This window comes from Vanessa cardui, chromosome 6 (genome assembly GCF_905220365.1).
Source record: "Vanessa cardui chromosome 6, ilVanCard2.1, whole genome shotgun sequence".
NCBI lineage: Eukaryota > Metazoa > Arthropoda > Insecta > Lepidoptera > Nymphalidae > Vanessa > Vanessa cardui.
In genome coordinates, this window is record NC_061128.1 from 5,222,938 (window position 1) to 5,367,116 (window position 144,179).

General features: G+C 32.2%; 20 protein-coding genes and 1 pseudogene across 20 annotated transcripts; 19 read left to right on the forward strand and 2 right to left on the reverse strand.

Moving 5' to 3' along the window:
* The first annotated feature begins 1,714 nt into the window (after nt 1-1,714).
* LOC124530445 (histidine-rich protein PFHRP-II-like) lies at nt 1,715-4,414 on the forward strand. Its single transcript, XM_047104617.1, has 5 exons — nt 1,715-1,741; nt 1,820-2,215; nt 2,319-2,600; nt 3,533-3,568; nt 3,693-4,414. The coding sequence occupies exons 1-5, from the start codon at nt 1,730-1,732 to the stop codon at nt 4,371-4,373; spliced, it is 1,407 nt and encodes a 468-aa protein (XP_046960573.1). The 5' UTR covers nt 1,715-1,729; the 3' UTR covers nt 4,374-4,414.
* A 3,091-nt stretch (nt 4,415-7,505) lies between these two features.
* On the forward strand, nt 7,506-13,090 carry LOC124530639 (cuticle protein-like). The gene is made up of 2 exons (XM_047104874.1): nt 7,506-8,199; nt 12,374-13,090. The coding sequence occupies exons 1-2, from the start codon at nt 7,506-7,508 to the stop codon at nt 12,985-12,987; spliced, it is 1,308 nt and encodes a 435-aa protein (XP_046960830.1). The 3' UTR covers nt 12,988-13,090.
* A 2,285-nt stretch (nt 13,091-15,375) lies between these two features.
* On the forward strand, nt 15,376-16,237 carry LOC124530617 (annotated as a pseudogene).
* Nucleotides 16,238-23,225: 6,988 nt separating this feature from the next.
* On the forward strand, nt 23,226-23,975 carry LOC124530446 (cuticle protein 8-like). The gene is made up of 2 exons (XM_047104618.1): nt 23,226-23,633; nt 23,706-23,975. The coding sequence occupies exons 1-2, from the start codon at nt 23,226-23,228 to the stop codon at nt 23,973-23,975; spliced, it is 678 nt and encodes a 225-aa protein (XP_046960574.1).
* Nucleotides 23,976-26,168: 2,193 nt separating this feature from the next.
* On the forward strand, nt 26,169-35,153 carry LOC124530448. The gene is made up of 8 exons (XM_047104620.1): nt 26,169-26,195; nt 26,334-26,642; nt 26,827-27,111; nt 31,536-31,820; nt 31,912-32,183; nt 34,045-34,096; nt 34,176-34,619; nt 34,806-35,153. Exons 1-8 carry the CDS (start codon nt 26,184-26,186, stop codon nt 35,091-35,093), a joined length of 1,947 nt encoding a protein of 648 aa, XP_046960576.1. The 5' UTR covers nt 26,169-26,183; the 3' UTR covers nt 35,094-35,153.
* Nucleotides 31,423-32,199, forward strand: LOC124530619 (cuticle protein 8-like). The gene is made up of 3 exons (XM_047104855.1): nt 31,423-31,450; nt 31,536-31,820; nt 31,912-32,199. The coding sequence occupies exons 1-3, from the start codon at nt 31,439-31,441 to the stop codon at nt 32,197-32,199; spliced, it is 585 nt and encodes a 194-aa protein (XP_046960811.1). The 5' UTR covers nt 31,423-31,438.
* Nucleotides 35,154-37,078: 1,925 nt separating the features above from the next.
* On the reverse strand, nt 37,079-37,885 carry LOC124530618 (cuticle protein 8-like). The gene is made up of 3 exons (XM_047104853.1): nt 37,874-37,885; nt 37,466-37,780; nt 37,079-37,366 (listed from the first exon to the last, which is right to left on the reverse strand). Exons 1-3 carry the CDS (start codon nt 37,883-37,885, stop codon nt 37,079-37,081), a joined length of 615 nt encoding a protein of 204 aa, XP_046960809.1.
* A 1,098-nt stretch (nt 37,886-38,983) lies between these two features.
* Nucleotides 38,984-49,920, forward strand: LOC124530449. Its single transcript, XM_047104621.1, has 11 exons — nt 38,984-39,055; nt 39,136-39,450; nt 39,540-39,821; nt 42,998-43,159; nt 43,383-43,549; nt 43,872-44,427; nt 44,643-44,653; nt 47,776-47,824; nt 48,020-48,301; nt 48,704-48,870; nt 49,529-49,920. The coding sequence occupies exons 1-11, from the start codon at nt 39,044-39,046 to the stop codon at nt 49,575-49,577; spliced, it is 2,052 nt and encodes a 683-aa protein (XP_046960577.1). The 5' UTR covers nt 38,984-39,043; the 3' UTR covers nt 49,578-49,920.
* A 10,473-nt stretch (nt 49,921-60,393) lies between these two features.
* LOC124530613 (cuticle protein 19-like) lies at nt 60,394-62,684 on the forward strand. The gene is made up of 4 exons (XM_047104850.1): nt 60,394-60,505; nt 60,792-61,079; nt 61,760-61,926; nt 62,430-62,684. Exons 1-4 carry the CDS (start codon nt 60,494-60,496, stop codon nt 62,641-62,643), a joined length of 681 nt encoding a protein of 226 aa, XP_046960806.1. The 5' UTR covers nt 60,394-60,493; the 3' UTR covers nt 62,644-62,684.
* A 6,946-nt stretch (nt 62,685-69,630) lies between these two features.
* On the forward strand, nt 69,631-72,829 carry LOC124530635 (cuticle protein 19-like). The gene is made up of 4 exons (XM_047104871.1): nt 69,631-69,748; nt 70,151-70,300; nt 71,974-72,140; nt 72,652-72,829. Exons 1-4 carry the CDS (start codon nt 69,737-69,739, stop codon nt 72,701-72,703), a joined length of 381 nt encoding a protein of 126 aa, XP_046960827.1. The 5' UTR covers nt 69,631-69,736; the 3' UTR covers nt 72,704-72,829.
* A 4,148-nt stretch (nt 72,830-76,977) lies between these two features.
* Nucleotides 76,978-87,940, forward strand: LOC124530450. Its single transcript, XM_047104622.1, has 10 exons — nt 76,978-77,089; nt 77,159-77,491; nt 77,581-77,747; nt 78,179-78,596; nt 83,220-83,462; nt 83,541-83,707; nt 86,941-87,007; nt 87,120-87,362; nt 87,441-87,607; nt 87,853-87,940. Exons 1-10 carry the CDS (start codon nt 77,078-77,080, stop codon nt 87,923-87,925), a joined length of 1,890 nt encoding a protein of 629 aa, XP_046960578.1. The 5' UTR covers nt 76,978-77,077; the 3' UTR covers nt 87,926-87,940.
* On the forward strand, nt 83,058-84,060 carry LOC124530625 (cuticle protein 7-like). Its single transcript, XM_047104861.1, has 4 exons — nt 83,058-83,106; nt 83,220-83,462; nt 83,541-83,707; nt 83,879-84,060. The coding sequence occupies exons 1-4, from the start codon at nt 83,062-83,064 to the stop codon at nt 83,949-83,951; spliced, it is 528 nt and encodes a 175-aa protein (XP_046960817.1). The 5' UTR covers nt 83,058-83,061; the 3' UTR covers nt 83,952-84,060.
* Nucleotides 87,941-91,020: 3,080 nt separating the features above from the next.
* Nucleotides 91,021-98,114, forward strand: LOC124530451 (cuticle protein-like). Its single transcript, XM_047104623.1, has 8 exons — nt 91,021-91,053; nt 91,167-91,409; nt 91,488-91,654; nt 91,842-91,907; nt 97,102-97,135; nt 97,361-97,585; nt 97,692-97,858; nt 97,966-98,114. The coding sequence occupies exons 1-8, from the start codon at nt 91,042-91,044 to the stop codon at nt 98,030-98,032; spliced, it is 981 nt and encodes a 326-aa protein (XP_046960579.1). The 5' UTR covers nt 91,021-91,041; the 3' UTR covers nt 98,033-98,114.
* A 3,241-nt stretch (nt 98,115-101,355) lies between these two features.
* On the reverse strand, nt 101,356-102,348 carry LOC124530629 (cuticle protein 8-like). The gene is made up of 4 exons (XM_047104864.1): nt 102,268-102,348; nt 101,980-102,183; nt 101,596-101,762; nt 101,356-101,486 (listed from the first exon to the last, which is right to left on the reverse strand). The coding sequence occupies exons 1-4, from the start codon at nt 102,328-102,330 to the stop codon at nt 101,420-101,422; spliced, it is 501 nt and encodes a 166-aa protein (XP_046960820.1). The 5' UTR covers nt 102,331-102,348; the 3' UTR covers nt 101,356-101,419.
* A 2,796-nt stretch (nt 102,349-105,144) lies between these two features.
* LOC124530632 (cuticle protein 7-like) lies at nt 105,145-106,367 on the forward strand. The gene is made up of 4 exons (XM_047104869.1): nt 105,145-105,170; nt 105,390-105,581; nt 105,868-106,034; nt 106,246-106,367. The coding sequence occupies exons 1-4, from the start codon at nt 105,159-105,161 to the stop codon at nt 106,313-106,315; spliced, it is 441 nt and encodes a 146-aa protein (XP_046960825.1). The 5' UTR covers nt 105,145-105,158; the 3' UTR covers nt 106,316-106,367.
* Nucleotides 106,368-109,665: 3,298 nt separating this feature from the next.
* Nucleotides 109,666-111,346, forward strand: LOC124530452. The gene is made up of 4 exons (XM_047104625.1): nt 109,666-110,025; nt 110,111-110,656; nt 110,723-110,898; nt 111,277-111,346. Exons 1-4 carry the CDS (start codon nt 109,906-109,908, stop codon nt 111,344-111,346), a joined length of 912 nt encoding a protein of 303 aa, XP_046960581.1. The 5' UTR covers nt 109,666-109,905.
* Nucleotides 111,347-118,839: 7,493 nt separating this feature from the next.
* On the forward strand, nt 118,840-119,986 carry LOC124530620 (cuticle protein 7-like). Its single transcript, XM_047104856.1, has 4 exons — nt 118,840-118,987; nt 119,109-119,348; nt 119,456-119,622; nt 119,705-119,986. The coding sequence occupies exons 1-4, from the start codon at nt 118,976-118,978 to the stop codon at nt 119,856-119,858; spliced, it is 573 nt and encodes a 190-aa protein (XP_046960812.1). The 5' UTR covers nt 118,840-118,975; the 3' UTR covers nt 119,859-119,986.
* A 6,337-nt stretch (nt 119,987-126,323) lies between these two features.
* Nucleotides 126,324-129,807, forward strand: LOC124530631 (larval cuticle protein A2B-like). Its single transcript, XM_047104868.1, has 4 exons — nt 126,324-126,414; nt 126,581-126,796; nt 128,965-129,131; nt 129,645-129,807. The coding sequence occupies exons 1-4, from the start codon at nt 126,406-126,408 to the stop codon at nt 129,706-129,708; spliced, it is 456 nt and encodes a 151-aa protein (XP_046960824.1). The 5' UTR covers nt 126,324-126,405; the 3' UTR covers nt 129,709-129,807.
* A 2,916-nt stretch (nt 129,808-132,723) lies between these two features.
* Nucleotides 132,724-134,617, forward strand: LOC124530693 (uncharacterized protein DDB_G0290685-like). Its single transcript, XM_047104946.1, has 4 exons — nt 132,724-132,857; nt 132,980-133,096; nt 133,279-133,451; nt 133,563-134,617. Exons 1-4 carry the CDS (start codon nt 132,846-132,848, stop codon nt 134,503-134,505), a joined length of 1,245 nt encoding a protein of 414 aa, XP_046960902.1. The 5' UTR covers nt 132,724-132,845; the 3' UTR covers nt 134,506-134,617.
* Nucleotides 134,618-135,880: 1,263 nt separating this feature from the next.
* Nucleotides 135,881-138,539, forward strand: LOC124530694 (GATA zinc finger domain-containing protein 14-like). Its single transcript, XM_047104948.1, has 4 exons — nt 135,881-136,042; nt 136,192-136,341; nt 137,319-137,491; nt 137,606-138,539. Exons 1-4 carry the CDS (start codon nt 136,031-136,033, stop codon nt 138,441-138,443), a joined length of 1,173 nt encoding a protein of 390 aa, XP_046960904.1. The 5' UTR covers nt 135,881-136,030; the 3' UTR covers nt 138,444-138,539.
* A 2,558-nt stretch (nt 138,540-141,097) lies between these two features.
* LOC124530471 lies at nt 141,098-142,273 on the forward strand. The gene is made up of 4 exons (XM_047104651.1): nt 141,098-141,241; nt 141,427-141,567; nt 141,652-141,686; nt 141,969-142,273. The coding sequence occupies exons 1-4, from the start codon at nt 141,233-141,235 to the stop codon at nt 142,270-142,272; spliced, it is 489 nt and encodes a 162-aa protein (XP_046960607.1). The 5' UTR covers nt 141,098-141,232; the 3' UTR covers nt 142,273.
* Nucleotides 142,274-144,179: the final 1,906 nt, after the last annotated feature.

The following is a 144,179-nucleotide window of genomic DNA, read 5'->3' on the forward strand; positions in this document are numbered from 1 at the left end:
TTAGTTCGCTAACGTATAGCAATTTATGTGTTTAATTTTGTTTGTGTTTACTTCAGATTATATTTTTGAATTTAGAACAAAATGGTGGAACCATTTTTTATTACATATTTAAATTGTGCAAATGTAAACGAGAGAGTAGTATAGGAATGATAAAAAAAGAAATTACATTTATGATAATTAATATTTAATTATCATTTTATAAATAAGAAGATTGTTATTATTTCATTTTGATTGATTGTTTGCCTTCAACTATAACTATTTTTAATTACGCTGGAGAAGTGGAACTTCTCACGCGCGTAAAGTACACACGCCTTTTTTATTTACTTATGCGTCATTTCAAGGTAATTGCCAATAGTTTTAACGACATACGAAATTTAGTAATTCGATCAATTACAAATTTGCTAATTATTATGTCATTGTACATACATATATACATTGTTTAAATTTAGGTAACGAAACATGTATCCAAAAGAATTGAAATACTACATTATAATTGGTATAATATATTATAGAATATTTATCAGTGACCTTGAAATAGTAGTATTAATCTTAGGTAATATCACGTATCAATTATAAGTTCTCCTATGTCAGATACACACATTACATATTTCACATCAAAAAATAAATATAAATTAACGATTGCATAATTATAATTGTGTGCTCGACTTAATAGAAATATTCTGAAAGTCTATCAAATGAAAATATTAATTAAATTAATTCCGCATATACATATATCCCCGTACAAAATATAAACTAATAATATACTTTATGTAGATATATCTCAAACGTAACAGTAACACATTTCTCGAAGTTGTTTTACTTAAACAAATGATATCTCGGTCACCGAACTGCCAATTATTTTTTTCCTAGTATTACTAAATATTCTCCTCGAGAACAAATATTTAATACAGTTTTTCCTTATTGGTCGAACGTAGTAGTTATAATACCATTCCAAAGAATTGTAAGATGTTGTTTCGTAGTCGTTACGCTATATATCCTTCTGACAAACGATATCTGAAATAATTATCAACCTTTTAATCATCTAAATCTTATATTCGTCATAATACGAATATGTATGGGTATTATGTTATGTATTATGTTAACGGCGGATATAGCCGGAACACGTCTACTGCTGGCTGCCCTGAGGATTTCGACGATTGTTACCTTGCTTACGTCACTTCTTCCAGAACGTGATGCTAAAAGAAATTTAAACAATCCGATTAATTTAAAAGCGTGCTGACTGCGTTCTCTGCAAAGACCATATTAGTAGTAAATCGACAATTTGTATTCTTACTAGTTATAGTCCGTTACTTCGCTTGCCTTTAATATATTGGTGGTCAAATGTTTGGCCGCAAGAGACCAACAGACAGACAAGAGTTACTTTCACATTTATAATATTTGGATATATACCCAAAATACTTAGTTATATTCAAATGTATATCCAAACGATCTATGTCAAATTTCGTTTCGAGTGATTGGGTTATGTTGAGTTAACAAACGGAGTTAAATACTCATTTATATAATTAGTGTGATTAAAGCTAACAACTAAATATATATAAAAAAAAATAGTGAATGTTAAATTAGATTTCTCAAATTTACCAGGGGCAAGGTCATTTACTTGAACTGGTTCTTGCTCCTAATATATTTGTACCGATTAATTCTCTATAAAACCAGTAAACTAAGGGATAGAAATTATTCAGTGTTCAAACACGAAGCAATAATCAACAACATGTTCTCCAAAGTAAGTACCATAATTAAGTTAAAATTTCGTGAACTTTTAAATTGTGTAAGTATATTCAACATAAAATTTCTTTAACAGCTGGTAGCTCTTTGCGCCGTGGTGGCGGTGTCCTCGGCCGGACTCCTGACCGCTCCCGTACACTACTCTTCCGCCGCCGCCGTCTCCTCTCAGAGCATCGTACGTCACGACGAGCACGCGACTCCCGTCGCCAAGCTAGCGCTCGCAGCCCCCGTCGCTTACCACGCTGCCCCCGCCGCCGTTGCCTACCACGCTGCCCCTGCCGCCGTCACCTACCACTCTGCCCCTGCTCCAGTCGCCTACCACGCTGCCCCTGCTGCCGTCACCTACCACGCTGCCCCCGCCGCCGTCACCTACCACGCTGCCCCTGCTCCCGTCGCCTACCACGCCGCTCCTGCTACCATCGCCTACCACGCCGCTCCCGTCGCTAAAGTGATCGCCCAGCCTGAGGAAATCGTAAGTTTTTTTTTATATCTTCGCATCTACACAATAATGACTAATTTTTGGTATAATATTAATGGTATCAGTGATTAAATTATCTTACCTATCTCTTTTACAGGCTCACCCCAAATACGAGTACAACTACTCTGTTGCTGACGGACACACTGGTGACAACAAGCAACAACAAGAATCCCGTGATGGTGATGTCGTGAAGGGCTCATACTCCTTCCACGAAGCTGACGGCTCTATCAGAACTGTGGAGTACTCCGCTGACGACCACAACGGTTTCAACGCCGTAGTACACAACACCGCCCCCACCGCCGCCCCCGCTTACGTCAAGGCTGCTCCCGTCGTCGTCAAGACCCCCGTCTACGCCGCACCAGCCCTTCAATACTACCATCATTAAGCATTAGGTTCTAGCAAATGCCTAATGGATCTGTACTAAATACCTATTTATTGTAAAGATATACTCTTTATTTCAATATATTCTCAAAAATCTAAAACGCAAAGTTTATTTATAATTCCCGCTAAAAATATCTCTATAGTTGACAAAAATACAAAAAAAAACTTCATTCGATTTTATTTCTAGACAGGAAAGGACAATTATTTAGCAAAAATAAGGATGGTGTCTGCAAGTGATTCCTTGATAAGCTATATTAAAAGTATAATTAAACTTCGTTCATTATATACACTTGTTCGTATTTCATCATAAAAATAACAACTATTATATATAGAATAATAATTGTCAATAACTATATACATATAATATAACGGTTATATAGCCGGAATATGTCTATTGCTGGAATATTTTCCCTAAGGATTTCCACGATTATTACTCTGCCGCTAATCGCAATGTAGTTATTGACAATTATTATTTTATATTTATTAGTTGTTATTTTTATATATATTTAAATAGCTCCTTTAATCTGGTACTAAATAGTTATATGAATAGCAAACGACATGTTAATGCTGCATCATCATCTTGCACATTCATAAAATTAATAAGTTATTTATGTATGATGTAACTCAACTAAAGCCGTAAAAGTAGTCCAAATTTCATTCATTCATCTTGATCAGATGATTTTTTTTATTTGCATGCTAACCATACACTTGTTGTTAATTAATTAATTCCGTTTCAATCTATTACACTTAATTTTCCTTCTTTTGCATATCAATGAAAAATATACATGTAAAACTTAATTAATAAGTTGGTATATTTAACGAAATTTACAAATATTTTAAAAAATCCATAGTGACCTTAAGCGCGGCGACCTTCACTTACACACAATCAGATCACTATATAAACGGTCATTAATATGTGAAATGTATCAGTTGTACACGTCACACAAAGCAATCATGTTCTCCAAAGTAAGTGTTGGTGAAAGATCAAATTTAAAGTTAAATCTGTGACATTGTTGTCTGAGAAAAGTTGGCTTAACTAAAATATGTGTACATTTTGAGCATACGTGTTAAATGATAAATATTTTTATAGATTCTCTCTTTGAGCGCCGTGTTGGCGGTGGCCGCGGCTGGACTCATAGCTGAGCCTCACTACTCCTCGGCTGCTGCTGTCTCATCACAAAGCATCGTGCGTCACGACCAGCCTCACGCTGTGGCTGCTAAGATCGTAGCTGCTGCCCCTGTAGCCTACCACGCTGCACCTGTTGCATACCACACTTCTCCCGTGGCCTACCAGTCTTCTCCCGTGCACTACTCTTCCGCCGCCGCTGTATCTTCACAAAGCATTCAGCGTCATGATCAACCTCAGGCTACTGTTGCCCACTACGCTGCCGCCCCTGTAGCTCATTACTCTGCTGCACCCGTCGCCCACTACGCTGCAGCACCTGTTACTCACTATGCTGCTGCCCCCGTAGCTCACTACGCTGCTCCCGCACACAGAATCGTATCTGCTCATGAGGAGGAATACGCTCACCCCAAATACGACTTCTCATACTCCGTAGCCGACGGACACACCGGCGACAACAAGTCTCAGCACGAGAGCCGCGACGGTGACGCCGTGCACGGCGAGTACTCCCTGGTCGAAGCTGACGGCTCAGTGCGCACAGTCCAGTACACCGCTGACGCACACAACGGTTTCAACGCTGTGGTCAGCAACTCCGCTCCTTCCCACCACGCTGCCCCCGCTCAGGGACATATTCTGGCACACCACTGATTTAGTCGACTGTATAATTAATTAGATATTTATTATTTATGTATCGTTTTAAGGTAACAATTACCTTAAAATGACGAAATATAGCAATTCCAATTAATTTTTTATTTTATTTTACATAATTTAATCTACCCCATTTCATGTCTTAACTCTTATATCATGTACAGCAAATAAATAAATATATATTTATTTACTTGAATATAGATCGTTACGAAGATGGAAAACATATACTACTAAATTAATAGAAATATCATCTACACATAATAAAATTGAAGTGTCTGTTTGTAATATTAAAATATTCCTTTTTACTCAATGCATATGTATACACGGTACATATACCAAAATAAAGTTTTTTTACAATTTTTGTCGGTCTGTACCTCTGGCTGTCTGTTTGTTCCGGCTAATCTTTAGAACGGCTGGACCGATTTTGACAGGACGTTCACTAACAGATAACTGATATAATAGGGAATAGCTTAGGCTACAATAGTATTATTTGTTAAATTCACAAACGCGTACAAGGTCGCGGGCACAGCTAAACAAAAGACTACTTTCTAAATATGAAATATTGTTTCAAAAACATGCCTAAATATATTGGAAAGAAAATTATACCTCAAAATTTATTTTAAGAGATAAGTCGTAGTAGTAGTTAGATCTTTATGTTGAATTGTTAGAGATACGTTAACTTTTAAGAAAGCTTCTGAGAACTGTAAAGACTAGAACAGCGTGCTGAGAGCATTTGTATAGTACAAGTGATTTATTTTCGAAGAAGTATTTTACGTAATCGAACATCGGTGTATACTATACAGTCATAAGCCTCATAAGCCTTTTGTATTTTATTTGTGGATTTATACAAGTTGACTAATTCTTTAATATGGAATATCCCCGTAATAATATATACTTGCACCATATCCCACATTAAATTTCGGTCATAAAATAATATTGTATAATATTCTGTGCTGAGCTGACTGTCGTTACCTCCGCCACCTATATAGCAAATTCATATTTATTTATACTGAAAAAAGATCAGGTTAACTATTCTTTGCTCTTATACAAATTACACACAATGTTTTTTATGATACTTAATTCCCTTTTTACCGTGCTTTTGAGTTGCCTTTGGTATTATATGAATTTATATTTTATAGTTGCGTTACTTTCTTAGTATTAATAAAATTAATTATTTTATAAGGATGAGTTTAAACAATTGCATAGCTGTAACCAACAATGTTTAAACGTTGGTAACATGAGGTAAGTAATGTTACAGCAAATATACCTTTGATTACTTTTCGCTGACGGACACACTGGTGACGAGAATAACAAGAGATCCCTGTTGGCGATGTCGTAAAGGGATAATACCAGAAGCTAATGACTCTATTAGAACCTTGGAGTACTCCCTTAATGACCACAGAGGTTTGAACACACTCACCACTGTATCTACCGCCTCAATCTTCGGTATTACCAGCATTTTTGGACTACCCTTAATATGGGTAATATTCATGTAATATCAATTTATTTATAAATATTTATTCAACGAAATTCAAATAATTCTCTCCTAAGGCCAATCAACATAAATTTCAGTAACGATAAAAAAACGCATATATTTTACTTGAAACATTGAAATGTTTCTCAGATAATTGAACTTAAGTAAGATAAACACTGCAAAATGAACGTTTGTTATATTTTAATGCCTTTTGTCCAAAAACCCACAATAGTGCGATTTTCAATCAGCCTAACATCAGAATCAGCTATCACCGGTGGTTTTTCCGAACCGATATGACTTGGCAAGCTTCAAGAAAAGAGCGTTATCTTTCCTTAAACACCGGCGAAAACTTGCAAGCCCCTGGTGTTGTCCATGGGCGGTCGTGATCACTTTCCATCAGGTGAGCGTCCTGCTCGTTTGACACCTATAAAATGAAATAAAAAAAATCTCTGTATGAAACGCAACAAAATAAAACTGTAACAACGAAAGAAAGAAAAATAACAGAAACCTTTTTTATAGTCAAAATAATATCTTGTAAGTTAAATTAAACTTAATAAAAATAAAGGAACGATAAACGTATATTCTATCGCCCAACAGTAAATTAAACTTAATAAAAATAAAGGAACGATAAACGTATATTCTATCGCCCAACAGTAAATTAAACTTAATAAAAATAAAGGAACGATAAACGTATATTCTATAGCCCAACAGTAATACTTAGTATTTTTGTGTTCCAGATTAATGGGTAATTGAGCCTGCGCAATAACAGGCACAGACAATATTTTATATTGGGACGGTGGTGACCATTTACGATCAGGTGGTCATTTACCACCATACAATACCATAAAAAATTCTGAATAATAAATTATAAGAACTATTAAATATACAAGCAAGATATATTAAAATAAGTTTCAAAGTATCTGTAAAAGTAACAAGGAAAATGAATATATATCTATATGTATTTATTAATTGTCTTTTTCATTTATTCAATATTGAACTATATTATATTCATATGCTTTAATGACGATTCATCTCATTCATTCATATAAAGAATGACATAACATAGCTGAAACCGTAAAACCAGTAATAATTACTAAAAGCTTACTTCATTGATATTGATTATGATATTACCTATTTCATAATGATAATCATATTCATTCGTGTAATTATAATACGATTTTTAACGACTATTTTTTTTAACTTTAAGATAATGTTTTTGAAAATGCAGTCACTTATACATTATATTTAGGAAATTAAATATATAGAATTTTAAATTTTTCTACCTTACACGTAAATAAGTAATATCAATATATAAATAAATGCTATAGCTTTTCCTTGTTATTTTCAAAATTTGATAATAAAATTATATAATTCATAAATAATTTGGTTACTACACAAAAACATAAACGTTCCAAAAAACCTTTGTGACCAGTTGCCGCCCGTTGACCTTTACGTACACACAATCAGATCACTATATAAGCAGCCATTGATATGTGAAATGTATCAGTTGTACACATCAGACAAAGCAATCATGTTCACCAAAGTAAGTGTTAGTGAAAGGTCAAATTAAAAGTTAAATCTGTAACTTTATCGTTTAAGAAAATGCTGAATAATAAAAAAAAAACAGTGCACTGCATTTCATACGTGTTAAATGATAAATGTTTTTGCAGGTACTATCTTTGAGCGCCGTGTTGGCGGTGGCCGCGGCTGGACTCATAGCTGAGCCTCACTACTCCTCAGCTGCTGCTGTCTCATCACAAAGCATTGTGCGTCACGACCAGCCCCACGCTGTGGCTGCTAAGATCGTGGCTGCTGCCCCTGTAGCCTACCACGCTGCACCTGTAGCCTACCACGCTGCGCCTGTTGCATACCACACTTCTCCCGTGGCCTACCAGCCTTCTCCCGTGCACTACTCTTCCGCCGCCGCTGTATCTTCACAAAGCATTCAGCGTCATGATCAACCCCACGCTACTGTTGCCCACTACGCTGCCGCCCCTGTAGCTCATTACTCTGCTGCACCCATCGCCCACTACGCCGCAGCCCCTGTTGCTCACTATGCTGCTTCCCCCGTAGCTCACTACGCTGCTCCCGCACACAGAATCGTATCTGCTCATGAGGAGGAATACGCTCACCCCAAATACGACTTCTCATACTCCGTAGCCGACGGACACACCGGCGACAACAAGTCTCAGCACGAGAGCCGCGACGGTGACGCCGTGCACGGCGAGTACTCCCTGGTCGAAGCTGACGGCTCAGTGCGCACAGTCCAGTACACCGCTGACGCACACAACGGTTTCAACGCCGTGGTCACCAACTCCGCCCCCGCCAAACATGCCGCTCCTGCTCCAGCGCATATCCTCGCTCACCATTGATTTAGTCATATGTGTTAATTAGATATTTATTATTTAAGGTACCAGTTACGTTAAAATGACGAAATATAGAAATTCCAATTGAATACTTTGTTTATTTAAAAATAATTTGACCTTTTTTACTTACATGAAACATATTTAGGGACAATTATTTCTATTTTTATCTATCATTTTTAAACTATATTACTTTTAAAATTGTAACTATAAATAACATGCTTATATTATGTTTAGTTAACATAAAACTCTCAATATAGCTAAGTATATTCATTCTGAGTAACGACATAACAAACCACGTTGATGATAACCTTCGATTAGGAAGCCTGCTAAGAATGCCACCCCAACACGAAACTGCTACCATATCACATGACTTAGTCCTCCATTAATTTAATTTAATGTGTTTGATATTTCACACGACATAAATGCTTACGAAAACTTTAGAAGATATGAAGATTCCAAATGATGTACAACTAAAGAATTGTTTGATTTGAAAGGGGTAATTAAATAACTGCCTGTAATAATAATAATCATTTGACCTTGGCATCACATATTACTCAAATTTAAATACACATTGGACAACAAATTCTCATCTGTTTCAAAAGATAGTTTATTTATTTCGCTATTTAGTAAATTTTCTATATAATTGGGTATTTGACAATTTTATAAAAAGTATTTTATTGTATTCTTAGGACACTAAAGATACGTTTAATAATTGTTTATTTCATTTTTAAAGTTAATTTATAACAAAAACAGTCATTTTAAATAATACGATTCAAAATTACCGCCAGAACAGCAAGTCACGTGACAAATTAGGCCGTGACGTCATGATTCAATAAACAGTTAAGTGAATGATCCTGTGTAAACTATTTTTCTCTTGATTTTCTTGAAATCTCGAAGAAATGGCTTCGTCATCATACAAAGTTTGCACAGTTCCTTGCTGGACAAGTACAACAATAAAAAATCCCAATAAATTATTTATTCATGTGCCACAATCGGGGCCTCTTCGTAAAAAGAGGCTGACGAACTTTATGCTCAGGGCATAGTCTGCATTTCACTGTGCACAGAGTGTGGTCACGTTTTAATTGAACATAACCAATAGCATCATCACCATAGGACTGTCTTGATGATCTGTAAATAGAAATATTTCAATAAAATAATTATGAAAAAAAAATGTAAATGGTCAGCAGACCATGTAACGCATCAATGTATTAGTAGTTATATATTGATAGACACTTTTTGCATTCTAAAACTGCTTCAGTTAATTATAAATTATTACCTACCGCAATATAACCCGAAATATATTTTTGACATACATAACCAACAAAGTAAATAATGACAAAAAATATAAAAACTTTAATTCTAAGGACATCGATTGAATTAGAACATTATGAATATATGTATACATATTTGATAGATACCGTTTTTTATACTTTCACTGAAGTTTTCACGTTTCTAAATTCTGCAGAACAGAAGTCCGGGTTTGATGCAAATAAATTTGCAATCATAAACGAATCAACTTTTGACAGATTAGCACTATCAGCTTTTATAAAGTCTTTCTCCACTTGTATTTTGACTGAATAACTAATAAAATCAACACAAAATTATTAATAAAATAACACCACCGTACAAAAGTAACAGTGCTATTTGTTTGACAGACCAAACAAGATTTGATTGTTTATTGAATCGTGACGACATGCGTTCTGATTGGCTAGTGAGCCGTTTGAGTTTTGTTATTTCACAGATGCAAAATTTCTTATTTATTTTTAAGAAATAAAAATATCTATAATGTTTAATTTGTAAATTGACATAGTTATTCTGAATCAGCATCTTGAAATCTACATAATTCAATTATTTTCTTATTTAATTGTTAGCCATGTCAAATACCGAATTCCTATTCTTCATTAATGACAACTGTTAATTAACTAACGATAATGTTAGCCCTTTTTGTCTACCACACATGTGTGTTTTTCACCCGTTAGGGTATAATATCCAAAAACGTTTAAATACATATATACACATTTTTTTATTAGAAGCCAAAAATAAAGATTCATGTTTCTATTTTAAGTAATTCGGACTATTGTATAAAACTTCAACCCTTATTTAACCCCATGAAAATAAAATTTCCAAAATTTTTCCTTAGTAGGTGTTTACTGAATAAAACGATCCAACTCACCAAATTTCCTGGCCCTTACTTTAGAAGTTAATGCTCGGCGATGATGAAATAGTCAATCAGGGCAACTTATTTTATATGTATAACTATAAATAGATAAATAAACATTACAAAATACATATGTAACTTAATCATTATTTACTTGCTTACCATATTTCTTAATTACCTTATTAATCAATTCGTTAGTATTATTAAAATTCTGAAAATTTGTGGCTAATACTTGAAATTTTATTTCCGCTTTGATAACGTCACGATTCAAAACTTTATTCTCAGATGTTGCATATTAATTAAAATTTAATGTTTCCATATGCTATTATTTTTTAATAATAACTTGAAAAAGTCTGCAGTAGTGTTTCAAACAAAGTACATAAAAAATCTGATTTATTTAAATGTATAATTTTTTACCAATGTTAAATACTAAAATCATAGGCGGGGTGACTTCCTTCTGTTGCTATCCCTAATCTTCCGCGGTCCCTATAGCTCTACAATGCTTTATAAGGGCTGCTGCCCGTACACCCATCGCTTGCTCATGCTTCTATGACCATGCAACTCCTTTCGCTAAAGTGTATGCCCAGCCTGAGGAAATCATTCGTTGCTTGAACATTCATATAATATATTCAATCTAAGGTTTTATTCCTCTTCTGCAGACCTACTCGAAATACGATTACAATTACTCCGTTGCTAACGGCACACCGGTAAGAACAAGCAACAGCAAGGGGTCCGCGACGGTGATGTCGTGAAGGTCTCATATTCATTCCAAGAAGCTGACGGCTTTATCAGAACTGTGGAATACTCAACAAAAGGTTTCAACCTAACACCGCTCCTACCGCCGCTCACGATGTCATCAAAATGGAGCAATTATGTCAACGTTATATTTATTTAGGAATTTTGTTTGCTTTAATTACCTATTTTTATCTCGTTCATTCATAATATTTATAATGCTTATATGAATACCCGTATGTTCATTAATAGTGAAAAAATATACGTCATTCGTCAAATAAATCAATGCGCAATCAACCATAAATCTAAGATTTTATAGTCCTTTTACCTGAAGTAACCAGTTTAACTTGGTCTAGGGGCTAAATATAACTCTATCCGGTTGTGTCGAATTTGCCGTCTCATCGGATTAAGAGAAAAGAGATTGTACCTGCGTTTTCAAACACCTATGGAGCTTCTGTATATGTCATGCGTAGACTGCTCCTCTTTTTTGACATTAGTCGCGTTGCCGATATTTACCAGGACGATGTACTCTAGCTCGCTCATCCTCCATACAGGAACATAAAAACTACAAGTATTGCTGTTTGACCTAAGACTATAATTATGACGAATTAATGGTACTTAAGTAGATACCCAAAACATAATATTTTATTTTATTAATTTTGATTATAACTATCTTAATAATACTTACATACTTAATTCCAAAAATATTAGTCTTCGTTTGGAAAATATGTATCGTAAAAACTATATTTTAAAATCCTTTTTTTTTTTTGTTAAAATAATTATCGAGATCTGCCTTTAATAAAATAATCATGTTTCGACATTAAAAAATGAATATAGAAAGTTAATCAAAAACAAGGCTTAAGATTTCTTAGTATTATTTATGGTAAAAAAAAACATATATTTTACACTACACAAAAATATAAATGTTCAAAAAACCTTTGTGACCAGTTGCCGCCCGTTGACCTTTACGTACACACAATCAGATCACTATATAAGCAGCCATTGATATGTGAAATGTATCAGTTGTATACATCACACAAAGCAATCATGTTCACCAAAGTAAGTTAGTGAAAGGTCAAATTAAAAGTTAAATCTGTGACTTTATTGTTCGCGAAAAAATGGATTTACTGAAATAACAGTGCATTGCATTGCATACGTGTTAAATGATAAATGTTTTTACAGGTTCTCTCTTTGAGCGCCGTGTTGGCGGTGGCCGCGGCTGGACTCATAGCTGAGCCCCACTACTCCTCGGCTGCTGTTGTATCATCACAAAGCATCGTGCGTCACGACCAGCCCCACGCTGTGGCTGCTAAGATCGTGGCTGCCGCTCCCGTAGCCTACCACGCTGCACCTGTTGCATACCACGCTGCACCTGTTGCATACCACACTTCTCCCGTGGCCTACCAGTCTTCTCCCGTGCACTACTCTTCCGCCGCCGCTGTATCTTCACAAAGCATTCAACGTCATGATCAACCCCACGCTACTGTTGCCCACTACGCTGCCGCACCTGTAGCTCATTACTCTGCTGCACCCGTCGCCCACTACGCTGCCGCACCTTTAGCTCACTACGCTGCTGCCCCGGTAGCTCACTACGCTGCTCCCGCACACAGAATCGTATCTGCTCATGAGGAGGAATACGCTCACCCCAAATACGACTTCTCATACTCCGTAGCCGACGGACACACCGGCGACAACAAGTCTCAGCACGAGAGCCGCGACGGTGACGCCGTGCACGGCGAGTACTCCCTGGTCGAAGCTGACGGCTCTGTGCGCACAGTTCAGTACACCGCTGACGCACACAACGGTTTCAACGCTGTGGTCAGCAACTCCGCTCCTTCCCACCACGCTGCACCCGCTCAGGGACATATTCTGGCACATCACTGATTTAGTCGACTGTATAATTAATTAGTTATTTATTTTATTTATGTAACATTACATGGTAACAGTAATTTTAAAATTATTAACAAAATACAGAATTCGAATTTCATATTTGATTTATTTTAAAATAGTTTTACCCCCATTCTGCATGGATTAAAAATATATAATGGTAAAAATTTATTAATCTAATCAAACAACAGTTAAGTTTATAACTTTATTAAATTTAACTTTAATGTAGTTCAAATTTGGTAGTGTGTCATTAGCAAATTTGATACATCTGAATGTGTATTAAACATCTGGAATTTATTTGAAAGTTTGGTAAACTAACGTTGTTAACAAGTTGGTTTAAACTCTCATCTAGTGAAAACTCAGGCATACATATGTAAATAATTATAAATTGAGATTTTTACCGTTTTCTCGGTAGAACCTACATTCCTAACCAGTGATAGCTTTTCATTTAATTCAATTATATAAAATAACGATTCAATAGATACACTAATTTAGACTGTACATCGTCAAGAATAATTAGATTATCACCGAGATCATTAACAAAAACTACATGTTTTCAAAAAAATCAATTACTCTCTATTTAAATAAATAAAAATTTTAACAAAAAGAAAAACCGACTTCAAACAAAACACTATTTTAAAACAAATGAATATGCACGAAAAAGTAATAAAAATAATTGCGTATTCAACATATTTTTTAGATTCTTCCTAAGTTAAATGAAATGAAAAATATTAGACTACTTAAAAGTCGATTAACGAGTATATCATGTAGTTATAGTTATTGGTATATTTGGAGCCGGTGTCAGCCACGGTGCCCTTGCCCCAACAATCAAAAGAAAGAAGCGATACGAGCCCCTAAAAGGTAATTTGTAAAAAACATATTTGTTAAAGTATTCTCGTATTGTTTTTTGATAGATATACTGTAGGGCTGACTACTAGTTATAACGGACTGACAGTCTACCCGTGACCACGAACGCTGTAAAGTGCTCGAAATGCCAAAAATAATTAATATACGCGATTCAAATCCGTTATAACTAGTTTTATTTAAATGTGTAATAATCGCGAAAATTTAAGTCAATTACTCTCACTGCCTTATAACAAAAATGCACCCGTTGCTATCTATGCTCAAGCCCATTAGTAAAATCGCCATTGAGAAATACTACATGTTCCATAGTATTATAATTAGTTGTTACAGTTAGTTAGTTTACGAATATTTATAAAAAACTTACATAAATTGTGTCAAAGTGGATAATAACAAATTATTGTACATTTTTTAAATAAATGACGAAATGTCTTGAAAAAATTAATATTCACTTTTGAAATGTCTATTGGTTTAATTTAAAACAATATACGTTTCATGTATTGATATAGAAATTAAATAAATTTTTATAATTAAAATCATTTATTTTTAATGCTTTTATCTTTTATCTTGATTTTAACTACATGGAAATGATCTATAGCAATGAACTACAACACGTCTATATCTAAGATGGCTATAAAAATATTTTGACTTTTACTTTATTTATCTAATATATTATAAATAAAAAAAAATATACCAATTTGAGTCGATGGTTATTAAACATTGGAATGCAAAATAATTCATTCGCTGATTACGATACTTGATGTTTATTGATTCCACTGGAGTAATGACTAGATAAATATCCACCCGAAAAACAGGAACTGTGATTTAAGAGAACGCGTTTTAGTATTTTTATACAGTATCTATTGTAAAATATACATTTCTTATTCCCAAAATAAAGTTATTACTAGTAAAAGTATATAAATTATCGTATATACATACATAAGTTGGACTTAAGAAAATATCATACCATTTAAATTTAGAAAAGTTAACAGATAAGTTTGTTTAGTAAGGCAATGTTGTGAAGTTATTTCATTGAGAGTTGCATAGTTTATTTTCTTTACACAAGTGAAAAAAAAAATATCCAAAAAATAAAAAAGTAAGCAAAGTAAACTCAGTGTTAATTTCATTTCTATCAATTTCATACTGTATTTATTCGACATTGCATGAGTTATGTATTTTAATAATGATGTTATTTGTTCATATTTTTACCTTTTTATCCTTAGAACGTGCATAATTAGCCCTAATCTTAAATTAGGCTTAATATTAAAACTGATAATACAAAAATCAGTGATGGTAGTATTGATTTACAAGAGTAGCGTAGACGGGAAAGGCCTTGATGTAAGCAGGCGCAGTGTTGGGAGCGCTATTTCGTACTACCAAAACTTTGGCACTTACTTAAGTTTCAAGCAAATTATTTGAGTCTTAGTATTTTTCAGCACAGGACTTATTTGAAACGCAGTGTGTACAATTAACTGTTACATCGTAAATCGTAATCGTAATCATTCAGTGATCCAACGCGACAAAATGTTCTCCAAAGTAAGCATATTCATATTAACAATTAAGCTTGACAATTAGAAATTAGATTAGACGTTGACTAATAAATTATGTTTATAGCTGGTAGCACTTTGCGCTGTAGTGGCGGTGTCCTCGGCCGGGCTCGTGCCTGCCGCACAGTACTCTTCTGCGGCCGCCGTGTCCTCTCAGAGCATCGTCCGTCACGACGAGCACGCCGTTCCCGTTACCAAAGTGGCAGTCGCTGCTCCAATCGCGTACCATGCCGCCCCTGCTACCTACGCATACCACGCTGCCCCTGCTGCCGTCACTTACCACGCTGCTCCCACTCCCATCGCCTACCATGCAGCACCTACTGCCATCGCATACCACGCTGCCCCTGCTGCGGTTACCTACCACGCCGCTCCTGTCCCAGTTGCCTACCATGCAGCTCCCGTTTCCGTCGCCTACCACGCCGCCCCCGTCGTTAAAGTTATTGTCCAGTTATCCTATAATATTTTTATAGCCATCTTAGATATAGCCTGAGGAATACGTAAGTCACTTATAAATTTATAAAATATATCCTAACCACCAACGATTTTACAAATTTTATTTTCTTCTGCAGGCTCACCCCAAATACGAGTACAATTACTCTGTTGCTGACGGACTCACCGGTGACAACAAGCAACAACAAGAGGTCCGTGATGGTGATGTCGTGAAGGGCTCATACTCATTCCAAGAGGCCGATGGCTCAATCAGAACTGTGGACTACTATGCTGACGACCACAGCGGTTTCAATGCCGTCGTACACAACACCGCCCCCACCGCCGCCCCCGCTTACATCAAGGCTGCTTCTGTCTACGCTACTCCTGTAGCCAAATACTATCATCACTGATATTTGTATTAGTTTTAAGATTACTAAATGATGTTGATTTTTGTTTATTAATTAAAATATATTATTGAATTTCCAAAATAACGTGATTTTATTTTACACAAAATCAACTAAGAAAATATGTTATTAATTTATTGATAACATACACATGAGCAATCAAATTGTAAGAATAAGAGATTCAAAATAATCTCTTCCAGAGTTCTGTTGGTGTTTTGGAATAACATTTTTAAACAACCAGTTCATCTCCGCGAGGTAAATCCCAAATATAGAGGATAATACACATTGCTGCTGACCTTTCATCTGCACGAGACCTAGGTTTATTTCGATCCTCCATCCGGGTCATCGAATCACAATTTTATTCCATTTACCATCATTTCATTACCAGTTACGCAAAATACACGACCAAACTTTGTGGGCTACTGTCGTGATGTTCATTATGATATCAACGCCATTTTTGAATTTCTATTAAAAAAATGTGCTGAAATGTGCCCAGTATGTGATATAAAATGCTGCTTGAAAAAAAATACTCAAAAAATATCATCTTTATGAGGAGGTCCTTTTTTACAAGTCCGGTTAGCACCGCTACTTTACTTCTTCGAATTTATTAAAATTGTTCCGTAATGTGCTTGACATGTGCTGTCATGTGCAGATGTAAAATATTTTTTTTTTGCAATTTTACAGGTAAATAACAAAATTTCGAAAATATAATAATTTTTTTATAAAAAAAGAATAGTTGTGCTAAAATGTGCTCAGTATGTGCTACGATGTGCCGCTTGAAAAAAAAATGACTCAAAAAATACAATTTTTACAAAGAGGTTATTTTTTTATGTCCTGTTGGTTCCTATACTATACTTTATCGAAGTTATTAAAACTGTGCCGTAATGTGCTCGACACGTGCTGCCATGTGCAAATGTAGAAAAAAAATGTTTTTTTTTTACAATATCACAAGCTGAAAACATGACTGTTTTTTTATGTTATAAGAGTTATTTGTAGGTTGCCGGAGTAACACCTACACTAAATAAGTAATCAAATTAAAATGATAATAAGGAGTTGTACGTAACACGTAATACTTAATATGATATAGATACTACCTTTATCCACTTTCAATAAATGCGGTTTGAAATTAATTATTTGTTCATTTTGAGAGATGGCAGCACTGCGTTGTCTACATCGATGAATTTATCGTTGTTTAGATTCCGAGCACTTATCGACACTTGTACACACACACAACAATAAAATTATTCCGTGAGTATATTATGTGAATATACCAGAATATTGTCACAGAATTCTTGGTGGTAGTGCTTTGTGCAAGCCCGTCTGGGTAGGTACCACCCACTCATCCGGTTCGAAGGATGAGTGAGCCAGTGTAACTACAGGCACAAGGGACATAACATCTTAGTTCCCAAGGTTGGTGGCACATTGGCGATTTAAGGAATAGTTAATATTTCTTACAGTGTCATTGTCTATGGGCGATGGTGACCACCTACCATCAGGTGGCCCATATGCTCGTCCGCCAACCTATACCATATAAAAAAAAACAGAAAATATTGATTCTATATTTCGTATATTGGTTTATTGGTTTATTTTCCATCTTTGAGAGCTTTAGGTTACTAAAAAGAAACTAGAACTATTTATATTCGTTTAATAGAGGTATGTTAATCATTTTTATGAGTGCTATTTGACCAATTTTTCGAATCCAGTCTTCGAACAAATAATGGTCATACGCAATATCCTACAAATATTATCGAATTTTCAGATACTTAGTAAATAGTAAATATGGGAAAACATCACATACATTACTCTGATCCCTACTTACTTACTCTGATCTGATTAATGTTAGTAGCTTGCAAAACACTTGTGTTATGGAAAATCAGAAGTAACGAATGTACCACAAACACCCAGACCCAAGACGACATAGAAAACTAATAAAACTTCTACATCGACTCGGCCGGGAATCGAACCCGGGACCTTAGAGTGGCGTACCCATGAAAACCGGTGTACACACCGCTCGACCACGGAGGTCATCAAACCACCCTTGAGGTAAATTGATGTATTAATTTCCATTAATAATAATCAATGTCATTGATGGATCTATAATGATTCCCATTATTTTTTTCATATTTTACTCAAAAACAGAACATCCACTTTGTCCATGTCCTGGATGACCTAAGTGGAATTCTAAAGCGATGTAAATTGTTTTAAGGCATAATCTCGTGAAAAGACATATATTTCTTGCATTTGGATATTAAATAACAGCTGCTTAAGGGGACTACGGGAGCTAATTGCCCTTGAGAATCACGCGCACACACTTACACTAACGACAAAAACGGCATGTCTCCCCGCGCACTACGCTTAGCGAGGCGGCGAGGTTACGCCTGAATATTCCAATAGATGGCGCCGAACCGCCGCGCACCGCGCCGATCGAAAGCGAAGCGAAGTCAATTCTATCAATTCCATCAATCACAGATTTCATAAAAATAGACAGGACAAAAGAATTATTTTAATTTCTTTAGTGTCATTTAAAAAAATATGATAAAATTAAACTGAATTAATTAAACTTAAATTATTTTCATTTATATTTTATGTACAAAAAATTGTTAATTTAAACATTTTTTTCTTTCATTTTTACTGTATCTCAATTAGTTGTTATACTAAATATTAAATCGTACCTATTTTTAAATTTTATAAGTTTGTTAATCGATTTATTAAATAAAATTGGAACTGTTCGTAATCTGTACACTGACAAAAAGCGTAGTGTTTGTTTGTTTTATTAATATCGGTTCACAAAGAAAACAAATTAAGTTAAAAAAAAATCTGTATCAAAAATTACTATAAAAATGAAGTCGTCAAGTCGGTTTAGTTGAATTATTCGTAAACTCGGTCAATTATAATGGGTTTAGTCATAAATCTCATAAAAATAGTTAGAATATTAGAATTATTTGTATTGTTTTTGACTGATATTTGAAATAAAACTGATTCAATTAAATTCAAATATTTTTATTTATTTTTGGTATAAAAAAAAACAAATAAATTTAGTTTTAATTTTTTTATTAAAATATTTTTTTAAATTATTCGTTCGTCGTCGTTCGTTATTAAAATATCATGGTTACTTGCAATCAAATTTTTGACCCACTTTCACTGAAGCTACGAGCTGAATTTTTTTATACTTCTTCCAATCTATAAAAAATATTGAATTACGCATATGACACTTCTAAATATTTTAGTTCTTTGGTTCACAACAATTACATATTTCAAGATGGCCCAGTGGTTAGAACGCGTGCATCTTATAGCGGGTTCAAACCCAGGCAAGCACCACTAAATATTCCTATGATGTGCTAATTTGTGTTTATTTATTTCTTTATTATTAAAGTTTAGCTTCCGTGTTATTTTTTTTTCGATTTTCTTAATTCTGAAAAAATAAATACATAGTTGTTAGTAATTAAATTTTAATAATTATCATATATATTTTTAAATATAGTCATTTAAAAATAAATAATATTTTGATTCAGAGAGCAGGGGATCGAACCCGTACATTCTTCATCGATTTGCTTACATTGACCGAATACTCTAGGATGACTGTAGGAAATATGTCGAAAAATCTGATTCTATGCGAACTGATTGCACTGTTTTCTAATAAATGTTTCCAATAATCATTATTTATAAAAAATATATATGTTTACTAATAAAATACTGTTACCTTTTCATACCGTTCATATGTTCGGCTTTTTAATTTATATGAACGTTTTGTAGTTTTCTTCACAGATTGTACTTTATTTCCCATGTTTACAAAATTAAACTTTATAAAAAATAACTTAATAAACAAATAAATGGCTAACTACAATTAGACTATTTTAATTTAATATATTTATTTTAATAAATAAAATTTTAACAAAAAGAAAAACCGACTTCAAACAAAACAGTATTTTAAAACAAATTAAAATGCACTAAAAAGTAATAAAAATAATTGCATATTTAAGATATTTTTGAGAGTCCTCCTAGGTAAAATGAAATGAAAAATATTAGATTACTTAAAAGTCGATTTACGATTATATAACGTAGTTATAGTTATTGTTATATTTGGAGCCGGTGTCAGCCACAGGCACACGCTTCAACAATCAAAAGAAAGAAGCGATACGAGCCTCTTGATTGACCCAGTATAATATCGTATAAAAGGTAATTTGTAAGAAACATTTCTTAAAGTATTCTCGTATTGTTTTTTGATAGGTATAGTATAGGGTTGGCTGACACCGACTCCAAGTATAGCAATAATTATAACTACATTATATAATCGTAAATCGACTTTTAAGTAGTCTAATATTTTTCATTTCATTTTACCTAGGAGGACTCTCAAAAATATCTTAAATATGCAATTATTTTTATTACTTTTTAGTGCATTTTAATTTGTTTTAAAATACTGTTTTGTTTGAAGTCGGTTTTTCTTTTTGTTAAAATTTTATTTATTTTTTGATTTTAAGTGAGGCTGATGTAGACTAACATTTTTTTCTTAATATGGATATATTAAGCGTGCCGTTTATATGAATCAGAAACTACTTCAGGAACAATTTCAAAAAAAACTTTCGAATAAAGCAAAAATATACTTTCGAAAATGCGGCTTGAATACGTCATGCGGCATAAACTACAAGGTACCACCCTTCAATGAGCTGTAATCGACCTCAGTAAAATAACTTTGCAAAAGAGCTATTCGTATGCTATGTCGTACATCATATGACATCACATCATATACACAAAATTTAATGAAAGACAGAAAGAAATTCTGCCCCAAATCGCAACCTAACTGTAAGCCGTTTAGGAGTTCCGTCAATACATAGTATAAAACAAAGTCGCTTTCTCTGTCCCTATATCTTTAAAACTACGCAACGGATTTTGATGCGTTTTTTTTTAATAGATAGTGTAATTCAAGGGGAAGGTTTGTGTATATAATAAATGAACAATATAGTAAAGAAACACTGACAATTTTAGAAGTTTGCAATGTGATGTCGTAAATAAACAAATTCTTTAGTACATTTAGTATCAATATTGCACCCGTGAGAAGTCGGGGCGGGTCGCTAGTTAATTATAATATTCGATTATGACAATTACATGAACATAACCACGTTCCGGAAGGTGATTCAAATATCCAAGTAACCCATAAATAAAAGATTCGACCTAGTATTGCTAACGTGCTCCTCAGAATTGTTCCGTTCCCTCCCGTTCCCTTAATTTGTCATGGATCCTGTGCTCAGAACCTTACCAAACTTTCACCAAACTACCCTTAAAGTATATCCTTTATAATAAAAAAAGAATCATCGAAATTGGTTAACGTGATTTTGAGTTATTCACCTATTTGTCGCGCATATACATAATGCAAATTTAAGACTTATGTCGTTTTCATACGGATAAAATCATCGGAAAAAAATTAAAAAAAAATGGGACCCTACGGGAAGCACTACCTTTGAAACAAAAAAAAATTATCAAAATCGGTCCACCCAGTAAAAAGTTATGAGGTAACAAACAAAAAAAAAAAAAAAAAAAAAAAAAAAAGAAAAAAAAAAATACAGACGAATTGATAACCTCCTCCTTTTTGAAGTCGGTTGAAAAAAGAATAATATTCGACTATTAATTTACAATTAAAATTACACAAAAATAAAATCTACGAGATTTTATTCGCAATGATGCGGTGAAAAGAGCGACACGTCTGTATAGCAACAGGCCTCGGCCGGCAGTGTCTGTACGAGGCGCTCACGCACACATGCTTACGCATTTTGGTCGAAAGTAAGAATATCTGATTTTAAAACAATCTATTAATTTTATTAAATAATTAAGATAACATTATTTTAGTATATTGTTTGTAGAATAATCTGTCAAAAGACCAAAAATATTTAAGGTATATAAGTACAGTTAAAAAACAAAAAAAGACTTTTTTAGAGGTAACTTTGCGATTTTTTTTGTATCGTACCAAATTAATTACATCATGTTTTCAAAACAAGAAATAATTAGCATGTATCCTGAAGATTAACATATATTTTTTCCATTTGGTTTATTGCATTGGATTATATACTTTTTGGCATTTTAAAACTTGCATTTAGCTCATGTAGTCCCCTTAAGCAATAATTTACTTTTGTTTGAAACTTTAAATACACAACTTAATAATTTCAATCTTATGCGTTATTATTATTATTATTTAAATTGCTTGTAAGAACAAGTAAATAAGGCTTGTAAGTACTTGCTTTACTTGCTTTGTTCTCCAGGAGTGTTTTTTTTTTATTACGCTGGAAAAAAAAACAAAATTGATTGAAGAGTTTTTGCTGAATTGGAGCTGCTGTTTTGTGAAGACTATTTCTCTGCTGTCGCTGCTAATCCTGCTGCTGTCATTGATTGTCGCTTTGCACTGCTCTCGTATTTGCTTTGATACAACAGTTAATAATATTATAACTAAATTTAAAACTTAAAATGCACGTCACCACATACCATTACTCCTATGATTTACTTAATACTCATTATTCACAACTGTTTATATCCACAATGAAAATTGTAGTTACTAAGGAAATACAGCTGAAGTACGTTGTGTGTTGATGCTATACATATTTAGTAGCTTTCATCACTAGAGGCCGACAACGGCCCACAGCCCGATTTTTTGTGTATTATAAAACATATTTATTATTACGTAAAAGTAGATCCTAATCAGATCGACGTATCGTAAGTAGATACAGTTTTTTTATCTTTCATCGAAAAAAGTCAAATAGTATGATAATTTTCGCAATTTTTTCATATTTTTACCAATTTCATATAAAAAATATGGATTTGTCAAAGCGGCCCGCGGCAAGGTTACGACTTCATCGAATTTGATCGGACTGATAAAGTCACTATAAAATCACCAAGCAGATGTAAATAAATCATTCAGTGATCTAACGTTAAAGAAAAATCAACACAATGTTCTCCAAAGTAAGCATATTCATGTTAACAGTTAAGCTTGACAATTAGAAATTAGACGATGACTAATAAATTATTTTTACAGCTGGTAGCACTTTGCGCTGTAGTGGCGGTGTCCTCGGCCGGGCTCGTGCCTGCCGCACAGTACTCTTCTGCGGCCGCCGTGTCCTCTCAGAGCATCGTCCGTCACGACGAGCACGCCGTTCCCGTTACCAAAGTGGCAGTCGCTGCTCCAATCGCGTACCATGCCGCCCCTGCTACCTACGCATACCACGCTGCCCCTGCTGCCGTCACTTACCACGCAGCTCCCGCTCCCATCGCCTACCATGCAGCACCTGCTGCCGTCGCATACCATGCTGCCCCTGCTGCGGTTACCTACCACGCCGCTCCTGCCCCAGTTACAGCTCCCATTTCCGTCGCCTACCACGCCGCCCCTGTCGCTAAAGTTATTGTCCAGCCTGAGGAATACGTAAGTCACTTATAAATTTATAAAATATATCCTAACCACCAACGACTTTACAAGTTTTATCGTCTTCTGCAGGCTCACCCCAAATACGAGTACAATTACTCTGTTGCTGACGGGCACACCGGTGACAACAAGCAACAACAAGAAGTCCGCGATGGAGATGTCGTAAAGGGCTCATACTCCTTCCAAGAAGCCGACGGCTCTATCAGAACTGTAGACTACTATGCTGACGACCACAGCGGTTTCAACGCCGTCGTACACAACAGCGCTCCCACCGCCGCCCCCGCTTACGTCAAGGCTGCTCCCGTCTACGCTACTCCTGTAGCCCAATACTACCAACACTAAGTTTTTCATTACTTTTAAGCATGCGGTATGACTGTTAATTATTGTTTAATAATAAATACATAACCGAATATTAAAAATAACGTGTTTTATCTTAATTCTTACCAAATTTGATGTTATTTTTTTAATTAATCACAAATTAGTCATCATTGCAAAATTAAGAATAATATATTATTTTTAATAGATACTGAAACATATTAAAAACATAATCGTTTCAAAAACTGTATTAACATTTATTCACCTCTAAATTGAGGAATGATAAAAGTATGTAGAAGTGTCTGCCGTCCATACTTACAAGTCTTTTTTTTCTTAAAATCGTAGTAAAATTATCGTGTATTATACTCGAAAGCTTAGTTTGAAAAATAAATTCAAACATAAGTTTAATTTGAATAAAACGTTGAACATTGTCTAGACAAATAACATAAATGATACCTACAGAGTAACTTTTATGAAATTTCGATTTCATTGAATTGTGCAATAAGATTTGATTTTAAAAAGTTTCACAATCACGTCCTGTTCAATAAAAGCGTCATAAAAACTTTTTGCTTTAAATTGGATGTTTCTTCCAACACACAAAACTTCGCGTTCTATAAGATTGTTTAAAAATATTTTAATTGAAGCATACTATATAAAAGCTATCATAAATTGAATCGACAGCTATTTGTCTTAATAAATTTAAATACTTTCAAAAGATTTGATTAATTTATTAACATTTTATTCTTATACATACATATGTTTACGGGATGTAAATGAGAAATATTAAAAAATACTAACTGGCTTTATTAAATAAAAAATCTTTGTATTTAGTATTTTAATAGTTATGAATATGGTACATATTAATAACTCATATATTTACAAATGTATAACATTCATAAATATAGAGCAGTAATGATCTAATCCAATTATTTTTAACAATCCTACAAGACTGTTCAATAAAATCGGGTACCATTAATAGATGGAATTGATTAACTAGAATTTTGTTCCTTTTATAGCTATTCGTCATCTCGGCTTTAAACTCGGTGTTGTAAGGCTAATCTAGTAATAAAATCTTCTCGAAATTAATTGAATTTTTTAAATGACAAGATACTCTAAACATTAAAAATACAAAACTTTATTTATTACATATTTAAATTAAAAATCGTTTTAAAATCAGATGTAACTCCTGAGGAAGAAAAGACTTCTTCCTGAAAAAAAATACACAATATTCGTTCACATTACAATGACATCTGCAACTAATACAAGATAAAATAAAGTAAACAATAATGCAATTCTAAGTATAAGATACTTATATCCAGTGTATTGAAATAATCCAAAGATGTTTACGATAAGAAGTGATACATGTGCCCAACACACACAATCTCCTTATGTTATGTATTTTAAACAAGTTCAATGCGTTCCAAAATTTATATTTATTTATTTATAAGGACAACTTACAAAACATACACCATTTATAAGTTTTAAAATAAAGGTAATCACAATTTTAGCTAAGTATTATAGCAATATGATTCTTTTAAAATAGTGATTCATAATCATTAATTATTTGATCAATTCACATCAGTTTAATGTTGTTTATTAAACTCTTAAGACTTAATTTGCATTAATACAAATTGTATTGTTTCAAAATATATTTGACGGAAGGACATTTTTTACAAAACTTTCTTATTATTAAAAGCGGTTTTTTGTGTTAATTTTTTTATTAAGTCGTACAATCTTTAAGCATATGTCTAAATATATAGCAAAAGTAGTATCCTGACAAATTATTCTGATAATAAGTATTAACCAAAAAGATAATTAATTTATATTACAAATAACTATTTCTATTAATTAAATAATTAGCAATTCAAATGTTAATTAGAGCCTATGCGCAAACCATAATATTTTACAAAAAAAACTTATTTTTTTTATGCCAAATGTATTTCGAAATCTCAATTTTTAAAGCCATGCTATTCACATGTAGACCATTATAATAAAAATGCAATATCCGTACAAATTTCACAAATCTTTCCAGAATGATGTAGGATTTGCAAGTATGGATACATTTTTATTTTGAACACACTGGTGAATGTAAAATAGATTTGGCGAATTTGCCCGGAGCAAGGTCTTTCTTTTGAACAAGTTCTAAGTTGATCGCAGTGATAAACTCACTATAAAACCATTAAGCAAGCTTAGAAAAATCATTCAGTGCTCAAACACGAAACAATAATCATCAAAATGTTCTCTAAAGTAAGTACAAATAAGTAAATAAATGCTCGCATACGGTATACTGCTGCTTATTTTTCTTTTATATAACAGATAAATATAAATATCCAAAATTTGTTTGTATGTGTGAGTGTATAAATATAACAAATGTATATTTCACAGCTGGTAGCTCTTTGCGCCGTAGTGGCGGTGTCCTCGGCCGGACTCCTGCCCGCTCCCGTACACTACTCTTCCGCCGCCGCCGTCTCCTCTCAAAGCATCGTACGTCATGATGAGCAAGCCACCCCTGTTGCCAAGCTCGCCGTCGCTGCTCCCGTCGCCTACCATGCAGCCCCAGTCGCTTACCACGCTGCCCCCGCCGCCGTCACCTACCACGCTGCCCCTGCTCCCGTCGCCTACCACGCCGCTCCTGCTTCCATCGCCTACCACGCCGCTCCCGTCGCTAAAGTGATTGCCCAGCCTGAGGAAATCGTAAGTTGTTTGTTTTATAGACAAGAATGCTTTTTATGAAGAGTATCGACATTTCATGTATAAAGAAATTATTTCTTTATATATAACTTAAATCTAACTTGCATTATATAAAGCGCTCATGAGAAAAATTTAAGTCTCTTTCTATTTATTTCATAGAAATTTAAATATTTCATTATTTTTATAGGCTCACCCCAAATACGAGTACAACTACTCTGTTGCTGACGGACACACCGGCGACAACAAGCAACAACAAGAATCCCGCGACGGTGATGTCGTGAAGGGCTCATACTCCTTCCAAGAGGCCGACGGCTCCATCAGAACCGTTGAGTACTCCGCTGACGACCACAACGGTTTCAACGCCGTAGTACACAACACCGCCCCCACCGCCGCCCCCGCTTACGTCAAGGCTGCTCCCGTCGTCGTCAAGACTCCCGTCTACGCCGCACCAGCCCTCCAGTACTACCACCATTAAGAAAAAAAAATATGCTGTGATTGTTGACTGTTTATTTATTGTAATATAAAAGTATTATTGAATTTAAATTTTTATTTTATTTACATGCTATTTAAACTAAAGTAAAACAAGAGTATCTAAATTACTCTTCAATATTTTTTAAAAACTTTTTTAGATAGAAAGTCGCTAGGCTTTTATGAACATTGAAACATAAATTATTTACTGTACAGTACAAAAGTCCGTATTTTCGCATATATTTGTCATTTATGCATCATCATCATCCTCCTCCTGCCCTTATCCCAATTTTATTTGGGATCGGCGCAGCATGTCTTTCCTTCCATACTTCTCTGTCAGACGTCATCTCACAAGTAACATTCTTTCTAACCATATCGTCTTTCACACAATCCTTCCATCGTTTCCTTGGTCGTCCTCTACCTCTATATCCATCTACATTATTTTCCATTTATGGATATGGTCCATAAATTAAATAGTCAGCCTTCTTGGTGATAAGTTCAGTCGAAGTTAGTTCGGAATATAAATGGGATCATATATAACTGATATAAATGAGCAGGATTGGCCCTAATTTATGTTTAAGCCGAGTTTTATCTTTGTGAGTAATAGCGGATATTCGGCCTGACTAGAATCGAAAATATGCATCGTAACAATAAAACAACATACATACCACTTGATGGTAAGTGGACTTTGACTCTGTAAAAAATATGAAGTTAGTGATTAATGAGTAGAAATATGAAGGTAGTTATTATTTTTTTTGAATAGGTTGGTGGACGAGCATGTGGACCACCTGATGGTAAGCCATAGACAATGACGCTGTAAGAAATATTAACTATTACTTACATCGTCAATGCGCCGCCAACCTTAGGAACTAAGATGCTATGTCCCTTGTACCTGTAGTTACACTGGCTCACTCGCCCTTCAAACCGGAACACAACAATACTGCGTACTGTTATTTAAGAATTTAGTAGAATATCTGATGAGTGGGTAGTACCTACCCAGGTGGGCTTGCACAAAGCCCTACCACCAAGAGTTATGAGATACTTCATATGAAGTATTCCTCACATCTTCAATGTACCACCAATTTTTATCCCCCGTCCCTGTAGTAACAGAGACACCTTTATACCAATATACAACAATACCTAATAGTAATCAATAAAGATGTCAAAAATGTTGTTGTTTGTTCTTAAAAATGACAGGTATATCAATAAATAATCCAAAAAAATATACGAATAGGTATAAATCATAGCACACATAGATCAGCAAAAACTTGTTTTTCCGGCGATTTTTTTATGATTTAAAAACTAAAAACAATTTATTTGAAGTATGTACTCTATCTAATTCAGTTTATATTTTTGCAGTACTTAAAGTTATAAATAAAACTTTATTTACTGCGAACCTTGAACAGAAGTGTGAGCGTGATAACAATTAAAATAATATTTACTAAATATTTATACATACACATTTATGTAGTTAATGTTCCGTGGCCGAATTTGGCCATGACAGCGACTCTTTTGACGAGTGTTATTTCCATTGAAACAATATTATTACATCTTCAAAATTTTATTTAACGATATTGCAAATATAAATGAATGTATAATGCTTCTTTTGATTTTACGGATACATAATTTTAATAGAATATTATTGAGAATTGCATAATAAAATATTATTTATTTCCAATATACTTATGTGTATTACAAATAAAAAATCATTTAATTTGCTTGAATTTAACAAACAGAATTTCGACGGCTGCGACGTTATTTAAACATATGAAATTCTCCATTTAAATAATCTTTATTTTTACTCCCACAGACATTGGTGTCATAAAAAATATATACCATTCCTGTAATCGATTATGCGCCAGAAGCCTTAAGAGCAAGGAACAAATCCGTGCACACGTAGCTACTCTAGGTCCGCTCGTCAAGCTGGAACCAAATAATAATATCTCTTTGGCCGTATAATATCTAATAACAGAGTGCTATCTGGCCAGGTGGACTTACAAACGAAGCAGAGTACTAAACAATCATTTTCAAGAGGACTATGTCTAAAACTAGGTTAAAGAAATAACGTAAATAAGTCGTACGAAAATTTATGCTTAAATTTTTCAACACACAAACACATGTTATTCAATTATGTGTACTATATAATTGTCTATTATATACCATCATTCAATAAGCTGTTTAACTTTAGAATGTTAAATAAAAACATTTCAAAACTTATTATTCATTATTTAAATCCACTCTGCTTTCTTTAGTGCTTAAAAATCAATTCGTTAAGCTTTAAGTCTAAATGTCAAACGCCGTTACAACTTCTACTATCTAAATTTATCACCGGCTAACAACATTGCGCGTGCGCAACTCAAGGCGCACAAATGAATACGAAAAATTGGAAGTCACGAGTTCAACCATGAATAGCCATTACAAATTAATATATACTCCTAAGTATGGAACAAATTTTAAATACAATTTAAATAACCATTTTGAGTATTTTAAAATTTTTTTAAGTACAGTGTTTTGAAAATTTACTATTATTATAAGATTCAAATCAATTTTCAATATTCGAATATATTAAATAATAAATCCATTTTTAGGATATAATCTACATATTATGTACTAATTATAAAGAGATATTAATATTATAAAGAAGTAAAGTTTTACTTGGTGGTAGAGCTTTGTGCTAGCCCGTCTGGGTAGGTTCCACCCAGTCATCAGTTATTCTACCGCCAAATAACAGTACTCAGTATTGTTGTGTTCCGGTTTGAAGGGCGAGTGAGCCAGTGCAACTACAAGCCCAAGGGACATAACATCTTAGTTCCCAAGGTTGGTGGCACATTGACGATGTAAAGAATAGTTAATATTTCTCACAGTGTCATTGTCTATGGGTGACTTTACACACTTGACACTTACCATCATTTGGCCCATATGCTCGTCCACCTATCTATACCATAAAAAAAGTAAAATTTACTTGTTTGTATACAAGGGGTAACGATCAAAATTAAACATCCAAATAAAAAAATCAGTTGTCGAAAGATGCTGACTGCTATAGAGCTTAAATGTTATTTATATTATGTTTATTAGAAGAACCATCACAATATTTAGTTTATAAGTCAAAAAGAGATATTTCGATATTAAAAAAGAATATATATAAAAGATAACACCTATACCAAATTATGTGCAACCAAAAAGTCGTTCGCTGCAGAATTGAAAGTCGGATAACGGTCTGTAACAATAAAACTTTGACCTTTCTTGATTAATAAATAGCACCCGTGCGAATTCGAGACGCGTCACAACTAATTATATATAGTAAGAAAAAATAATATCCACCTGTGATCTTTTAGTTCGCGCTTTACTACCATTCCGATTTGTAAGATTATTTTCATATTTACGATAGCAAAAAGGCTATTAGCGCAAATAGGTTAAATATTCATATGTAATGTATCGTATTATCAATGGGATAACATTCATTATTGAAGCGAAGTCAGATTCAATTTGAAAGTCGTCGCTCCATAATACTCGCTGAGATTAAACTGTAACTGATTTACAACAACTTTTTATCGGGCATGGATTCCCTACTGACAAGGTAATAAATTGAAGGTTGAAAATGTCAGCAAGCATTTCACAAAAAGAACAAAATATTCATAAATATTAAATTCGTATAAAAGCTATACAGGACTGGATGTTGGATTCTATAATAAAATTACTCTGATACTTTTAACTTTGCCAATGGCTAAATCTAAAGCTCTTGTTAATAATAAAAAATAGAGCATACTATATGTATAATTAGATCAGCAAGTATAATACTATCCAATATTTTACTTATTTTAAATCATAGTCCAAATGCTTCATTCGAGTAGGCTTTTACAAGAAGTTTTCAATGGTCATTTAACAAATTATATTATGTAAATCTACTGCCGATTCGGAATGCATATACTACCGAGAAGAACCGGTTATCTTTTTCATTATTTAAAAATACAAAGTAATGAAAGTTACATACAATTATATATGAATGTAATATATCCTGCCTAGAAGTCAACAAGTATTGGCTCCACGCTTTTTTTATGTATCATTTTAAATGTATGATTTCAAATACTATCTTGAGATATCATTGCGCTCGAACTGGGTAATGTGTATGTAATAAAATTTTCGCAAGGATTTATAATAATTTATCTAGGACTAGTGAATGTGAAAATAAATTTGTCAAATATAACCCGGGGCAAGGTTGTCCATTTAATTATGTTCTTCTAATTTGATCGCAATGATAAATTTGGTATAAAAACATTGAACAAATCCAAAGAAATCATTCAGTGATCAAACACGAAAGAATAATCAACACAATGTTCTCCAAAGTAAGTGAAATATAAATAATCAATAATATAATGACTTTAAAACTAAAGAGGAGGGACGTTTAACAAAATTCCAATTGTCTTTCAGATTGTAACTCTCTGCGCATTAGTGGCGGTGTCCTCAGCCGGACTCGTGCCCGCTGTGCACTACTCTTCTGCGGCAGCCGTCTCCTCTCAGAGCATCGTTCGTCATGACGAGAACGCGGCTCCTATTGCCTACCATGCAGCACCCGCTGCTGTCGCATACCACGCTGCCCCAGCTGCTGTCACCTACCACGCCGCTCCTGCACCAATCGCCTACCACGCTGCTCCCGTTTCCGTCGCCTACCACGCCGCACCCGTCGCTAAAGTTATTGCCCAGCCTGAGGAAATCGTAAGTAATTTTACAAATATAAACTATAAGCTAACTAAGACTTTAGATTATTTAGAACAAGTATTAAATAAAATTATATTTTTAATAACAGGCTTACCCCAAATACGAGTACAACTACTCTGTTGCTGACGGACACACCGGTGACAACAAGCAACAACAGGAATCCCGCGATGGTGATGTCGTGAAGGGCTCATACTCCTTCCAAGAAGCCGACGGCTCTATCAGAACCGTTGAGTACTCCGCTGACGACCACAACGGTTTCAACGCCGTCGTACACAACACCGCCCCCACCGCCGCCCCCGCTTACGTCAAGGCTGCTCCCGTCGTCGTCAAGACCCCCGTCTACGCCGCCCCAGCCCTCCAGTACTACCACCACTAAGCTTTACATAATATGCTTACCAAATGATTGTTAACAATTTATTTATTTCAATATAATACAGTTGTATCTCATAGAAATCTGAATTTATATGTTTCAACCTATTCGTGGAAATATAAAGATTTTTTATAACCCTTAGAGAAATACTGACATAAAAAATATTTATTATGTAAATGTTTTTTACATTAAGTTGATTTCCTTAAATTTGCTAAAAAAGACTGGAATAAATAGTTTAGTGCATAGATATATTAAAGATAAAACGACTTAAGAAAATATTAGATTTATCGATAATTTAGAAAAAAATCTATTCTCTTAAAAGATATAAGCTCAATATTCTATTCAACAACTTATTTAAATAAAAAATGGACTACGGAATAAAACGCGAAATTTATGACATTAAATAATTTGACGACAGGTGCCTGTTTGATCAATGCTACAAATTTGGTTACAAGGATTTATTTAAATATATTATTTTAAACCTTATATAATTAAGTTGAATGATCTTGAATACAAGTTAATTAAAACAAAATTTTAAAAACCGGATCACTTACTGGACCAATTGCACAAAGACTTAACTCCTTTGACAATATATTACACTATAAAAAGTAAGCATAACATTTTTAAATGAAATTTTACTATAAAAATAATAATGTTTTATAACAGTTGGTAATTTTCAATAAAATCGATTCTTATATTAAAGCCTCAAGTATAACATATTAAATGATCGAAACAATATTTAAATCATCAAACATAGCTAGAATAATAATATAAAGAGTTTTTGTTTATATAATATTAATTTTCATAGATAAATTCGATAAAATATGTCTCGATATCAAATCGATTTAAATAAGGCCAAAAGTAAAAAGCGTTAATAAATGGGCTATTAATGTCGATATTCATTATAATTATAATATCGTGGAATAAATTTAGGAAATAATGAACCAATTAATTTTTTTTATACGTAAGCATTCTACTTTAAAAGTACAGAGTCTATATTTTAATGAATATATATCTTGACAACATGTTCTGATTTGTTGTTATTGATTCATTAATAGGCCATGGACTTTAGAAAATAAAAAAAAATATGTATATACTGTTATTATATATTATGCTACGTTTTAAGGATGGAGAACATAGCAAAATGTAATTTTATTTTTTTCAAAAAATGGCATGCCGAGTGCAGCATAAAATTGTAACTTTTTCTTTCTTTTATCTTATTATTAAAGAAGAATACAAAAGGCAACCGGTTTCCAAAAATTCACTTTCTTATAAACATAGCCGGTTACCGCGAAGGTATTCCGTTAGCCAATTATCAACGTTAATTTATGTCGATCGATTTCGCAGTTACGATATTTATCATTTATGACTACTTATTTATAATCTATTTTTATCCAAATTCTAATATAGCTATATGATGCCAATGTGTCTCAAATCTTTTACATATCATCAATTAAGATAACCGTTGAATATATTGCAGAATTTTGTATTGGCGTATGAGTTATTTACGTCATTTCATAACTTTTTTTATCAACAATGAAGTAGATATTATAAAATAAAAATTACCTTCCAAAATGCTGTAAAATTATTAGTCCTTTTACAAAAAAAGATTATTAAGTAAATGTCACAATATTAAACTTTGTATAAAAAGTACGCCTACAATATTCAAAAATACTTTAAGATGTTGTAACAACTTAAAAATCAGTTTAGTGAACGGATTGATATACATACTGGTACATTTATGACCTAGGGCAAGGTTAAATATTGAGCCCGTTTGACAACCTCCACTACTTGTCATCTGAAGTAATCTATTTGGAGTCCGCGACTATAAAAACCAGCACCATGAACTCATCAACATCATTCTCAATTGATTGGTGAAGTATCTATCAATATGTTCGCCAAAGTGAGTCCTTTAACATTTTACTTTGACATTAAGTGTTTATTTTTAAAAATACATATAATATTGTGTTTGTTTTTTGCAGATTGTTTCTCTTTGCGCAGTAGTGGCGGTCTCCTCTGCGGGGCTATTGCCAGCAGCCGTCCACTACTCTCCAGCTGAGGCTGTCTCTTCACAGAGCATTGTGCGCCATGACCAACAACATGCCCGACCTTTAGCAAAACTGGCCCTTGCTGCCCCAGTCGCTTACCATGCTGCTCCAGCATCCATCGCGTACCACGCTGCTCCTGCTCACTACTCATCCGCCGCTGCTGTTTCTTCCCAAAACATCGTGCGTCATGATGAGTCTTCGAGACTGGTATCCTCAGCCCCTAAGCTGACTTACGCTGCCCCTGCCGCCAAGCTGACCCTTGCTACTCCTGTCGCCTACCACGCGGCTCCAGCTCAAATCGCCTACCACGCTGCCCCAGCTCCCATCGCCTACCACGCCGCTCCCGTTGCTAAGGTCATCGCTCAACCTGAAGAAGTCGTAAGTTTGATACATAAGCTTTTATACTAGTTTAGTTCTTTTTATGAATTATTATTTTTTTAGTTTTGAAAATAATCTTAAGGATTTAAATTCCCTTGAGAAAATATTCCCTATGTCATATTTACTATTACCAATGTGTCGTTATAATAATTAATTATAAATTAATTTATATTATTATTTTTCCAGGCTTACCCCAAATATGAGTACACTTACTCTGTCGCTGACGGTCACACCGGTGACAACAAACAACAACAGGAATCCCGTGACGGTGATGTTGTGAAGGGATCATACTCCTTCCACGAAGCCGATGGCTCCATCAGAACCGTTGAATACACCGCTGACGACCACAACGGTTTCAATGCAGTCGTTCACAACACCGCCCCCACCGCCGCTCCTGCTGTCATCAAGACTGCGCCAGTCGTCCTCAAGACCCCAGTGTACTCCGCGCCAGCCCTCCAATACTACCACCACTAAGCAAAAAACATGCTTTGATTGTTGACTGTTTATTTATTGTAATATACAATTATTATTGAATTTAAATATTTATTTTATTTTTCCATGCCATTAATGCTACTGTGAAATGGGTGCTCTTAAGTAAATTACTCTTCACCATTTTTAAAACATGATGTGCAACTAATTGAGACACAGAAAGCTGCTATGGTATTACACGTATATACAGCAGATGCCATCTACTGCTTTATCTGACGCTTAAGATGATGATTCGAAGATTGACACTGTTGTCTTTAGTACACTTGGATGAAAAAGATGATATGGCGGCAACTGTATTAGTATCGTATAGATCACAGCCGTTGCCAAAAATGTAATTATGAATTGTTTCTTTATAAAAACCTTATTTATTTATTTATACGTTTATCGTGGTGGTCGGAAATAGCTGTAAAGCAAAATTAATTGATATCTTTCAGTGACTTTTATAACATTATACAATTTTTCAAAATTAAGCTCGATTAAATATAATTTAAAATACTGAAAATCTATGTAAATAATGGATACAATGGAATACTATACGCAGGTGCACGTAGGTAGTTGATCAAAACATTTCTGGCACAATTACAATTACCAGTGGGTCGCTAAATTTCGCGTTTTATTCAAAAAAGTTGGAGTTAGTCAGTAACAATCTTTAATTTTCTTGACGTGTTACATTTTTTTTCTTCCTAGCCAGTCGCACTCCGGGACAGTAACTTTTCAAAGATCTAGTGAATGACAATTCCTCTTTATTATTCTGCACATCTATGTCTGGAATTCTTCAAAATGAGATCGTAACAAAATTTTCTATGTACAGTCCATAATCACTGTTACACACAATTATACATTAAAATAAAATCTTATAATTGACTATCAACTCTTAACATTATTAATTTTATTTTTCTAACTTATTAATACATTTTTTTTTATTTTTATTTATTATAATCCTACCCATCTATATATCGTACGAAAAGACAATCAGTTGAATGGTGTATAAGCTTATGTGTCGCTGGGATATCAATTTTTTATTTTTATTTGTATTTATTTTTTTATTTAAGGACCACTAGTAGCTACTACATGTTTTTATGACAAATGTAAAACAATTAAGTGAAAATAGCTAACATGTGAACCTTTTTAAAGTAGCCACAACAATTTCAATATTTGTTTTAAAAATACATTAACACATAATTATAGCAACATGAGTAGAAAGATTAAAAAAGTCAAAATTGATAAAAATTAAAGACCATAAAAAATGAACATGCACTTAATTAATTAATAAAATTAAAATCACAAATAGTTTGAATTGATATAGGTACAATTGACAAAATAATTAAAGAATCCAGTCAAAGAGGATAGTATTAACACTTCCTTCTGAAGTCAATAAAACGGTGTCGAAATTTATTAAAATCAAACACATATATCAGTATTCTTATTTACATTTGAATATATCATGTATTAATGATTTTTATTTTATAATAAACCGGATAGTAACCATAATGTTTACCCTTGCAAAATACTGATACACTGCCTTGAAAGCTCCATCAAAAATGACCTACTTCCTATTTTAAAATAAGGTAAGATTAATTAAATTACTATAAAGTGAAAAAAAAACTTTACATAAAATTATTATTAATATGATATATAGTAATTTCATTTCATTTTTTCATTATAGTAATGCCCATATGGGTGAATATGTTTTAAGAAATATTGTACTTTGAAAACGTAAATAAAATGGTCTTTGTTTATCGAAACAGCTTAAATAAATAGATAACAGTCATAAGGTGATGAACCAGATTAGTCGATTAGTGTTAGTATTGAAGAGCTGGGGCAGCGTAGACGGGAGTCTTGACGACTGGTCCATGAGTCCCCATTTTACAATAGCGTAAATGGCATGCAAATAAAATAAATATTTGAATTCAATAATAATTGTATATTACAATAAATAAACAGTCAACAATCAAAGCATGTTTTTTTGCTTAATGGTGGTAGTACTGGAGGGCTGGCGCGGAGTAGACGGGAGTCTTGACGACAACTGGTGCGGCCTTGACGTAAGCAGGGGCGGCAGTGGGGGCGCTGTTGTGTACTACGGCGTTGAAACCATTGTGGTCATCGGCGGAGTACTCCACAGTTCTGATAGAGCCGTCGGCTTCTTGGAAGGAGTATGAGCCCTTTACGACATCACCATCACGGGATTCCTGTTGTTGCTTGTTGTCGCCGGTGTGACCGTCAGCAACAGAGTAGTTGTACTCGTATTTGGGGTGGGCCTGAAGATGATAAATAAAGAAATCAGTCATTAATAACACAAATATTACACAAGAAATATAAACATTATTTAAAAGACACAAAGACGTGAAATAACTTACGATTTCCTCAGGCTGGGCGATCACTTTAGCGACGGGAGCGGCGTGGTAGGCGATGGAAGCAGGAGCGGCGTGGTAGGCGACGGGAGCAGGGGCAGCGTGGTAGGTGACGGCGGCGGGGGCAGCGTGGTAGGCAACGGCGGCAGGAGCAGCGTGGTAGGCAACAGCAGCGGGGGCGGCATGGTAAGCGACTGGAGTTGCTTGCTCATCGTGACGTACGATGCTCTGGGAGGAGACGGCTGCCGCTGAAGAGTAATGTACGGGAGCAGGCAGGAGTCCGGCTGAGGACACCGCCACCACAGCGCAAAGAGTTACCAACTGTAACAGGAAAAAAATAAAATAAAGTATTGTGTAAACTTAAAAAATATTGAAATAAATAGTCGTTAAAAGTTTATTTATACAATAACTTACTTTAGAGAACATGGTTGAATAAAAAACAATACTTGATTGATAATTTTGCAGCTGAATATTTCGTTTATATAGTTCTTAGTAGTTTTAAATCAAGTTTGCGATAAAGTAGAGGGAGATTAGCCTAAACTTGACCCTGCCTCGAGTCATTTAGGCAAATTTAATGCAACATTTTTAGTTGGATTTTTTTGGGCTAGCTTGAAATTATAGCACTCAAATCTTGTTAAATTTTAGTGACTCACACGATTAGTAAATAAAGTGTGATAATTACACAAAAAAAAATTCCAAATTATTAATAAATCAAAGAAATTAACTGACGCAAAGTAATAAGTATTGTATTTACGTATTTTACAAAAACTATAAAACGCCCAAATTTGGCTATTGGCGACTCTATATTATAATCATTAAAAATAATCTTTTCATAAGAATTAATATTTATTTATGTAAATAATACTATAACTTATTATTAAAATAATGTAATAAGAAGTAATTTATATATTTTCGAACGTGCTTCAACTGAATAAAAGGTATTTAAAAGTGTAAGGTCACATATACACATGGCATACATGTGTATACTTGTAATACGTGTTATTTTATACATTGTTTGACAAATTATTATAAGTTGAATTTTCAAAATAACTAAATATGAGTTAATTATTTTGAGTTAATTGGTTGCTTGAAGAAATATAAATGTAAACAACTACTTTAAATATATTTTGAGGGTAATTTTATAAGCCCTTTCTAAACTAAATCTAATTGACAAATTGTAAACTTTAAAAAAATATCCAAAAAAATATGGTATATTCATCTTCCTTATAAATTTTTGGGAGTATCGTATAAATCTATTGCTCTGAATGCTTCGTTTCTTAAACGTAGTTAAAAAGAAATACTTTTTTAAGTAGGTCAGTTTGATCAAGGATAATAATAAATAGCTACAATAGAATATATTATAATCATTTCATTTGAATTATTGCTAGTAGAACACCCACTGCAAATTGCTTAAATATATTTCAAGAGAATGGATCAATCATTGAACTTGCTCAAACTAAGGTCACAGTGTAAGCTTGTTTGACAACTTCCACTACTTACTAATTTTATATGCCCATGTGCGAATATAAATACATTACTTAGTACACATACTTATCATTCAAAGCCTGACAATCACAAGCAATCATGTTCTCTAAAGTAAGTTTCAGACTTTAAACATCTTGTTTAATTTTTCAAGTACACTTATGATATCGTAATAATTAAATAACTTTTTTTAGCTGGTAGCCTTCTGCGCTGTAGTGGCTGTGTCCTCGGCCGGACTTCTGCCTGCTGCTGTCCACTACTCCCCTGCGGCCGCCGTCTCCTCTCAAAGCATCGTACGTCACGATGAGCACGCTACTCCCGTCGCTAAAGTAGCCGTCGCAGCCCCAGTGGCCTACCACGCTGCCCCAGCCGCCGTTGCCTACCACGCTGCCCCAGCCGCCGTCACCTACCACGCTGCCCCTGCTCCCGTCGCCTACCACGCCGCTCCTGCGTCCATCGCCTACCACGCTGCCCCCGTCGGTAAAGTTATTGCCCAGCCTGAGGAAATCGTAAGTGGTCTTACCAAAATATTGTACTAAATTACAGTGTATGTCATCATGAATAATTTAATTTCAATGTGCTTCTCATCTATGTGTAGGCCTACCCCAAATACGAGTACAATTACTCTGTTGCTGACGGACACACCGGTGACAACAAGCAACAACAAGAATCCCGTGATGGTGATGTCGTGAAGGGCTCATACTCCTTCCACGAAGCCGACGGCTCTATCAGAACTGTGGAGTACTCCGCTGACGACCACAACGGTTTCAACGCAGTCGTTCACAACACCGCCCCCACCGCCGCTCCTGCTGTCATCAAGGCTGCACCAGTCGTCCTCAAGGCCCCCGTTTACGCCGCCCCCGTACACCAGTACTACCATTAAGTTCCTGACTCCACACAAATGTACCAAATGATTGTTAACTATTTATTTAATGCAATAAACGAAAAAATTTCGATAAAATTACATATTTTAATAATATCAAAAATATTAATTATTAATATTATAATATATTCGTACGATATATTCATATTTATGAAAATAACCCAAATCCTAAATTTCAACAAATATTTATGGTTTAGCTTTATATAGGACAAAATATAGAAATAGTAGTAGTAGTAGTAGTAATAATTTAGGACCGGATTTTAAGGTATTGATACCCTGGGGCCAAAAGTAGTGGAGGCCCTGGACTAACAGAATAGAGGAGACAGTTAACCCGGTTCCTCTTAATCCCGTACCGTAAATCTGGTTCTATATAGCCAAATTTTTTATTTGATAAATAATTATTGGAACGTAATCGTGTATAATATTGAAAAAGGAAGACACTAAATACATTTTATTGCAGTAAACGCTCAAATACGTCAAGATATGTTTCATTACGATCAGTTCTCCGGTAATAAATACTAAATGTAATCAATTATTTGCATAACCAATTCTTATTTATCTAATAGAAATATTATTGTCATTTTAAGTGTTATTGTTAATTTAATAAATCCATTTGAAGCAATAATTTATCTAGGTGGACAACCAAGCAATTGTCGGCCTTAGAGACAATAATATATATTTACTACTTGTAAAGTTTTATTGTATTATAAAGTTTACTAACTTTATAATACAATAAAACTTTACAAGTCGTAAAAATAATTAGGTTTGATTAATTTGCAATACCATGATATAACATCACAATGAAATAGTTTCATTGGACGCGTCTTCGGATAAAAATAGAAAAAAATTCACAATTTTTACAAATAATATTAAGAACAGTTGTAAATGTCACTAGACACTTCGATTAAGGGAATTATTTTGTATGAAATCTTCGTTGTCTTGGGTTGAAATTCTGTGAGCTTCACCAAACAGTTGTTGTCAGAAATCAACAGAATTTACAGCATTTGGTCTGCAATAGTCAATAAATAAGGCAAGAGTAATAATTTCCAAAAATATATTATACTTTCCAACATCGTGTATATTACAGCAGCATCCAAATTGGAAATATAAAAGTAAGCTTATTCATAATAGTTTAGGCCTTATCAAAGAAATCTCAATGAACTAAATAAATATACCAATAAAATGCGGCTATTCTTCGATTGTGATGATATAATTATCGGATGTTCCGTGTTAAGACTAACATGGATAAGAAAATCGCTCTTTCTCCATCGAAATATAAAAGTAAAACAAAGATAAAACATTGTTCTTAAAGAAATGATTGAAGTTTAGCTACACTTCTGTTGATGAATTAGGATTACTTCGATTTCAAGCAGACATGAAATTTTCCTTGCATATTATTTTTATAATCAACTGACCTTGAGAACTAAATCGTTATTCAATTGCGCCTGCAATGACACTGTGACTTACTCTTCGTTTAAATCAAGACTACAAGAATAATTAGTACTGCTGTTTCTTGTAGAACATAATATGATGAGTAAATGTTATTTACCCAGTCAAGTTTACACAAAGTCCTACTATCAAATAGTTTCCGCCCATGGACATCTGCAACACCCGGGGGCTTGCAGGTGCGTTGCCGGCCTTTAAGAAAGAAGTACGCTCTTTTCTTCAAGGTTCCCATGCCGTATCGATTCGCCGGGCGCCGGGAAAGCTGGTTCCACAAAATGGTTGTGCGAGGCAGAAAATGTCTAAGAAATCGCGCTTGTTGTGAATTTTCGGACATCAAGGTGGTGCGGGAGAAACTTCGTTTTTTTTACGAGATGTCCGAAGGTAAAATTCCGCAGCCGGGATTAATCCGAACAATTCCTCGGAACATTCCCAGTGAAAAAATCGGTAGAAGATGCAGAGTGATCCAACATCTCTACGCAAAGGATCAAGGAGATTGGAAAGGGCTTGATCGTCGATAATTCGAGCCGCTGTATGTCTTTATGCCTATAGTCTTTTTGTAATATTTAAATAACCACTTTTTGCGAAATGCATATGTATGCACATGCAACATTTTTTTTGTCGGTTAATCTCTTGACCGACTTGACAAAGATGGTACCTGTCATAGGCAGATAGCTGATTTAATAAGGAATAAATTATAAGAAAGGAATAAATAATAGAAAAAATTATAAAGGAATAAGGCTTAGGCTAAAATAATAACTTTTTCGTGACCACAGCTAGCTTAAGATAAATTAATAATAAAGCATTCTTTAGCAGTTTTATGTACCTTTACCGTAGAAACTTTTCAATTTCCTCTATTATTTCCTTCATTACAGAAACTACATTATTACACTGTCAATATAGTTATGATAACAGATTTATATAATAATAGTAATGAACGAAATGAACTGAAAAAAAAACAAATATCGTTGCCATTCATTGCGTTCTTATAATCTATATTGATTTCATATAAGATTTTAAATTAACATGGTTATTTTTATTATTAAAGTTATTAATTCGGGATATTTACCATGTTTTTTATTTTAGTTCGTAGATGACGTCGAAATATCGAGCTTAACCGAACAAAAATAAAAACATGGTAAATATCACGAAATTAATAACTTTACATACCCATAACCACCTGTAACTCTATAAAATTTTCCCTAAATATGTTTACATATTTACTTATATTTAAATTATATATTAGATACATTAGTAACATAAAGAAAAAATCGATTAATTGAATTGAGAAAGTAATATAACTTTAGATATCTTTCATACAAGCAATACTGCCTAACTATATATTTGACATACTCCACAAAGACTGATGACATCTTTATAGTAAAATAAAACAAATGAATAGTTATAAATGTAATAAAAAGGCATTACAAAAGTTTTAGAAAGCATCGATGCTATCGAACAAATCGAATCCATATTATTCTCACACAATAACTATATTGATGAAGCTAACTTGATAAGTTTTAGTAAATTTATATAATAGAAATTAAAAAAGTATATAATGGTAAAAAATGATAAACTAAATCAACAGTTACCCGGTACATCCCGTCAGAGACGGTTCATATTAAGTATTTCAATATGTTTTCAAAGGTAAGCCAATAATAAAACTAATTTATTATATAAAATTATATAGATTTAATTTCAAAATCAAAAAGTTTGATTTTGTTTTTCAGATGATGTTTCTAGTTTCTCTCATCTCTATCAGCACAGCTGTTCAGATTGACCCACATACTGGATTGAAAGCAGAATCATACTCCTCAAACACAGGGAGAGCTTGGCAAACGGTCAAATATTATCCTTCAAACTCTCCACCACTTTTCAAATACGACTTCCACGTAAGATGCAACGAAATAGTATACTATAATTACCTAAATATATGTAAGATTGATTTTATGTGGATCATTTAGTTTGTGGAAGAAATCACTATAAGGATTAATATGTCCTTCAAACTAAGTTCTATTCTGACAAAGTGATATTTAAAAGGAGTTACCAAATTCATAAAAATCCAAATTACTACAAATAGCAAATAATGTATTTATAACTTGTTTTACTTTAAAGCGTTATCCAAAATACGAGTTCGAGTATGCAGTATCGGATAAAAAGACAGGTGACTACAAACATCATCATGAATCCAGAGACGGGCATAGGGTTCGAGGAAGTTACAGCCTCGTTGAACCAGATGGCTCTCTGCGAAAGGTGGAATATAATGCCGATGACCAAAACGGGTAACTTTTAAATATGACATTTACATTTAATAATTAATCCTTATACTTATTATATACTTATTTATCCCAATAGAATACTTTTAGCGACTGTATAAGCAACTTAGAGACTTATCTAGAAAAATATTGCAAAGATTCACAAAATGCTGATAATGTTTTTACAAAGGATCATTTTAAAGTACTTATACAAGAATTCGTTGAAGCTTACATCATACTTTTTTTATTAATTTTTATATAAAAATAAATATTGAAGATCTTGGAAAATAAGTCACTTACACATTGGTATTTTTTTTACTTTTTCATTTCCGTCTATGATTTTTTTCAGATTTAACGCCGTAGTAAGCAAGAGCATTAACAAACACGGGGATAACGCTTATTCAGTCATCGGTCACACAAGACAGTTCCTACCCATTGGAAACGGTATTAAAATCAACCATTTCTTCCCTAACAAAAATTACCACTATCAAGAATACAATTCTGAAATAGAGGATGTTGAAGATAAACCTGTAAATGAAAGAAATACTGAAATTAAAAAAGAAGTAAGACAAAAAAGTATAAAAGAAGAACAAGGAGACAAAATGATACAACTTACACCAGTTATTATAGAGAATACTAATAAAAGTGAAGACATACCTATAGTAAAGGTAAACGCAATTGAAGTTCCAGTTGAAACAGTTCCAGGGCCAGTAATGGATGCTGTCGTTGATGACAAACAACAGAAAGAGACGGAGAATATCACTCAAATGCCAGTAGAAGAAATCACTATCAATCCTACACTAAGTGAATCGAGTGACATGTCTGAGGCAGGAAATTTAAAAAAAGAAGAACCAGTTGATGACTCCGAAGTTGCATCATCATATTATCATTCCAAAATTTATTACGTAGGTTTTTAATAATAGTAAAATTTGTCATAAAATTAATAGATAAATATTTTTAATAAATGTATATTTAATAAAATTGTTTCTGAAACTTTTTTGTTTATATTTAATTTAAAGTTGAAAAAGATAATTAACGAAATTGATTACACAATATGAAATATGTAGAAATAATGAAAATTGCGACGTTTCACATAAAACATTTTTTTTATTATATACAGGTGAGTTTTAGGTGAGAATTTAGTTTATCATTGAATTTACAAATTATTCAGAATTTTACTTTAATATGGAACAACTTTGATTAATTTTGTAGTAACAAAAACCTAAAAAGTTTTATTTTTTTCAAATATTTTTTTCACACGAATATAACGCACACTCATAAAAAATGGCGAATTTCAATTCGTAAAATTACATTTGATTAAAATGAAATGTTACTAACTAAAATTAGTTTTAATCGTAACTTTCCCAACACTTAACATTTCATAAATAACTCGAATAATACCTAGCGCTATACCATTAACTTTATCGAATAAAATTAAATGTGTTAGTGAGTTTAACAGAAAGGAACTTGCTGACACAGATCACAAGTGCATTTGTCACTTGAACAGCATACAATAGGCGATCAGTACGAATTGATTAGTACAATACACGGCCAGAATTCGAAGGCGTTTAATATTAGATATACATATATACATAAAACGTATTTGTGCATAAAAAACATAGATTACCTTTTTTAAACAATATAAATATCGGTAATGACTAGATCTTACTGGAACCTGACCTTTTTTTTCCATTTAATTATATCATTACATTGTATAAACGTCGCTTACCGCTGTTTGTCCCTATGTATGCTTATATCTTTAAAATTATGCAACGGATTTTGATGCGTTTTTTTTAATTGATAGAATAATTCGAGAGGACAATACATGGAGAATTTAGTAAAGATCGTGTCTTAAAAAATCTGTTGTAAATTTAGTATCAGCATTGGTAGTAAGTCGCTAGTAGTTAATATAACATTTTTAAATAAGTGTTTCTAAAATTGTTGCTATTGTACGAACATCATTTTTAAAGGTAATTCATTCGTCATGGTGTTAGATTTTATCTCGAATTGAATGAAAGACTTACCCATCCAATAGATAAAATCTATATCAACATTTTCTAAGCTCAAATGAATTAGATAGAGTACTCACGTACTGGCAATTCGTTCATTCAGAATAACACAAGCATACATAGGTACAGCAGCGGTCAAAATATTTTACGTTCTCTTAGAAATTTCGAATACGTTGCACAGATTAATATTAACACAATCTGTAATTAATATTATAAATGTGAAAGTGACTCTGTTAGTCTGTCTGTCGCTCTTTCAATATCAAACCACTGAACCGAATTTGATGAAATTTTATATGAACCAAACTTGAACACCAATAAAAGCCATAGGCTACTTTTTGCCTAACATATGACAACCAATTCCTAAAACGTAACTTAAAATTAAAGTATTGGTAGTCTCGTCTCGTTCTCGGCGGTAAAAGAAAACATTGTGAGATAACCTGCATGTATCAAATTTCACAGAAATTCTGCCACATGTGTATTCTACCATGTAGTTCCAAACCAAACCTTTTTCACCTGTTCCAAACCTTCTCCTCAATGGCAGAGGAGGCCTTTAGCCCAGTAATGGGAAATTTACAAACTGTTATAGTTATTTTATTTGTAAAAATGTTATTACAAGCGTTGATAAATAAAAATAAAAACTTAGAATAAAAAATTAAGAGCGAAGCTGCATCATTGTTTACCAAATATCTTGAGACATTAAGCCATCATCCTTGAAATACACATGGTATAATTACAAACTCAAAAGATTTACCTATAATTACGCTGACTCGATTACCCTTTGCCGGAACACGAGATAAGCTTTGTTGATTGGCAGTAAATTATATGGAAGAGTCATATCTACGAAATAAATATTAACTCTAATTATAGAATTATTAAATAACGAATGAACCAGATATAGTGTTTCAATCTCAAAACTGCAACAGGAATACGCTTACGTAAAGGCAACATTCTTGCTTCTAGAATATATAATTTAGTCAGATGACATAACTATTTAGGCTATTGTAACTAATAGAGCAATCTATAATTTGTTAGCTAAACTTAATGCTTCTCACAAACCATACAACTTTTAGGTAATTCATATGAAAAAATAATCAATTAATTATCTTTTATTAAGACTTATGAAGAAAAAAATATTAAGCAGTATAAAAATAAAATATGAAGTTTAAATATTATTCTATTTTTAAATTTCTTCAAATTCTTCTTTTTTAAGAAACAATGCAAAAAACATTGCTACAAATCCAGTTATTACAGTCTATTAAGACATTGATAGCCTATGTGTGGGAGCAGCATACGCTCATTTAATATCAAATTACTCAACTTTATTATTAGAAGCGCTATCACATAACCATTGTTGCCTAAATCGTGTGTATCTAAAATATTTTAATCACTAACAGTTAAACGGCCATGAATTTTACCGTCACGATTCAGATGTAAAATTTCGTATATAATAAAGTTTAATTTACGTAATTGATTCTATGCATTAATTAAGTAACAATTATAATAAGGAAGTGCAAAATTATTTGATAACAGTCTCATCAATGTATGAACAAATGAAATTGCAAACGAAATAATTTAGAACAATTACGAATATACCCATATCACTTCCTAATAAAAAATTTGAATATGATATGGTATAAATTAACAGTATGTTGTAAATACATTTCATATTTCCATTAGTAAAATAATTATATGTTACAAGATAACCTATTTTTTTCATTCTGATTTCATTACATATCACAAGTGATCTGTCGAATCAAATTTATGTAAAATACCCCCTTAGACGTTAAATACGTATTTGAAAAACTCTTACAATTAATTACAAGAAAAACCGTTTATTAATTATATTAGTACTCTTTCAATGTTTTCTGTATTGGTAATATCACATGATAATTTTAAAAATAACAAAATGTCCCATATAAACACCAAAATGATCGCATTGCCTCAGCTTAAAATATTACATATCCAAAAAGATTTATTATAAACGATTTTATTATGAAAATATAATAAATACAGTTCAATAAAGATCAAATGTTCTCAAATCGATAAAAACTGTAACAACAATATCCTCTCACCGCTGTTCATTTTTCTCTACATACTCTAAGCATATCGAATGTCGCAACTTGATAAAGCGAGTAGATTGGCAAAGCGGCAATTACGGTGATCCGATCGGATATCGTCAGGAATAGCCCCACCACGCCGCTGCTTATGTTTTGTTTGTTATATAAAAAGAGTTAACTAACAAAGCAGCACCAGTCGACAACTCCATTCTAACCAAAGCAAAATGTTCTCCAAAGTAAGCATTTTGATAATATTACGGCTAGATATTTTCGTAAGATTTGATTAGTATAATTTAAAACAATTAAATCTTACTTGGACGTTATGGTGTTTCATTTCTATAAAAAGCGCTTTTTTTTAATTATTCATGGCATATATATTTAAATGTATTTGTAATCAATCAAAAATATTGATCTATTTTATGTATATTTAGATCATCGTACTATGCGCGGTGGCAGCTGCATGCAATGCAGGTCTTTTGCACCATGCCCCAGCTGTATCACACAACGTGATCCACCACGAAGTACCAGCTCACTACTCGGTTCAAGCTGCCCCAGCTTACCACGCTGCACCTGCAATCCACTCAGCTCCGATCCATACATCAGTGATCCACTCTGCCCCGGTCGTCCATGCTGCCCCAGTAGCCCACGCCGTCCACGCTGCCCCCGCTGCTCACAGCGCCGGCCACGAAGAAGATCACTATGTTGATGAATACGTATGTATTAAAATATTGCTTAAATAATGTTAATCTAAAACTAATATGACATGTCTCTTTAAATGTTGATCTTTCTAACACCATTTATGATGTTTTTAGAGCGTTGAGCTATCTGTGTTTTCTTGTGAAACTACATTATTGAAAAACAACATTAAGGTTTTATAATAACTGACACTAATTTACATCTTGAGCCATATAAGATGAACTCAACTCAATTATCTATCAGATTAAAATCAATAAAAACGATAGAGTAACGACTGAATTTGTCGCAACACTCCTTTTTAATTAAATATCGCTGTGTACTATGTAATTTTCTTAACGCAATATGGTGACAAATGTAGACTAAATTACATATTACATTCAAAGTTACGATTGTAAAAATCTATGTGGGTTTAATTTCAGGCCCATCCCAAATATGGCTACTCTTACTCTGTGGAGGACCCTCACACTGGTGACCACAAATCCCAGCACGAGACCCGCGACGGTGACGTAGTCAAGGGCGAATACTCCTTATTGCAGCCTGATGGTTCTTTCCGCAAAGTTACATACACCGCTGACCACCACAATGGGTAAGCATCGGTTTCTCCTTACAGAATCTAATTTTGAAATGATTTCTATTTTTTAAATAGTCTAGTATTTTTTTAGTAGTCTGATTTAGACATTATTGAATAAAGTTGCACACTATAATAACTTCGCGTACTTTCACAAAAAAAAAAGGTAAAATTAAGTCTCGCTGTATGTGATAATGATATATAAAACTAAAAAAGGAAATTTTATTGTGTATTATCTTCATACGTAACGTGCGCAAAAAAAACTAACACAATTACATTTATTACACACATTTATGCAAACGTTAAATATTTCCAAATGTGCTCTAATTTTCGAGATGTTTCTTAAAATAACGGATGTAATTGCATTGACCTTGATATTACGTTGAAGATATTTAAAGCAATTCGAGACTTTATAACATAAATAAAAAAATAATTGATTTTTCTTTTGATTTCGAATCACTTTATGTAGGTCTCTCCCTTACTAATAAACTTCGTATAGATGTTAGTAAAACAATACTTTGTCCTCTTCTTTTAAATGTCAAATGCTGATGATAGAAAGAGATATAATTCGATGTGTCAAATCATGTCAAGCGAACCTTAGTCTGTAAACAGTTTGAACTTTAGACTTTAGTATCTATAACATTATGGATAGTATTAAAGTTGATTTCGTCAACAGATTCAACGCTGTCGTCCACAACTCGCCACCTGTCATCCATCATCATTAGAGGTTGTCGACCTAACTGTGATATTAGTGTAGATAATTTAGTTAACCGAATAAGCCTTAAATACCTATGTATTTCTATGTAATCTTCCGCTCTTGTATCTTTTGCTTTGTTGTTAATATGACGTGTGATGGGTTTCATAACTACATAAATCGTACAAAACAGTTTGCTCTCAATAAAACTTTTTATAGTATAATATAGTACATATACATGTGCCAAAATATGTAAGTTTCGATATGTGTGTTTGTGAATTTGAACGTTGATAAATATTATGTGAATTTTCTTAAAATGTGAATGATAATGAAACCCAACATCTACTCTGAATAAATTACAATACTGTGTTATATTTTATACTTTTATTTAAATATTCCTTCTATTAGCGATATTGATTTTATTGCACTTACATAACAACCAATAATTAATTAAAGTAAATGATAAAGGACGCATTAACATAAACCATGTAATATTTTTGTATGTCTCCGTACAAAAAACAATTCTTTAAGCTTTATAAATAAATTAACAGATGATTTAAACATACATTAAGTCAAATTAAGTTTATGTTACATTTTTTACTCTCTATTGCTGTCTTCTTTACATTATCCACCATTTCAGTTTTATTTCTGTGAAAATAAAACATTTTTAAAATAATGAACTACGATATTTAAATTGTTGTATAATCATAAAAAGTAAAATTGATGATAATTTTAGAGCAGTGGTATATCTGTGGAAATATATTTGACAGATTTGACAGCCAGCTTCCTGTCTGAAGCGAAACCTCTTTGGTAATTAGCTCGGTTTTTGCTTATGCGTTGATCCCTCGACACCACAGGTTAAGTACTCGATTGACAGATGCCTAACAAAAATGATTGAGCGGTTCTATTCTACACGGTTTATTACGATACTTATTATAATTAAATCAAAGCATATTTAAGTCACGTTTAATTTATTTTCAAGTTAATATTCTTGTAGTACAATTTGAGTTAAATTGAAATGATTCATGTCTGATGCGAAAAGAAAATAACATTCCTATAATAAAGATTATAGAGTACTCTTAGTGACGAGATGAATAAATAATTGGCATACGTGATGTGAAGTCTATACGAAATAGTTTTGTTCAATGTGTAGTAATTATGAAATCGTAGAAATACTAAGCTAGTTAACAAGTCATGTGAAATAATCCTTATCAACTTACATTGTTCTGAAACCGCGGCAATGAGATACATTTTCACAATGAAAGTGAATTAAGCTTTTCAAGGTCAAATTATTTAAACCTTCAAATGAGTATTAAGTTTAACCGTACTTTGATGCTAATTAATTAAAAAGCAACCGGACCCGACCACGATATTTTTTGTACATGAAAAAAATATAGGCCAATGTTTCTAACCGGTTTTATGGCGGCGTCTGTCTACCGTTTTTGATGACGTCATAATTACTCAGCTCACGACATTTATGTTTCATTCTTTATAGGTAACGTCTTTGATCTCGATATGGAACTAGTATTTGACAGAAATTAGTCATAAATTATGTATAAGAAGGCCAGAAAGTAGAAAGAACGAATGCAATTCGTTTTACAAGAAGTTACTCTTAAGGTTATACAGTTTACGCGTCACTGCCCAGCTGGATGGTTATTGCTTTTTTAAATACTCGTTATAGGCCAACATATAAAAATACTAGTAGTCGCCCGTGGCTTTGCTCGTATTTTAAGTGTTGGTTGCCATGTGATTGGCATAGAAAAGTTGTCTATGTCCTTTCTTGGAGTTTAAGTGTGCTTCATACCAAATTTCGTCAATTTAGGTTCAGCGGTTTGGTCGTGAAAGAGCGACATACAGACACAGTTACTTTCACATTTATAATATTAATAAAGATTAGTATCAGTTTCGACTAACTCTTCTTTGATTAAAAAAAATCTTTAACACATTGCATTTTTCTTTAATGAGGTTTTATTTAAACGTCGATTAATATCCACACCTGATTAAAAAAATAGGTAATGGATCGAACTTATCCCAAAACATACATGCCTTCCTTACTTGAAACTCCATCAAAAATTTAACTGGAATACCGTTGAACTCGAGTCCTTAACTCATAAATCATGTGTTCCATCCACTAGGTTATATCAGCTGGTGAACCGTAAAGGCATAATGGTACTCAGATACAAATAACCGATAAAATAAAAATATGAAGTATTTATATAACTCTGCGTTTATCTTTATGGGAAATACGATGCCCTTTAAGGCAAGATGCGGCACATCTGCTTCTTTATTAACCATTTAAAAAATCGAAACCAGTTCCGACATACGTCGGCCTTAAACTGTATGCAGTTAACCATTTATGAGAAAGTGGGTCCCTTTTTTATTTATAACCAATGACATATCAACTTTACATGTTGAAAGGGGACGGAATTACTAAAAAGTTTATATATTTTGACAATTAAAGTCATTATAAAAAACTGACTATATTAGTCCACACTAGATATAGATACAGATATCGACATATCTATATCTTAATTCTCTTTTCATATAAGTAAGTGGCCTGACAAATGGACTGACTAATGGTAAGTGGTCACCAATAACCATACGCATTGGTACTGTAAAAACTATCAATTAATGGGATCTTAGATATTATGTCTCTTGTTCATATAGTTACACTGGCTTAATTAACCTTGAAACTGGAATAATAATACTAAGCATTGTTGTTTGGCAGTAGAATACATAATTAGTTGGTGATTCCTTCCCATTGAGATTGGACTTGCGCAATGCACAACCAGTGAGCCTGTGCATTTCATTTTCTGTGCAATCATAATTTTATTTACATTAAAGGATTTTTTTGCTATTGTCTGTAACATCGAGAAATATTTATAATTGGTAGTGGCGTATTACGCCGAGTATTTATCAAAAATACACAACAAAAACTTCAATATAAAAATATTTAAGTTTCGATTAAAACATTATCTAAGTAAACGCATTTATTTAGTGAAAGCGTTCTGATACTCAACCCACAGTTAGGACAAGTTGCATTGAAACTCTGTTACCTACATATTTAATACGAGATGTAGCAATTGAACCACTTTGAATGTACACTGTCGCTATGATCAGTTATAGCGATCAGCGAGACTATTTAAATTTAGAACTTAACGTTTTGAAACAATACAAATATAACTGTATTGTAACTTGTATAAATTACGTAATTAGAAAACCAAGTAGCGCTTTAGCGATACCCTATAAATATAAAATTTAACCTATTAAGCTTAAACATTAGTTTTTCAGTTTATTAGTTTCATTCAAAAAAAAAATTATTAATTAGATGATAAAAAAGCGTGGAACTAATACATGTTGTCTTAGAAGCAGGATATATTAATTAAAATAATTGTATTTAATAAACATGACTTTGTATTTTTTAAATGTTGAAAAAGAGTAACTACTGAGTTTTACTCAAGTACAAAATCAAGTATCAAAAGTATCAAAAGCACTTTTGAATGGTCACGTTATAGTATTGAATTTAATGAAAAAATTGAGTTAGTTCGGTCCAGATATCTTAATTAAATACAGTAAACATACATATAAAGTCTTCTATTGAGTTGAAAGCCTTATTTAGAATGCACAGCACATGTGTTTTGTAGAAACTGTACTCCATATTTAAACGACTTATCTCTCAATTACACGGATACGAAAGATTTCATATTAAACCATGCAAACAAATCCTACGACGTTAGCACATTATTCAAGTATATAATTAAAAGTATATTTTTAAATTGATACACTATAGAATCACAGTAAAAGTTCCCACTAAACAATGAAACTTATGTAAGATAAAATAAAATATACTAAAAAAGATTTTCTCTTCGATAAATTCAAACAATCACGCAAAGTGTTATTGACATTGAAATTATAGATCGCGTGATATAAGCTGTTTTAATGTTTAACATTGTATAGTATTAGATATCAATATGGCGAATGGAGTGAATGTTTTATGTAATATTTCAATAAAAGTAAAGTAACAGCCTATGACTATCACGTTGCTTAGCAAATTCTTTGCTTTTGGCTTTACTCCGCCATATTACTACACTAGTGGATCTTGAAATTTGACATGATTGGAGCGATATATCAATTACAATTTTTGATGATAATAAGTGAAATAATTTTTAACATGCCCGGAGATGTGGTATATCGAAAGTTGGAGATATATCCGTTAGATCTATTTTCAAGATAACAATTTACAGGATAAATAGAATGGTCACGGGTAGACTGTCTACCCGTGACCACGAACACTGCAAAGTGCTCGAAACGTCGGGATGTTTAAAAATAATTAATATACGCGTTTCATCCGTTATAATTAGTTTTATTTAAATGTGTAATAATCGCGAAAATTTAAGACAACATTAAATTATTTATATTTTTTTGTATTATTCTTAAAACTATTTTGTATATTTAAATCTTTATTTAGCTTAGCTTATAATTATTAATAAGTAATTGAACGTCATTGTCCTCTTGTGTGACTTGAGTCTATTAATTTATGTCTCATTTAACACATAATAATTTAAATAAAATAACATTGTTAGATACTTAAATTTCATTATTACTTGGATACAAACCGACATCATATCAAACGTTACCTATTTTTTAATTGCAGAAAATCTACAATAGTCTTTAATATTTCCATTCTGGGCTAAGCCCTCCTCTCTCTTTAAGGAGAAGATTTGGAGCATATTCCACCACGCTGTTCCAATATGGGTTATAATTTATTATTATTTTTTAATATCAATATTGTAATCAAAGTTAAAGTTTAAAATTGTGTCGATTACGTCCATTGTTTGAATACGTCTTCCTGTAATTTTTTGTATAATTAGTTTGTACTCATGGTAATATATTTATAAACCCCTAAGTAAGAAATATATTAAGAAATATATTTATAAACCCCTACATATAAATATAGAGTTAAATTTATATAAAAATAGAGTTTCTTTCACGTTAACGAAATAAATATACTTTTCTTATTATTAAAATACCACATAGCAAGTAATCATATACTTGACACACATTAAGGCGAGCGGTGACAGGCGCACTTCATTCACGGGAGTTTTGTCCCATTAGCCGTCACGGTACACGACGGTCTTACTCTCAAACCGCGATAAAAAACGTCCACGTTAAGATTACAATAAAAAGAGGCAGAGGAGATCTTCGCTGCTTTTCGATCTACAGTAATTAATAAGCTGATAATGTTAGAATAGTAACTACTGTAAATCTCTGTCCGCCAGAAATTGTCACAAAAATATTAAATTAAATTTTAAAAAAAGGCACGAGCAACTGTGAGCCCGTGGATGTAGCGTAAAATAAAAAAAAAAGAATTTCACACTTTATTCAATCAAATTGAATTATTTCCTTTTAAGGCTGTATATGAAAGATCTCGTATTAGTGACATTGTATTTATACAAGTTACAATACGTTTATAGCTTTATTGTGTTTATTATTGTTTATTAATTCAAAACATTAATTTCTAAATTTAATGTCTTGCTGATCGCTATAACTGATCACAGTGTACATTCAAAATAATTCAATTGCTACATCTCGTACTACAGGGGACTTATCTGTAAATATCTCTCTCATTTCGACCAAATTTCTTAATTTACTAGGTTTTTATAAGGGTCTTGTATAAGTGTCGATCAACACGTAGCTTAAACTAAAATAATTATAGTCTTAAAATTTGAAGGAAACCTTCGTCTAGTATGAAAACACTGCATTAACTACCTTTACTTTATGATCAGGCCTTATGCAAGCCTGTTCAGGTAGGTTAGATTAACGATAGAATATACGAGTATGATAGGTGGCTCTACTAAGACAGCTTTGGACAAAGCCCTGCCATCCAAAAATATTACTGGAAAGAGATAAATATATATTCCATTTGAATATTTCAATGGGTTGCTTATTATATTCATCTATTTTAAGTCTATATTTTTATTTCATTGCCCAAATCATGTAGAAAACTGGGACATTCTTCACTCATATACGAAATTCACTTAGAAAACATATTGACATTTTTCATTGTGATTCTTAGAGTATCAGCTAGAGCTTTATTTTAGTTTAAGATATATAAGTATATAATAGAATTTCTATACCCTAGTATATTTAAGTTTAACATAGAAATAAATTACAAATTTAAACTTTAAATAATAGATTATTCATTTAAAAAACGTTTAATCTAATGTTACATCTGTGATTTAAGAAACCATATTTGCGTGCAACTTATAATAACTTCAACTTTATATTTATAAAGAATCAAAACGTGTGACATAATAATTTTAATGTCAATATACTAACCGTCTTAGATTAAATACTTTTAGTAAATGTGAAACATAAAATACGACCATTGTGAAAATGTTAGCGAACGCGAATGAAATTATGCCGCAGTTATACCCAATTATATCAGAGTAGTCGCTTTGTAAATCTCCGCGAAATTTCGTTGCAGTGACATGATATACGACGTAAGATAAAAATCGACGTAAAAAATAAACGATGCCGAAGGTTTCGTTAAATTGGTCGATTTACCAATATCGTGTTTTACTGTTGACCTTCGCGAAAAAGCTCACCGATATTGTGGGACAACGCAGACACAATACCAATAATGTAAAGCTTAAAGCTTATAAAAAATTTGAAAACACATTTGCTTGGGGTAACGGTACAAAACAATTTTAAAAGATAGGATACTCATTCTTTAGTGAAGCTCATCTTGTGATGACCTTTGTGTTGCTAGAATACTTTGGATTGCAAAATAATCATAATATTTAGAATCACATTCATTTTACCCTTATTCGCGTGTGCGATAATATTCTTGAGAAATTTTTGTGCTAATAATTATATTCTCTCTATCAAAAAAATCAAAAATCAAAATCAAAATAAACTTTATTCAAGTAGGCTTTACAAGCACTTTTGAATCGTCATTTTACAATTAAGTGAAGCTACCACCGGTTCGGAAAGTAGATTCTACCGAGAAGAACCGGCAAGAAACTCATTAGTTACTCTTTTTTAACATTTAAAAAATACAAGGCCCTGTTAATTGATTATAATTATTTAAATTAATATATCCTGCTTGGAAGTCAACAGTTATTAACTCCACGCTTTTTTATCATCTATAAAATCTTGTATCGAATAATATTTTCTATTTCTTTCTTCATTCTTTTTCCATCAATGTATTTTTTACAAACGATTTGAACGAATTTTATTATAGAAACGGATATCTTGCCCCAAGAAGGATTTATTGACTTTGCGGAGTTGGAAACTTGACGTTATAAGCTTATCCTTACTCCAAGTGCACATACAATGATTATCACTGAATTTATCAAAGTGATCAATGTTACTGTGAATATACATAATATTGTTGTAAATATATTGCGACGCAACAGTGAGTATTCCCACTTTGTTAAAAACATCCCGAAGAGAGTCTCTAGCTCCAAGATTATAAATAAACCGGATTGCTCTCTTTTGTAAAATAAAGACAGATTCAATATCTATAGCGTTACCCCAAAGCCATATGACATAATACTGTGAAAATAACCAAAATAAACTAAATGAGCGGTATCAATATCAGTTAGTTGTCTAACTTTTCTAACCGCGTATGTTGCGGAGCTGAGTCTTCCTGTTAGGGATGATAAATGAGAAGTCCACTAAAGTTTGGAATCCAATTCTATTCCTAAAAACACCATAGTATCAGCTACTTCAAGACGGTCACCATTTAAAGATATATTATAATTTTGCTTGCTAACATTGGGTAGGGTAAAAACTACACATTTTGTTTTTTGAGCATTCAAAACTAAATTATTTACTGTAAACCAATTGTGTATCTGCGGTAATGCACCGTTCACATCGTCATAGTCACTTTTTTCCTGTCAACCTTAAAAATCAGCGAGGTATCGTCAGCAAACAACACTATATCACAAATACCCTTAACATAGAAAGGAAGATCATTTATATATACTAGGAATAGAAAGGGACCCAAAATTAAACCTTGTGGAACTCCCATTTTTAACGTAGATCCAGAAGACTTTATTCCATTAATGAAAACTTGCTGGATTCTTTGACTTAAATATGAAGCAATGAGATCAAGAGCTTTACCCTTAACACCGTAATATTTGAGCTTATAAAGAAGCGTTTCGTGTTCTACACAATCGAATGCTTTAGATAAATCACAGAATACTCCAATAGCGTTCTGTGATTTCTCCCAAGCATCGTAAATATGTTTGAGAAGCGCAATCCCCGCATCAGTTGTCGAGCGACCTCTTCTAAAACCGAATTGCTCACCATGAAAAATAGCATTTATAAAACCCGATAATTCTCAAATTGGACTCAGGAATTAAACTCAGAATCCAGAACAACGAAGCAATTAATTAGTATACGAATAAAATTAACCACGTATTAGTCAGATAGATGTAATTGTTTTCAGTCTATATTATTAATATTATAAATGTGTAAGTTTGCCTGTATGTCGCTCTTTCACGACCAAACCGCTGAACCAAATTTGATGAAATTTAGTATGGAGCAAACTTGAACTCTAAAAAAAGACATAGGCTAGAACATAGCGAAACAAAGTGACTACAGTAAAGAACATACATATTTATTAAGATATTAAATAATAATTTAATAATAGTACGTATTTTGTGGTACATACAACCATTTGCTTTATTTTTATTAAAAATTACATTTTGTAAATACTACAAAAAATTAATCATATTTAAATTTAGTAACAAATTTAAATAATAACTGTAAAGAAAACCCTTTTTAACGTTGTATGAAATTGACATAAATTATATTTTTTCTTGGTTATATATTTGTAATTTTATTATTGTTGTAATATTTTGTCTTGCGTCTGCGCACGTATTTATTCATAAACGGTTAAGAAGCCAGAAAGGAAGTATGCAGTACGGTCATTATTACTTGCACCGAAGACACAATGAATCACACCAAGCAACATACATAAACAGTCAAAATAAAATATTTAATATATCTACTAATGTTTCCATCTATCTATGAATTTTACATCGAGTTTTAAAATTAACAAAAATATAAGAGAAATATTCATATATGGAATTTGTAAGCGAATTCACGAAAAAAATATTTTTTAGTTCATATTTTATATTATCAGTCAAATCTGATTTGATTTGACTTATAATAAATAAATATCAGTCACTAAATGCTTATTGAAATATTTTTGTAACAATCGTTAGCATTTATTTTAAAGTTTGTGCACAAGTAACATATTGACGATACTAAATAATAATACTTTCAACCATTGTACCCAAAGCCTAATGAATTACACAACGGTTTAGTAGAGCACTCAGTGCAACCCAGAGCGCTACTTTCTTACCGGATCGCATGCCTCGGCCGTGTTCATACTAGCCAATAAATAATATTTAATATGATATATTACTTCTTTTTTGTAATATATGTATCCTTGCTTGTAAAATTATAATATACAATATTTGATAAAGACTAATTTATGATTTATATATACTCAAAAAACTTAAATACAAAGATGTAGATCTTGATAAATGATTTACATACTTGCATACATTACTTAGTTTAGTAAAAAATTATTTTAATGTAAATTATTAAATAATATTTCGTCAACTTATAAGCATATATCTATAAAAGTAATATGTATCGTTTTATGGTAAAGCGAGACAGACAAGAAAATGGGTCAAATGATGGTATCTGGTAACAACCAATATACAATGTGCTGTAAACAACCGAACTAATATGTTATGTTCATTGGCCTTTTTAGTTACACGGACTCACTCACACTTCGAACCGGAACACGACAATACTGAGTACTGTTGTTTGGCGGTAGAATTACCTAGACAAGCTTACCGATACCGATGTGTTTCAGCCAATTATTCTTTAACTGCTTGAAAATTTGAATGGCACAAGCTTGCACTTGAAGTCGATCCAGATAGTAGTTGTACTTGAAGTAGACCCAGTAGAGTAGTGCAAAATAGTCCATAAACTCACTATATTGTCATTACAGTCTATAAAAAAAATAAGAGATTGTAAGATTTCAAGGGTCAGTCATAGATAAGTTCAAAGGGCAATCATAACAACCTTTTTCACATTAACTCCTCCACGCTGGTTGTCTGGAAGAAATCGCTTTTAAGCGATAAGACCGCCTGTTGTACATTTATTCTTTTTTCATATATTGTGTTATTGAATGTAAATTTATTTTTTAGTGTGTGTGTACAATAAAGAGTTATTATTATTATTATTATAACAACCTGTTTCCAGGTGCAGTCTATTTTGTGCCTTATGAGCAGTGTAAATAATGAATAGAATCTCTTACCATCTATTGGCATATTTTATTTTTTTAAGCTAGAAAGTACTCTTAGTACCAGTCCTGGCAATAAGTCAGTACATCCCACATCGCTAGTAATCTCAATATTATAAACAAATATGCTATAAAGTAACTAAACAAAGAGTAGCTTTGGTGAAGTATTTATAATCTTCTCAAATGCGGTCAGCCGAACGCAACCAATAAATTTACAGATGGATACTAATTGTGTGAAAATTCTAATTATCATTGATACTATAACGCTAATCAGATATTCACACTTAAACTAAAACCTAAATTTATTTTTATCTTTAAAAGAAAAAAAAATAAAGATCTTGCAATTAAAATTAAACGAAAAAGCAATTTATCTTGAATATTAATATCGCCTTTACAGAAGAATCGATTAATTCATTAAACAGGAAAGTTGAAAGGGCTCATTGTAACCTTGAGGTCGAGATCTGTCAAAGTGACGTAATAAAAAGGTAACAGTTCGTGGTGTCGTATGTTGGGCCGGTTTTGGTATTCGGTGACACGGCTTCCAGCCAGTATAAAAACTACGTCCCGACCTACGTCCTTATCACATAAGTCCAGTCAATCAATACAGCATCAACATGTACTTCAAAGTAAGATTTACATATAATAAATTAAATAATATTCAATAAAATTAATCAAATTCAAGTTATAAGTCTAACTATTTGTCACCCGCGGCTTTGCTCCCTTTTTAGGGGTTCGATTGTCAAGTTGTTAGGCAAAAAAAAGTAGCCTATGTCCTTTCTTGGAGCTCGAGTCTGCTTCATACCAAATTTCAACAAATTCGATTCACTGATCATCAACTTCGATGAAGAGCGCCAGACAAATAAACAGAGTTATTTTCACTATGTCTAATTATGTATAAATTTCCTTATATAGATCATTGCAGTCAGCATTCTTGTGGCAGTCTGCCATGCGGGCGTCATCGAGGAAGGACACGGCCATGCCGTCTCATCTCAAAGCATCGTCCGCCACGACCAGCCCACTAACGGAGCTACGCACTACGCTCCCATTGTTTCTCACGCCACTCCTGTCTTGACCCATGCTGCCCCAGTTGTACACCACGCTGCTCCCCTCCTCCACTCCGCCCCCGTTGTCCAACATGTAGCCGCTGTGTCCCACTCAGCACCCATTGCTCTAGCCCATGCAGAACAGATCGAGGACCACGTGAGTACCAAACCATAAACAAATTAATCTGAATCTGAGTAACAAGAATAACAACTTTCCAACTAAATCGGGAAGTTTCACTGTTTATTTCCAACCTAACTATTAGATAAAGGCATATCCATAAATTTAAACCACTTGATTTATATTTAAGTGGGACACTTTAGGCATCTTGCGGATAAAGGATGAATGTTGTAACATAAAGTTGTATATAATCGGGTTAATTTTTTTCGACTGGACACCAGCTACTTTTATTGTTTATATTTGAATCTATATAGTTATAATATGGACCAATTTTTTATAACAATGAAAGTGAAAGGCTAACTTTATCAATCTAATTATAATATGTTCAGTTAATACGAGTCAATTAAATGTTTATTGAGCAATGTTCTTACATTATTACAAGACTATAGTTTTGTAATAACAGTATCTACTATTTGTCATGATTTGACTGTTATTAATATCCGTTTGTCGGAGAAAATAAAACATATATCAAAGCGTAATTGTTTAATGACCAAAAAATAATTACGATTATTATAATGTTGCAATTATTTTTAAACATGTAGCGTTTTTGGAACGCAAAATATTTATATAATTAATTCTTTTAATGTATCAATGATGCAACTTTTCTTTCCTTTTGTTATTTTTGACTGGCATTTTATTAATTTCAATTTATTATACAGGCACCAGCTCACTACGAATTCTCCTACTCCGTCGAAGACCCACACACTGGTGATCACAAATCTCAGCACGAGAGCCGCGAAGGAGATGTTGTAAAAGGAGAATACTCTCTGGTCCAGCCCGATGGTGCCGTGAGAACCGTCGAATATACCGCTGATGCCCACAATGGGTAAGAATAATTTAAATTCATTAAAGCAATGAAAGATTGATATTAGCAAGGATGCAAATTATTAGTACTTGAATATTGTGTAACACTGAACGTAATCTATTGAATATGCACGTGGTAAATTCTACGACTCGTTCCTGAGTGAATATACAAATTAAAATCAAAAACAGCAACATACACGCGATCTTTGATATGGAACACGAATGTATTCCATTACCACATGTATGAACTTGCTTCGAGTGCCGCGAGTGGTTGGCATTGCGTAAGGAAACTCATGTTCGCAAAGATCGGCAAAGCTAGCGAGACTAACAACCCGTGCTCCTAGGACAACGTAATTTATCTTTAAACAAATGTTGTTTCGGTCAATGAATTCGATAAAATCATTGCATTCGAAATAAAATAAGTATTTCAATTGTACCAAAAGCGTATTTCTTAATAAGATGAATAAAACAAAAATGTATGAGTATAAGGTAAAAGTGTGTTAAATAACGTTTTAAAAATTTCAGCTTCAACGCTGTTGTGCACAACTCCGCTCCATCGGCCCATGCTGCTCAAACTCAAGCTGAGCACGCAGGCTCCGTGGTCCACGCCGCGCCCGTTGTTCACGCCGCCCCTGTGGTCCATGCTGCTCCCGTCGTCCATGCTCCCATTGTCCATGCCGCTCCATTGGTTCACGCTACTCCCGTGATCCACGCGACTCCTTACCTAGCCCACCATTAAGTTCTACGTTATTTCCTATACTGTAACTCCTAATAGAAATAAATCATTATTTATATTGAATGTTTCTTTTTTTTCTCTCTCTGCAAACTTTTGCGTCCGTGCCTGTGAATATTTTATATTGAACCTTTATTAAACAGTTCTGTCCTATTATTAATAAATTTATCGTTACCATAAATAATATAATTTATATAATATAGATCATATATTGTATCTTTATAAGTTTATTTATTTGTATATAATATTCTATTAAATTATCAAATCTGACCGAAGCTCAGTTTCGAGGTAAAACAAATGAAATATAACTACCATGTCATTATTACATACTAGTTGAAATCGTTACTCATTAATCATCTCCAAGTTGGCTCGTTTAAAACGTTATTTTATAAATATGCTTAAAATAAATCTAGTTTCAGTTCGGCAGATGGATTCTTAATGATTTCAGCAAGCAAAGCATTATTTAGTCGTTCATCTAATTTTCTATTTTAGACACATAATTTACAATTAAATTCGATCGAAACTATCACATTACAATCTTATGTATAGGTAGTAATGATAAAATGCCAAAAGGAGATTAAATCGAAAGATTTAATCGACGAAGTAATCTCGTCTAATGGTTGTCTCAAATTTATGAGGTTACATCACTTACTATCTAGCATGTAAGAATACCTAAATCAAATGATGAAACATTAATCCCCTATTGTTTTAGACCTCTATCTCACCATGCATGTACAGATATCTTTATGCAACTGAAACAAAGATCCACACAAACAATACAACACTAAAATATCATAAAAGGTAATTAACACCTTTTACTAGAAAAATAACATTTTATTACAATTTGAAATTTTTGAAATTATAACGTATTATATAATCATTTTTATTATTAATTTGCATAACTTTGAATAAATATGTTATTCGCACACGAAATAGGTGTGCGAATTAAATACATCTTCTCTACAAAGTTTTAAATAAAGTGGCTTCTCGACATTTGTAGGATTAGATCTTGTAAGCTATGCGATAGATTTTAATATAGTTCATCAATAAACCGATTAATTCAAGAGGAAGATTTTAAGGTATACATTATAGTAGAGAAATACAGCGAATCTTATAGCCGCTAAAAGACAGAACGCTTCGTTTTATGTATCTCTTCAAACTTGATTTATTTTATAGTATATATAGACCCTTAGTGTACCCATGTAAAGCTGGGACTGGAAGCCAGTTATATATATAAATCTTCTGTATGTGAGTTCGTAACGGAATTTTTAAACGGATGGACCGCTGCGATGATTTTTTTGTGTGTGTTTGATTTGGTCTCTGGACTCTTAAATTGGACCCGGTAGTCCCAGACAAAATCGTGACGAGCAGCAAACTTTTAATAATTAACTTTTTTACACTTATAATGTCTGTCGTAACATTCTGGCAAATGTTCTAGTTCTTAGAAACGTACAAATAAACTTCGACGTAGTTGAGTAGTAATACAAATTAAATACAAGTATTATAAAATAAGAAACACTTCATTTTTGGAAACATTGCGTTTTCAATTTAGTAATGTGTAAAGTTAAGTAATAAAAACTGCAACGAGGTCTTAATATTTCATCATCGGCATTTTAAAATTGGATTAATCCTAAAACATATTATAGATGCTGCCTTGGTATAAAAATAATGAAGCTAACTTAAGTGATCAATCGAATCGATTTTCACCCTTGATGGCATATTAATAAGAAAAAAAATCTTTATCTTGATACATATACCCGATTTTTTTATATCTTTATTAGTTATTGAAATAATTTTATGGTCTTATGATCGATAAGTTACATAGATTAACATATTTACCGCGTTATTTGTTCTCATAGCTCATATATGAATTTAGGTAGATAACGGCATCACGGCAGGACGCGAAAGTAAGTTTCTACGTTTGTTAACTTTAAAAGTCTCAACTATACAACACATCGTTCAATTTACATACGTATAGTGTGAGGTAGAGACAAGGAATAACATATCACCTGACTCCTTAAAATACGCAAAAATATTGAGCGAAAACTGTTGTTTAAAAGCGAGAATAATACTCAAATTAAAGTGGTCAAAATATCCTATCATGTTTGTTACACGATCTTGTAGGGTTTGTGTAGATTATGTTCAAGGATTTGCTTTGATTTATTTCACTTTGTTAATATCCCGTTATAATATTAATTAATAAAAGGAAATTATAATAATAATTATGATACGTTACAAAGATTACATTATATGAATGTAGTAATCGGAATGAAATATTTCTTACATTATATTCGAATTAAATATATTTGAAATATTGTCATTAGCCTTTTTCTGTGAAAGGAAATACAAGACAATAAGAACAGTCGTTTTGAGAGGAAAAAGTTAATTTTAAAATGAGTCACTATAACTCGTTACTCGTGTCTATCAGTTTGATGTCATACACAAATGAACCTGTAAAAAATATACAAAAAAAATCTAGCCTGGGATAATCATATTTTTACAATTTACGGGATACCGAGAATGCACCTCGTTTAAGAATAGGTCGCACGTGACTTATTCTATTCCCACCTGACTTCTACGACGTCCCAAGACTAGGTTCGACCTCTAAGGAGGCGCCTAAAGACTGCAATTGTTGATTTTATTTATGAAATTGTATATTTATTTAATTCCCTTCAGTGCTCTTAATTATTTTGATATCCATCAATTTTTTTCACCCGGAAGTTGCATCAAAATCTATTTTCGTTATTTTATAAATTTTGTTCTTAACGTCTTGTCAAAATATTACAAATGAATTAACTACTTCAATTAATAATTGTATTACATTCGAACGGTCAATATTCCACGCATGGTCAAAAAAAATTTGAAAAAAAAGCAATAACCGCAAATGCCGAATATGTGTATACTTTAATAATCGCCCCGCAGCCATGCCGACGGCGTGCTGGTGCTTTGAACCCAAAATTGAACATTGATTTTTAAACCATAGACCACAGTGTAATATTACAAACGTAAGTGACAAGACGGTTTTTATAAGCAATAAATGATTATCTGTGTACGTATGAAACGTATGAAATTTTGGAGTATATCTCGTTTTGACATACCGAAAAACGAAATATATAACCTAAATTCCCAATTGTGAATAATTGCTATGGTATCAACGTATATAAAATCATAGTATAAAAGAAGTGCTACTCATTGCCCGAGCACTGTTTTAAATCATTATTATAGACGATAGATGCGATCCGGTTATGAGAGCAGCGTCATGTACACCAAGCCTTAAAACAATTCTCCTCACGCAGATATTTTAATGATTCGATTTATTTTTCGTATCAGTAATAAGATATGGCATAACGAATTAATAGCTTATTCACGCGTAAGTATGTTACAATTTAAGTGTCATATTTATAATACACCGATAACTTCATGATTGCTTAGCGAACCGTGTTTTAATACAAGGAGCAAGACCTTTTCGTCTATTGCTTGAAAAACGAATTATTGACTTATATTACTCAAAGTATACATTAATCCCTTTATAAACAGGTTTATACTACTTAAAAAGACAAACGTAAAGTAATTCATATTAATTATACTATAGTAGTTGTCGCCCGCGGCTTTGCTTGCATTTTAGAGGGTTGATACATGTTAGGTAAAATAGTCTAATTCCTTCCTTGAAGTTCAAGTTTGTTTCTTAGAAAATTTCACCAAATTATGAAACATAGTTCACCCCCTAACATTATCTGATGAACAAACATAGTTCACCTCCTAATATTATCAGATGAACAAACCTAGTTCATCCCCTAACATTATCCGATGAACAAACATTGTTCACCCCCTAACATTATCAGATGAACAAACATAGTTCACCCCCTAACATTATCCGATGAACAAACATTGTTCACCCCCTAACATTATCAGATGAACAAACATAGTTCACCCCCTAACATTATCCAATGAACAAACATAGTTCACCTCCTAACATTATCAGATGAACAAACATAGTTCACCCCCTAACATTATCCAATGAACAAACATAGTTCACCTCCTAACATTATCAGATGAACAAACATAGTTCACCTCCTAACATTATCAGATGAACAAATATAGTTCACCCCCCAACATTATCAGATGAACAAACATAGTTCACCCCCTAACATTATCCAATGAACAAACATAGTTCACATCCTAACATTATCAGATGAACAAACATAGTTCACCCCCTAATATCCTGGCATTATGACAGACAAAGAAACTTTATATATCTAGAAGTATAGATTATTGCGAATTCGAATCAAATTTATGAAAAAAGTAAATTAATTTCTTGATATATAAATATAACATAATTTTAATAAGACATCGATATTTAAATCATTCTCATATTTAAGTTAGTCCTTGACAATTTTTTCTTACATTGAATGTCATATGTAATATAAAAGCAATAATTTTTACCTTTAATAACAAAACTAATAACATTACTGCGATCGGTACAACGAACCTTTACGAAAACAATTAATGAGCAATCACTTCACTAACCAGACCAAAACGCATTCACGAATATACATAATTGTCGCTTTTTTTATGTGAATAGCACGCATCTTGTCGAGAATTAGAGCGCTGTTTCGTAAGTAACCTAAAAGACAATATAATGACAGCGGCCTTGATTAACATGAGTGCAATTGTCCTAATACAAAGCCTAAGTACTAAGGTCAAACGCATGTATTTCTAGATCGTTTTTGTATGTGTTTTTGCACATTTGTTTAAGTATCTGAAACGAATGTACTATTTCAAGCAGAAATGTCAGTAATGTATTTGTCGAAGATAACATTCTAAGTAGATACTTAAATAACAACAACAACAGTCTATAAATTTCCCACTGCTGGGTTAAAGATTCCTCTTCCTTTAGGGAGAAGGTACGGAACATATTCCACCAGGCTGTTACAATGCGGCTTGGTAGAATACACATATGGCAGAATTTCTTTGAAATTAGACAAATGCAGGTTGCTCACGATGTCTTCCTTTACCATCGAGCAATGAAATGTGATGAGAACAATAAACACAAATTAAGCACAAGAATATTCAGTGGTACCTGCCTGGGAACCCACGATCATTGGTTAAGATGCACGCATTCTAACCACTGGCCCATCTCGGCTCTTTAAATGAAATTAAACATAATTTCGATATGAAACAGTAACTCATTACTGTTGAAATGAATAAGTATGTACAAACACACGGATTAATTACACGTGGCCTTAAGAGGAATTTCCTAATTACGTTTCGAGTGTCGAGATTGGATTTCGATGCAATACATATCAATATCGAATTGAAATATCCTTGTTTCTTTCAATAGACTAGTTTAAACTCAATATCGTATTTCCTAGTTCTAGATTCGTCTAACAATAATGACCGGGTCATTTATCGTACCCATGAACCAGTAGATACTGCGGATTATTTCGAAATTGTACCATCGACAAAACAAAACAAATCGTTACTTTGCATTTTATAGTTTCATCATTAGGTAGTCTTGGGCCGGTAAATGCTTGTATACCCATTATTCTTCCGTCAATAGTAAATCATTCGCAATAAAAACTTATTCATACCTATTGGTAGTATTAATTTTCTTATTATTAATTGTTTCATTATATTCTATGATGTCTTTATTTGTCAGAAAACTGTGATTGTTATAGAAACAAATCTGCCTTTTTTATCATTTTGTCTTGTTTTTTTTTGTATGTTCCTGAAAGTTATTGTTTTAGCAATATTGTTTATCGTTTATCTGTTTTTCTTTTTTTATATCCTAACTATGCACATCGATATAATTAAAATTCTCAAGACCTGATTGCTCACTAATTATGCCCCCAATTATTTTAGATATATAATCAATTTAAACTATCGGTATATTTCGTTATTTCAAATCATCGCATATTATGTTAGGGAAAACAATTTTTGTTTTATACATTTTTTCCTATTAGATAAATATATGAATGAATGTAAATGAAAGAATATATGTACCAGAAATACATATATTACACTGAGTGTAATGTGCCAGTAACTGAGACAAATAAACTTCATTTATTTCTAACCAAACAATAGTACGTTTATTATGATATATTTGTCAATACGCAAACGACAACTTAATTTAGCTTTTACTGTAAACGCAAAAATACTCAACTTTCACTCTAATTTTAATAAGTATGTGCTAGCTATTATAACAATTAATTTTATTTAAAGAATTCAGTCCAATTCCTAAGAAAACTCCGCCTTTCACGGTGACTCGTACATTTTTATACAAAATAATTAAAAAGGCGATATATTTTTGGAGAGTTTATACGTAATCTTATATTAGCTTGGTCGTATCTGTATGTTCGTATGATATCATATTTATCACCATTTAACGTCAATAAAAGTTTATTACTTGCAAGAATATATGCGCTTGTCCGACATGCATGCCGGAGAAAACAGCTTTGAAACGTGACGTAGATCATTTAAGATGTGCCTGTTTTAGATGCTTTAAATGTTCCATATTAGGTAATAATGAACAACAAAGATGTATATTGAAAACGTGCTCTGGCATCCAAGAAATTTAAAAGGAAAGCTTCGAAGTATGCATTGATTAACACAAGCGATATAAATTATTTTACAAATGAGAATTTAAACTAAAAATTTACTTTCTTGCTTCTTACATTTGCATCTAGTTATATAATTTAACAACGTTTACAAAAATCTAATTGCTTATATATATTAAAAGTTTAACATTAATAAACAAACTGATATAAAATATTAAAGTATGTTTACAATGATGAAAGAAACATTCATTCATAGAGCCGTAATTTTTTCACCCGAATGCAATCCTTCTTCATCGTAATCGGTACATTTTTCTAAGACCAATGATTGTCAAAAGATCGTCATGTTTTGTTTACCTTGAACTGCGAAATACAACATAATTTTACGTAATTGCTATATTATTATCAAACTACCGTATTCTTGCGTAGACGCTGCGAACTGCTTCGCATCTCACTGGTAAAACTAATATAAAAGTCGGTGGTTCCAGTGGTTTGTATCAGTCGTGTGTGGTTGGTGAGACGAAGCAAACCTCATTCAAAGCAAAATGATCGCTAAAGTAAGTGACCATGTTTTGTCCCGATATTTAGTGAAAGGATCTGACTTAACATCACCTAAATTACAAATATAGACTTTGAATTCGCCTAAAGCTTGTCGTTGAAATTGCTTAACAATATTTGCACCATATTCACTAAAAAGATACTTTTTAAATTATAATAAATGATTTAAAGCTTTTTTTTATATTTAATATTAAATTTAATTATGTTAAATTAGTTTTAAATATAATATTCTATAACTAAGCCCTTATGGAGTAAATTATTCGCTGTAAATACTCTCTATTGTACTATTTAATTTTTTACATTAATCTAGTATTCCATTTTCAAATTTTCTGAATTTGATTTTCGTAGGTACGCCAAAATATAGGTATGTAATTATTATAAAAATTGTAATTTTCTTTTAGGCCGCAGTCATCCTTTCCATCGTGGCGGTAGCAGCCGCTGGTGTGTTGCACGGTTACGGCGGTGAGAGCTATGGCCACGAAGCCGTTGCTTACGCTCCGGTTGCCCAGCTTTCCCACTACGAGGGCCATGATGAACATGTCGACTATCACGTAAGATTTAGTAGAATTCCCATTAATGAATATCCGAAGGCTTAAAAAACCTAAAACACTAAAGAAAAGATATAAATGTCAATTTTCTTTTTTTAGTTATAACAATACTTTATATTGAGTACATAGATTAACCAAAATTGGACTATTCGAATTTTAAAATGTATAAGCTTATGAACTTCGATGACAATTCCATCAATCATAAGTCGTCAAAACCCACTTACGTCTGAAAGCTCACGCCCAACAGATTTGTTTTCTTGCAAAATTACACCAACAATGTAATCTTCTTGTAATTTGTATATTATATTGCGACACAACAATCGCAAACAATGTTGCCGAGGACGCGATCATTAGATAACTAGACCACAGATTATTCTTCGTATACACTTGACAATGATCTGTGTGTATAAGAAAATATGTCATCACCAATCCATTATAAACTTGAAAGAAACATCTAGAACAATCTTAATTTCAGCTGGTCATATTTTAATTTGTATCGCAAACGTTAGTCATTTCGTAACATCTTACGAATGCTAGAATTACCTCGCAATTAAATAGTTATGCATAAACAAATAGTTCCTAATAAGTAAGTAGAGCACCCGTTAATCCCATAGGCTATGGCGTAATACAATAGTATCTTACTAATTGATATCTTGCATAATATGCAAGTGTTACCTGCAGCCTTTCCAATCGTTTCCGGGATACGGTATCAACGAACAATCCGATTACCATTATATTACATCATTACTATTCACGCTAAATAGGTCCCTAACGTATTAAAGTAACGTAATCACGCAAACTTGCTTCGAAAAATAATTAGAAGCGTGCTAAGTTTTTCTCCTAATAATAATATGTTACGGCACCTTAATATCCAGTCGATTCTTCGCTTCGCGTATCATGCATATCACTTCGTTCAATATTTCGCGGTTATTCGAGCGAATGAAAACCAGTTTTGATACATTTTTTCATAAATCTAAGTCGCTGTGTAAAAAACTTCAAAAACAGTAAAGCCGAAAATAATTGTCAAAATTGATCAATCGCAATAAAATGCCACTTAGTCGAATATTCTATCCAGTTGTTTCCAAGTAGGTCGTGGATAGAAAAGCATTAAAGTGATATCGCTGTATCGGATCTCACTAACATTGTCATAGAACGCCGTGGGTTATTACTCGCCAAAGTGCTGTTACATAACCGCATCCCAGTCGTGACTGAAGGGCCGATAAGCACATTTCCCAGGATGTTGTGAAACTCACCGTCTAGGGGACATAATGACTGTCATGATGCATGCTCGAAATAGCCCGCTGTTTGCATAAACTAACTCGTACTCTCACGCTTGACTTAATAGCAGATGTGGATTGTTACGACTGACCCAAATTCAATTGCGCAAACCGAGCTATAAATTGAAGTATTTTGATCACTGTTAATATGATCATTGGTTGATTAAAATCCAGTTGATTGATGTTAGCGCGGAAATGAATTCCGTTTATGATTTATGTGATTCTATTTTTGGAATTTTAATATTCGATCGATGATACATAGCATATACATTTGTACCATATCTCGTATTTTTGATGCAGGCATACAATTTACGAAGATAAGATGAAAGTTTATGGCTAATAATATCGCTATTATTAATAATTGTATCAGATAGTTATTAATAAAAACTGTTTTTTCAGGCTCACCCCAAATATGACTACTCCTACTCCGTGTCGGACCCCCACACCGGTGACCACAAGGAACAGCACGAAGTTCGTGATGGAGACATCGTAAAGGGCGAATACTCCCTTCTCCAACCTGACGGCTCTTTCCGTAAGGTCACCTACACCGCTGATGACCATAACGGGTAAAGATCAATATTTAATTCATAATTAATAAGAAAAACTTATTTATATTGCTGAACCTAAAGTAACCAGATTAATTATGAACAATTTTACTATTTTAGTTACCACTAAGATTGAATGTTAAACGAAATTCCATTTTAGATTTTATATTTAAGATTATAATTATGAAATAAAAATGAAATCATAATCATAACACATGATCTAACTAATATGGCACTTTCAAAATGACTAAGCGACGCGACGCAAGTTTGCCTGTTAGTGAAACGTATTGTATCGTTTATTGCTCTATGATGCGTCAAATATATTTCCAAGGATTAGGAATATTTTTTCCTAGTTGCAAATTTTTTTGGTAAAAAATGTAGCTGTCTGCTTTTCTAGATTTAAGTTCACGATAGTTCTTTTAATTTGCTATAATTATGCAATAAAGTTTACAACTTAATATTTTCTGTGATCTTACAAACTTATGATACTTAAAAGGTAAAGTGATATTTAATTATTTAATTTTGTCCTCAGTTTCAACGCAATCGTCCACAACACAGCGCCCGTCCACTCCGAGTACCACTAATTATAACTGGCTCAGTGCCCCCTTCATGTGATATTATGTGTACCTTTTATACTTATAGATAGTCTTTAGTCGACAACGAATGTTTTAAATAAGACTGCGGCGAAAATAAAACTTTTCGAAAAATTATTTACTCTTTTATTTTAATAACACAAATCATATATTTTTGCCCCTAGATATAAAGCAGATGCTCTCATCTGTAAAATTACGAACTAGTATCCTCTAATTTGATTGATTTTTTTCTTAATAAAAAATATTGATATATTTCCAATTACAGATCCACGACAATTAGGTACATATGTATATAATGGCAAGAAAATATTTATTAAAACTTCGACTATAAAATCAAAAAATTGAAATATTTTTTAGTTTTAAATTATCATTTTATCATTGAATTGAATGTAAAGCTACCAACCGGCTAGAAACTCAGTAGTTACTCTCTCATTTAAAGGAAATTGCAAAATAATCTACGAAGTATCGAATAAATTAAATGTACTTACATTCAAAAACAAAATCTAAATTTATAAAATGACATTCATAATATAAAGCACATTTTTATGACTAAATCTTAATAAGTAAAGAGCGAAGCGATACTGTCTTTATTACTTTTAATATATAACTTATCCCTATTTATAGAACATAAAATAAAAAGTTAATTAAGACAAGCTGTCGAAGATATACTATGTCTTGTGAAAATTTGAGGTATAATATACGTGTTTCCTTCGACTTTGCCGGCCTTAAAGCGAGAAGTCTTGTAATTTTTTGTAATTCTGAAAAAAAATATGCAAAATTGTATGATGATGATAATAAATTATGAACATAACGTGGAAAGTGGGGACAGAATCTGATTCCTTTTTCACAGCGCAACGTTGCATCCAAACCTTTGACCACAAAGTTAAGCGCTGTTAAGATAAAAAATGCTAAAAGGAAATGATTTTACCGCTTCTGTCGTCTTGGTCTGGTATATTGGAAATACTATTTATTTTTAAAAAATATTTTAAATACTGAATCCGGCAGCCACTTAATCTTGTCTAAAATCTTATTATCTTAAATGGTTTATCTAAATTGGTTAATGTTGGATCGATACTATGACTTTTGAAACTTACGGACTGTAAACCATTGCATTATTGGCACTTCAACATTTAAAATTTGTATATTATTTTCAATTATCCTTTTATTAATTGAAATTTGATATAAAAAATAAATATTATATATCTTTATTCTTTAACGTTACTGAAGGAACAAAATAAAAAAAAATGTATGAATATATTGCGAGATACCCGTAGTTTAAATTTCAACCAATACGACACGATTACAAATAGACTAATTTGGAAATGAAATTAATTAAATATAAATTGACTAATAGTTATATAGTAACAGATCAATCAAGAGATAAATAAAGGCGACACTATTTACAATCCTCTATAATATATGTACTACATTTTTCTCGTTAGAATGCACAATCTGGTTCAAAAGTGTTTTCGAAAGAAAAGTTTCTTGTCAAATATAACGTTACTTAAAAATATGTATTTGTCTACTTATATCAGAATCTAAATCAGTATCTTAATAAAAACACAATATTTGCTGTAATTTTGTGTTTGAGTATATGAAACATACTGCAGGCGCTTTTCATTATATGTAAGCTTTTACACATCATTATATATTTAAGAACATTTGGATCGTCATTTTCCAATGCTATATTGAATGAAGTTGAAATGTAGATTTTACGAGTAGAACCGACAAGAAACTCAGTAGTTTCTCTTTTCGAACAAATAAAATACAAAGTTATGTTAGTTTAGTACAATTATACACATATATAATATTGGATACGTCATATACAAGCCTTGATTAGCGCCACGATTTAATATCATCTATAACATCTTGAATCGAATAATATGCTTTCTTTAAATGTATTTTTTACAAAAGGTTTGAATTTGCGAATCGGCAACCTTGCTTAAGAAATCCCACAACGGTACTGATTGTTGGTACTCTCGGATATCTATAAATAGCCGCTGCTAAAACCTATTAGATAAGCAAAAATCTTGTTTATATTATGTGATATTGTTCTTAAAATAATTTAGCTTTTCTCCCATGTGAGTGGCATAGTGTGACTAGGATACATCCAACATAAAACCGCAAACAATTAAAAGACGCTCATGACACTAATAATTTAATTAAGAATGATTAAATATAATAAAGCGCCTACTCATTTTTTATAATAATTTTACATGCAAACATTATTGCTCATTGAAATATTGTTAAAAAATAGGATAATACAGGTACTCATTTCATCCTCATCATCAGCAGCAGCCCATATGTGTCCACTGCCAGTAGTAGACAAATATGGGCGTGGCCACTGTGATCTTTCTTCGGCCATTCGCACCCAGCTCAAATAGTCACGTTAAGCACCGTACCTGAGGTCGTCCTAGGTTACGTAGTGTAGTACTCAATTGTTTTACTTTAATAAAACATTACAATATTGTATTGAATATACATAATTTTGCAAGCAAAAAATTAAAAACACGGAAACTAAACATTATTTAATTGAATGCTCGTTTAGCATACTACCACAATGATTGTAAATATCAACAGAATCAAGCAAACTAACAAACCACAACACAATCGTAAAATCACAAAACGTTCTATTTTAACGCCATTACGGAAACGTCGTCTAGGCTTTACCTTCGATCTTTTCTTACTGACCCAAATATTTTTAAATCTATGATTATAAACTGTAGCGGTAGTTAGGCGACTACTATATTATTAATTAATTGTACTATTTAATTAATAATCTACTATTTTATTAATTACATTTCTTGAATCTTATTTATCAATAAATAAATGAAATAGGGTTCCCTTTGTTGTCAATCATATTAATCTTTACTACATTTATTCGTAGTTGTCAGTATGAAAGATTAAAAAACCTAAGGTAGATTTGCTCTGACCAAAGAACGATACATAAAAAATAACGAATTATAAAAAATAAGCAGTTAAAAGACGCTCTGCATCACTTGTTACCATAGGAACGATAAAATATTTCAGGAGTTTTCCTTCCACTGTCTGCATGAGTATAAATAAATAGTGATTCGTATAAATAAGTAGAGTAAAATTTATAATAAAACTCTTGTTAAAAGAAAAAAGTCTTAAGTATCATCCCGTCAGCATAAGGTTTTATGGTTTATATTTATAGTTCTGACTTAACTACTTACGTATTAGGCAATCCTTCTCCATTTTCGTACCTACGTCTTTAAAACTTGACGTAAATAAATATTTAAAAACAGCATAAACAAAGTACAAAGTAGTGATTACGAAAATTCTTAAGGGAACATGGTTTAAAAATACAACACGGATTTAATGATGATTATATGTATGCATGTCAGGATTATTATATTTGTCCCAAATCTACTTACCGATGAGCACCTAACGTGCTGACAATGAGACATTTAACGGTAAAATGAAATACTGTAAAATACGTTTACAAATTAAATGTATATTAAAAATGGTACTTTGATTACAATGTATGATTTTTCGTAATTAAAAAATATGTCATTACTTATCATAATAACACCGTGACACTACCGCCATATACCCTAGAAAAAGAAAAAGGAAGAAAGGTAAACCGAAATAAAGTAGGGATGACAACATCAGACATGTGTCAGAAGTAAGGAACATAATGGCTCAAGAAAGGAATTAATGAAAAAGGTTGGAGGAGGTGTTTTCCACTGGCAAATAGGTCTAGAGATGATAACCAAGAACAGATATTAGTTTGTTTAGTTTAGGAGTCCACCATTCGTTTTAACTTTATATTTATTAAAATCTTTTGAGATATGTGAATAAAAAGCTATTATTATTATTATATCACAATAACAACAAACACAGCTAAAACCAAATTGAGAAATATGATATAATACTAGGTTTATTATTCGTTCTTAGATTCTGCACACCAAGTAGTAACTCCGAATAGTTAAGGATTCCCATTTTTTTCTTTTTTAATTTGTAATATCGAAACCTGTTTGAATTTGATTAAGTTTTATTTTGATTAATATTTACCCTTCATATTATCAAATAATAAACATACAACATCTCAAGAAACATTTTCATATGTGATGAACCGGTCGAAGAATAAAACAAAGCCGATTTTTACGCTTGATTTCTTGCTTTTTGTTTGCATCATGGTCTGAATACAGAATGAGAAAATATAATTAGTGATAAATCTCTATTAGCATATTAATTGTTAACCGCTATTCATTTATTCTGCGACATTGGTGGTTTGTTTCGGTGTTACCGAATGGCATATTTTCGAATAAACAAAGCTTCTTTATAAGGCGGACTAACTCCTGAAAAATATCAGTTGTCTTCCGTGAATCTACTAGAAAGATGACTCCTAATGTAAGTGCTTTGCTTGTGAAATAAAATTATTTTATGCATATTTTTTTCAAATTAAACCGTTTCTTTTAGTGCAAATTGGTGGTGCTCATCCTATCCTTCAGCTGGATTGAAGGCATATATGGGGCTGCCTTTTCTAACGTGGTAGTTCAAAGAGGTCCTGTGGAATATATAAATTACGACCCATCTGCACTTTCATTCACTAAGTCTCAATTAGCCCAATTATCTTCACCTCCGTTGGAGCAAGTTGTATCCATACCTGCAGTTTCTCCATGCGTCGCACCATGTGTAATTCCAAACCGACCCATAACTGCTCTGTCATCTTTACCGGCCGCAGCTAATGCAAAAATTGTTGGCTACAGATCAATGTTACCAAATGTACCTATATTATTGGCAAACAAAGATGTAAGTATTTTATTAATTATTGAATATCTCTTTACAAAACCAACATAGCAAAGATACATTTCAATTATATTACGATTTTTTTTATATAGGAGGCAACAGGCTACCAATACGCATATGCTGTTTTTGACGAACAGACTGGGGACAAGAAGACTCAAAGTGAACAAAGTGATGGGTCAGTAGTGCAAGGCCAATATTCGTTCGTTCAGCCAGATGGATTCCGTCGAGTTGTCGTTTACACCGCAGATGACACGAAAGGGTACCGCGATATTAGGAATAATTACCAAAATACCGTTTTTTGTTATTTTATTTTTTCATATTATGAGAATATACTAGGGTTGAACTAAGTTATTATAAATTGTCCATTAGTTGTCGTATAAGATAATCCTGGTTTCCAGTACTATATTGGCCCGGGTCGAAAAATATAACAGTTGGCGAGTTTGCCTTACAAGGAATTATCAATCGTAAATCCAAGTTAGCAATGCTAACACTTCTGATCTTTCTTCGGTAGCTTGAAATTACTATCACATCAAATTATTAAAGCAAGAGAACATAGTTCCTGTTTGCACGTAAATGAACTCGTATGATTTTTCCTTTAATTTTATGTTATTAAAAGTGCATAAGGTATGAAAAATGACAGTTACAAAATAAATAATAGCTCTAAAAGGTGTATACGTCATTATTTTACAGATTCAATGCCGTTGTAAGAAATATTTCGCCAGAACAAGAACATCCTGTTGAAGAATCACCTGAAGTCATTAAGGAAAGTAAACCAGTAGTGCTTCCGTGCACTGAGACTAAAAATGAACATCTGACCAATGACCAAGCTAATGAAGAGGTTTCTGTAGAAGCTACTAAAGGAATTGAACAAATGGACGATAAGAAGAGTGAAGAACCAAGTGCTGAAAAAAGTACCGAGAAGGTAGAAGAACGTGCTCAAGAAGAGCCTCAAGCTCAGTCTGAGCCAACAGGATCTAACACTAACATACCAAACTCTATTATTTCTTATAATGATATAATCAACTGCCTTCAAAGTAAACTTCAAGGTGCGAAAAATGTAGTGTCTCCCTTAACTTATGTTCTTATTCCATCTTCAAGGAGTCCATGTTAATTAATACCGTGAGATGACATATAATTCTAATTCTCAATGAAATATTGTCTAAAGTTAAACCAAAATAACCATGAAATTTAATCCGAATTGTAATACAATTGAACCACGAAATGGATCTACGAATAACCTACTTACGCAAATGTTTACAAGTATTGTTTCAATTATTGAAATAAAATAATCAGTGATTGAAATTATATGTTATGTTCTTTAAATAAATATTCAATGATTTATTAATATTATTTTACTTTATTTGTAAGCTTTGTATTATACCTGACAACTTTTTTTACAAAATATGATGCTTTTCTTATTCATCAGTACAAATTTTGACAAATTTGCTAAAATTTTTTTCTTTCATTTATTTTGTGTGAAAATTATATTCCATTTTATGTTTAAAAAAATAATTTAATTTATGTTTCCATCGTGTATTTTAATAATTCATTTAAATATTATAGTTACTAGTTTATACTAGTTTATGCGGTTAAACATTTATTTGCCATTTTCTCAGTATGACAGTTCACTTTCACATAACGCTTTTGAGAGTTACAAAACTTGAATTTACATTTATAAAACAAGGTAAACGGAATGCTCTAATATTACACCATCTACGTAATAAATCTCAAGGCGTGAAATATAAACATCGTTTGTAAAAAAAAAATGTGAAAATTGGGTCTTGTTATATTTTCTCACGAGATCCTCGAGTTTTCCGGTCAATTAATTTAACTAATTTATGATTTCAACAACAACAACAGCTTGTAAATTTTTCACTTCTGACATACAGGCTTTGAGAAGAAGGCTTGGAACATATTTCACTACGCTGTTCCAATGCGGTTTGGTGGTGCCAGAATTTCTATAAAATTAGACACATCCAGATTCCCTCGCGATATTTTCCTTCACCTCCGAGCTCGAGATGAATTACAAACACAAATTAAGCACATTAATATTCAGTGGTGCCTGACTGGGTTTGAACCCGCAATCATCGGTTAAGATGCACGTGTTCTGACCACTGGGCCATCTCAGTTCAACTTATGATTTGTAGTTCAACAACTACCGCGGTGACCGAAATACGGCCTCTTTGGTGAATCTACTTGACTGTAAATCCAACTAAAAAATTAGCAAACAAATAGTTAAACAATTTAGTTTGTACTGTTGATGAGTTGAGAATGAGTTATTATTAATTTGTAAGTGCTCTATCATATTCGATGTTACCATATTATTATTTTACGATTTACACACTGAACCCTTTTAAAGGCTGCTCTAAATAAGTTAAAATTTGAAATATATGTAATTACTTATTGAAACCGAGGCTCCGCGTTAAGAAACATGATATGCAATTTGATCGCAAATTTACAATTCTGTCATAATAGTAAACAGGAATTCTGCAAGTCAACAAATTTATAGCACCTATTTAATAATTAGATAACCATTTAGTTATCTCAACTTAATAAGAAGTTAGAATAATAATGTTGAGTTTAAAATGAATTTTTTATTAATATTTTGCTTTTCCAATTAATTTATACAACAATAAAAACGATCGACCTTCTAGTGATAAAATCAAAAATATATTGTAGCCATTACTTATCTCGTAAGTAAAGAATTTCATACCTCGGGGCCTTTCTATTAAACCTGACCTACATAGCCAAAATATGCGACGTTAATGAACAATTCAAATGTATCTATATTACAAAGAAATACCCGTAAATGCAAAATTATAATTAAAGTTATAAAATACATATCTATAAATTGTCACTTTTTAATTTATATCATGTCAAAATTTAAAGAATCTATACATGTAATAAAATTGGAGTGTGTTTGTAATATTAAAATAGCCCTTTTTTACTCAATGCATACGTATGTTTCCACGGTACATATACCAAAATAACATTTTTTACAATTTTTGTCTGTCTGTCTGTTTGTTCCGGCTAATCTCTGTAACGGCTGGATCGATTTTGACGGGACTTTCGCTGGCAGATAACTGATATAATAAGGAGTAACTTAGGCTACAATATTATATACTTTTGTTAAATTCAAACGCGTACAAGGTCACGGGCACAACTAGTAAATGATAAGGTATGTGTTACTACACAATACATTAAAAAATACCGACCAGATTGTTTGAGTTTGAGATCAATTACTTTTAATTAAATTCTTATATTTAAATTGATATACAATATATTAATATATGAGTGTGTCTACTCGTATATTTTATGTTATATAGAAAAAATTTCACGGTATAAATTTTGGGTATTCGGTCTGATTTTTGACGCACATTATTACATACAAAAGCTGTTAAGAATTTTAGTCAAGAAAAGTAAGTAAATAGTTCCTCCATATGTTACACAATTAAGTACTCATTTCAATATAAAATTATGAGAAAGGGTCACTATAGCCCGATTTTTTATTAAAACATAAATAATGTTATTTAAGTAAACAAATTAAACTTGAACATTTTCGTAAATACAAATTGCTGTTTTAATTTTGAAATCGGTACTTTCAAATATTAAGAAATTGAGTGGCTAGTATTAATATTAAATATTCATACAATGAAATATACTATGAGGTAAATTAACACTAATTAGAATGAATAATTGCACAGGATTATTGCTTTGCAAAATTGTTTTATAATTTTATCACTTTTATTCTATAAATTTATAACAGAGCGAAAACTTCGCATGAAAACATGAATAGGCTTTACTGAGCTTTTTTTCTTACTGTTTTTTTTTTTTAAATGAGTGATGAATGAATCGTAGTGTGGGTCTATATTAATAATTTCATGTAGGTGATAGGATCGACCCGATCAAAACCTATCTACAACTATACATCATAAAAAAATGTTTTTTTTGTCGATTAGTCGATAACATACAACCACATCAAATCATCGACATTTAGTTCAGGAGACCATGTTAGACATTTCCGGGATGCGTTCAGAAAGTTTGCTCCAAACAATAATTTCGTGTAGGTATTACCTACTTAGCTACAATCAATTTTAGATCAATGATTAAGAAAATGTTAAATGTTATATGTAAAGTAAACCCGAGCCATTTACATTCATCTTACTACTATTATAAAGGCGAAAGTTTGTATGTATGGATGTATGGATGTTTGTTACTCTTTCACGTAAAAACTACTGAATGGATTTGAATGAAACTTTACCACAATATAGCTTATACATCAGAATAACACATAGGCTACAATTTTTGAGGTTTCTAATGTGAGGTCGTAAAAAAACACATTTTTTGCGCTTACATTGCAAACGCTGACTGAATCCTACAAGATAGATCAAAACAATGTACTACAGTATTGTACAACTTAAAAAGGTCTACAAAAAAGTCCGTGATGGTATATGTTTATCTCTTAGGAATAACCCACAATAATTAAACCCATTTTTTATCCTTTACTTTGTACGACAAATAATGACTTATTTACGAAGCGATTTTAAGCGATTACTAGACTAGACGGGACGAACCTGAAGTCCACGCGAACGAAGTCGCGGGCAAAAGCTAGTCAAGAATATAATACGGCAAACATACTACCAACTAATAGCCCGCACAGCTCTCTCTGAGTATAATTTCCTTCTCATGTGCTACCCCAAATAAATATACCATGAGACATGATACTATGAAAATATGTATGTATTTAATGTCAATTATTTATATAACTTGCTATAATTTTTTTTTAAAACGAAAATCAGCCATTTTTCTTATCTGATGTTAAATAGATATTTGCATTGGAAAAAATATATTCTGCAAGCCTATTTACGTCCTATACACCCTCTCGGATCATGTATTCAACCACCAATAATACTTAATATAATTATGTTCCGGATGGACGGGTCAATAAACCAATGTAACAGGCACAAGAGACATAACATCTAATTCCAAATTTCTTGGCGTATTGGATATGTAAGAATTGGTAAAAAATTCATACGGTGCCAAGGTTTATGGGGCAGTAGTGACAATTATAATAATTTGACTCGTATATTTTGTATATATATATATAAATTTTTAATCCAGGTGTGAGATATTTAATAGGATTATTATTCAATCAAAATGTGAATATACATATATATGTGAATATGAATATACATACTAGACAATGTGAATACATTTATCTGAAAAAAGCCGAATCAGAAGATATTATTTATATAAACTTAAATTAATATATGTACAAAATTACTACTTCTAATAAATGCAATGTCTCACATATCTGTATAGTTTTCATTCGAATAATTCTAAGAATACAATAAAATTTCAAGTTATCTATTTTAAATACGGAAATACAAAAAATAGATAAAAGACGTTATTGGTGCAGACATTATGATCAATGATTCAATATATCAACAGTGTCGGATTGACCTTGGGGTTCATGTCAGAGTTACAGTCAAGGCGCTTGTGCATTTCTCTGCCCCACCGCCCGACACTCCGGCCGCGTTCTATAAAACCATTGCGCCGGACCGTTGACACCAATGAATAGCCAATTGTTCAGCCAAACACACAAAATGTTCAGCAAAGTAAGTAGCGGAACCGAAAAGCACATACGGTTATGTTTTATAAAATAACTTTCGAAAGACATTTTATTAAATCACGTGTAAAATGGAACTTACTTAAATATAAACTTTTTCAGATCTTAGCTTTCGGTGCCATGCTGGCTGCAGCCCAAGCTGGTCTTCTGCACGGACACGCTCCCGCCATCTCCTCTCAGAGCATCATTCGCCACGACGAGGGTCACTACTCCGCCCCTATCGCCTACGCCGCCCACCTGGGTCACGGCGCCCCTCTGGCTCACGCCGCTCCCCTGGCTCACGCCGCTCCCATCGCGTACGCCGCATACGCTCCTGCCGCCCATTACGATGGACACGATGAATACGTATGTCAACAGCATTAACCATATTTTGATTATATTTATGAAGAACATTAGAGACTAATTTCTTATCTCGTTTTCCAGGCTCACCCCAAATACGACTTCGCGTACTCAGTAGCCGACCCCCACACCGGCGACCACAAGTCCCAGCACGAGAGCCGCGACGGCGACGCCGTGCACGGATACTACTCGCTGGTGCAGCCCGACGGCTCCGTCCGCAAGGTCGAATACACCGCTGACGCTCACAATGGGTATGTACAATAATTTGCGCCATACGATATATCTATAGTAAAGTTACAACTTGTAAATGTCCCGTTGCTGGGATAAGGTCGACGTTGGTGGATACATATATGGCAAAATTTTCTAACTCAGCTCACACAAATATTAATAGCATGCTAACTTCTATTGTATTTTACTTTCAGTTTCAACGCCGTGGTGCACAACTCTGCTCCCTCCGTACATGCCGCTCCCGCCCACGACTACCATCATTACTAACTTTTTTAATATTAAATATAAATTATAGTCAACGTGTCTGAAAAAAAAACGAATAGTGACATTTCTATAATAATTTATATTTTTGTAAATATGAATGCGTGTAAATAAAGTGTGAATGATAAATTATTTACTGACTTAAATTTTTTAACCCCTTCAATACAATATATATTTTTAAAAGACAATTTTATACATATATAAATTTGACCTTAAGAATTAAAATAAAGAAACTAAATATTTATCTAAACAAATATACCTATTAGATTTAAATTAAAATTGAAGCGTTTATTTGTAATATCTAAATAATATAAAAATAATAAATGCATATGAATGTTTACATCGAGTACTTAATCACAAAATACTGTCTGTCTGTTGAACTGATTTCGACGTGACATTCACTACGAGATACCTAATATTTTAACGGCTAACTAAGAAATAAAATAAAAATTAGGGTTCCATATAAAAAATAAAATGTTGTTCGGGTAAGACAAAGTCTGCGAACGAAGATCGCGGACTCGGGGTGAATCAAAGCCTGATTGGCACCTACTTGCGGCACACTCGCACATAGGTCGACGCAGGTGCTTACCGGACATGGTTGCTTGTGGTACGTGGCAGGTGCACGTATAGAGTGATGCGAAAGATGATACTTTGCTGTCACGAATGTGGCGCGTCATCAGACACTGCGCATCACACCCTAATGGAGTAGACCGCAACGAATTTAAAGGCATTCCTTAGTGAAGATGTCGGTGGATACCTCTCGCTGCCTAACGTGATTAGCGCCAAGCTGGCCACAAAAGTGAGCCAACTGTCGGAGTGTCACAGTAGAAAGCATAATCAAACCCGTGACGAACTGAGTATTGCTGATTTTTAGCGAATATTCAGATGTGCTTGATAGTGCACCAGGTGGTTATAAGCACCACTGAGTCCCACAAAAACCCCACATCATGTGAGGAAAAAGCGTAAAAACTTCTTTCCAGAGAGAAAATAAAGTTAAAATTTGCGGTGTACGGCTAATAATAGATAAACATAAATATGAAAAAAAAAAGAATTATCGTGAATAAATATTTACAATATAGTTTTAAAATTGGACCAGTACTTTCAGTTATTATGAAATTGAGTATTGTATTATTTATTAAGCATACAATAAATGTGTGTACGAAATATTAGCACTAATTACATTGATTAATTACGCAGGGATATCGCTTTGTATAATTATGTTATAACTAGCAGTCGCCCGCGGCTTCGCTAGCGTTTTAGGGTGTTGGTTGTCATGTGTGAGGGAAACAAAGTAGCCCATGTCTTTTTTTGGATTTCATGTTTGCTTCGTACCAAATTTCATGAAATTCGGTTCAGCGTTTTAGTCGTGAAAGACCGACAAACAGACAGACCTACTTTTACATTTATAATATTAATAATAAAATAGATATGATCACGGCAAGTAATTTTATAAATTTTTAAAGAATTTAAATTCTAAGTTACACTGGTGCAGATTGTTCTTTCCGGCAAGGAGGCAGGTAGAACCACATTTTAAATTAGGTAATTAAATGCAATTGAGTTAATATTCAAACTACATTGAATTTGTACATTTTACGATCAATTTGTACAAATTATAATTTTATTCTTATATAAAATGATACGCATTATTAATCAACGTATGTTTCACATGAAAAGAAATATGATGAATTGGCAAAACTAAAATGTATGTGAGGATTATTACGATATAGTTCTATATTAAATTAGTAGTAGGCCGTTGTGCGCGGCCGTCTTGGTAAGTACCATCCAATCTTCAGATATTCTACAGCCAAAAAGCAGTACCCAGTATTGTAAAAAGTGTAACTACACAAGAGGCATATGTAGCGTCATAGTTCCAAAGTTGGTGCCACATTGGCGATATAATGAATGGTCAATATTTTTACAGCAGCACTTCTATAGGCGTTAGTAACCATTTACCATCATCATAAACGATATACAAAAATTGATGCGAAGTAAAGCTTGACAATTAAAACAATAACTTGTTACGTCAGCACTCTAAAGTATAAGTGGAGCTAATTATTTTTGAATATTATACATTAAAACCTTCTTAGAAACTCGGTTACAGTAGTTTCTTTCAGCTAAACATTATAAAAAAATCTCTTTTATTTATGTTTGTATATTGTAACGGATGTACATAGTAATTTTGTAAAAATAATACGGCATCACCATTAGTAACGTTGTTAAAAATATCCCCAAGGGGTTATCGACATACAACATGGTAAATACCCTAATGAGCTGTTCCGATGAACGAATATTGTTTCCGTACTTGCAGCATTACCTCCAAAGTAATAAATCATAAGACACACTAACCGAGCAATGTAAATTAACTTTCCAATATGCCTATTGCCTATTTTTAAGATTGGAAATCAGATAAATTGTAAACTAATATTAAATGATCATGAGGTGTCAATATCAATGATCTAGGATTTGTTAATCCTTATGATCCAGTAGTATACGAGCTTAACTTTCAAATGCAGAAATAATATTGATTCTACCTTTACTTGACTCCCCAAACCCAGACACAAAACATTTTCCAAATTCTACTACCACCTCTGTCGGTAAAACTGGTCGATAACCATATCTATTAAAATTAAAAAACAAAACGATAAAAATCTATTACTAATTTATTTTATAAAAAAATGTAATTCATATTGTAACTACTTTAAATTTAATTAACAAGTACATTGTACATGTCCTTGTCTTTCAAAATACGAACTAAATAGTTTCAATAAAAAATTTCGAAGAACAAAAGAAAATTAAAAGTGATCAATTTGAAACACGGCAAAACAATAAAAATAGCTACACATAGTTAAAAAAGTTTTGTTGGTGTAAACGTTATGAGTAATGAGTCATTATCAGCGTCGGATTGACCTTGGGGTTCATGTCAGAGTTACAGTCAAGGCGCTTGTGCATTTCTCTGCCCCACCGCCCGACACTCCGGCCGCGTTCTATAAAACCATTGCGCCGGACCGTTGACACCAATGAATAGCCAATTGTTCAACCAAACACACAAAATGTTCAGCAAAGTAAGTAACGGAACCGAAACGTACATACGGTTATGTTTTGTAAAATAACTTTCGAAAGACATTTTATTAAATCACGTGTAAAATGGAACTAACTTAAATATTAACTTTTTAGATCTTAGCTTTCGGCGCCATGCTGGCTGCAGCCCAAGCTGGTCTTCTGCACGGACACGCTCCCGCCATCTCCTCTCAGAGCATCATTCGCCACGACGAGGGTCACTACTCCGCCCCTATCGCCTACGCCGCCCACCTGGGTCACGGCGCCCCTCTGGCTCACGCCGCTCCCCTGGCTCACGCCGCTCCCATCGCGTACGCCGCATACGCTCCTGCCGCCCATTACGATGGACACGACGAATACGTATGTCAACAGCGTTAACCATATTTTGATTATATTTACGAAGAATATTAGAGACTAATTTGTTTTCTCGTTTTCCAGGCTCACCCCAAATACGACTTCGCGTACTCAGTAGCCGACCCCCACACCGGCGACCACAAGTCCCAGCACGAGAGCCGCGACGGCGACGCCGTGCACGGATACTACTCCCTGGTGCAGCCCGACGGCTCCGTCCGTAAGGTCGAATACACCGCTGATGCTCACAATGGGTATGTACATCGCTGTGCAAAGGCACATTATCCTCTTGAGGAGAAGGTGCCTATAATTGATACACATTTGGCTACAACTACACTTGCCAAATTTGGAAACTTATGTTAACCGCGCTCTTCGGTTAAGTTACTCTCATTCTAGCCTGTAAACTCGGCTCACCTTATTTTAGGTACTTTGAAAGGTTTACTGTTCTATTTAATACATTTGGATAGTATTCTAATTACAACTGTTATTTTATTTTCAGTTTCAACGCCGTGGTGCACAACTCTGCTCCCTCCGTACATGTCGAGCCCGCTCATTCCTACCATCATTACTAACTTCTCTAAGTTTAGTAATATATATTACAGTCGACATACCTTAAGAGGACAAATAGAATTTTTTATAATAATTTATATTTTTGTAAATATGAATGCGTGTAAATAAAGTGTGGATGATTAAAATATTGATTTCAATTTTTGAACCCCATTAATGAAATAATAAAAAGGTAAAATATTTTTTTTATTGATTTTAATTTTATCAAACAACTAGAGATGCAATGCTGATACTAAATATACTACAGAATGTTTTACAATATTCATAGTTTTTCAGTTGTTAGATAGTACAAACCGAACTGTCCGTGCGTTTTAAATCCATATGTCTTTCAAAGTATTTAATTTACATAATGTAAAGGACCATATTGATCTATGTTGAATGCACAATGTGTTTTAAGTAGATACTTAACTGGATAAGGATTAATGCTGTATTGCTTAAAATCGCTTCAAAATGAATCATTAAAAATGATTGAAAAAAAGCACATTAAGATCCATTGTATCATTTTAAAGATCTAAGCATACACATGACAGGCAGCGGTAAGCAACCGTTTTATACTATGTAAAGATATTCTATCATATTGTCTTATCTTTTTTCTGTTTGAAATATCATAATACAATCAGACGTGACACAAAACAAATATTTTAAAAAAAATCTCAGTCTCGATCTATTTGTCTTTTCGTAATGAGTATTTGCAACACTCAAAATATGAAGGAGTAACTGAGTTTACTTTCATTTCCAAAGAAAGAATTAGGATTAGAAAATAGTCCGGCTAAAGTCTATCGGTCTTGGAATGAATTAGAGCTATAGTCCAATGAGCTCTCATTCGTATATTCTGCGGTCCCCATTAGCATGTCTGGACAACGCAGGCGATCCTCCCCCACTTAAATCACTGGCAGGAATGAAGTCTCGCGTTTACATTTTGTTTTAGAGAGCCTCGGAGGCCGTAGGGGCATTCCCTGGTGATCATAGACATCGAAAACTTCTAGCTGCCAAGCGTGATTAACGCGAGTTGCTGGTTAGAGATGGTCTATTTCTGGGAAATTTTCAGGTCACAAAAACAAATTATGAAGTGCAAGATGAGTACCTCCGTTGTTCTACTTCACCAAAAAGACCCGAGTAAGGTGTCGGCGCTCTGCGTCTTTCCACCTTCGACTGTAAGCGTAGCCAACCTTAGGGTTACCCGGAAATAATGTAAGCTTGGGAGTTTTCAAAGTTGTGCAAACTGTCAGGGTATGTATTATACGCAAGCGAACCCATGTTGCTTATTAAGAAACTGAGTGTAGATAGCTACGAGTTCCACAAATAAAAATGTACAACAATTTCTGCTAATACTTTATTTTTGAATTGGAGGATTTCTTAGCAGATTATTTTGTATAGCAGAAATTTTAGCGGTTCGAAATGTACCTACTGAATTAAAAAGCCCTTAAAAGCATATAACCCATAAAAAAATAAAAGAAACTTTTAATACATAATTAATGAATTGTCATAACATAATATCTACCAAAGAAAAAACATAATCAAATTGAGTAATTTTGTCAAAAAATATTGTTGTTATAATTTAATTTGATGGTTAATTTAATATTAAATATGGTTACAATAAATAGTAGGGAATTACTGTATGATGTATAAGCATTAATTAACATCATTCTTTTCGCAGGGATATCGCGTTGTAAAATAGTGATTTTTACACCATCACGTCCAACCGCGTTATAGGATTAATGTGTAAAATAATTAATGAACATAAGAATTAACAACATTAAATTCTTAAATATATATATATACAAATATGAACTACAACTAGTTACGGTATAAATCTTGACCGCGTGGAATGGTGGCAAGAATGCTATCAGCATTTCCCCGTTGAATCGCAATTCCGATTATATTTTATTATATTACATCCATTATAGGATTAATTTAAATTCAAAGTAACATTGGTTCATACCTATAAATACCCCTAAAAGCTTTTTTTAAGAATAAATATAGTTTTCGTATCCGCAGCATTATCCTCGAGTAATGTACATTAATATTATAAATGTGAAAGTAACTCTATCTATCTGTCTGTCGATTTTTCACGACCAAACCGCTGAACCCAATTTGATAAAATTTGGTATGAAGCAAACATGAACTTCAAGAGTGGACAAAGGCTAATTTCTTTGCCTAACACATGACAACCAACACCTTAAAACACATTTAGCTTCCTAAGATTCCTATTATATTTTTGAACATTGGAATCCGACAAATTGACAATACATTGTTAAATAGTGATCGGTTGCTGTTAATCTCATTGATCCAGAGTGTTATAATCCTTGAACCAGCAAGTATACCAGCTTAGTTTTAGTCTAAAATACAAAAATAGAAAGATTATATGTTTATAACCGAACTAAACCATTATCTAGTACTACTTGTGTTATTTTGTTTATCAACATATCAGTAGAAGATAATTTTAATTTAAGCTATATACATTGATGAGCCGAGATCGCCCAGTGGTTAAAACGCGTGCATCTTAACTGATGATTACGGGTTCAAACCCAGGCAAGCACCACTATATATGTGCTTAATTTCTGTTTATAATTCATCTCGTGCTCGGTGGTGAAGGAAAACATCATGAGGAAACCTGCATGTGTCTACTTTCATTGAAATTCTGCCACATGTGCATTCCACCAACCCACATTGGAACAGCGTGGTGGAATTTGTTCCAAACCCTTTCCTTGATAGGAGAGGAAACCTTAGCCCAGCAGTGGGAAATTTACGGACTGTTACTTTATTAAATTGCACATGCTCAGTACTTTTATTTATAAAGAACAAAATAAATAGTTTAATTCAAATAAAATTCAATAAAAAATATTCAAAAAATATAAGGAAATTAAAAGAGATTGCTTAAAACACGGCAAAACAATAAAAAATACCTACAACTAGATAAAAAAAAATTGTTGGTGCAAACGTTATGAGTAATGATACAATATCAGCGTTGGATTGACCTTGGGGTTCATGTCAGAGTTACAGTCAAGGCGCTTGTGCATTTCTCTGCCCCACCGCCCGACACTCCGGCCGCGTTCTATAAAACCATTGCGCCGGACCGTTGACACCAATGAATAGCCAATTGTTCAACCAAACACACAAAATGTTCAGCAAAGTAAGTAACGGAACCGAAAAGTACATACGGTTATGTTTTATAAAATAACTTCCTAAAGACATTTTATTAAATCACGTGTAAAATGGAACTTACTTAAATATAAACTTTTTCAGATCTTAGCTTTCGGTGCCATGCTGGCTGCAGCCCAAGCTGGTCTTCTGCACGGACACGCTCCCGCCATCTCCTCTCAGAGCATCATTCGCCACGACGAGGGTCACTACTCCGCCCCAATCGCCTACGCCGCCCACCTGGGTCACGGCGCCCCTCTGGCTCACGCCGCTCCCCTGGCTCACGCCGCTCCCATCGCGTACGCCGCATACGCTCCTGCCGCCCATTACGATGGACACGATGAATACGTATGTCAACAGCATTAACCATATTTTGATTATATTTACGAAGAACATTAGAGACTAATTTCTTATCTCGTTTTCCAGGCTCACCCCAAATACGACTTCGCGTACTCAGTAGCCGACCCCCACACCGGCGACCACAAGTCCCAGCACGAGAGCCGCGACGGCGACGCCGTGCACGGATACTACTCCCTGGTGCAGCCCGACGGCTCCGTCCGCAAGGTCGAATACACCGCTGACGCTCACAATGGGTATGTACAATAATTTGCGTCATACGATATATCTAAAGTAAAAGTAACAACTTGAAAATGTCCCGTTGCTAGGTCTCCATTGATGGATTCATGTGGCAGAATTTTCTGACTCGGCTCACAAAATTATTTTATTATAATACTATTTTATTATAATAGTATTCTAACTTCTATTGTATTTTATTTTCAGTTTCAACGCCGTGGTGCACAACTCTGCTCCCTCCGTACATGCCGCTCCCGCCCACGACTACCATCATTACTAACTTTACTAAATTTTAATATAAATTACAGTCGACGTACCTTAAGATGATGAATTTATATGAATAACATTTCTTTTATTATTTATATTTTTGTAAATATGAATGCGTGTAAATAAAGTGTGGATGATTTATTGTAAATTGAGTTCAGTATTTCCAACCCCGCAATTTTAAAACTAAACTTTTTCAGTATGAATAATACTCATTCAAAATTTAAAAGAACAATATGTCTAAAATTTCTAATTTAGTTAAAATTCAAAAACATTCGATACATTCGTAACAATAGTCATATAAAAATACGCAACATAAAACAAAAACTATTTTACAAAATACTCTAAAATTATGAACACATTTTTTAACAATTTGTCAATTAAATATAATATATATTTGAATTGTGTAAAAAATGTACAATGAAAAATGATAATAATTATACATTTTAATAGCCAAGTAAGGTACTTATAATTTTTAGGCTATACTATAAAATCCTTTGCCTAAAAAAGAAAAATTATGTTTAAAAAAATAATATATATTATAGGAGTTGAAATTTTGAGGTCAGTTTGCAGTATTGCAGTATTTCTATTGGGACGATTGAAATTACTACATAATAAAAAATAAAGTCGCTTTCCGTTGTCTGTCCGTATGATAAGATCTTTGAAACGACGTTCAGATTTTGTGACGGATTTTTTTAATACATAGCGATACTTATAGAGAAATAATGAGAACTTTAGAGTTTTGAAATCTCACGACATAAGTAAACACTTTTTTTCGCGTTTTCATTGAAAATACAAATGCTGAACCACTAGATAGAAGGGAAAAATGTACTCCAGTATTTTAAACCTTAAAAAGGTCTACGAAAAAGTTCGGAATGCCAATGAAATATGTCTTTTTCTCAGAGATAACCCACAATAACCATTTTTTATCTTTTCTTTTTACGAAAACTTCTCAATCCTTAACCAATGAAGTATCTCAAAAACATTTTATATTTAATATAAACCCCTATGGTCCCTGTATGTATGTACACATGTATGTATTTAAATTAGCAGTTTCGAAGATATTACAGAATTAAAATGCAGGGACTTGTCCTTAGACAATATAATCTGCTACGGTTTATATTGTCTAAGGACAAATTAAACGTTGTTTATTAAGACATTCTGTAGTATTTTTAGTCGCTAGTATAATATATTAAAATAAACTTCTTCCAAGAATATATCTACAACCTCACTTGAAGCGTAATTTTGTCACTAGACCGACAAGATACTTAATCATTTCTATTTTATACTCCGATACACGACATGATACATGAAAAGTGATTTTATTATTTTTCATAATAAAAAGGATATAAAATACGCACGACAAATATCTGTCGAATTTCGTCAAAATAACACGAAAGGACAACGCTTATGAATATTTTATTTATTAATATTATTCTCACTTTCATTTTGTATATTATCTGACATAAAGTTTAACGATTATTAAGTCCACGCCTATATCATACATACATTTATTTATCGAACAATATGCCTTGTCTTGTAATATATTTTTAATATGGCTTTAAATTTATAAATGGCATTATGCAAATTGTCCATGTACAGTTACAATAAGAAAACCTTCGTCAGTTTTCAAATTCATTCCTTTATCAAGTCTTAACCTCTTAATACCTTTTGAATCTACATATCGAACCATTGCGACGCAATATGTCATTCTCGATCGGTAAAGTAGATTATCGCTTATAGTGAGCACACGAAAATAGATCTTAAGGTGACGAACCTTTTCTTACCCCGACTATACATTGATATTTCAGAATTATGATACTTAATCATAAGCTATGAGATTCGTTACGGCTTCACAGATACATACATAATTTGTTAGTTGATGAAAATTGATAAATAATAGCTGAAATCTAATAACAGTCTTAAACAAATAAATTACAATTAAATAAATTTATCTTGATAGTAGCCGAGATGGCCCAGTGCTTAGAACGTGTGAATCTTAACCGATAATTGTGGGCTCAAACCCAGGCAGACACCACTGATTATTCATGTGCTTAATTTGCGATTATAATTCATCTCGTGCTCGGTGGTGAGGGAAAACATCGTGATGAAACCTGCATATGTCTAATTTCATCAAAATTCTGCCACATGTGCATTCCATCAACCCACATTGGAACAGCTTTGTGGAATATAATCTGAACCTTCTCCTCAAAGGGAAAGGAGGCCTTAACCCAGCAGTCGGAAATTTACAAGCTATTGTTGTTATTGTAAATATATTCACGCAATAAAAATTTGATACATAGGTCTTAAAAATATCCATAATATATTTTTTTTATGTATTGCCGTTTGTGCTGTGCCGCACATAATAAAATTGGAGTGTCTGTTAATAATATTAAAACAGCCTTTTTTCACTCAATGCATATGTATGTATACACGGTACATATACCAAAATATCATTTTTATAATTTTTCTCCATCTGTCTGTCTGTTTGTTCCGGTTAACCTCTGGAACGGCTAGACCGTATTAGACGGGCCTTTCACTGGCAGATAAGTGATATAATAAGAAGTAACTTAGGCTACAATATTTACACTTTTTGTTAAATTCAAACGCGTTCAAGGTCGCGGACACAGCTAGTAATCAATAAAAATTCTTCAGCGTCTTTCAATGTCATCTTATTCAATAAACGTTCAATAGAATCTTTTACCTATTACGTGTCCTATTCTAGTATTGTGTGAAAATAAATAAAAAGAAGGTGTTTATTTTGGAAAGACCCAAAAGCAAACAATGAAATATATTGAAATATAATTTTATGTCATTAATATGCCCTTGTAAACTATTAACTAGGCTATGAATAGTAAGTACTGTTGCCAAAACTGAGACACTAAAATTTGAAGTAATTCACGCTACATAATTCCTGACTAGTAAAATAAAAACATCATTAAATTTTGAATTTATTTTATATATTACGCTTTAATTTTTTATTTTTTATTAGACAATCACATTTGAAGAATATTTTCAAATGTGCTATGTGATTTTATTCTGAAATTACCTTTTGCATATACTGAAAATTAGATTTTTTCAGTTATATTTTACTTTTATACCTTATTAGGCTCTAAGACAAATAGGTACTTCTCATTGAATAGAAAGCTATATACACAGAAACCACAGAGGAAAAAAATTAAACAACAATTATAATCATTTTATTCGAAAAAATGTTTTGTTTTTGTGTAAGTTAGAAAACTTTTTTAAGCATTTTTAAAACTTTCCTAGTATGTGCGTAAAATAAAACTGGTTAAGAATGTCGTATTAGTATTCTAAGCACAAAATACAGCACTTACTCTCTTCTCCTAACGAGATAAACAGTGCAGTACAACAATTAATTATTTAAATAGAAATCACCTCCAAGATATTTCATCGTCGATTTATTTTGTCATTCTGATATAATCCTAAGATTTAATAATAATATTTTTACATTATATTTAAATACCGAATCGGCAAATATATGCATTTATTATAATAGATCTTTATGAATATCTTGTCAAAGAAATTTACTTTACATTAAATTACAAAAAATATATTATGTCAAAAATTAATTAGATAGTTTTTTTGATATTGAAGTCACCAATGTAGGCTACATTACATTTTACACATTTTTTTATTTATTATGTTGTTTATTTCGCTAACCGTACGCATAAACGGCAAGTGTCAACATACTATACAACACGTTCTCGTAATATTGCTTATTAAAATGAGAGATTGTGGCCTTTATAATGAAGAACAAATGTTAGTAAGCAGGAATGTGAGTTTTATGTTTCGTCATTATGTGAAACAATTACCCACTTTTATTCAATAATTAATTGCGCACAATTTGTATTGCCGAATCGAGTTTTTATTCCTTAAATATTTTTCCTCGATTAAGTAGCAATGATATTTCGTATATTCAAAACAAAATAAATTTATTTAAATTATGTCAAAATATTTGTGAATATTTAATTTTCCTGTCAAATTTAAAATTCAAATTTTGTTTATTTATTTACAGTACAGATTAAGATAATACATACTTTTTACATGTGTCTTAAATACATATATTCTATTTATTTTCGTTGAATATATTTTATTAAAATTAAATTATGCCACTAATGAAATGAATTATAGAGTCATCATTTTTATAATGCCTATTATTACCATATATTTCTGAAATATCACCCAGCCGCTGAAACCGCTCGTAACCAGTTTTACCAGATTTATGTATATGTATGTATATACATAAATCTGGTAAACACGGCTACAATATAACCACGATGTAGTTCAGTAGGGTATACAAGAGCAGACAAAAAATTAGAAATAATGCACACTCACTTAATAAATACACTTCCATGCACTCATTTTCTTCTCTTGTTTTATTTTTTTTACGTGCCTGTAATATTTCAGCAATAATCATAAACAGAGCTAGTCAAGTGAGTCAAAATATCAAAATATTCCTAGAATAAAAAAAAATAAATGATGTATTTAAAATCTATGGAAATATTTATTTTAACTCAGAAGAAATATTTTAAATATATTTATGTATACACGAATGTATATATAATACAAGAACATGTAATTCATACCTGTCACGGCAATGGTATATAATTATGTACTACATATTAAAAACGCCGGAACTGATAGCCCGTCTTCTTCTTGTGTGCCTTTATATATTTGTGAAGGTGTAATGTACATCATCATCATCTAACTCGTATGTACAACAACAAAAAACCAGTCTCCTTATTTATTAATATATATTTCTTCAAATTACGCAAAAAAAACACAAAACCCATTTTCACACGACCTAATTGCAACCACATAAAAACAAGATCCAACTATTTAAATAAAAATAAACTATTACACTAAATACAATTAACCTACTATGACCGACGATGCTCATTTCTGATATAACAAAAACAAACAATAAAAAATCTCACGCTTTACATAACGCCAATTCTGACTTTGACAGGCTTTTTACGCACCTCAGCGTGCGTGCTTGTAACCGATAAATTCATATACCATGACATAAATTGATATTGATATAATAATGGGGTTCTTGAGGTGACCTTAGCTATTGTCATTATTATCGCTCTGCTTGCTCGGCTCCTACCCCACTTATTTTAGTCAGTGCTATATAAAAACTGACGGCCAGAACCGATTGATATCAATCACTGACCAGAACTGATCCGAACAATATCAAAATGTTCAGCAAAGTGAGTGTAACTAATACCTACAGTTTGTGTGTAACAAAATACTTTAGTATAATTAATAGCTTAATCGTGTGAAAATCATATTGAGTGACCACAAGTAATTTGAAACTACACAGACAATATATGCCATTCCATTTTAGTCCAGGAACAGTTACTTTTAAGTAGCTATTATGAGTATACAAAACATAGGAAGTGTAGGTGGTTTAACAATTGGTTGTGCATTTTCAGATCGTAGCTTTCGGAGCCATGCTCGCAGCGGCCAGCGCCGGTTTCTACCCAGGACACGGCCATGCTGTTTCATCCCAAAGCATTGTCCGTCATGACGAGGGTCTCTCTCTTGGACAATTCGCCGCTCCCGCTCACTACGCCGTACCACTGGTACAGGCAGCTCCTCTCGCACATTACGCTGCCCCAGCTGCCTATGCTGGCCATTACGATGACCACGATGAATACGTAAGTACAATTAGAATGACAAAAAAAAGATTTAGTAAAAATTTTTATTACATTTACGTTTGGTCTACAAAACCTTCTTTAACCTTTTGCTCTATCTTTCATCCAGGCACACCCCAAATACGACTTCGCGTACTCAGTATCCGACCCCCACACCGGCGACCACAAGTCCCAGCACGAGAGCCGCGACGGCGACGCCGTGCACGGATACTACTCCCTGGTCCAGCCTGATGGCTCCGTCCGCAAGGTCGAATACACCGCTGACGACCACAATGGGTAAATATTTTTAATACCAATAATTTGAATACTATTTTAGCATATGATATATAACTATATAAAGATTCAAAAAATCGTATATAATAATTATTATATTTTTTTTTTAGATTCAACGCTGTAGTCCACAACTCCGCCCCATCTATTCACCCCCAGGCCTACGACGGCCACTACTGATTAATTTAAACAAATAAGTAACAAGTTATAAATGATATTTGTACATAAATTATTTAATAAATTTTAATTTTATATATCGAAAAATCATTTTCATTTTAACCTCATAAAACTCGTAATCTTATTTCATATTTTGCTTTTAAGTCAATACGAAAACATATACGCATACACTCGATCGAAAATTGAAATTAAACATATATATTTATACATTTAATGCGTATAAATCAATATCATCATTACTACAAGACTGTAATTTGTATTTTTTTAACATTGCGCATAAATACTGATCTGTTATCGAAGAGATTTTGTTTCTCTAAAAAGATTATATTAAATAACTAATGTAGATTATTTTTAAAATCACTTAATAAAAGTGGCCGACATACAAAAATACTCCATAATATTTTAAACATTAAAACAAATTATGCACCCATACGCACAGTTGCCGCTTTATCTGTTTCTCTTCTCTGTATAAGATTATTTAACCGCTAAGCTTAAGTTAATTATCAAGATAATGGCTACGTTCCGGATACATAACTTTTTACTTTAAAGTTGGAGTAAATTGGCATTTAATAGGTTTGGTCAACCACATCTTTATATAACAGTCTAAATTGCGGTCAAGAGCAAACCTATATTCTATAAACAAAAAATCCATATTACACGGACGAGGCCACCGGCGCAAGTTAAACTATTAAATTATTGCAATGTCACCTAAGTATTGAATAAGACGTGTATAAAAATACAAATTATAAAAAATATTCGAAAGTAAAGAAGTGGGTCGAAATTAAAATATATAAGATTCCAGTGTAAAATAATGTGACCGTCAAAAGACTTTTCCGGTCAAAATTGCTTTTGACGGACCAAATTTAGTGAGAAGTATCTTACTAAATTTGGACGGTATGTAAACTAGTGACAATATCATTTTATTTCTCGTAATTTATTTACCATCATACCTAAATTTTATAACGCAAATAAGTTGCAAATTTGTGTCTTTAAACATTAATCTACGTTAAAAAGATTTCATGGATGAAATAAATGAATGCCCGATTATTAATTAATTATATTAATTTAATAACGCAAATTAATTTATTAAAAATATGATTTACCTATGTTAGTACTTTAAAAATTTCGTAACTTTAGTGGCGAGAAAAGATTTTGAATTATTTTGTTGTTTTTTATTCCTATCCTATTTCATTACATTCAATCAAGTTTTGGAAAGTAAAAAATTGATTGTATACTATACTTAATTATAACATAAATAGCTCATTGTTAAAATCAAGAATTATTCTTAAAGGAGGGGAGGATGGAGAAATTTATAGGTTATGGAAACGTTCCATAAAAACAAACGTTGGCGATTCAAACTCCATTGACAAAGCCATCCATAGAAAATGTCACTTTTTACCATCACTTAGTATACAGACATGTCCCTCGAATTAAAATAACACTAAAAATTAGATCGATATACACTTTTTTTTTAATTTACCTTTCAAACTATGAGTAGGCTGTCGTAAGTTTTTACGTGGTACTAAAATACCGGAAAGAAACACATCACAGCACCGGGCTGCCGGGGGAGAGAGAATGAGTAGATACTTGCTAGTCCCTCATCCTCCCCTATACCTAAATAATGCCAAAATTAAGCGAAAAAGAATCAATCGTAAAGCAATATACGATGATTCGTCTCCTTTTGGATCATGAGTCGTGCAATGATTTTATAAAGCTTAACACAAAATGTACCGTGGATTAGTATTACCTAGTAGCACATAGACATGTACAAACATCACTACATAACATAAAACAAAGTCGCTTTCTCTGTCCCTATATTGTTGTTTATTGTAAAAAGTTATACCATCGACTTATCATATATCCTAATGAATGCTTAAATCTTTTAAACTACGCAACGGTTATTTATGCGTTTTTTTAATAGATAGAATGATTCCAAAGGAAGGTACTTGTATATATATAATAGATGAAAAATATAGTAAAGAAACACTGATAATTTTAGGAGATTGTAATGTGATGTCGTAAATAAACAAATTCTGTAGTATATTTGGTATTGCAAACGTGCGAAGCCGGGGCGGGTCGCTAGTATAATAATAAATAAAAACATTATTACAAATGACAAAGAATTGTTCTAACCAAGTAATCCTAGAGTTAATTCTCGAGTATTGGCAAATATTTTTTAATAGAACCAACCAAAGATTTTTATTTATATTTTTAAAAGGGCTTAGAGCAGTCCTATAAATCGAGTTGAGTTCCTAAAGTTATTTCACAGCCACTCGATAATGCATTGTTGTTCCTGGAACTAAGTGAATAAGCCAGTGCGCTAAAAGGCATAGAGGATAATAATTAAACATCATAAGTACGCATATAAATGAATAGTACTTATTTCTTAATTCATAGTACTTAAATAAATATTAAGTACATTTTATTTTACAGTTCATAGTACTTAAATAATATTAATTCTAAAATAAACTAATAGTTTTGAATCTGTAAATATAGCTATTTTACCCTTTTAAACTAATATTAACATATTAGTTTTCTGTGTAAATTATTAGCTACTTTTTGTCCTATGATTTTTGAGAGAAAGAGTAATTAATTATACTTGTAATAAATTACGTATTAAAAATCTATACAATAACAAAGAGACAGAAACGATTTCAATGATGACTTGATTTCCATAAATATAAACATTAATAATTTTTTTTTAAATAAATATAAATAAATAAATAATAAATATAAGACAACATCACATACATTACTCTGATCCCAATGTAAGTAGCTGAAGCACTTGTGTTATGGAAATCAAAAGTAACGACGGTACCACAAACACCCAGACCCAAGACAACTTAGAAAACTAATGGTAATCTACATCGACTCGGCCGGGAATCGAACCCGGGACCTCAGAGTGGCGTACCGATGAAAACCAGTGTACACACCACTCGACCATGGAGGTCGTCAAAATTACTAAAAAGATCTTTGTTAAACTGATTAGTATGATATTAAAACGGTTATTATATTATTAAGCACATTCGTTTTCGTTTTGTGTACCCCCTTTCAATTAATCGTATACCTTGTTGTTTATGTATCATAGCATGATTAAAGTTCAAAAAATATTTATAATAAACCTTCGCAAATACTTTAAATATTTCATAGAAGTGTTTTATGAAAAAAGAAATATTATTTTGAAAAAAAAATTCTATTGAATTTGTTGCCGCTTCTACTCAGTATATTATAGAATGTAAATTCCAAATTTCGCAAATAATCTTGTCATGCGTATTCGATTTAGAACATATGTATTTAAATGGTATTAAAAAAAACGATAAAAATGAGCTCTAAATAACTTTTAATAAATTATCCAATTTTTTCTTCTATAACATTATATTTGGTATTTCTTCAGTAATGGTGGTAGTAAGCCTGGGGATGGACTGATGGGGCAGAGTTGTGGACAACGGCGTTGAATCTAAAACCACAGAAATTGAACATTAGTCATCAAATACACAAACATTTCAAACAGAAAAAATAATATTACAAATGTATTTTCTATATAGCATCTATAGGTTTCGACTTACCCACTGTGGTCATCAGCAGAGTATTCGACCTTGCGGACGGAGCCGTCGGGCTGCACCAGGGAGTAGTATCCGTGCACGGCGTCGCCGTCGCGGCTCTCGTGCTGGGACTTGTGGTCGCCGGTGTGGGGGTCGGCTACTGAGTACGCGAAGTCGTATTTGGGGTGAGACTGGAAAATAAAAAAGAAATTAAAACATTTAAATAAATATCAAATTATCTGCAGAAAGGGTCTTCTGCGCCCCCTTGAAATTAAGTATTATATTATTTTCCGAAATAAGCTTTTAAGACCCCTTCTGAAATCTATTACAGACCTAGTGTGAGGACTCAAATAAGCAAAAGATATGAGTTATTCAAATTGCTGGCAAAATAAAATTGGAACTACTTACGTATTCGTCGTGACCAGCATAGTGAGCAGAAGGCGCGTATACTACGGGAGCATAAGCCAAGGGAGCAGCGTGGACAAGAGGAGAAGCGTAGGACAATTGAGCGCCATGGCCTTCATCGTGACGCACGATGCTTTGAGAAGACACGGCGTGACCGTGCAAGAGACCAGCGTTGGCTGCTGCCAGCAGGGTACCGAAGGCTACAATCTATCCAAAAAGATTAATTAGATTTGTAACTTTTATGAGAAGAAATAAATATATTGATTTAATTAAATTTATCGCAAAACATACTTTGGCAAACATTTTTGATGTTGTTTTGAATAATACTTGTGAGTGATTGATGTCAATATCCATTGACCACTGGTTTTTATATCATATAACACTGTATGCGAACAAGTGGGGCGACCACCAGTAGACAAAGCACAGGTCAGTTATTAAAATATTTCGAAACGAAAAATATTTTAAGGAGCAATAATTTTTGATATTTATTTTTTTTTTGCAATTCTTGTGATATTTTATAACTTCTTTAATTTATATGTTTCTTTTTATTTTTCGAATAGTACCTTGAAGGTAGTATAGTAGGTAAAACATTATAAAATAAGAATAAAAGAGAATTAAATTTCCAAATACTATAAGTTTATATATTACAATTACAAATAAAAAATACGTCTCAAAATCATTTATAAGAATACATTGGTATTATAGCTTTACATAACATGTGTAATTAATTAAATTAGGTTCATTCTATAGAGACTTTTAAACGTGTTTTATCTCTCTGTATTCAGTAAAAGTATAAATATATATTTAACAATATATCGAATTTGTCTATGTCATTCATATTATATTACACTGTTTCATATATTATAATAGTTATCATTGTTCATAATAACCTAACTTATGATAAGTCCAAGGCAATTGTTTTTGCAAATATTATTTTAAAAAATTATTATTACGCCGAACACAGTTTGAAATTTAAATTTCTAGAATATAATTGATTAATTTCATAATGATATAATGTAAGCGATAGCATACGTTACGTTTAAAATATAAAATAATTAACCTAAATTAAATTTTCAAGTCACAATTAGTGACGGTCAGTGGTAAAGTTATTTCTAGATTAAACGATATCCTTCGACATTCAATAATAATTCATTTATTATTCATGTTATTGTTTTAATAATTTACGAAAATTGTTAAAGTAAACGTATTTTAATTTGTAGCAGCGAATTCGACTCGTATGGTTGTTTGGACTTGTAGGTTGAAATTCCTATCAACAAACATCAACGAAGAAGTTGAATCATTTTATTTATATTTAATTATGTATTTGAATCGGCTTGATACTTACCTCAAATAAAGAGTTTTTTTTATCCTTATTTCGTAATTATTAGAATATTTTAAATGTGTACATACAGAGGACATATATTATGTAATTAAAACTACTTAAAAAATAATAATTTCCAATATATATATTTTGAAAGACAGAGCATAAGATCTATCTTGGATAATGGATAACCATATTATGCCTCTTTTTTTAATTCCTCAATAACGTCTTAGATTATGAACTGATCTTTCTCGTCCCGACTTTCTACAAAGAAAATGAAAAAACGTTACCGCTGCCACTCACTCCCCAAAGTAGAAATTTCAAAAATTCCTTTATTAATGAGCGTTTACGTTGTGAAAAGAGTAACTTTGCCCAATTTTCAACCGACTTCAAAAAGGAGGAGGTTCTACATTATATAATCGTAAATCGACTTTTAAGTAGTCTAATATTTTTCATTTCATTTTACCTAGGAGGACTCTAAAAAATATGTTAAATATGCAATTATTTTATTTACTTTTTAGTGCATTTTTATTTGTTTTAAATAGTGTTTTGTTTGAAGTCGGTTTTTCTTTTTGTTAAAATTTTATTTATATGTCAATCGGACCTAGATTCGGACTTATCATGACAATCATTCAGTCATATGTATTGATTATATTATAAAAAATTACGATATTATAGCACGGTACGAAGTCGAGCAGGCTAGTAGAAAAAAGCTAGTAATTTTTAACAATAAAAAATCATGAATGAATTCTAGTTATGTTTTTGCAATAAAGTTGGTCATGAGAATTGAGTTTCAAGGTTCTGTAGTCATTTCTTAATTTCCTCCGGATGATGAATGTAAAGTAAATGATTAGTCATTCACTTTATTTAGAAAAAAATAATTATTTCCTTTTTTTTCTTAATTTTTACTTAGTGATTGAGTTTCTTTTCGGTTATTTTTGCTGAATCTATATAAACCGGTTGTAGCTTAAAATATAATTAATCTTCAGAAGTGAAAAAAAAAAATGTTTACTTGCGTTAAATTAATTTTAATGTAACAAAAGTATAACAATCAAACCTTATATTTGAGTGTACGACAGCAAATATAACTTTCTAAATGCGCAACGTTTTCTATCATTGTCAAGTTCAAGACAAAAAAAAAACAACTTCGTTACCAATATGAGGTCGTACTTGTTATTGGTATTCTTTTATACAAATAATGGCCCATAATGTAATTTAACACATTAAAAACATTACGAAAAAGAAATGTTAAAAAAAAATATAAATAACATTTATGTTAAGGAATTACTGACACAATAAAAGACATTATTTTTAAGGTTTTCTTTTTTTTGGATTTCTGTGTATTGGGACATGTCTGCACAGCACAATTCAATTAATAAAAACTAGTGAACCGCCCCGGCTGCGCACGGGTGCAATACTGATACTAAATAACCAAGAGAATTTTTTTACGACATCACATTTGAAACTTGTAAAATTATCAGTGTTATACTATGTAAGAAAAATATTGCAGAACAGATCATCAGCCACCTGATTACACTAAAATATGAAATCCTTTTTAATGACTAAAAAAACTTAATGCTACTTTTAATTGACCAAAATGGTAAAAGCTATTATGGCGTTCGGTACGTGATCGAAACAATTCTATAGCACATTAGAATCATATTATGAATATGTTTAATGTAGCATGTAATTGTTATTCTGTAATTAGTTTTATATGACCTTTATTTTTATTGCCTTTGTTAAACGCGCAAGGTGTGCTTGAAATAATGTCACCCCACTTGGCTCTTTTAGATATAGAGTATAAAAACTCACGTCCAAAAATTATTGATATCAATCATTGAAAGATATTGAATATAGAAAAATGTTCTCCAAAGTAAGTAATAAAGTGATTAAATTCATTAAAATTATTTAAAAAATGCAATACATAAAATATAACAGCGTAACATTTAAGTTGGAAAGTCATTCTAGTGTTTTTAAGTTCTCTCAAAATACATCTGTTTTCGAGATTGTTCATAGTCATTTATTCTGATTTGATTAGAGCATAATAATATTATGATTTCAATAGAAAATATTTATTCAATTTATTTTTTAGATCGTTGCTTTTGGCGCCCTATTGGCTGCGGCCAATGCTGGTCTTTATGGACATGCCGTGTCTTCTCAAAGTATTATCCGACATGATGGAGGACACTACGCTGCCCCTCTGGCATACGCCCCTGTGGTCTATGCCCCTGTCTCTCAATATGGACACTACGACGGCGCCCACTACGATGGACATGATACTTACGTAAGTTTATTTAGTGCTTTCCACTTCACACATCGATTTGACATATCATCCATGTTTCAAAACATTTAAGAAATTTCGAACAAGAATCTATGCCAATAATGCCAAGTACTTATGTAAAAATCAATTTTATAATGTCATGCCGTATTTATATAGACATACGTCTTACTCAATTAAATATAGCTTAACTTCAAAAAGGCATCAATTTTGAGCAATAGTTGAAAAATTCTTTAAATTAGGCTATACCCTTGATTCTATATTATTCTAGCTATATATATGTCTTTTCCAGGCTCACCCCAAATACGACTTCGCGTACTCAGTAGCCGACCCGCACACCGGCGACCACAAGTCCCAGCACGAGAGCCGCGACGGCGACGCCGTGCACGGATACTACTCCCTGGTGCAGCCCGACGGCTCCGTCCGCAAGGTCGAATACACCGCTGACGCTCACAATGGGTATGTACAAAGGAAGCTACCTCCGATTCGGAAAGTAGATTCTACCGGGAAGAAACAGCAAGAAACTTAGTAGTTACTCTTTTTATACAAAAATCATCAATCAAAATATTAGTCGGATATTCAAGAAAAAATATAACCTTTTTAATTCTAAAATATGTTATTACATGCTTTACAATTATCGTAGTACTTATAACAATGTAATCTTTTTCAGTTTCAACGCTGTAGTGCACAACTCTGCCCCATCGATTCATCCTCAGCCCGCTTACCATCATTACTACTAAGCAAACTCGTCAAATATTAATAACATTATAAAAACAATTCTCTTACTTATAAACGTTGAATAGTTATTACATACTTTGTCTTCTTCTTTCAAATTTCGAATTACAGATGCCAAAAAGAGAGCAATCGCTATCTTACCCCCTATAAAGCGTTTTTTAGTTTACCGATGTATATTTATTATTTATTAAATAAATTTACGAAATAAAAAAGGTATTTTTATTTTCTATTTTATTACATCATAATTATAAGCATTTATTTAATTATTGCTTTCAGCATTCAAAGTAATGACTCTACAAATCATGCTTATACTTAATAAACTAGCCGACTTGTGACCGAAAGATACAATCAGCCCAGCAATAAATATTCTCTATTTATATATTTTGTTATCCATATGACAGATTTATAACAACATTTTCTTAATTTAGAGTTAAGAGACTTTTTATTTCGTATTAATCACACTCAGACATTTTAAGATATTTATATTTTGAGATTATTAAAAAATTTAGTGTATTATAAAATAGTCTATTTTTAACACGACTGTATGAAGATCAAAACGTTAAGCATGTCGAGTTTCTAGGTACAAATCAGTGATGTTTTGTAAAGTTAATATCTGATTAATATAAAAACTAAGTATTGCACGTGGTTCCGCTTGCATGTTAGGGTATAGTTGTTAGGTGTTCAGCATAGAAGAAGAGTCGAGATGGCCCAGTGGTTAGAACGCTTGCAACTTAACCGATGATTGCGGGTTCGAACCCAGGCAAGCACCGCTGATTCATGTGCTTAATTTGTGTTTATAATTCATCTCGTGCTCAGCGGTGAAGGAAACCATCGTGAGGAAACCTGCATGTGGCAAATTTCATAGAAATTCTGCCACATGTGTATTCCACCAACCCGCATTGGAACAGCGTGGTGGAATATGTTCCAAGCATTCTCCTCAAAGGGAGAGGAGGCCTCTAGCCCAGCAGTGGCAATTTATAGGCTGTTGTTGTTGTTCAGCATAGAAATAATTCTGTCCTTCCTTAGAAATATCTCTTTCTTCTTATAAATTTGGTTTAGATATTCAGCCATGAAACATCAACAGGTAGACAAACACTTACTTTCGCACTCATAATAAATATATATAAACAATTTTTATTTATTTATTTTTACTCATATAATATTACATTTTTAAATATAAAATACAAACATATGTATAAAATATATTTAAAAATATAAAATACAGAGGCCAACCAGTGGCGGGAACATGGTCTAAGCCACCGGTGGTCAGGGCTCCAAAGAGAGGAACTTCCTCACAATACGCGCCGTGCCGAGGAGTACTGCCTTCTGCATCAGGCCCTTGACCCAGCTGCCTAACGAGAGCCTCTTAAGATGTTGGTCGAGGCTCTTGGCCATTAGGCCATTCGCTGAAACAACTATCGGCACAATAACTGCTGTATCCACATCCCACATGTCGACAACCTCGTGAGCTAAGTCAAGATATTTTATTTGTTTATCCTTCTCAGCTTTCACGAGATTCTCGTCATGAGGGATGGTGATGTCAACAATTATCGTGCGGCGCTCTGACCAATATATAAACAATTAATTATTAAATACACGTACATGCGATAATTTAACTCCAATTAAATACTTTACAATAAAACCTTATCAGTTTAAATTTATTACCTTAGATATTTTGATAAGAATTTAAGAATATATTAATTGGCAGAGAAAAAATTATACATAATGTATATGTCTCGACAAACTGTTAACTCATGAGCATTACAAAGGCAATTTTGTACGTATATCATATAGTCGTGATAGTTTTCACGCAATTCCGTCACGAACGGTTATAAAATTAGGGCCGAGGTGACCTTTCGTACGCCTTGTTAATCAGTTCCAATAAATCTTTAGCAATCAACGCATTTTATTCGTGAAAATTATAATGAACTATATCTACATCCGTATGGAATTTCCTATCATAACAATATCCTATTTAAATCCTTATGATATACAATTTATACATTTTTCAAGAGCATATTCTAATTCTCTAATTATTAACGGTTTTACTAATGACAATATACTGCGATATTTTGTTAAAAATGCATATATGTCGCCTTTTAAAATATGATTCATAATCGTTTAATTAATGGAAACAGTCTAATTATTTTTATTTCCAGTATTACTTTGAAAACAGACACTTTGTTTGTTTAAAAGGTATATCTGATGCAATTATTTAAACGAAAATGTATTCATTAAGTTACTTGTAGTAAAACAAAACTGAAACACGATACGATATCTGACTACAGCCAATCTTTGAATCCGAAATTAAACCCGAGACTTTGCTTTCTGTTATTTATTTATTAAAATAAAACAATTTCATTATCCTTTATTTAAATCGCACAGGCATTACGTATTTTTATTTTATTTTTTATTACCTTCTGACGAAATACTTACCAGATAAAGTGCCTAAAACAGCCGAGTTGAATATTTAATTTAACACAATGTTTAATTTTAATTGTATACGTCAGTTATCAGATCAATAAAGTAAGGCAAGCTTTAGCTTACATACAAATAAATTTTAGTGCTTTTTTATATTTTTATCAAAAAAGGTAAAAACTACTATAATAAATATATTTTATAATCAGAAAAACATTGATTATTAAAATTATAATGAAATCACATTTATAATTTTTAAGCATTTCACTTTAGTAGTAAATGTAAACCAACCTGATATTTTATATTCTTACTTTAGTAAATAACGCAAACAAGTAGTTCGTTCAATATGTATGTAGGTAAATAGCCAAAGTGTACTTGACCAAGAGATAATTAACTAAGATAATAATTAACAAGAGTTTATGTTCCATTACGAAAAATGTCCGTAACTAAGATCAGATGATTAAAATGCAAATAGGATCAATACAGATGTATTTCTTAATATTCTCATAATATAAAATACATAGACATTAATATGATTTACACCTTTTGGTACTGAAAAATAATAAAGCTTTCTATCAGTGAAAAACAGTGCAAATAAATTTCCTCTTCAAAATATCAGTATATATTTTGAAGTTGAATTAAAATATTCCAGATATATAAGAGTTTTAGATTACAGTTCCTTGTATATGTTGCAAATTTCAGCAACAAATCTAGAGATTAAGGCGTCAAAGATAAATTAAATAAAAAATAATTTAACACAATTATTTATTTCTCTTCCGTTATGCATTTCTTTGATTAAGTATCTAACGTTCTAATAAATGAATACAGATTCTTAACAAAAGAATTTAAAGTACATACTTGATTAGACAATTAAAAATAATGGTAAGTGTTACCGTACATAAGTGGCGTTTGTCACATATCTCACACAATAGTCGCTTTTCAGGTATGAGGCAGACATAAAGCCATTTCATGTTATGAAATTCCTGAGATGTGTGAACCCCGTTACAATAAAAATCCGTTCCTCATTCCTAAAACTGCTTTAAACGAAATAATAGCTGTTCAAGTTTTGACCCAGTGTAATGAGATGCAGTCACAGTTCACATAGTATTATTGTTAAGTAACAATTCTTTAGATACTCGTGGGTAGATGAAGACAAAGCGCGATGACCTTGTCTTAGATGTACCACGAACTGATTTCGGCGCCCCACCGGAGAAACAATAAGATTTCTTATAAAACCACGGATACTCATCACACATATGTCAGTCACGAATCAGAATCCCAAAAAATGTTTTCTAAGGTAAGCAAATTGACGAACTCTTAATCACTAAAGTTCTAAAATAATTGTATATTATAAATTTCTTCATACGAAATATTTCTTTCAGATATTCATCTTGGGTGCTGTATTGGCAGTAGTTCAATGTGGTCAGTTAGGTCACGGTGGCTACTCTCAGCAATTCAACGGAATAAATTATGGTGCACCTTATGGCGCAGCGTCTCATTATAATCCAGCTGCCTTAGGTCATGCAGCTTATAATAATGGTCTAGGATATGGTGGGGCTTTAAGCCCTCTTATCCATCAATCATCCCTCGCTCATGCTGAACCACTTGGTCATGCTACTTCCTTCGCCCATTCTGCGTCTTTATCTCATGCCGCGCCTTTGATTCATGCTAGTCCCCTATCTCATCAGGCCTCTTTAGCTAATGAACTTGCAGCTCCATTGGCCAACCCCTCAGGCCTAACTTATGCTTCACCACTGGTACATGCTGCACCTCTGGCACATTCTGCACCTCTATCTCATGCCACTGCCATTTCCCATGCTGCTCCCTTTGCTCATGCAACATCTCATGCCAATGTGGTTTCCTTATCCCACGCATCTCGCAGTCACGTCGGAAACTACGGTGGATACTATTCCAACCAAGCCTATAACGTAAGTATTTTGTGAAAAAAAAAATTAAATATTTGCTTTAATAAAAATTGATGTAATTACTATTTTATTTTACAGTCTCACCCAAAGTATCAGTACTCGTACTCCGTCGAGGACCCGCATACTGGTGACCACAAGGCCCAACACGAGACCCGCGACGGCGATGTTGTGAAGGGTGGATATTCGTTGTTGCAGCCTGATGGCTCTTTCAGGAAGGTGTCTTACTCTGCTGATGACCACCATGGGTAATTTGCTTATAAATACAACATAACGTAATAAGTAACAAGCGTGACATCTCAGCTTTCCTTAAATTGCGTAAAAATGCGTAAAACCAATCCGTAAAACCAATCCGTTCATATGACTTGCTATTTGACATTGCTTTCTCGGAAAGCTCACATACACGTAATAGATGTGTAATATGACGACGTATACATAAAATCACATGGCAGTCAAACCGGTACTCTCGCGTTCCGGTATCATATAAGTAATGACCTCAATCGACCTCTGAGCTTAATTCAAGAGTATCTCGACAAACAGGTGTCAGTTGTGAGCCAGTTGTAGAACGGGTTTCGATATCTCGATGATTCACTTAATATAAACATAAACAATGTGTTTACTTTCAGTTTCAACGCAGTTGTACAAAACTCCGGGCCGAGCCATCACGTCTACTCCGCTCAGTACCACCATTATTGAAGAAAAGAAAACTAAAAACCTGGAAAATGTACAAAACTTATTGTAATATTTTATAATGTAGTAGTTCATTTTAAAATAAGTGTCCTATACATTTTAAATTAAAAATATGATTGAATAGCATGTTTCATTAAAAGACAAAACCAAAACTTCAGCTGTAGAACTAATACAAATATTACACTATCAATTCCTTAACGTACTTTCTTATTTATTTATGATCCATCACAAGAGTGACGAATTAAGTTTATATATAAATTTAATACCAACCACATGTATTTTTAGTGAAACATATAAATTTGAATTAAAAGTAAACAGAATATTGTAAGATAAAACTAAAATCGGAGAATATTTTAAAGAAAGGGAAGCAGGCTTGGCGAGCTGACTTAGTTGCTCATATCTGCCTTCCAAGTAGTTATACTCTATGGGAATTGCGGGCAGCTTGCAATTGTTATGTGCTATTCCAGACTATAATCCATTCCGTATCAAATTTCATTGTATTCCACCAATATTTCCCATTTTTTAAATTGTTTGATAAGTCAATTAGAATAATCAAATTAGAGACCTGAGATGGCCCAGTAGTTACAACGCGTGCATGTTAAATTGCGGGTTCAAACCCAGGCAAGCAACGCTGAATATTCATGTGCCTAATTTCAATTATAATTCGTCTCATGCTCGGCTGTGAAGGCAAAAATCGTGAGGAAGCCTGCATGTGTCTAATTTCATAGAAATTCTACCACATGTGTATTCCACCAACCCGCATTAGAACAGCCTGGTGGAATATATTACAAACCTTCTCCTCGAAGGGAGAGGAGGTTGTTTAGCTCAGCAGTGGGAAATTTACAGGTCTTGATGTCATTGTTGTAAGTCAATTATATGAATACAACATTTTGACAAACTAACACAGAACATACACAGTTTGTCATTCAATAAACAAATCTAATCAATTCAAACACATGAAAAAATCTGATAATACAATGTCTATATCAATCTAAATATTAAGAAACAATTATTAACTATGATTAAAAATAACAAGTCTAAAACTATTTAGTGTTACGAAACGCAATCTAATTGATAATCTTAAACATGAACTGTCGAAAGCACTTCAAAAGTCGCCTGTACGAGTATTTACATCGGAAACTATATTGCACACAACTTGATTTGAGTTACACTTTATCATATTATATTATAATGTATTCACAATTTTACAGCTAAGCTATTATCAAATCTCATTGAATATAAAAATCTAAGATTTAATAAACTCTTAACTAAAGAAATAACCTTTACATTTTACACTATTTATAAAGGTATTTAATTAAAACTTTATTTTAATCAAAGTGAAATGGAAAACCGGTAATGGCTAAGGTCTCCTTTAGATGAAGTTCTGAAGAGTTAAGTATTCCACTAAACTGCTCTCACACTGGTTATTAGGCAATTCTAAGTGATGTCCACCTGACAAACGCAGTTTTCCTTAGGATGTTTCCTTTAACACCAGGCACGATATAAATTATAAACAAAAAATGAAAATATGACAATTCATTTGTAAATTGAGATACAACCATCAATCATCAATTTGGAATTAAGTATTTTGACCAATATATTAGTTCAACTCATTCCAAATTTTATCATAATAATTTGAATTTAGAATTTGAAGCCAATTTAAAAATCGAACTCCAACTAGTTGGTATTATATAACGTCGATTTTATACCTTGCCCAATAATATCAATCTATAAGTATAAGACGTGACAAACCTCTAAATTTATCTCTTTCCTTCAATCAGTGTTTATGTCAACCTGACTTAAGGAAACTAACTAAGCATTAACAATAAGTCTATTCAAAGACACTATCTAACTCGGCCAAGTTAAATAAACAAATAAAACTGAGCGTAGACTTTGCACAATTAATTTACATTCGTAACTAATGTCGAATCGACAAATAAATCAGGGACTAGAAATTGCGTGTTATAATTTCTCTGCTACTATTTACGCCCATGCCCTGTAAAGCGACCAGTTTCGCCAACTTAAGACTGTGTCATAATCGTTAAATAACTATGTACTGCTCTAAATCCACTAGCCTACTATTAACTACACCATCGAATCTTATATGTTGTCATAGTTTCTGTTTTTTTTAATAAAACAACACAATATGAATATCATTATTTGTTAGTAAGATTCTATGTAAGCTCGTCTTGTTAGAAATTACCATTTTATTACATACTCTACTGTGAAAAATCAAAGAATATAACACGAGCGTCCCTAAAGCTTATGATGCATTAATAAGTGTCTTAATAGTGGTGACCACTTATTTATTACCACCACTATTTGGCTATGAAGGATAATATCGTAAGGTAAACAGTACGGAGACCCACGTTCCTGTTTCTTTTTCTCTCTCTGAGGAAGACTACAGCAATCAAAGCATGGCGCTTCTGTACCAGCTTGAAAGCAAAATGAGGGGAGGAAGCAAAAGCAAGAACATTCTTCAAAGCGAGCTTCGGTTGAAGTTGTGCATAGAAAGGTTCAAAGATGAGTATACTAAAATGAAATTGCTCTCTCTCCAATCCGGTTTGAAGACCGGACTGTACCAGTTAGGACCGAGTCATACAGATGCCGTAAACTATTTTGTAAACATTGTCAGGAAAATAATACAAAGGCAGTTATTTAATTTGATACAAGATAATTTGAATAGTATGGACGCTAATTCGACATAGAAAAAACCTTGGTATTGTTAAGCTACTCGCTCGAAACAAAAACGAATGATTGATATCAACCTCTCATGGTCAAAGTAATCGGTGATCGCCCTATGAACCACAGACTATACTTATCCTTTCAATCGAATTGGTCGACTTCACGGAAAGCCTTGTCACTTTTTAGTAAAGCTACGTTTACATACAATCCGACCGATTTATATAGAACAACTCCCATGCTTTTTTGTCGTTACAAACAAATGAATTTGAAAAATGTATTTAGTATAAAGTACTAGTACATTCTAATCTTTTATTAATTATTTTAGACCTTGCATATGTCTCGTACATGCATATATTCATCTATCTGAATGTATAGTAAATAGTACAACAGTACTATTGGTGTACCCGAAATGGTGTATTTTTTTAATGGTATAGGTTGGCGGACGAGCATATGGGCCACCTGATGGTAAGTGGTCAGCATCACCCATAGACAATGACGCTGTAAGAAATATTAACTACATATTATATTATGGGCAATGTGCCACCAAACTTGGGAACGAAGATGTTATGCCCCTTGTGCCTGTAGTTACACTGGCTCACTCACCCTTTAAACCGGAACACAACAATACTGAGTACTGTTATTTGGCGGTAGAATAACTGATGAGTGGGTGGCACTTCCCTAGACGGGCTTGCACAAAGCCCTACCACCAAGTATTTTAAAACTCATAATTAACTATGATAAATGTGCTTATATGCATTTATTTTGTCCAGAAAAATCAAACTAATCTCAAGACTTCTTTACTACATACTTAAAATAATAGTGCCTATAGAGTTAACATGCATGTACACGCACGCAGTTTCTCGAGAACAATATTGAATGCCAGATAAGACATGTATCGTGTGTGTGAGTGTGTCGTATGGATAAAATGTTAAACAACGAACATACGGTTACCGTTTCCGTGTCGGTATCGAATCACGTTTATAATGAACTACCGGACTTAGAATGCAGACAAGGATTTTTTGAGACAAATCAATGTGAAAAATCTATAACAATTAGTTCATTTTCAAGGTCACAGTAAGATCCGTAATGTATTGTTAAGACTAGTAAAAACGGCGAAGTAACAGCAAGTTAATGATCGACAAGTAGACAAAAGCATTTTTACTATTGAATAGAAGATTTGGAGAACACCAGGCTGTTATTTTGTATTTTGTCATATATATTGGACAAATGACAATAATAATAAAAAATGTTCACAATATCTTACATCAACGATGAGTCGCCAATTCATCGCCAATGCATATCCAATGCGTCGCCAACCTTTAGGAGCTAGATGATAAATCCCTTATCTAATAATTCATTTTGCGGTAGATTTTTCTATAATCGGTGCAAATTGAAATGAAAATTCAGTGATTCTTGTCCGGTGCTTCAATTAATATTTACATGTTCATATCAGTATATAAACTATCTTTAGTACTCTTATTGATTGAAATACTAATCAGGGGTATTCGTGTATAATTTGAGAAGATGCAAGGCTGGTTCGTTTTTTGCCCAGAGGATCGGAATTGCGATTCAACGGGGAAATGCTGCTAGCATTCTTGCCACCATTCCATGCGGTCAAGATTTATACAGTAACTAGTTTTAGTTCATATTTGTATATATATTTAAGCATTTAATGTTGTTAATTCTTTCGTGATTAAATAGAAGATGCATTTTCATTGTAAACATTCCAAACACACGTATAGCATTGCCAATGCATGTCTCGACGTAGTTGTTGATGTACTTATAATGATTGTAAGCTCAATGATTAGATACGAATTGCTCTTGCTGAATACATATTTTTATTGTTCGGTAATACCACAACAATAAAATATTTAAAGGTACATATATAATATCTACGACGACGACCTCCGTGGTCGAGTGGCGTGTACCCCCGGTTTTCATGGGTACGCCACTCCGAGGTCCCGGGTTCGGTTCCCGGCCGACTCAATGTAGATTATCATTACTTTTCTATGTTGTCTTGGGTCTGGGTGTTTGTGGTACCGTCGTTACTTCTGATTTTCCATAACACAAGTGCTTCAGCTACTTACATTGGGATCAGAGTAATGTATGTGATGTTGTCTATATTTATTTAATATCGTAGATGAATACTGTACAAACAAAAATTAATCAATTAATTCAATTCTATTTAAGAATAATTAACAGTTTTAAGTAAATACATTTCTTGCTTTTGTTTATAAACTTATCTTGCCCAAAATCGGTGTAACCGTTCCTCGTATCTTATTGCAGCTATCAAGTTAGCAAAGAAACAATTTAAAAGACCAGTCTACGCAGCGTGATACTTATTTAAGTATGACCCAATAAACAATGTACCTTCATTCAATCATTAAATTGCTTCATTATACTCATGATATCGATTCCTGATCATATTACGAGTATTCGTTTGGAAATCGAATACACAATATTGGTTTAGTTATTATAGTTCTCGACCGCTGTGTGGTCGATGACATGGGGATCTGATCCTTTTGATATTAATATTGCGCAATCACTTGCATTGCTTGCTGCCACTAAGTACTCTTTGGTCGTAAGTTGTCAATAATTGTATTCTAAAAATATAACTATTTAAAAATATATGCAAATTCCAGAATCATTTAAAATTATTTTTAACAAATCATCACTACATAGAAATCGAGTTGATTTATCGGAAACATTTCGATTTTCCATTCTGTGATCATCCAATTGCTGTTCGCTTATATCATAACCGATTTAAATAAGTAGATTTAGTTTATTTTTAGTCAAAAGTAGTAGTTGAAATTAGATCAGAATACTTGTCCCCTATTACGTAACATAAGCGACAACTTTTTCATTTGATCCTGTTTACATACAATAAGGTAAACCTAACCAAATATTATGATAACGATAGCGATACATTTTTTGTTTACATTTATAACTTGAGTAAACTTGCTATTCATATGAATCCGCTTCTTCTAGTAAAAACTCCTATCGGAATTTATATAAATAACCTTGATCTCATGTCTAACCATTAGTAAAGCTTACGACTCTATGTCTATTTACGGTCAGGCCTTCGTTTGCCTTTCATCTTGACTTGTATAATTAGTTAGTCGAAACTGAAATTAATACCTTTACTTGACAAAATAGAGGTATTCTTTTGTATTTAGAGAAGAAAATTAAACGAAAAAGGGTAAACTACTTTCGTATGTTTCATTGAAAAACCTTTTGTTAAAAATCCTTATATTTTAAACTGAGGTAACGATAGAATGTCCCTTGTGCTTGTAATTAAACTCGCTTGGTCAATCTTCAAACGGGAGTTATTAACTCTTCGACCTAGGACCAATAAATCATTGATTACAAGAGACTCTTGTGATTACTGTTATTAATACGTTAGAATATTTAATATTAATTATAGTAATATTATTTTAAATTAATTTATTTATTTTATTTTGTTTCTATTTATTTTATTAATTTGAAATCTACGTGTTAAGTTGATATATATTTATGAGCAGTTAAACACTTAACGAGTCATAATACTTGAGGCGTAACTTAAAATGCCTTTTATCAAGACATTGAAGCAATAATGTTTTGATAATGATATGTAATTATATATATGATGATGTGTGCAACACTAATATATTTGAGCATTTGGACACATATATCCATCAATATCTTTCAAATATTACAACTATTTTACTTCAAAGTAATAGTCTATAAATGTCCTACTTCGGGGAAAAGGCTAGGAGCTTATTCGGTTATATCGCTGTAGTATATGTTGGTGTATATACTATATGGCATATTAGCATTTCATCACGATTTTATATTTCATCGTCGAGCGCAAAATGAATTACAAAAAATAAACACATTAAAATTCAGTAGTTGCCCGGATATTAATAAGCGATTTTAGATTAATTTACATTTTTTTTCTATGCACTGAGCTATGTCAGATTATTATTATAAATGTATTAACATTAATTTTACACGCTAGTAATAACCAACACAGACAGTATATAATTTAATGTAGGCAGTTAATCAACCTACCTCTAATTATCGCGTTGATTTAAAACTCTCTTAATATGTTATGTAATTTATATGACTATACAATTATGTGGTGTCATCGAGGTAATTCGATGACTGAATTTAATAACAGCTATATTTTTAGAGAGACATATATCTCATCATTTTATTTTTAGCTTTATGGAACTGTTAGTTTTCTCGCACGTTTACTAAAACGGCGAAAGATTACGACGTAGGTTTTAGCTGTAAAAATTCTGGGGTAACCAACATAAAAAAGAGAGTCGATTAGAGAACTTCCCCTTTTTTTGAAGTTAAAATTAAAATACATCCTTCCTTTGGGTTTAAGGTAGCTTCATACTATATATAAACAACAGAGAGAGACAAACATAGTTATATATTAGTATAACTCATTTTATTTATGTCTTAATGTACATACCTACATACACACTACCGTGTCCTACATACGATTTAAGTGTTCTACACATGAAAAACAACCAACCAAACAAAACCTTCCTTTATTTAACATAACTTATTTTTAAAAGGTCGAATATAATGTGTTCTGTTCATAAATGCAAAGGTAAATCACATTTCGTATTTTAAAATAGTATGGTAATTTGAAGTAAAATCATTTTTCGTATACTATAACGGCTAATATAGAGCTTCAATGCCGTTATTACTACAGTACATTACAATTAATTAGTAAATAACGCAATCTCGGTAAAGATAGCGGAGCCGCTGCAGGGCGCGATAGTGAGGGGGTTAGATCGACGAAGGCAACAACGACCTCGCCGTGTCAAAGTTACGGAACTGAAACGACCGCAAGCCCCACCACCGAAGGACCATGTCTCCGTTTTCGTTTTCATATAAAAGTCCCGCCCGGCCCGATAATGGTATCAGTCACCTGCTCTGATTATCAACAGCAATATGTTCTCCAAAGTAAGTTGAACTTTGAGCTTTTGACACTGTATTATTTATTTTATTTAAATAAATAAACTGGGCAATATTTACCGACTAATTTATATTTATAATTAAAGTGCTAATCAACTATTTCTTTTAGATCGTTGCTCTCAGCGCTGTGTTGGCCGCTGCCAACGCCGGCATCCTTCCTCTTCACCACGCTGCGGCTATTTCATCCCAAAGCATCATCCGGCATGACGCCCCCGTGCACTACGCACACGCCGCACCTCTGATCCACTCGGCACCATTGGTCCACTCTGCTCCCCTTGTCCACTCCGCCCCTATTGTCCATGCCGCTCCCGTCGTCCACGCTGCTCCCATCGCCATTTCTCATGAATACGTAAGTATACCAATCATTTATACACTAGTTTCTATACTTTATCATTACAATATTATTATTGTACATTCAGAAGACCGTGTATTTAACTCAACAATGTTTCTTTTTAGTCTCACCCCAAATACGACTTCTCTTACTCCGTCGCTGACCCCCACACCGGTGACCACAAGTCCCAACACGAGAGCCGCGACGGTGGTTCCGTGCACGGAAGCTACTCTCTCGTCGAGCCTGACGGTTCCGTCCGCAAAGTAGAATACACCGCTGATGACCACCACGGGTAAGCACTATAACATTCAACGAGTTTTATTCGAAATGTCTTAAAAAGTGTTCAATTGCTAATCATATAATTCATTTCACAGTTTCAACGCTGTTGTCCACAAGACCGCCGGCCACCACCCCGCCCCCGTCGTCCATGCTCCCGTGGTCCACTCTGCCCCCCTTGTTCACGCCGCGCCCATCGCCCACATCGCCTACGCTCCACTAGCGCATGGTCATCATGGTCTCCACTACTAAACGCCTCAACTTAGCATACTGATATGATCGTGATGGATGACTGGTGATTGTGATATTTATGTGTGTTTATAATACTATTTGATATGAATTTAATACTCACTTGTAAATAAATATTTTCTGCTGATCAATATTTATTTTATTCAACCCTTCTAAATAAGCTTAAAACCATTAACAACCTCACACTAGAAACTCTTTAATCTACAAACGTACACAATCTTACCATGCATATAATTTTATAGAACATATGTATTATAAAAATTTCGTAAAGAAACTGTTCATACATTTTAATAGATATTTAATGCCAACATTACCCTTGAATTGTTACGTTAGTCAGTAGCTTAAAATAATAATTAGTATAGTTATTACACAGACACGCGTGGTTGCGTGCTGGTGTTTTAAAATTATAATCACTATATATGAAAAACTTACGAAACGTATTATCTACACATATAACGGCCTAGATAAATCACAATTAAGATTTCAACTTGAATAATAAAGGTTTTCTTTAAGAACTTATTTGGTATACATACCGTAATCAGTATCTAATAATAATTTGACAAGATAAGATATACGAGTATATTATAATATTAGCAAAGGAAACGTCTAATGATCGGCTATAGGCAAAGAGTATTAAAGGACCATGAGTGTGGTGTAAACATTAGGTCAATAAATTGCCTGAACACAAATTACATCCAATTTGTTGCGCTAAAGGTTACATGTGAAATGTCACTAAATGACAAATGTTTCTTGTGTATATTGTAATCTTATGTTGACAAACAGACATGATTTATAACGTAGGTTAATGATAACATCGCATGAAGTGTAAATCCTTATTTCAACTTTTCTGTTTTGCAATATTATATCTTGATTAAAAACTTGTTGAAAATATATGACGTGAAATATTTAAAGATATATTTTTTTATAAAAGTATACATATAATATATTTTCCACTATTTTCGTGATTCGGACAACATAGTAAGTCAAACACAATTGTTTTTCTCTATAAGAAAAGATTTATTGGTTAGTTTATATTATATGAAATAAATGTGTATTAACTTATTGCTTACACCTGTAAGAAAAGGAACGATATATAATATTATTATTAACAATGTCATTTCCTAAGTCACATTAGGATACATTAACAATGGAATCAATATTATAATTTATTGTTATCTCTTAACAATTACGAGATACTTCTAGGTTATCTTTTCCATAGTTCGCAAACTTTATTTGTCATGTCACTGCGCGTTCGATAACATTTGATGACAGAATGAACTAAAAAACTATTGAGGTATCATATTTTTCATATTTTTACAATTAATCTACAGAAAAATTATTTCTATTTTTTTTATATTTATATAGAATAGCTTTGAATTTAGAACCTCTAGAACTAAGATGTCGTGTCTTATAGACACGATATCTTAGTGGCTTACTTATGGCTGTTTGTCTGTGCATATGATTTGTGGATGAATCCAAGCGTGATTCCAAATAATTATTAATAGATCGCTAGTTCATTTCTCTTCACAAAATTTGAAATAGCCATTTCAAGGATAAATGGTGCCTGCAAATGAACTTTTCCATTGTCATAATTTCGATTATCAAAGCCGAAACATATCAGAAAGAGACAGGTTAAACAAAAGAGTGGCGTACTCGGGCCGATCAAAAGATTAAATCGATACACTGACCTTAAGTTAAGATAACGATCAATCAACTAAAGCACGATTGCCTGTAGCCTTACGCACAATTTCTTAAATTGACAAAAAGGTTTACATTATATCATATTTTGGAAATATAATCATTATACAAATTATTCTACCTGTATTACCTCTTTTACGTGATTTATCTATTATTAAAGATAATATTTGTTGATGATAGACCAAAGAAACCATGGATGGATTGTGTGAAAGAAGATATGGTTAGAAATAATGTTACTTTTGAGATGATGTCAGACAGAGAAGTATGAAAGGAGAAAAAATGCAAATAAAATTGGGATAAGGGCAGGAGGATGATGATAGTTTGTTGATCAACATTTTATTTGTCAAAAATGTTTTCGCTTCAAATGTAAATCGAAAACATTCAACATATTATATATTGCAAATAATATGTAGCTAATACATATCATATAAATAACACAAATAGCTGTGAACAAGCGTTAAGATTCCAATCGTGCGTGGGAGTAATTGTTAGAGTATTGGCGTTCATAATCAGTTTTTACGGTATCCGTGGTATTCGTACGTTATTAGTTATCATACCTTTACGTGAGAACCGATAGACTAGTTACATTAATTCCATTTTACTTTCCTGCTTTACATACAGCTAGTCCGGGAGGAACAATTGAAATTTAAAATATATTTGCCCTCTGATGGTGATTATTTAAAAAAAAATGTCTGGGACGCTTCAGTTGATACTTTTTTTTTTAATACGGTACATATACATTTATAAAATAAGCAAAATAAAATACGAAAACAATGTTATAAAATATAGTATTAGATATGGTTACTATATTTAAAAAATAAGAAATTTTTGCATACCATGTTCGACTTTATTTTATTTAATTATTTACTCCCAAACTACAGTTATACATGTAATTAACTACGTCTTATAAAACATTAAACACATAAACCTACATGGTTAATAATGTTTCATTTTCATACTAATTAAATTCTTATAACAATCTTGCTAAGCCCTTAGATAATAAAGTAATTAATACAAATGTACTTGATGTTTGTAACAATAGCAAAAATGTTAATATATTTTTACGTAACATAAAAATATGTATCTCAATGACACCGCTACTGTTCTTTTATGCCTCCTTAATTCAGACATTGACCCATAAAACTATACAGTGCTGTTACAAAAGCAAAGTGAATGTGCTGTCTCCATATAAATTGATAAAGAGATTTAGAAAATATTGCATAATTTTATTCAATATAATCAACGCATAAGTTGGATTGATTATGAACAATGAAAATTATTGTATTAAAAATGCGTTATTATAAAAATTATCTTCTAGTTACTTCTAGTATAAATTAGACTCGTTCATTGTTAAATGTGATTGTATAGAAGTTATTTGTTAAACATATTATATGTATTGAAATGACATCAAACAATTATATGAAAGTAAAACTATCATTACCGGAAATATAAACAAAGAACTAAGTAAATCTCTTTCTCATTCAACTCGTAAACTAATTATGTATATACTCATATCTTATAACATTATACAAAAAAAATGTATTTGAATTGATTTTATTAAAATATTCAAGCGACTAAAAATATTTCAATAAACATTTGTTGGATTTATAAAATTGTAAATTAACAATAATAATTAATATAACAATATAAGCCGCTTTACATAAATTAACTATTTTAATTTTAAAAATCAAATAACACATTGGTCAGTTTATTGGAGAGCTCACATTCGAAGCTTACATTATAAGCTAAGTAGGAACAGGTCAAATTAACGCAAATGAGCCCACTCAAGATATAAGATTAAAGATTAAGGATATTTACTCATCCATTAACACATCGTTACAACTTATATATTATATCGTTACGGCTTGACGATACGAAATAAGTGATGCATTATCCAAGCAATGAATATATTAAAATAGGTTTCAATTAATTTCCCCTTTTTGCATACTGAATTTATTACTAAACAAATAAAGCTATTGTCTACAGTATTAAAACATAACGTGCGAAAATATATTTAGAATTTACACAATCGTAGTTCAAACCAAAAATATTAAAATAATGATAATGAATTGTTCGTACGAGTATATCTTACGTATTATTTTTCTTGACGGTAGGGCTTTGTGTAAGCCAGTCTGGGTAAGTACCACACACTCATTAGATATACTCCCGCTAAACAAGTGTACTTCGTATTATTGTATTCCGGTTTGAAGGGTGAGTGAGCCAGTATAACTACCGGAACAAGGGACATAATAACTTACTTCCCAAGGTTGATGGTGGTAGGGAATGTTTAAGATTTCTTACAGAGCCATTGTCTATGCGGTGGTGTTGACCACTTATCAGATGGCCCATATGCTCCGCCAACCTATATCATAAAAAAAATGCGTTGAACAAATTAAGTTCAACTCTGTATCTTTATATAAAAAAAAACTGTCTATATTTTTGGGCGATCAATGACGACTGTATCATTTTATATTATTTTGTAACATTAATTTTAAGTGCCAAGACTATTGTCACGTACTTATACGTTTTAAGGTTGAATTTAAGATACTTATAACCATGTTAGTATAACATTAAGTAATATTTTTATGTAGTAGTAAATTGGCGTGCTTGTTATATCGTAACGTGAAGTAGGTACTTAAATTATTGTGTTTAAAACTTACTTGACCAACATACCGAGTGAAAATTTACAAACAGTATTAAGCGACAGTCATTTTAGTTCCAATTGAATGCACCTTTTTAGTAAACCTTGACTTTTTTTTTCTGCAACAAGTAAAACAACATACATTTTGCGTTATATTAGAAACTGTTTAATTAACTAATTACGTAAATATTGTCACTCATATTACAATTTCCAATTTACATACTTTAAAATAAATCGCCTACGCGGATTACTTTTTAATTAAATACGTTTTTCTTCTAAGTAAGATGAATTAATATACCTTATTACGCTTCAAATTCGATTTACTAACCGTTATGTAGCGAGCGTTCAAACATAAACCACGCATTAATTACAATCATTCAACGAGTTGCTATTTATAGCTCATTAACGTACTAAATATATAACGCAAAAAGTTACGTTTCATAATGACTATTGTTTAAATAAGTACAAATCCTTTGTTGAACTTTTCTTGTCAAATATTCCAAGTTTACATTGTTCCACAATCTACATAATTTTAATTTACGAACAAACTAGCTGTGCCTCATGGTTTTATCTTATTTAAATTTCGTTTATACACGCTTTATGCATATGGTTTACCTTTATAGCACAGTTTTATAAAGTAACAGAAACCATATTAAAAATACTTAATTACAAATTAATAAATTTGGGTATTTTATGGTTTCTAAAAAGCATCTTTAAAAAAGAAACAACATGCTAATCCATTTTTTAACGAAAAATTTGGTTAAAAGATGTAAGTACAAAATCTCAAAATCGAGACTATCCGGAAAATATATGGCTTTTTGTATAATATATAAAATGCAGTTAACAAATACGTACTATCTGCTATTTCATTAAGATTAGGTACTTTTTAATAATATAATATTTGTCTTAAATATTTTCGTATATCATTTGTCATAATTAGTGAAGTGAGTAGAAATGAGTAGTGTTAACTAAATGAATAATTTTATCAAGACGAATGAGTATAACAAATAAACTGTATAGTTACAGGAAGATAAAGTTGTCTTGCTTATATTTGTATCATTTTTGTCAAATCTATTGGATATTGATCCAACATAATAATTAGAGAAACCTCTGATCAAAATTCTTTAGATTTTTTATTTCAAGAAACGTTAACACGAAACAACGAAACACATTATATTCAATTAATTCATAATTCGACATATTGCTATAGAATTTTGGTTATAAATAATAAGTTTAAACATTTGTATATATACATACACTGTTCAGGTGAAGTATTCTAGGATAAGAAATATTTAAAAAAAGGTACTTTAGTTTACACAAAATTTTACATTAGCTTGTGTGAAGTTTTAAATCTGTCAATCATAGTTTACCCGGTTTCAACGTATCATGATTTATTTAATGTTATATAGGTAGGCTAGCATGCAGTGCAGCATATGGGTCATCGAATGATATGTGGGGGATACATGGATATTTTTACCGTGTACATTATTAATTATTTCTCACATTGAGCAACGCTCCACCAACCTTGGAAATTAAGATGTTATTTCCCTCGTATCTGTAGTTACACTGGTTCACTCACCCTTTAGACTAGAACACAAAAGTACTAAGCATTGATGTTTTTCAGTAGAATATATGATAGGTGAGGACATATTCAGATAGGCTTGTGTAAAGACTCAACCAAGCAACGGCGCTTGCTTTATGATGGAAACAACGATCCCTAAACACGTCAGGCCGTGATTGATTACGTAAGTGAATCCGAAACAGAATAAAATATAATAAACACTTACGGTGCATTTAATAATAAAACGGATTTATCTAATCTTTTAGAAACTTATAAATATAATTATAAAGCATTATCAACTAGTGCTAAACAATCCATCAAAGTTTTACCCGCAACTCATATTTTAAGACAAGGCCGAGACCGGCGGATCGATAACACAAATACTATTTACCAAATATGGTTTATCAGATTGTTTCAGGTTAGAAACGAAAAAATGTGATAATTGCCTTCCTGTCACATGTGCAATACATTGTGCATAGATATTACGATAAACCTATTAGCAAACCCTGAGAAATTGATTTTTGCTCTAATAATTCCCACTATTATAACTTCTATAAAAGCTAATGAAGGAGACCTCATACATGCACTGTAGTTTAGATTTCTACCTAGAAGTTATTCTCTTGTATTATAATTAAATTTTGTAGTTTAAAATGTATAGAGTAAGTGGTCACAAATATTTTTGGTGAAAATATCCATTCAAATTCAGACACGAGTGTTCAAATTGAACGATTAAAGACATACAAACGTTGCAAAAAGCAAATGTTGTCTCAGTTCAACGAACTTAGGGAAATAATTTAATATTAATACTCACGTTTTTTGTTTCAGCTTTTAGTTTTATTTAGCCTTATATCGGCCAGTATCGCTATATTCCCACATCATCATCATCACTTCGCCGTCTCCCACCAAGAACTGGTGAAGCATAATGGACCACACCATCCAGTACAAATACACCACCCGGTACCCATTCATCACCATGTCCCCATATTACATCACGTGCCAGTACCTCTGCCAGTTCATCATGTACCGCACCATGATCACTATGTAAGTACCTTGGATATACGCTAATTATTCATATTTAATAAACTCTATGTAAATAATTTCATTTAAACCCCTCTAATTTTTATGGAATTTCTGCAAATATGTTAGCTTTTTAATTTATTGACATATTGTTATATTACTACCACAAGTAGCTGAGTTTACATATAATAGGCCATAACTTATATAGCCATTTATTTTTTAAATTAATAGTTTCTTCAGAACTATAACGTATGCTATTTTGTGCCAAACATGATTTTTAACATTTAATAATAATATTCATATAAAAGTTATGTTTTTGACTGATTATTAAATACAAATTTAAAAATTAATCAATATTTTTTACAACAAAACCTCATCATTTTACCTAAAAATAAAAATCATAATTGTGACTTGACAAAATAATTATGTAATAAAAGTATAACCATTATATGAAATGATGACATCATATACGGTTCTTACTCGAGTCTCTTGTTGGTATTGTTAACAATACGTTATATGTGAAAACTGTTACATAAATGTGACAATTGTCTCAGATGACATTTTAAAGATAACAATTACGTATTGCGTGTGAATTAATTAATAATCATCAATGAAATCATCAAAAAATTATAAGGTCAGTCGGTAATGACAATAAATTTCTCACGCGTTTTGCAAGACAATAATATATTTGCTTTATATCATTTTAAAATAACGTGATAATAAATAAATATTTGCAATCGCAAGCAATTCACAATTATAGATTATTAATTATGAAAGCGCGCGCCTCGATGTTTAAGTTATCAATTTTTTTTAGATAATAATATAAATTATATTTTTGTTGTTTTTTTTATGTAAGTCGTCTCACGCACACTAAAACATCTTGTCTTCACTTTTATATTGTACGCCGATAATTAATTTAACACAGAGTATTCGTAATCATTTCATTGATTCACATACATAATACATCATTTGCATATGTTAATCCAATTTTCGATACATAAATAGTAATTATATTACATGTCTAAAATTCACATACAGGCAGTTATATTCTTATTCGAAATCACAAATTTCTAACAAATCTTTCTAAAACTTTTATCACATCTAATATTTTGTATATAAATATATTTATCGTACATATATAATTTCTTATATTTTTATTGCAATGAAATTCGTGTATATTGTAACCATATAAAATACGTTTTATTTGCATGAAATATATTTTTAATGTTCGCTCGGTAAATTTATGAATATGTAAACGTAATTGTTAAATCAACAGCTGACAGGAATATTAAAATGAATGCATTTCGAATCAAATCGATTTTAACAAAAAAAACTTAAACCAATAACAGACAAAAATGGTAAACGATTAATTAATCGATTTTTTCTTGATCAGCTGATCGAAAAAAACTGGACTCATGTGAACACTGTATTAACAACGATCTAAGTAAATGCTCGAATGAACAACAAATGAGGCCTGTCACCATAATTAACAAATGAAACTAACCGTAACGATTTAAAACGAAATCCTTTCATCGCGTTATAAACGTTTTGTATAACATAAAGAAGAATTACCTGCAAAATATTTCCTGATGCATAACACCACTATTATGAGAGGAAATGTAAACGATATAACATCTAACGTCTTATTCTGTTACCGAGTACCGTTAATTTATTTTTTATTAATTTATCTATTTGACCTTTTTTTTTGAGACGCATAAAGTTTTAATGCCAATATTGTTATGTAATTAAAATAACTTCATACTGTATTTTATAAGGTATTTTTTGAGTCGCTTGTCTTACTGATAATAAAATAAATAAATAAACGAGTTAGCTTATATACTTGTAAAGCACGAACGCTATCAAGCCTAAAAAAACAGACACATGCGTGCACTAAAAATCGGAGCATGCTACACGAATTACTATTGAAGTAAATATGTGTAGAATAAAAAATTTCATTATTCATTTATTCTGCGATTACAATTACAATTCGATTTATAAGCAATAAATATTGTGATAGATATAAAAAGGTTAATGACTTCGATATAAAAATAATGAATTACATGAATATGATTTACATGCTATTAATCCATATCTGAAGTTCTTAGAAGTACTCCTAATTAGTAAGAAATTTTATATCTTGAATTAAAATTACAAATATGGCGTTTTTAAAAAAGGTTTTATTATATTTTTAGTCATTCCCGGAGTACAAATTCGCGTACTCCGTTCACGACCACCACACAGGCGACGTGAAATCTCAACATGAACATCGTCACGGGGACGTTGTCCACGGTGGTTATGAGCTCGTCGAACCGGATGGTAACTTAAGGAAAGTGGAGTACAAAGCCGACGATCACACAGGGTAAGTGACATAGATAACAACAGCAATTAAATGGGTGATTGATGATCGCTAAATGTTGTATTCATTTTAAGTTATAATATGACTTACTTAATTGTTTTCTATATTTCAATATCTTCTCGTTGTGTCAAAATATTAATTTAAAAAATTGTTTAAATTTTGTTATTGTAATTATTCACACAATATTAGAAATATATGAAATACGCCAAGCAAATTAAGAGTAACTAGTCGGAACATTCTGAGAAAACACTAAGTTTTATTTAAAGAGAAAATTAATGTATTCTTTGAGTAGGTATATTACGTACAAAATTAATTGTAGTCATAAGCGACAATTCGATTAAAACTAAAGTTTAGGAATATAACTTTCCGAAAATTTTGTACCGCGAATTTTGAGTACCTACAAATAATTAATGTTGATTCCAATTAACTGGAAACTTATTTAATCAGACGCGTACTGGCTTGATATATTTTTTTCTTCTATTAACTAAAAAATTTAATCTGTATTTCTTGTTTCAGTTTTAACGCCGTCGTGCATCATTCTTCCCCTCATCACCATATCCATCTGGAACACCACGGTTAATCCACCTTCAATACAAATTGCACATTAAAAGACTGAAGATTCGTCACGATTTCCAAAATGTATTTATAAAATATGAATAAAGATAGCGCTATCTTTGAATTTTTATTTCAATTATATAACAATATTATAAATTTTACTCACATTTGATTTAGTTACATTTCTATGCTGTTTCAACCTTTAAAAAATATTAAATTTCCTGACGCTCACAGTACAAGGCATTTATAAAATTGTCTAATGTCAACTTTGCTTTATATTTTGAGAAGGCGTAGTAGTTTTGTATTAAATTTTAAATGTATAATTTTTGATTTGGTTTATGCAGATCGGCGGAAAACTCAATATTCAAAATACATCAGTAATTTAGAATAAAAGTATGCGATGTTATTTTGAATTTTATAACAACATATAACATTTCAGAATTTTCTTTTTACTTAAACTGCCGATATTAGAGTTGTTCTTAAATTAAATGAATAAAAAAATGTATCAATTATTACTTTATAATCACATAAATCAATAATTACATATTATATATGTATTTTAAGCTAACGTGCATAATGCATCAAGACTCATATTAATTCGTATGAAAATATAATGACTATCACAATATACCCATGCAAAATATTTCCTTTATTAAATTACGGTTTTCAGAACACAAAAGCTACCGCCTTTTATTACTACCTTTATTACTACCGTTCGTGATAAAAAATAATTTGAATGTAACCTTAAATAGTTGGCAACAACTTAGCGTAATTACAAACTAATTGTTACATTACAATTGTAATTTATTATACATGTATATTCATATTTGCTAATCGTATTACATGAAATAATTGAAATTAAAATAGCAATATTCAGATCCCACGAATTTAGGTCATTTGGATTTCGTCCGAATAGCATAATCTTTGTAACTAATCGTCCAAAAAGAGTAACTTCTGAGTTCCTTTGTCGGTTATTTTTCAACTTTAGGGTGCTCGCAGTAGCCCAGTTAAATAAAAGGCAATTTTCATTTGGTTGTCATCTTCCGTTGTTTACTTTAATGAGCTATTCGATAGGAATGCATTTATATGAGTCAGATATAATAACTGAATTTCACAATACATTCACTAAAATGATTTGTATTGCTTTAAGTTTTCCTAACGTGGTGCAATTTCTTCGAAGATAGTGATGCAAATAAGTCTTCTGACATGACCATTTTCTATTTAAAAAGATGCTAATATTAAGTATGTGTATTGTTTATGCTGGTAATAATAAAATAATAAAAAGTTTATTATACCCTTGTTGTTGTAGCGTGGTTGTTGACTTCAACGACAAAAAAGTTAAATCTAAATGGGTGCCAAGTTAAATTCCTTACTGAAATTTATTTTTAACTGCATAAAATATCATTTCTTCTTATAACTTAGAAAAGTCTGATTTGGCTAGTTGTAAATAAGTATAAGTTATCTATACGAATATATCTCGAGCATGTTACTAGATCATTACAAATATTTTGAATCATAAATCAGAACAACAGCATTATATTGCAATATAACAATGTAATTAATAAAGTGATTAAACAATACTGTGAAAAATATTCATTCAAAGTATTCGTTATAAATATTAAAAACAGGAAACTATTTTTGTCTGCAACTTCTCTTTCTTTTTCTAACGCTCGGCATATTTCGATACGGTTTTCACTAATAGAAGCAGCGATTTTATATTCATTTGTAAATACAAAATGGTTACACTGTAAACCGATTACTACCTTAACTACCTTCCTATACTTACCAGTATAAGCATCTTATAAAGACAAACCTTAAGATGCATCAAAACAATATACGAGACAACAGTAGGTCTTAAAATGGCCAGTAGAAAAGTCCGTCATGGTATATGTCTATCTTCCAATATTCATGATAACTATTCATGTCTTTGATTAATTATTTAATAACTTCTTGCAAAGTGATTTATTCCAGTTAATTATTTATCCTTATTCCCAATACTTAGACTCATGCAGACTTCCTCACGATGTTTATCGCCGAGTATGAAAGGAATATACACGTAAATTAAACACATCAAAGTTCAATTTCCTGAGTTTTAACCTAGAATAATGTAGGCGTTCTAACCATTGTGGTTTCGACTCGTAGTTACCTAGAGCATTTAAAATAGAAGATTAAAAACATTTCTGATATACTACAACATTTGAATGAATACTTTAGAAGATACCATCGTTTCCAAATGATGTGCAACGAATAAATTTATGGGCGATTGAATGATTGAGCAAATCGAGTGGTGGGGTAACTTTAGCGACAAAATTTTGACCTTGTCAGTTAAAATTATCCAAATTACAATCTATAAACTGTGAACAAATTTTGATCTACATTAACAAAAAAATTAGTATTCGTAGACTTTATAATATATTTAAGTTATTATATGAATAGATGAACGTTATGATAAGTTTTGGGTCCCTCTGATACGAGTATGTATCATGTTCACAAGAGAGATCCAACCTTAAATATGCTATGTAAGCTGTGGTAAAGAATAAAGTGCTCTTAGCAAATCTCTTTTTTTTTTGTTAATAAATTGTAAACATGTTAAGCAACGGCTTGGGTAAGTCAAGGGTCGGTATATATAACAAAAGAGGATATAAAATACCACAGTTTTTGATAACTTTCACATTAAATAAAGACAATACTTATCAATATCGTCAAAGAAATTTTTTCATCATTAGTGATAAAAGATTAAATACTTCTGCATATCATTAACGGTTTCGCAACACAGGGTAATGCAAATTAATTGAGGTAAAGTATAACTTACATAATTAATAGGAAGACATTGATTAGTATAGGTGATTATAATTTGCGGTAACGGCTCGACTGAGGGATTGATAAGGATAACGATTTAAACAACTTTTTTGTTTAAATAAAAATATCATAACAATTGTGTTAAGGTTAATCAAATTATTCAAAATTTTTTCTATATACAATAATTATTATTATGCGAACACGCCCATTAATAGTTTAATCGTGAAACTTCGTAATTGCTGTTGTATTGATTTCTTATAGGAAACTGAAAATTAAAAGGAATAGCAATATTTGTGTATAAATACACGAGATAGCGTGTTATCAGCTAAGTTAGCATCACCTATTGAACTAAAAGTATAGGCGATGGCTTGGAAGGTAAACTTAAATTTGTTATTTTACAAACAAAATGAAATATGTCTTTAAATAATAAATATTTTACTATAACTCGTAAAAAAATATCATCAAAAAACAGTGTTAATATAAAGTTATTTTTTTAGATCGTGTCATTTTTCGGGATAGCGCTTTTAGCGTTAAGCGAAGCCCACCCACCGGTATCGGAACAGAGGGTTAAAATTGAAAATGTGGGCAAAAAATCGGAGCATCATGAGGGATACGTAAGTATCCTAAATTTATATGTTTAATAAGATATTAAATAAAAAATCCTTAAATAATAATCTACTTATTTTAGTGTAAATTAAGGTGTTAAAAATAAAAATAATTTTCAAAACACTCGATTGTAATTAATGCTTGTATAAGAGTAACGAGACGTGTTGATTCATTTTTATTATCCTTTCAGGCATGGACGTATCCATCGTATGAATTCTCTTACGAAGTTATCGATTCGCACACTCATGATTTCAAAGGACATCATGAAACACGAAATGGTGATGAAGTGAAAGGATATTATTGGCTCATTCAGCCGGATGGTCTTAAGAGAACTGTAAAGTATCACGCTGACAAAAACAGCGGGTAAGCTATATAATTTGCTATTTAAGAAGTTATAAGTTGACTAATTCTATTTTATTATATTCAAAAATATTCCATACAAAATTTTTCAAATACCTTATTTTCTAATTTCAGAATTAAAGCTCACGTTGATTATACTAAGCCACATAACTCAAATGAAAATAATAATGAAGAAGGCAATGATGCTGATGAAAATGAAGGTAATCAAGAAGAAAATGCAAACCAGGAAAACGGTAGCGAAAATGGAGAAAATGGCGAAACGACTCAAGAATCAAACGGTGAAAATGAATCAAATAACAACAATGAGAATTCAAATAATGAAGGCGAGGCCGAAAATGCTGAAAATGAAAACAACGCCCAAGAAAATTCTGAAAATGAAGAAGGAAACCAAGAACAGGAAGAAGGTATTAATATGGCGGAGCTAGAAGAAATAAGTAAAAAGTATCATGGACATCACAATGAAGGTAAACATAATAATAACGAGGGTAATGCAGATTCCCAAAATCATAAAGCTGAACATAAAAGCAGAGGCGAAAAAAAATACCATAGTGGACATAATTCACATGAAGGAAACGAAAACAATAGCCATGAAGAATATAATGGTCGAGGAAAACATAATATGGGTCATGGACACAGGCGAAATCACGGTAATGATGAAGAAGCCGAACGTGAAAAACAACAAGGAATGTGGAGGAGAGTTGTTGCTAATTTATGGGGTCAAAAACATCACAATGAAGACTCACACCGAGGGGGTGGGAGCGAAAATGAACAAGGAAATCAAGAAGAAGGTGAAAGTGGTAATAACGGAGAAGGTAATGGAGAAAATGCAGAACAAGAGAGTCAGCAAGTAAATGAGAACAACAATGGTAATGAAGATAACGAAGGGGGGAATCAGGAAGGTGGAAACAATGGTAACGAGCAAGATGGCGAAAATGAAAATGAAGAAACTACAAATAGTGAAAATAGTAAAGAGATTCGAAAGAAAAGTGAATACCATGTCATAATTCATCATCCTAAATATATCCCAATGTCTAAAAAAAGTAAGCGACGGGTCTAATGACTACGGCTTATTATAAAATTGTCTGCACCGACAAAAATAGTCTGAAAAGTTGTCGCTTACTAATATTCTTACCTACTATTATAAATTAATTAAAAAATATAACTATTTACTATTTGGTTTTTATCAAATCCTATATAGTACCAATGTAGATAAAGATTTAATCTAGTCCAATTAAAACTATTTAACCTCCGGAATTTAATATTTCTTTGCAATCAATTAAATTGCAGATGTTTCACTTCAGAATTATTTTAATTGCTTTATAATAAACACAATAAAATCATGTATTATATACATACAATAATTAGACATACCACTTTAACAACTTCAACTTTGATTTAAAACCACAATTCCTATTAATATTCCTAATAGCAAAAATAAACGCATGATTGATTATGAACAATGTACCAATATTTCTATTTAATATTTCTTAATCTGTAACAAATGGGTTGTAACCCTTAAAAAGTTAATTGCATGAATAAATAAATAAGTTGTGATCAAATTAATTTTACAAATACTACTAAAAATTGAACTATAATACTATTGAAGAGTGAGATTCAAAACATCCTTTATATAATAATGTATGTAATCTGGAGTCTTATATTAAAAAGTGTAAATGACCTTTTTGTTGATAATACTAAATAGAAAACACGAATAAACCAATATACATAAAACTTATTCCGGAAGATGGAGCGCATTTTAGAGAAGGCTACTACTATATGTGACATTATTATATAAGAAGATACGCTTCGCAGTTTCATCCGCTTGACATGACAATCATGAATTCGTGCTCTTGTATATAAATAAAATAGTGTTATTTACTTCAACGTCATGTAATATGTATTTCCTACTCCTCCTAATAAGACTCTAATGTTAACTCAATATGAGTTATGTCATAGCAATGTATTAGTATTACGATTGTTTAGTTTTTTGCTGTTATAGAATCGTGGGCGTTTTACCAAATAATACATGAATTATTATATTTAAATTTACGTTTTTTTCTTTATTATTGAAATGATTATTATGTCCAAATTGTATGGACCCTTCGTCCATTTATTTTGGAAGAAAAAACGTCGTGTTTATTACAATATTATATATGCTTAAAGAAACTTTTAATTTATTTCAAGACTTTATACTTTCGGTTATTTACGAATTCATTACAATTGTTTTTTTTTAAGTTGCCTAATCTTGCGTGACACTATAATTGGATATGAAATTCTCAATAAAAAATTAATTAAGAAACAGTAGTATTATAATTTTTTGAAAATTCTGCGATTTATAGTACACATCAATCAAATATTTGACGCAGCCGTAGTTGCGGGCGATTGTAAAGTAAATGAAATAATTCACTTTTTTATCAATCCGTAACTTGAATACAAACACGCCCATTAATACTTAAATCGTCGAACAGTATAATTGCCTTAGGAAAGTGTAAAAGTAAAAAACCGGCCTTTCTGTATATATACACCTGATAGTCCACTATCATTTAAGTTAGCATCGTTTATTGTTGGAGTAATCAAGAACGATGGTTTGGAAGGTAATATTAGATACGGTGACCTAAATAATATATTGCAAATCATTAATACTCGCAAATTGAATATACGTAGATTTTGTTTCATTAATTATAATATAAATGCAATATCATTAACTGGAAGAAATGATAAAATACCTAAATTCTCTCTCTAGATTGTGTTGGTGATCTGCCTATCAGGGTATGTCCAAAGTGAAAGGGGTGCTATATCGGAACAGAGAGTGGTAATACACCAAATAAAATCTGAGCAAAGTGACAAACCTATTCCAGTCGGATCAAAGAAATCAGAGTATCGGGAAGAATATGTAAGTATTTTGATAATTTTTTAGAGAATAGATATCCGTAATAAATGCTGATACGTCTTATGAGACACACGTTGATGATTACAATGTACATATATAATGATTTCGGCTGTTGGTTAAAATTATTAGGTTTATAGTGGTTATGTAAGATTTTTCTTCTCGATCAAACCGCGGATTTGATCTATAAATTAGTTTAAAAACGTGAAAGCTGCATAGTACAGGAATTTGAAGATGATTTTTTCTTTCATTGTGATACTTTGTTTCTAATGCTATCTGTGAACATATTTCAAATAACCACAATTAAAGGTATATCGTGAAATCAAATTTGTTAAAATATATAGGTAATATAATATAACCACACTGTAAGAAACCACATAAGTAAGATTGGAATAGATTACTTTGAATCATCCTTCTTACAATATCTACCTTATAATACATTATTATTAATGCAAAAGTGTAACAGATATTAGATGAATTTAGTTCAATTGAAATTTCTACTTATAAAATCGTTTATCCTGACTGACTATCGCATCCGCTTCCAATTCATTTCTGCAATTTTCTATATTAAAAGTGAACAAATGGACTTTATGTGAATTTATTAATGTAGTCAGAACGGACAAATATTATATGCAAAAAAAAGTTAGAAGTGTGTATTTTCTGAAGTAAAACTAAGAGTAATAAAATTTAAAAATAATATAGCGTGAAAAATAATATAAATAACAAGAATAAATGAATGGATTCTATATTATCACTCAAACCTAATTCATTTATTTAGTTATAATAATAGGATCAAATATTAATATTATACCTGTATAATAAAATTATAAAATTAAATATATTATATAAAAATATATTATATAAAAAATTATAAAATGATGTTCATACAATTGAGCAAATACCTAGTGTTTAGTATCAGGCCTTCTTATTTTATGATCTATTTTTGGAGCTTCAATAGCTACTAACAATATTTTTCTTCACAGGCTTGGTCTTATCCTTCTTATGAATTCTCATATAAAGTAAACGATCCTGAAACAAAAGACATCAAAGGTCAACATGAAAAGAGACATGGTGATGAAGTAAAGGGATTATATTGGCTAATCGAACCAAATGGCCATAAAAGAACTGTAAATTACCAAGCTGATGATAATCATGGGTATGTTTCCTATAAGGATTATTTAATGATTATTGTATTATTAAAAATTCCAATATAGTTAATCTTCCAATATATTTAATTAATAAAATAAATGAACCTATTTATTTGTTATAGATTTAATGCCCAAGTTGATTATACCGCTAAGCAACATAGTACAGAATATAAATCTAAAAATAGTGATGAAAATAATGAAGTTGAGGAAAAATCTAAAAAAATACACGAATATAACGGTCCGAACGAAGAAAACAAAAGTAATGATAAAGAACAAGAGAAAAAAAATAATGAAGAAAATGTCAATGAACAAAAAGAAGAGAGTCATTTTGATGAGCAACATAAAGATAAATCACAACACAATGATGATGCTGTTAAAGACGACATTTCTAAACAAACTGAAAATAACGAAGAAAATAAAAACAATGAAAATAATGAAATGAATATCGAAAACAATAAAAACGAATGCTGTTCCGAGAATTCAGAACATGAAAATATCAAACCAGTCCATGAAGAAAACCAAGAAAACAATATAGATTACAATAATCGTAGAAAAAGCCGTGATAATGTGAACAGAAACGAAAATTGGGGCAAACCAAACGAGATGAAAAACGAGAAACAAGGGAGAAGTCGCCTACACCAAAATAATAATAAATTAAGGCATCGAGAAAATAATGAGCAAAACAGAAAATCTGGTGCCCATTCTAAAAGAAGTGAAGATAATCAGAAACATGTAACACGGGAATTACGAGCCAGTAAGAATAAAGAAAATATTGACATCGATTTAAAAAATGATAACGACGAGAAAAAGGAACAGTCAAATAATCATGAATTACGTTTAGCCTTAAATACTAATAAGGGAAACGTCGCTCACGTTACTAAAAATATTAAAGAAACCAAAAGTCATAGATTTGAACATCGTATTCGAATCCATCATCCCGAACCAAACGTCAAAATCTAAAGAAAATGATTAAAATTTTTACATGTTTTAAATGTTTCAAAAAAAGGTACTATTTATTAAACATAACGAAATTTAAAAAATAAACTGATTTAACAATGTTGTTTTTTTATTTGTTTACTATTATGTATACTTTCCTCTTTTTAATTAATTCTCGTACTCAACTGACTTAATTAAAAAATAATACAAAGTTGTTTATCAGTAAAATTGCTATAAAATATAATTCAGGCGCAAACTAATGAATCCAAAAGTAAAATAAAACTAAAATAAGATTTTAAATTTATATTTAAAGTCTTAACTGTTTTGAACGAAATAAATTTCTACTAATTGAAGTTCAAATGAAATAACCATTTACTATACTAGCGGAAGTTAATGCTGAAAAAAATTATTTGTTTTTATCGGATCTATTAAAGACTTAAATAAATGAAGTAATATAAATATTGAACCCCTTAACAAAATTCCCTTTAAAGTATTGTAACTGACACATAACGTTAGTGCAGGTGTAGAGTAAGTGGAGATGAAAAATACGCGGTATCTACTATACGTTTTATTTTCGGATAGCTTACCTAAATAATGATTGGTTCTATACCAAAATCATTCATTCAATCATTCATAACGATATCATATCATGTTACGTAATACAATGTAATATTAAATTATAATTGGACTACCTTAGGATCTCTCCTAGGAATCCACCAATTTATTGAAAAACTTAATAATAAACTATGGGAGTGGATCCATCCTGTCCCTATCACCTTGTTAAAATCGTCACTTCCATTTCAGTGACCTAATTCTAGGCGTATTGTCGGCGATTTATTCTTGATTCTCTAGCAAATGCCGTCATTTCGGTTTCTATCTTCCGGAGAATCGCCAAGCTTGTCGTATTCCAATGCTCACTGAGCTAATTTGAATTTGCAGACTAATCGTACGGAGAGTTTCGACGTTTTGGCTGCTCAAGTCATTACAGGTCTTAAGTGACTATGGTATCGACGATACAAAAGTATGACGTTGCCCCGTTGCCTTCTCCCTACTGCCTTCCAGACGTTGTTTAGGCGTTTACTACTTCTAGGGATAGTACTCGGACCACTACCTTCGTGGTCCAAGTCTTCGGGTGGTTCAGAATATTGTCCGTTACGTCCGTACGTTACGGGTAGCTGAACTTGTATCCTTACTGGTCCACACTGGACAAGACGATCAGAAAAGATCTTTTTGAAGAGTTTGCTTGTCATGCTTCAGAAATATTTTTTAATGGCATGGCATCACGCCCATGGCATCGCTTGTGTTTTAGGGGGTAGTTGTTATGTGTTAGGCAAAAATGTATCCTATGTCCTTCCCTGGAGTTCAAGTCTGCTTCATACCAAATTTCGTCCAATTCGGTTCAGTGGTTTGTAAATCGTAATAAATACTTAAACATACAAGAAATAACTCACACTAGTCAATACGTACGCATGAACGCATTGCACGCATTAGATTATTATCATATCTATGCATACTTATACTGTTACTGCAGTTTTACTTGATTTTTTTTTTTTATGATAGAGGTTGGCGGCGATCTTATGGGCCACCTGATGGTAAGTGGTCACCCATAGACAATGACGCTGTAAGAAATTTTAACTATTCCTTACATCTTCAATGCGCCACCAACCTTGGGAACTAAGATACTATATCGCTTGTGCCTGTAGTTTCACTGGCTGACTCACCCTTCCAACCGGAACACAACAATACTGCGTACTGTTGTTTGGCGGTAAAATATCTGATGAGTGGGTGACACCTTCCCAGGCGGGCTTGCACACAGCTCTACCACCAAGTTTACGTTATAGTTTTTAATAGAAGATAGATAAAACAAAATACGCTATTTAAAAGTAATAAACGCTATTTGAGAATTTAAAATGTGTTCCAATCGGTCTATATAAAATACTTTTATTTTATCATTTAGAATAGGCTCTATGTCTTCACCAAAATAACCATAGCCAACAACCCTTCTACAAGGACACAGTGTATCGTTATTAAGAATTTGAATGTCGGTCCAATTATTTTGAGTATTTTCGTTACCAAACTTATATAAATGTTATATGTAAATTATCTTTAGAAATAATCTTATTTTAAAAATCTGTTTCAGGACTTTATCAAATCTTTCTTTATTTTTAATTATATCTTTACAATGAAATATTTACATCCATATATAATTTATGAACGTATCTTTTTTTATTAGCATTTTAATTGTTTTGCACTTTTCCAACAGTTTCTAACTATTAATAAACAATAATATTTTAAGGTTTTAAATTAACATGGTTATTATTTAATTACGGGATATTTACGATGTTTTTTATTTTTATCCGTTGGAGATCGATATATGGACATTATTAACGAATGTCTTGTTCAACCCAACTCCTAATTAATTACTGTATAATAAAACTGTTATAACAATATTTTAATTTTGCTTTGAGTCAGTATTTGTTTATGGAAACCAAATTGGTAATATAAATTTAATATGTTTTTAATTCCAGCATTATCATTTAACATTATTAACTACCTATTATTAAATATAACTATAAAGCATGTTTATTGCAAGTAATGGGAACAGCCACCTGCGATCTATATTTGACAAGGTGACCCCCATGGCGATAACATTATATGTGAAACTATACTTGGTATTCTCTGTTAAATTAGACCAATTAATTATTGCATTAATAACTCATCCTGGTGTTGCACCGACACGCAAATCCGGTGAATAATTATTTAAATGTATTTGCAATTTAATCCAGTAGTGTAAAGTTCGCCAAACATTCAACATGATTCGGGTAAGTAACATAACCTTTTCTAACCTTTCTTTTCTTTCTTCTCCTAATGTTTCAGAAGAAATTATTTAATATAAAAAAAGTTTTATAACAGAAACTCGTAAAGTATGAGGAGCAATTTGATTTGAAATTCTATTTTAAACATAAAAAATACTGAGAAATAATGTAATGTTTTTTTTTTTACATAGGCTGTAGTACTCGTCGTGGTCTTGGTAATTGGTGTCATAATAAACGAAGGAAGATGCGAACCGTCGACTCTACAGGCGACTCTCAACAATCAATATTATTTAGGATCCGGGGTGGGCCAATCAAACTCAGAAAGTTATAATGTTAGTAAATTATATACGACATACAGTATATTCACTGTTAGTACTATCCTACATAATACTTAAAAACTTTTTATTTATTTTCAGGCCAAAGAGCACACTTTAAGTGAAGAAGAAAACAAGTAAGTACATTACGCAATTGAAATTAATTTAGGACGAATTTTTTGGTATGCTTTTTAATTAAAGTTACATACATATAAATGCAAGTGTTGCCTTTAGTTTCATCAATGCGTATACCTAATTTAGGGCTGCTGATGATACAATTTGTTATGTATTTACGTAAATTAAAAAAAAATAAAGCACAACCGAAAAATCTTACCATTTTTTAGATACATGGCAACATTATAAAAAGATTTTATATGATTATTTGACGTCCAAATTAAAAAAAAAAATACTTTCCACAGGATCGTACAGGATGTCTACAGTCCAGACTACTATGAACCTAATATTATACTAGACTACAGATATCTGAAAACGGGCGGCAGAGGTTATGCCAGAAGCGACGGAGGGCAAATCCTTATCTTACCAAAAAGAAACCAAATGCCTAATTTATACAACAACTATGATACTCTTATTGAACATTTACGCCTTAAAAATCAAAATCAATTAAATCAGCACTGGAAAATTGATTCTCAGGAAACGTCGAAAGGGGAAGACGCCATTTACAAGTCTTTTGCTGACAAAGGCTGGGCCGCATACATCCGTTAAATAATATTTTATATTCTGTTGAAATATTTAATATTAAATTAATATATATTATCATACATTTAATAAAATTGTTCCTATCGATTTCGCTTTTAAACTGTTTAATAATATCGTTTTTTTTTAATGAATACAAAAAAAAATCGATTTCAAATCGATACGATCTCAATATAAATTTATTCAATATTGATTACAAAACAAGATTAAAAAATAATTCTTTCATGATGATATTATTAATGCGAATAAAAGGCCTCACTACAATTCAGTGATAACAATCATTTTGACGCTTAAGATTGGTTTAAGCCTAACTTAATGCACTGCTTACTCTTGACAGATTGCTGAGATCAGATGCTTATCTTTGTCCAAAGGCTAATAAGTAATAACCAATGAACTCATGATTATGTACATTGCGAAATTTTAACCAGTTTTCGATATGAAATCAGATATGTGAGTAAAACTCGTAACTATTGTATCAGTCAACTTTTATATATTAACTTGATGAATGCAAGTTATATAATTAAAACAAATAAGCGAATACAAAAGAGTTGAATAACTTTCTATTAGCTTAAGATAAGATAAAATTAGATTAAAAATAACTTTATGCCTCACTTAATATGTTACTATAGTCTTCGTCAAAATATATTTTAAAACTTTTTGTAAAACTAATTACGTATGGGTACATAAAAGAAGTTTTTCATTCAAAGTTAATACATTACACGATTCATGAATTAAAGCTAATGTAATAAAATTGCACACTTAATGCATGATTATTATTGGTTAATAGAATACATCGCTTAATTTCGACACTTAAGTAAATTTAAAAAACCTTGAAGAGAACAAAGGAAGGAGTTTCCACAGCGAATACATTATTACAGCGATTTGTTTCGGTTTTAAATATTGTGTACGTTGCAAAAGTTGCATATTATGAACACTGAGGTAAACATTAAAGTAATTCATATATGCAACTGTTTTTTATGTAAATATAGCTCTATTGGGGCGAGATGGTCCAGTGGTTAGAACGCGTACATCTTAACCGATGAATGCGGGTTCAAGCCCAGGAAAGCACTACTGAATTTTCATGTTCTTACTTTATGTCTAAATTTCATCTTGAGAACAGCAGTGAAGGGAAACATCGTGAGAAAACCTGAATGTGTCTAATTTCAACGAAATTCTGCGACGTGTGAAACCACCAACCCGCATTGGACCCGCAGCGGCGTGGTGGAATTTGGAATATGTTCTAAAAAAGGAAGAAAAGTTATTTTTATTATTTATTATATCTCTATTTTTTTGATAAATTAAATATATAATTTTGGTAACAGGGAATTTCATTATCATTTCAAAATTAAAATTTCAAAAATCATTAAAAATTTACAGTTGTGCATGATCGCGACTGTTTTGGTCAGCAACGGTGGCTCTCATACTTTTCAATATATATATTTTTTACAACTTTGAGAACGGATACCAGACGTGTAGGTATGAAACGCAAATGATACGCGGATTCTACTGTCATTCGTCAATTTATCAACTTTAGCATTCTAGAGCGTATCGTAATGTTTGTACCTTCTTGTATTAATTATTGTGTTTATTTATTAGCAATAAAACCAACGACTAACTACCATTTGTAAGGCTATAAAGTATTTTAAATATAATATTTATAAATAATCATTAAATGTTATACAACTTCTTGCTGTTGAGCTATATTCAGTCACAGAATTATATGAATGTAATGAATACTTTTTGGTTTGACATTTTTTATAAATAAAAGTAGAAATAGAATATTATTACATTTGACATGGGAATTGTTAATCTGCCTTTAAATACGGAAGATAATGGATGATTATAAAGAAAACTGTAAAAATAAATATTGTAAACCATATTAAATATTGTTAATTATTTGATGTACCTGTTTTTCT

Coding starts and splice junctions, on each gene's coding strand:
- LOC124530452 (XM_047104625.1), top strand. CDS start 109,906: ATGTACCACGAACTGATTTCGGCGCCCCACCGGAGAAACAATAAGATT. Junction 110,657..110,722: donor ATTCCAACCAAGCCTATAAC/GTAAGTATTTTG, acceptor AATTACTATTTT/ATTTTACAGTCTCACCCAAA. Junction 110,899..111,276: donor TCTGCTGATGACCACCATGG/GTAATTTGCTTA, acceptor GTTTACTTTCAG/TTTCAACGCAGTTGTACAAA.
- LOC124530449 (XM_047104621.1), top strand. Junction 39,451..39,539: donor TTGCCCAGCCTGAGGAAATC/GTAAGTGGTCTT, acceptor ATCTATGTGTAG/GCCTACCCCAAATACGAGTA. Junction 48,871..49,528: donor ACCGCTGACCACCACAATGG/GTAAGCATCGGT, acceptor TTTCGTCAACAG/ATTCAACGCTGTCGTCCACA.
- LOC124530639 (XM_047104874.1), top strand. CDS start 7,506: ATGTTTTTGCAGGTACTATCTTTGAGCGCCGTGTTGGCGGTGGCCGCG. Junction 8,200..12,373: donor TGCCGCTCCTGCTCCAGCGC/ATATCCTCGCTC, acceptor TTGTATCATCAC/AAAGCATCGTGCGTCACGAC.
- LOC124530445 (XM_047104617.1), top strand. Junction 2,216..2,318: donor TCGCCCAGCCTGAGGAAATC/GTAAGTTTTTTT, acceptor TCTCTTTTACAG/GCTCACCCCAAATACGAGTA. Junction 3,569..3,692: donor AAGCAATCATGTTCTCCAAA/GTAAGTGTTGGT, acceptor ATATTTTTATAG/ATTCTCTCTTTGAGCGCCGT.
- LOC124530471 (XM_047104651.1), top strand. Junction 141,568..141,651: donor CAAACTCAGAAAGTTATAAT/GTTAGTAAATTA, acceptor ATTTATTTTCAG/GCCAAAGAGCACACTTTAAG. Junction 141,687..141,968: donor TTAAGTGAAGAAGAAAACAA/GTAAGTACATTA, acceptor TACTTTCCACAG/GATCGTACAGGATGTCTACA.
- LOC124530613 (XM_047104850.1), top strand. Junction 61,080..61,759: donor CAGAACAGATCGAGGACCAC/GTGAGTACCAAA, acceptor TTTATTATACAG/GCACCAGCTCACTACGAATT. Junction 61,927..62,429: donor ACCGCTGATGCCCACAATGG/GTAAGAATAATT, acceptor TAAAAATTTCAG/CTTCAACGCTGTTGTGCACA.
- LOC124530620 (XM_047104856.1), top strand. Junction 119,349..119,455: donor TCGCCATTTCTCATGAATAC/GTAAGTATACCA, acceptor GTTTCTTTTTAG/TCTCACCCCAAATACGACTT. Junction 119,623..119,704: donor ACCGCTGATGACCACCACGG/GTAAGCACTATA, acceptor TTCATTTCACAG/TTTCAACGCTGTTGTCCACA.
- LOC124530448 (XM_047104620.1), top strand. Junction 27,112..31,535: donor CCCTCCAGTACTACCACCAT/TAAGAAAAAAAA, acceptor ATTGTCTTTCAG/ATTGTAACTCTCTGCGCATT. Junction 31,821..31,911: donor TTGCCCAGCCTGAGGAAATC/GTAAGTAATTTT, acceptor TTTTAATAACAG/GCTTACCCCAAATACGAGTA.
- LOC124530625 (XM_047104861.1), top strand. CDS start 83,062: ATGAATAGCCAATTGTTCAGCCAAACACACAAAATGTTCAGCAAA. Junction 83,107..83,219: donor CACACAAAATGTTCAGCAAA/GTAAGTAGCGGA, acceptor AAACTTTTTCAG/ATCTTAGCTTTCGGTGCCAT. Junction 83,708..83,878: donor ACCGCTGACGCTCACAATGG/GTATGTACAATA, acceptor TTTTACTTTCAG/TTTCAACGCCGTGGTGCACA.
- LOC124530450 (XM_047104622.1), top strand. Junction 78,597..83,219: donor CATCTTCAAGGAGTCCATGT/TAATTAATACCG, acceptor AAACTTTTTCAG/ATCTTAGCTTTCGGTGCCAT. Junction 87,363..87,440: donor ACGATGGACACGACGAATAC/GTATGTCAACAG, acceptor CTCGTTTTCCAG/GCTCACCCCAAATACGACTT.
- LOC124530451 (XM_047104623.1), top strand. Junction 91,410..91,487: donor ACGATGGACACGATGAATAC/GTATGTCAACAG, acceptor CTCGTTTTCCAG/GCTCACCCCAAATACGACTT. Junction 91,655..91,841: donor ACCGCTGACGCTCACAATGG/GTATGTACAATA, acceptor TTTTATTTTCAG/TTTCAACGCCGTGGTGCACA.
- LOC124530635 (XM_047104871.1), top strand. Junction 70,301..71,973: donor ATGAACATGTCGACTATCAC/GTAAGATTTAGT, acceptor CTGTTTTTTCAG/GCTCACCCCAAATATGACTA. Junction 72,141..72,651: donor ACCGCTGATGACCATAACGG/GTAAAGATCAAT, acceptor TTTTGTCCTCAG/TTTCAACGCAATCGTCCACA.
- LOC124530631 (XM_047104868.1), top strand. Junction 126,797..128,964: donor TACCGCACCATGATCACTAT/GTAAGTACCTTG, acceptor TTATATTTTTAG/TCATTCCCGGAGTACAAATT. Junction 129,132..129,644: donor AAAGCCGACGATCACACAGG/GTAAGTGACATA, acceptor TTCTTGTTTCAG/TTTTAACGCCGTCGTGCATC.
- LOC124530693 (XM_047104946.1), top strand. Junction 133,097..133,278: donor CGGAGCATCATGAGGGATAC/GTAAGTATCCTA, acceptor TTATCCTTTCAG/GCATGGACGTATCCATCGTA. Junction 133,452..133,562: donor CACGCTGACAAAAACAGCGG/GTAAGCTATATA, acceptor TTCTAATTTCAG/AATTAAAGCTCACGTTGATT.
- LOC124530618 (XM_047104853.1), bottom strand. Junction 37,367..37,465: donor TCGCCCAGCCTGAGGAAATC/GTAAGTTATTTC, acceptor TATCATCTTCAG/GCCCACCCCAAATACGAGTA.
- LOC124530446 (XM_047104618.1), top strand. CDS start 23,226: ATGACTAATAAATTATTTTTACAGCTGGTAGCACTTTGCGCTGTAGTG. Junction 23,634..23,705: donor TTGTCCAGCCTGAGGAATAC/GTAAGTCACTTA, acceptor CGTCTTCTGCAG/GCTCACCCCAAATACGAGTA.
- LOC124530694 (XM_047104948.1), top strand. Junction 136,342..137,318: donor CAGAGTATCGGGAAGAATAT/GTAAGTATTTTG, acceptor TTTTCTTCACAG/GCTTGGTCTTATCCTTCTTA. Junction 137,492..137,605: donor CAAGCTGATGATAATCATGG/GTATGTTTCCTA, acceptor TATTTGTTATAG/ATTTAATGCCCAAGTTGATT.
- LOC124530629 (XM_047104864.1), bottom strand. CDS start 102,330: ATGGATATTGACATCAATCACTCACAAGTATTATTCAAAACAACATCA. Junction 101,763..101,979: donor ATGCTGGTCACGACGAATAC/GTAAGTAGTTCC, acceptor TTTATTTTCCAG/TCTCACCCCAAATACGACTT. Junction 101,487..101,595: donor TCTGCTGATGACCACAGTGG/GTAAGTCGAAAC, acceptor CTGTGGTTTTAG/ATTCAACGCCGTTGTCCACA.
- LOC124530632 (XM_047104869.1), top strand. Junction 105,582..105,867: donor ACGATGGACATGATACTTAC/GTAAGTTTATTT, acceptor TGTCTTTTCCAG/GCTCACCCCAAATACGACTT. Junction 106,035..106,245: donor ACCGCTGACGCTCACAATGG/GTATGTACAAAG, acceptor AATCTTTTTCAG/TTTCAACGCTGTAGTGCACA.
- LOC124530619 (XM_047104855.1), top strand. Junction 31,821..31,911: donor TTGCCCAGCCTGAGGAAATC/GTAAGTAATTTT, acceptor TTTTAATAACAG/GCTTACCCCAAATACGAGTA.